The sequence below is a fragment of the Cryptomeria japonica genome, chromosome 10 (genome assembly GCF_030272615.1).
Source record: "Cryptomeria japonica chromosome 10, Sugi_1.0, whole genome shotgun sequence".
NCBI lineage: Eukaryota > Viridiplantae > Streptophyta > Pinopsida > Cupressales > Cupressaceae > Cryptomeria > Cryptomeria japonica.
Genome location: NC_081414.1, coordinates 481,363,728 through 481,507,906, shown reverse-complemented (window position 1 = coordinate 481,507,906; position 144,179 = coordinate 481,363,728). Strand labels below are relative to the sequence as shown.

The following is a 144,179-nucleotide window of genomic DNA, read 5'->3' as shown; positions in this document are numbered from 1 at the left end:
CTTTTTTAATGACGAGTTGGGAATCATCGTAGACTTGTAATTCCTTTATTTTCCAGTGGATAGCCAAGCGCAAACCTATGATGAGTGCCTCATATTCTGTAATGTTGTTAGTACATGCAAAGGCTATCTTGTATGACTTTGGAATGCCATCTCCTTGAGGTGTGATCAATAATATTCCTACCCCTAATCCATTTTGGGTGCAAGAGCCATCAAAGTACAATCGCCATGTGGAGGATGTGGTAACTATCATAATGAACTCATCCAGTAATTCTATGAGAATGGGATGGTCACTCAGGAGTGGAGCTTCAGCCAACTGATTTGCAATGACTTATCCCTTGATTACCTTTATGTCCACATATTCAATGTCAAACTCACTTAAGAGCATGACCCATTTAGTAGTTCTTCCAATGAGAGCAGCTTTTGACAACAAATATTTAAGTGGATCAATCTTAGCAATTAGTTTTTTTTTGTTGTTTAGAATATAGTGTCGGAGTTTCTATGTGCTAAACACCAATGCCAAGAATTCTCTTTCAATGGGGGTATAATTGAGTTCATACCCTACTAGTATCCGACTAATGTAGTAAATGGCATGTTCTTTCCCTTGATCATTTGTTTGTGCTAGCAATGCCCCCAATGCCACTGCAGTAGCACATATATACAAAATAAAGGGTTTTCCAGGAGCAGGAGGCATCAACACTAGAGGTGATGCTAGATATTATTTTAGTTTCTCAAAGGCCTTTTCACATAAGAAGTCCCATTTGAATTTTGTGTCCTTGCGCAACAGGTGTGCAAATGAATGGCACTTATCTGCAAGCTATGAAATAAAATGTCTAACAGATTGGAGTTTCCCCTGGAGACTGCACAGTTGTCTGAGAGTTTTTGGTGGAGGCATTTCCATGATAGCTTTTACCTTTGCAGGATCGACCTTGATGCCTCTGCAGGAAACAATAAATCCTAATAGTTTTCCCGATGTGACTCCAAATACACATTTTTTGGGATTCAGGCGTAGTTTGTATTTTTCTAATCTTTCAAAGATTTGCTTTAGAATAGGGATGTGTTCTTGTCTTATCTTAGACTTGCCTAGCAGATCATCCACATAATCCTCCATAATTTTGTGCAAGAGGTCATGGAAAATTGTTGTCATGGCACGTTGATATGTAGCTCCAGCATTTTTGAGGCCAAAAGGCATGAATCGGTGACAAAAAGTCCCCCATGGTGTTGTGAATGCAGTTTTATGTTGATCCTCATCTGCAATCCTAATTTGGTTGTATCCAGAAAATCCATCCATAAGCAACAGAATCTCATGTCCTTTTGTAAGGTCAATAATCATATTTATATTGGGGAGCAGGAAATCGTCTTTAGAACAAGCTCTATTTAGATCTCATAAATTTGTACAAATGCGGATGCCCCCAGTGGGTTTCCCGACAGGTACAATGTTGGAGGCCCATTTAGCGTAGTCTATTAGTTTGATGAATTCTACGTCTAACATCTTTTGGAGTTCTGCCTTGACCAGGAGTGCAATATGCGGGTGCATTTTGCGCAATTTTTATTCTATAGGTTTTGCATCTGGGCGGACAGCGAGATTGTGAACCACCAAGGCAGGATCCAACCCTGGCATATCAGCATAGGACCATGCAAAATTGATTTTTACCTCTGTAAGGAAGTTGATGAAATCTTGTTTCTCTTTTTCCGTGAGGGACATGGAAATGAGCACATTTTGTGGGATGGCTTCAGTGCCCATGTTGATGCTATATGTTTCTTCTATCAGCAAATTTGATCTGTCCTATGGAAGGTAACCAATAGTAGGGAGGTCAAGTCCCTCATCGTCAAGTGCCTTTTCTAGGTTTTCACTTTCAGATACGCCCTTTGTTTTTATTTTTTGCTCATCCAAAGGTGCCTCAAAGAGGTTTTCACCTAGGGAATCATGTTTTTTGCTTTGATTATCTTTTTTGCGACTAAGGGCATTGACCTGACTACCAAAGTATCCATTTTCATGAAGTTGAATACCCTCTACCCAGTTACAATCTTCCAGATTTCGCACCGTCAGGAGAGTAATGAGAGCATTATCATCGACGCAGATGTCTAACATGGGTTTGTCTCGTTGGCCCCAGTCTATGAGTTTAGGATGGACAAGATGTAGCTCATGTGAAGTGGAAGGGGTTATAGGGGTAATGGTATTGATGTAAGAGTCAAAGAAGATATCATTTTTGTATTCATAAGGTATTTTGTGGAACTCCTCTTCTTCAGCACTTTCGACATCCAAAGGACTTGAGGGGGCACCAGCGATAGTAATCTTGGGCACCGGGGTGTACCCCAAGCCTCTGTTTTATTTGTAGGAGATAGGATTTATGGGTGCTTTTCTTTCTTTCTCCTCTAGTCCTAGGTTGTGTCCTTTGTAACCTATTTTTTTGACTATGGCTAATGCTTTTGGGTACATATTTTTGGATATTTTTGTTGGATCTTCATCTTCTTCCCGGTACAACCATGAAGAGACATCTGCTTCAAGGCTCTCCTCATCAAGTGGGCTCCATTGCTGGAAGGTAGTGTTTTGGCATTGCATGACTAGTTTCGAGTCTTTCTTGAGCTCTTCTGGTTTGCCAAATGACTTAAGAGATAGGGGAGGTTTCCTATTAATAAGACATCTTCCAATTTGTATTCTCCACAGCCATTGTCTAGGATCTTGATTTGAGTATCTGGTTGGGATGAAGTGGAGGCAACATTTGATGTTTCAGATGGAGGTGTTGGTGAAGGTCTATTTAGTGGGCAATGATATGGATGTTTCCCCTCTAAGAGTTTGCAATATTGAAAAGTTTGTGGATTACCTTTGATAGTGATCTCTCTTCCGTTGAAGGGGAATTTGATGCATTGGTGATAGGTGGAGGGTGCATCCTGTAAGGAGTGAATCCTCCATGGTTGATTACTTCACCATCTCATGGGCACACATATCCTTCATGGTTGATTACTTCACCATCCCATGGGCACACATAGCAAACATATCCTCCATGGTTGATTACTTCACCATCCCATGGGCACACATAGCAAGCACGTGTTTCTCACAATACACAAGGAATAGCACCATCACTGGTTTACTCACATTTATGGGGGGTACCTTTCATTGCAATATCATCTACTCATGAAGGGTTTTAACTATGCTTTCCACATGAATAACTGAATCAAGTTTACCCTAGATGCAAGTACTGAAATTCTTAACAATTCAAAATTACATAAGGAAATAACGTCATTCCGATATCTTTCTCAAATTCCACTAAGCATTTGCATTCACATTACTAACTATGCAATTTTCTTTTCCAAGGCGAAAAACTTTCCTCATTCAATTAGAAGCCAAAAGCAAACATACAATTTCATATGCGTTAAAAAAAATTCTTTTAAATCAATGCATCCTTAGTAGCTTTTCTAAAATCTTATGATCCTAGGCAAGGAGAAGAGGAAAGAGAGTTTGAGAATTAAACTATTTCCTACGAATACATAAGATCCACAAGGTCACACTATATGCTCAGATATAAGTCTATCATTTTAGTTGCACGGTTTTCATTTCGATATCTTTTTAGGAGGATGCCAAAACAACCTAACATGACATTTCCAATTATTATGGTTGCAATAGAATGTTTTAGTTTTTCGAACAAGAAATCGAGTCAGACAATCTTTTGGTAATACAAGACCTCTTGAGAACACTCACTATCCTTAATTTAATACGAAAACATACCAAAATTTGCAACCTATCATTGAAAAACAAAATATGACAAGAAGGTAAATGAGGAGCTATCAACTAAATAATACACATTAATGCATACACATCAAACAAGTCTTTCATTCGCACTTTCTAAACACAATAAAGCAATTATCTATATCCAAAGGCAAGTTCAAAGGAGCATTGCTAAAAATAGGTCCTCAATCAAACTGGTTTGAAGAAGCACATAAAACAATCTTTCGTGGAACACATTAATACACTCTCGAAGCTACTATAACAAGCTTTCTTTTTGGTACTTCTTTTTACAAACAAGGTAATTTTCACATAACAACAATTTGCATACTAATGCACATTTCGTACTTTTAGATTCGAAACAACACTAACCATCCCAAATGGATTAGTCAAAGAGTACAATGAATCAATAAGGAAGGTACATATGACTATCTTTCAGAATAAGAGAATTCGTAGACTAAGACATCAATAGGAAGACAAAGCTCATATAATCACTCCAAAGAACCCACATTAAGAAGGTGAAAATAGGGTGTGAACACACATGTTACACACAAGTTAAGGTCTGCTCAATCATACTCACCCAACAAGGAGGACAAACATACAACATAAGATCGATACACCTCACACCAACTAAGGCCACAAGTGAAACTAGAGATCCCAGTGTTGCAACATGGGCTCTAATACCAAGTGTAATACCCCGCCAGGAAACCCCGAAGGGATAAAGGTAAAACACTCCAATGGAATGTAAATATTTTTTTTTTAATAATAAGACACAACATTAAGATACATTGGAGTTATCTAATGCTTAGATAACACAGCGGAAGACTAAACGAACCTAAGGAGTTTCCCAACGTGATTACGTAACTTAACACCTAACTCAACTCGCGGCATTTGATCCAATTAAGCAGGATATCTTAATTACATGTTATTACTTGAAACATGGGTATAATTTGTTCAGTGAATTAACATTATAGAAATTAGGAAGCATTCATCTATTATGGTTGAAGATGAGGCTAACATGAGGATATCTACCCCTTTGAAGCTAAAGCATAGATAATATATGAATTCATCCATTAAGGTTAAAATATAGTTATCTTGATGAGTTCATCCAATTTAGTTAAAATATAGCTAATAAGATGAAGTTCATTTATTAAGGTTAAAATGTAAATAACCAAATGAGTTCATCCATTATAGTTAAAATATAGTTAATAAGATGAAGATCATTTATTAAGGATAAAATGTAAATAACATAATGAAGTTCATCCATTAGGGTTAAAATATAGATAGCTAAATGAGTTCACCCATTATAGTTAAAATAAGTTAAATATGATGAAGCTTATTTATTAAGATTAAAATATAAATAACTAAATGAGTTCACCCATTTTAATTCAATTATAGCTATTATGATGAAGTTCATTTATTAAGATTAAAATGTAGATAACAACATGAAGTTCATCCATTAGAATTACAATTTAGGTGATCTGACGAGTTCATCCAATAACTTTTAAACCATTCGTTGCATTCAAGTTTACATTAACACATGCCATGCATCTTGTTCCAAAATGTACTATAATTTCATCATAACTAATGAGTTCTTTCAAGCATACTTAATTGTATCATCATTAACTGAAATTGATTACATTCCTTCATGATCCATTTATTGCATTTAAAATACGACTACATACATGCATTATGATAATTCTCATCTAACACACTTATATATTCTATCCAATTATCATCCATACATGCTAGCACTATCCATGAAACATGAGAGACAAAAACATCACATAACACAAAAATGATCTCGGAGTTCACCCCTAGAGGGCTACATCTTCGGGTCTCCTCAGCTGAAAGACCCCTCTGGTAATTAATTAAATTATAGTTACATAGGATTCACGTCATTTACATTCCTGCCCTTTTAGGCGAACACAACAATATACAAATGACCACTTCGGTCAATAAATCCTAAAAGAACCCTACATAGAAACGGATCCAACTAAGCATATTAAAAGAACTACAAAGGTTTCTTGTCTGGCGGTACTCTAACCTGGTGACTTGACCAATTATGGCCAAACACAAAACAACCAGACGACAGGGTCCAAACAAACATATCAAGAAACTTGTCATTACTTTAAACAAAAGTGAAAGCAAAAATAAAACCTTGCACAAGCAATAACCGGAAAATACAATCTTTTATCATGTTGATTTAAACATTTAAATGTCGATCAAGTTTTCTAAATGAGCTACGTTTTCAAAATATCCAATGATAAATATCTCATTCATTTTATTTTTACTTTTCAATTTCTCTATAATATGTTCCTGGATAAAATATTATTTAAAAATTATCAATTAATAAATATTTTTTACTTCAACAATTTTCCGATCAAAATGATATTCTATCTTTTTCCCAAAAAGATACTTTCCCATTAATACTGATACCAAAATTAAATATTTAATATATATTTATTAACCCATGATTAATCAAATATACACAATTAATAATTAATAATACACAATAATCCAATCAAATATATATATTACTTTTTTTTTGAGTTTTAATAACCTTTCAAAAACAAATAAAACTAAAACTCCAACTGCTGGGTACACAGACCAACAGTAATATATATATATATGAGTTTTAATAACATTTCAAAAATAATAAAACTAAAACTTCAGCTGCTGGGTACACAGACCAGCAGTTATATATATATATATATATATATATATATATATATATATATATATATATATATATATATATATATATATATATATATATATTTTTTTTTTTTTTTTTTTTTTTTTTTGAGTTTTAATAACATTTTAAAAACAAATAAAACTAAAACCTTAGTTGTTGGGTCAGTGTACCCAGCAGCTGGGGTTTTAGTTTTATTTGTTTTTGAAATGTTATTAAAACTCAAATATATATATATAACATTTCAAAAACAAATAAAACTAAAACCCCAGGGTACACAGACTAGCAGTAATGTATATCTATATATATATATATTTTTTGTTTTTTCAATACTCAAAAATTTTTTGAGAACAAAATGGGGATATTTTCCAGAATAGCAAAAGACCAACATAAACATACTATTTTTTTTTTTTTAAAACAGAAAACACCAGGAAGCCCCAAATAAAATAAAAGCAAACTAAAACAATAATAAACTAAAACCCCTAATTTCTTTCTTTCACGGACTCTATAATATTTTCCAGAATTTCAAAAATAAACACCATTTTGAAGATTTTTCCAGAATATTATTGTTTTTCCAAAACACATATTTGCTGAAAAAAAACTAAACCCAACAAGCAAATCTTGAGCATAATGGAGATCATTCTCCAAACAACGAATCCACCCAATTCCCACACTTGAAACTAAAATACATACATTCAAAACCCAAACCCCATTTTAATTTAGAAATTTCTTCAAAGGAAAGCAACCAGAAATTTTATTTCATTCTTTTATTTATTTATTTATTTTTCTTTCAACAAAAGAAACAAAATAAAGAATCCTACCTCTCTTCGCATTCCTGGCAAGATCCGATGGAGAGCCCAACCTGCAGCTCTAGAAATTCTTCCTTTCCCAAAATCCCCAAATTTTCTCCATCCAAAAAAAATATCTTTTTTTTTTTTTTTTCAAAAGAAAATCAACAACCCCCAAAATGTTTTTCCAATCTAGGTTAAAAGAATGAAATTTTGACCTAATTTTCTAATTTCGAATTTAAACATTTTTTAAATAAAAATAATCATTATTTTTAAACTATTCAAATAATCTAACTTGCTTTTCTAATAAAAGTTAAAATGCTTCTCTCTTATTTAATTTTAATTTTCTCAAGATTAACTAAGCTCACATTTATATTCCACAATATTGACGAGGAAAAAATATTTTAATTAAATTAATTCCCAAAATCAATCTTTCACACGATATCAAATGTACATATAAATTAAACTTGTTTTTCTAATAAAAATTGATTTTCTTAAATAAGTAAAATTAACCTTTCTTTTCCAAAATGCAAAAGAGATTAAATTATTTCTATTTCAAACAACTTTAAATCTTTCCCTTTTTTATAAAACGCATAAACTAATTAAATTCGTTAGTTTAAAATTAACCATTAAATTAAACTCGCTACAAACATAAATAAAGCGATCTTTTTAATTAATGATTAATCACATAAAGGAAACCTATATATTTTAAATCCCTCAATTACTAATGCGTAAATGAACACATTAATTCGAACTAAATACTTAGAATAAAATACTCCATTTTACCACACGCAGGGCACGCAAACCAAGAAAACCAACCAAATACACGACACACAAACCCAAACAAAAAGAGAAACTGACGGACCACACAAGATGCTCACTTGATCATGGCTAAGGCAAGACGAGGGTTTTATGACCACCTAATCCAAATTCTAAGGATGAAAGAGGTATACCCAACCCTGCAAATCCTGATGGAGATGAACCTCGCACCTAGGCGGTATTGTACCTGCAATCTCCTGCAACCATGAGTCACGCAAGCATATATATATATTCAATGAAGGCATTAGCTCGAGATTTATAACAAGAATTAGGGAAACAATTAAACTTGCACAAGAATCGATGAGAAAGCACAATAGCAGGTATGCACAATATTCATATTATCTAATCTACAACATTACATAATGGTAAATCAACCATCCAAGAATGCCACATAGAAAAGGTCAACCAAATTCAAATTGGTCGTACAAGGCTAACTAGGGTAGGGCACTACAAAGGGTACAGCCTGTAAGGAGTGAATCCATGACCGACCGAGGAGAATTTTGTAGGGGAGATCAATGGTGCAGGAGCACCCTGAGCACGGTGAGTTCAAGGAGTCATATGATGTTACGGGGAATTGGAGGAAGCTAATGATACCTATGAGGTCATTTTTAAATGTAAATGGGTCATTAGTGCCAATCAATGTAATGAAATGTAATGAAAAGATGAAAAGATGTAAAATTGTCAAAATTGGCAAAATAGGCCTAAAAAGGCTAAATTTGGGTTTTGAGGGTAGAATAGATAAATGTGATGAATAAATGATGTAATAAAGTTTAAAAGGTCATTTAATGACTATTTGAGTGGTTTGGGGTGATTAGATTTCAAATTGTCAATCTTGACAACTTTTGAGCAACTTTTGTTGCAAAATGTTGCAAAAATGCAAAAAAAGCGTAGTTATAGGTGGTTAATAGTTACATTTTGGCATTCGAAGGCTTTTAGAACTATAAAATGATGTAATTAATCCATTTTGAGAGAGACATTGGATGTGGAGGTCGAGATTTGAGAAGTGGAGCAATAAAATTGTATTTTTCCTTGTATTTTCTGAGTTTTCAACGTATGACAGACTGAAATTTGTTCATTTGCAAATTGATATGAATTTTTTTGATTAATTTATCTTAATAGGATGAAATTTAAATTAACTAAGATTGATTTGGTTTTTATTTGGTGCAATCTCATTATCATTTGTGGAAGATATTGACATTTGTTTCAAAACTGTCAAAACCCTTACTAGGGTATCTAGTGGCCTCATAAATGTAATAACTTTTTCTTAGATGTTTTTCCAAACCCCATTTTGGGCATGGATGAGGGTAAGGATGTATTTTACCTGTCCATGGTGTGTTCAAGTTTCCATGATGGATTTGGCACGTGCTTCATGAAGGTTTCAGACTGAAAAAAATAGTCAGATTTGGGGTGTGACTGCAACAGTCCTGATGCGAGGGCAATATCTCATTACTGAACCATTGGATCTTCTTAAATTTTGGATATGTTGTTGAGGGTTAAGGTTGGAAGAATCTCACTAAATTAATTGAGTAAATAATGTTTTTTTCAAAAGTTATAGATCTCTAAGTACGGGTCTATCAAGAAGGACAGCAAGAAGGTATATTTTGTTTATTTAGTTTCAAAGTTGTGTTTAATGGTTCATGTAGAAGTTGAGAAAGCCAACTTCACAGACCCTGAAGATCACCTGCATGCAAATAACCTGTCATAGAAAGAAGAGATGGAGACAAACAAGCAAGGGTGCTCTGAAAGCTGAAAAATGTATTCATCCAAGAGAGAGATAAATTACAATGATTAATCCTTATAAAAGGATATTGTGCAACCCTAAAAGAAACCCTAATAGGTAGACATTTAATAATTAATATAATTATTAAATGTCACAAATGCAAACTAAAGTGAAATCTTAAGAGAGGAATAAAGGTAATTTAATCAACATGATTAAATTAGAACCTTTACTCTAACACCCCCCCTTAAGATGAGCAAAAGTGCAGTTACAAACATGTGCAAGAAAGCAAAGGTAACTACAATGCAAGAAAGTAAACTTGGGTCCCGGCAACAAGGCCTGATCAGGTACCCAATTACAACCAAATCTCTATAAAGTGGAGAAATAGAGAAAACCTCATGGGAAAAACTCTACTCCAAAAAGAGATAAAAGAAATAAATGCACTAATAACAGAAGGATAGGAGGTGGATAACATGATACCCCCCATAGACAACTTCTATCATATAAGTACATATACAATGGTCTCCATAGGAGAAAAAGAAAGAGAGTAGAAGGCCCCCCCATAATGAAGAAACTCCTGTCGCACATATGGATGCCTGAGCTAGAATCCAGAAAGAGATCCTGAAGCGGCATATAATATTCCTCCCCTTGGAAAGAAATGGATCCAAAGGACGAAGATGAAGAAACCCTATGAAGAGAGAAGAATCAATCTGTCTCAAGATGTGTGCCATAATAGGATGCTGAAGAATCCCTCTATCTGAACTGAAACAAAAGATGTCAAATCCAAACTGAACTGAAGACTCAAAAATTGCAACCTCTGAATGCACAGATGATGGTGGGCTAACAGCTGGAATATGGCTGTCAACAAAGAGGAGCTGAGAATCCTCAAAGTAATCCTCCAAGTCTGCAATATAGGACTCTACAAACAAAGATGAAATGCCTGCAAGATAAGAATCCCAAGTAGCCATGTCTGAAAGATGTATGGTGTCCTGCTTAGCTAAATCAATAGGAGCCAAAGAAGAGGCAATATCAAACTGATCAGGAACAAAAGGAGATGATGTTGATACATGTATAATCCCAGTCTGAAGAGTAGGAACTATGAGACAATCCTCTGATTCATCGGAATATGTAAGGGTGTCTAAATATTGAAGTTCCTTTAAAGTATCATGATCAAAAGGTGTGTTATCTCTCCAACCAATGGGTACAAGACAATCTGAAGTAGGATCCTTTGGGAATGGAGAAAGACTTGGGTCTCCATAGATCTCCCAAAGACGTGTCCAAAGTGAGTGAGGACAATCAATGCCCGATATAGCCCACACAATGTCAGAATCAACACTAGACAAAATAACTCCTACTATGTGATTTCTAATGATATCCCAAGCTAGTGTTCCCTCTAAAGTTGTTGGTTCAGGTATGAGATCATACAAATAAGGCAAAATATTAAGCCACCTACAGTGTGTAAGTATGCCCGTTGCCCATGACTCATAATTACCCCGTTCTAGAAATACAACTGAAGGGTGAGTAGAAAAACCCATGATAACTCTTCAAATTAACAAATCTGAGATTAAATGACTTTAATACTGATAAAGCAGATCAAATAAAGCCATCCCATGCAAACAAATCATTTCCAAGTCTGAAACGTCCAAGTAAGTGATAGATGTGTGAAAACACAAAGTACGGAATAAAATGTACCTAGTGTAGATTCTGGAAAAATAAATGATAGATCTGGAAAAAGCACAAAAACCCCTTTCCAACGCCTATTCGTTTACGAAAAACGGAGTCCGTATGCAAAAGATATGGCTCCTGGAGTGCAAAAAACTTGTTCTGACTTTGACTGGCAAAAAACACTGTAAAACGGCAAAATCAGAAAAAAAAAAAAGTCCTGCATTAATTAGATCGGGCTCGGAACCAGCTTTCCAACGCCTATTCGTTTTCGAAAAATGGAGATCTGACGCCCAAGTTATGTAGAAGTTGAGAAAGCCAACTTCACAGACCCCGAAGATCACTTGCATGCAAATAACCTGTCACAGAAAGAAGAGATGGAGACAAACAAGCAAGGGTGCTCTGAAAGCTGAAAAATGTATTCATCCAAGAGAGAGATAAATTACAATGATTAATCCTTATAAAAGGATATTGTGCAACCCTAAAAGAAACCCTAATAGGTAGACATTTAATAATTAATATAATTATTAAATGTCACAAATGCAAACTAAAGTGAAATCTTAAGAGAGGAATAAAGGTAATTTAATCAACATGATTAAATTAAAACCTTTACTCTAACAGTTCAGTGGAGTATGTATGGAAATGGATGGAGCCTAAGGGGATGTGTGAGTGTCTTGAGTACATTGGGAATTTGTGAAACCAATGGGAGAGAGTTTTATGAGTTGTTTGGTCAACAAATATTGTCATTTATGCTTTTGGTTGTCCTAAAATAGTGAGACAGTGTGTTGGGTGTTATTCTAGTATGTAGAGAGTAGGGGATCAGAGGTGATGTGTTTGACCAATGAGAGGTCTTGAGGAGTGAGTTGTGTTGGTGTGGGTAAGATTCCTTATGTGTTTGAGTAATATCCTCCTACCCTCTACATCAATCAAGATCTAGTACTTGGCAAGAGGTTTCGATTGTAATATGGCCCACTTGAAGAGGTAAGGTGATCATGCCCTTCGAAACTCTTTCCACGTCATCATATGCTTTTATTGTGATCCTTCCTAATGTGTCTATCAGGTCCTTAGAAAGTCCCAATTTTTTTATTAACTTGTATGTACATAGATTAATTCTGGATCCACCGTCTATCAAAATACGTTTTACTTTGTGTTTTTGGATAAGGGCTTCAATGTGCAAAGGTTGGTTGTGATCTTCATCTGCAAGAGCATCTTTGGAGGTAAATACAAGGTGCTACTGGGCAGCAAGGTTTCCAATGAGAGCTTGGAATTGAGTAGCATTGATGTTATTAGGAACGTGAGACTCAAGGAGGGCTTGCTCCAAAATTTTCTTATGTACAAAGGAAGTCTTGAGAAGTTCTAGGATGGAAATATATGCGGGGGTCTTCCCAAGTTGGTCAAGGAGGTCAAATCAGCGGGTGGAAGACATGGGTAGGGGGTTTGGTGGGGGAGGAACTCCTTGGATGGTGACTTTACCTCAGTGTGTGGCTACATTGCAGTCATTCTAGGGATGGGAGGTGGAAGGCATGGCGCCTTGAATGACTATCTTAGCAGGATTTGGTCTGCTTTGGGGAGGGGGAGGATTAATTCTTTGGATAATTATGACATTAACATAGTTATCTACGGACTCAATGAGACCTACTAAAGAGTCAAATCTGGTTATATGATTAGTGTAGTCATAACTCACTGCATTAGATGATGAGCCTTTTCCTTTATCATGCTTCGGGAAGGGTTCATGGTACATTTTAAGTTTGTCATTGTTATTACCAGGTTTTGCATTTGCTACTTCAATCTCACCCCTATCAATGAGATCTTGTATGTAGATTTTAAGCTTCATGCACTTTCGTGTATCGTGTCCCTTGATACGATGATACTCACAATACTCATTCTCATTATACCATCTAGGTTTGGGTTGATTGGGGTCAAACAAGCGAGTGATCAGAAAAACCACTGCACCTGCTTGGACAAGTTTTTGAAACACCATTTCAATAGGCTCAGCAAGAGGAGTGAAGTCTCTTGGAGTCTTGTTATTTGATTGGGGTGGTCGTCCCTGGACTGAGACATTATTGTGAGGTTTTTGGGATTGATTTTGATTGTTTTGATTATTGAATTGGTGATTATTGGTGGTGGATTTTGAGGGAGAAGCCACGGTTTGGACCCGTTTTGCATCAGTTACACCATTGTTGACCATGATTTTGTTTTTAGACCAGAACTTTGGCTTGCCATTATGATAAGAGGAAGAACTTTGTGTCGATTTTTGGTAATATTTCAAGGTTCCTTCCTCCAACAAGACACGTTCGAGGGTGAGGCCCTTATCGGTCAATTTTTGGAAGGATTTCATACATTGAGATGTCAGAGGTCTTGAAAGTTCGGGTACCAATTTCTTTTGAAATAATTAAATTTGATATTGTTCTGGCATATCCCACTAAAATTTCTTGATAAGATGTCACCATCTTTATAAGAAGTTGGTGAAAGTCTCTCCGGGCCTTTGCTTTGTGTTACATAGGTCCATCATAGAAACTTCATTAGCCATGTTGTAGGCATAGTGAGCTACAAATTTCTCTGCCAGGTATAGAAAAGAGACAATGGAGCCTCATGGTAGAGATGAGAACCATGCCAAGGCATCTCCTGCGAGACTCTTGGGAAAGAGGCTATGAAGGTATAGGTCACTATAGGAGACTTATTGACATAAGATGTGAAATTATCAGACATGGTCACGGGGGTCTCCTTTGCCTTCATACTTCGTGAATTTAGGGATCTCAAATCCTGGGGGGTAGGGTGCAACTGATATAGACAGGTCGCAAGGACAAGGACAAAAGTCCTCAAACGAGTAAGGTTTCCTCTTATTAGTTCCTTCTTTCATGTCCTTGATGATATTTTTCATGTCTTGAATTTCCTTGATGAGGTCCTGTTGTGGATTTTGATAATGATGAATTGTATTTGCCCCAAGAATTGGATGAGTCAAGGAAGGTGCACCACCACCAATGTATTGATATGATGAGGAGGCAGGAACATGATATGTGATGACCGATGTCGTAAGGATTTGAGTGATAGTTGGTTGCAGTCCGCAAACTGTTGTGACGGGATTGAGTATGGCCCAGATGAAATTTGCGACATTGTTGACAGGAAGCAAAGTTTGTGGAATAGAGATGTGTGGTTGAATGGAAGGAAGTGGTATATAAGCGTGTTGGATAATAGATGAGATCGGATTCGATAGTGGTATAGATGGTAAGGAGGAAGAAGGTGGGATGGAGACCACGGTGGGAGGTGTCGCAGGTGGCATTGATTGAGTTTGGATGATTGATGGGGCTGTAATTGATTGAGTTTGACTAATAGGTGCAGCATTCTGTGTGGGAGCAAGGTCTCCTTGTGGTGGTTGATCGAGAGTGGATCTGTCAAATTTAGGTGGAATTTGAGCTCAATTTTCAAGGAGAGTCTTTAGGAGTGTAGTAGGATTGTGTTGGATGAACTTTTCAATCATCTCTTGGTTGTAAGAGTCCGCTAGGAAAGTATGCAATTCCAGAGAGAGTTCATCTTGGCTAACCATGTTAGGATTTTGGCTTTGATCTTGATTGCTAGGTTGCCCACTTTGTGTAGGATCTTGTGTGGGATCTTCATATAGGATACTAATGTTCGGAATGCCATATTGTTGTTCAGCCATCTTTTTCTTTTGGGATCAAGTTGTGACCATACACGAATAACCTTAGAAAAGCTTGGAGGAAGAAATCTTTGATGAAAGGACTTAGCAAGATTTTTGTGGAATTTTTGGATTTTGTCTTTGACGACAAGGGATTTTGCTGATTGGTGGGGTTCTTGGATTAGAGCCCGAATTTGATTAGGATTGACACCTTATTCCTTAGATGAGGATTTTAGGTGGTGGATGAAACCACAAGCAAGGTAATGACCAAGCTAGGTAGAATTTAGACCTTGAATGATGATCAAAATTCCTCTTTTCCACCAAGGATTGACTAATGACCCTAAGCAAAGTAAAGGTGCAAGTTAAGAGTCTTGATCGACTCAAAAAGGATGAGGCAAAAGATACTTGGAGAGGATTCTTCTTCAAGCACAAGAGCCAATTGATTAATGATGAGGTCTAAATGGAACTTCACAAGGCATGCAACCTTAATGTGAGTTTAAATTGAATTAAAGGATGATTGGATTTGGATTTTGATAATTGATTTGATAGTGGAGGGAGATTGATTTGATGTGCTAAGTCCTTCAGAATTTGAGGATGATTGATTGAGGAGGTATGATAGTGATGACTAGAAGGAACTTGATGACTAGGTTATTCTTGGCATGAACATGACTCAATAGATGATTGGTTCGGATGGCAAGTTGTATGAAGGGATACAACCACCTTGATTTTGATGATAATTGGTGTTAAAGGACAAACCTGAACCTTGATGGAGAGAACAGACTCTTAGTTCATCACTAACATCAAACTCATTGCTATGACCATGGACATAATCGTGGTAATGATGCAAGAATGTCCTATGTTTGAGAAAGAGTTTACAGTTGGTATACCAAAATTTTTTATGCCTAAGGAGTTGTGCTTGTGTGAGCTTTTTCTTCTTGATAGGTTTGTGAATTGACTTCTTAGGATGTTTATACAACTTGGGCTTATGAAACATGAGACGGACGGAGTTTTGACGCAATTTTGGACTTTGTGTGGGTAATGACTTGGATAATTGTTTGTGTTTGGACAAGTGTTTTTGCAAAGTGTTTGAGGATAATGATGTGTTCTTTAGTCTACTCTTGGCAAGTATGTATCAAACAAAGAAAACACAATGATCAAATGTATTTTAACTCAAAGACACTCATGCTCATATACAAAACTCTTAAGGCTAGCAAGGACAATAGTCATTGGATCCCAATTGGTTTCCCATCTACGCTTACCCAAAGTGGACACTTAGATGCTTGACCCCATTGGCTCCCCTCCACGGCACTCACTTCTCTGAGGCAGCCAAGCATCAATTCCCATGAAAACTCCTCATGGCGAACTTTGTGTCTCTACTAAGGGCTATAAAAATATGGGCGGCTTCGGAGGTCCAACCTCCTGCACCAATGACTAGAAGATTTTTTGGCTACTATGAGCAAGGTGTTTAGTAAGTCTTCCCATTAGGAACTACCCTTCGCAGTTGCGCAAGCGCAATTGAGGCCTATAGCCCAATGAAGCACCAAGAACTTAGCAATCACGCAAGCGTGATTGATATCTCTAGGATCCTACTAAGCACCCAATGTGAGAGTGAAATCTCATATAGCCCCAACCATTTACCATTTCATAGTCAATGGCTTATTTATATAGTGAGTTGGGAACCCCGGGTCTAGGTGTACTCACTTGGGTCATTCCCCTCTTACCTTCTCAAAGAGCAAGTTGGGAGGGCGGGCCTGCTAAGGGCAAGCATGCAATCAAACAAGAAAAGGTTAGAGGGTCTGGATTTCTGATCGTCTAGCTAGACAAGAGCATACTCTCCTACCTTTACATTTTTCTCAAAACACACAAAACAATGATTCATTCACCCTTTAATTAACATCTAGGTGCCTAGTTAAAAAAAAGCACAATGTTTGGTCGAGTCTCCTAGGCAACCTGCAAAAAAGTGAATTAGTAGTTTTTTTGTTGTTTAAGGTCTTGGACGGTCGATTCAAATTACAACACTAAAAAAAGGAAGTTAGTAGCTACTGTACTGCACATACAGCGCACACGTTTCAGCGCCTGCGCAGGCGCTGAAACGCTTGTGTATGTGTTGAAGCAAATAAAACTAGTAAAAAAAATAACAGTCAACACAGAACAGAGAACGATTTTATACATGTCTATCGCACTAATCTGAATCGCTCACACTGAAATGCCTGTGCCCGCGCTGAAATGCCTGCGCTCGCGCTGAAACCTTGAAAATTAAAAAAAAAACCTGACAGATTAGCAAGTAAAATTTTCAAAATTCAAATTTAAAAATCAGAGCGGAAATTTTATAAAAACAGTCGCGCTAATTTAAATTGCTCGCACCTAAATGCCTGCGCTCATGCCGAAACACCTGCGCACGTGGTAAACAGACAGACAGAGAGTGAAATGGGAAAAATTTAAATATTATAGGGCGGTCACGCTAATGCGTTTGCCCTCGCGCCGAAATAGATTTTTTGTCACGCAAAACCCGAGTCTCTTGCGCTGATTTGCAGTCTCTCGCGTTGTTCCAGAACCTACATCTCACAACTCACAAAAAGTCACAAAAATATTAGTTTTTAGGGACGTGTGTCCCATCAGGCGTGCCAAAATGAAGATGGTGAAAAGGAGAATGAGGTGGATTAGTTAGTAAACATGCAAATAAAACATGGAAACATATGAAATCAAAGACATAACTCAAAAACACATAAAAACATGAATAATATGCATATACCTCACAATCTTTTTATCTCTCCCTCAGATTGACCTTGATGAAGTGAAGGCGCCCCTTGATGATGCTCCACTTGATGTGCTCCTTTGGTTGCTTGATGTGGATGGCTCTCCAAACATTGTGCACAAATGGATTAAGATGGATCTTGAGGAATGATATGGATGAGATGATTAAGTATGGATGAGAGATGATTTTGGCATGGTAAGGATGTTATGATGACTTTTTTAGGCTCAAACTAGCAGCATAAGATTACTAAACTTGGAGATGATGAATGAAGGGATGGATTCCTCAATTTATAAGAAGAGGAGAAGAAGAATGGATGGCTAGGATGGATCCAAGATGAAGGGCTAGGATTTCTTGTGGGCTCACACAAGGCCCAAGAGGGTGTGGAGACCAAGAGATATGCCTTAAATGCATTTCTTGTCTCCACAATCCTCAAGGTGCATTGGGAAGACTTCCCAATGTGCCTTGAGAAGAGGAAGGGATGGGACATTCCTTGAAGAATGGGGAGGAGAAATTAAAAATTCTTCAAAAAGGGATGATCATGGGGATTGGAGGAATAAGAAGGAATTAAAAATTCCTTGGGAGAGGAGATTCCTAGAGGAATGTGAGATTTTGAAAATCTCACATTCACCTAGGAAAAGAGCATTTAAGGATAGTGGTTGGATGGAAGGGACAAGGAGTTGACTTTATGGCTAATCATGATGATTAGCCACTATCAACTCATTAGGAGGGGGTTTAGAGGAAAGGTTAGGTGGGATAAGATTTGTAGGAGGATTTGATTAGGAGAGAGAATGAGTGGAGGGAATTAAAAAATAGAAGAATAAGGTTAAGTGAGTTTAGGGAGTTTCTAGAAGAATTTATTAGGTTAATGATGGATTAGGAAGATGATTTGTAGGAATCATGTAGGTTAAATAATTAATTGAAATTAATTAGCTAAGGGGAGGATTTGAGAAGATTTGATTTTTTAGAAGAATAAAAAAGAGGGGTTGATTTATTAAATAAATCAATCACATACTATAGTGACAATATTAATTATAATTAATTAATATTGAGGAGAATTATAATTAACATAATTAGTTAATTAAATATGTGAGGAATTAAAAATAATTAAAATAATTATTTTTAATTGTCTACAACAACAACATCCTGCATCTGGACAGCATCCTCATCCCAACCATCTCCATCAAAGTTGGAGTCACATGATTTAGAGCACTCTGAGATGGAATCATATGAGCTATTATCAGAGCTCTCATTCTCAAACCCTTCCTTCTCTAAATCCTTCACCTCTACCATGGGTACATTTGCAGGCTATGGAACAACACCAATAATAAGTGTATCTCTACTACAATCTCTACCAAGACCTCTAGAACCTCCATCTCCTCCATGTCCTCCATCCCCACCTTCCTCATCTCCCCCATCATTATCTCTTGGATCTCAAACTCTACCTCTAGGTCTATCTCTACCCTTTCCTCTAGCTTTGCCTCTCCCTCTACCTTGACCTTAGCCCTCACTAATCTTTGATGTTGGCCCATCCCAATTGGTATAGGAACAATAGGATCTATGAGAGGACTAGGCCTTTGATTATCCCACCATGTATTGTTTTATGGTGTGGTATTTTTGTCAACAATATTTGAAGCAATGAAATATGAAACAAAAAACAAAAAACACCAAACACATGAACAGTAGAAATTTATGTGGAAAACCCAATGTGGGAAAAACCATGGTGAGAATGACACTCTAAATATAAAATTGAATACAATGTTTTAGGCACAATGCAAAGGAATCTCATTGCTCCTAATTTGGACTTTCAAGCTAAGGTGCATAACCTTAGGGCAAGATATAATGGACTTGCAGTACTGAGACACACGATCCCAGGGCAAGAAATAAATATGCAGAAATTGTCAAAAGGAAACACTATCTTTCGACAAGCACATAAAAAAGATGAATTGAATTGAGTAGGATATCCTAATCACACCACAAACTCATATTAACACTTCTAATTCCACACATATACTTCTAAATCATCATCAATCAATTGACACCACAATTCACACATCCGTACATTTATTTATAGCAACTTATTCACTGAAAGACTCAACTAGGTTAGACACAAACATAATCAACATAGATTACACGAGGTCAACCACCATGTGCAATAGTGCTAAATATCTTCCAATTCAAGAGATAAAGGGAAACCAAATGCATCACAACATGTCTTCCTAATTTAATTCTAATGAACCACACACACCAACACATCCTCCAAAGTTGGCATCGAATGTAATGTGTAGATAAATAATAAAGCATGTTAATCAGTTGGCTCAAAAATAATATCCAATGCAAATAACATAATGAGAATCTTCACATGACATGGTAAGACCCATAAAAATATGTTAAATCAACCTTTAATGCATATCCCGACCAAAAGGGTATGATCCAAATATGATAAACCAATTGAATCAGCTAGAGACCAACACAACAAATGGCATTGAACAATAGAACAACATAAATTCACTTTCAAATAAAACCAACACATGAATTCTAAACTAGAATACTGCATGAAAAATATGAACATGTCCTTCAAGGTAAAACACTTGAACTAATATTATAGATCATTCTTCGGACCAATCTTGATAGACAACCTTACTATTAGCAAATTGCAACAACCAATTTCAACACCTGAACTGATGAGGACCTAAAAACATAATAGTGTAACATCCATCTATTATAATTAAACTATGTGTTGTCATTGATGTCAAATCCTTTGGCTCCATATTAGGTTTGGATGTGGTATGATGAGAAAAAGTGTTTGAGTAAGGTTTGTTGTGCACTTGGAGGTTTCCCAGTTTCACCGGATGAGTTTGGTATCTCGGAAGATGTTTCTCGATATTATCTTTGGGTCTGGATTGGTCCAAATATTGAGGTTGTATAGCATGCACATGTATTTTGGGTCTAGCTTTGGTAATGTATGTAGGATGTTTATATGTTTGATGTGGAACGATGTGATATGGTCCACTTCTCATTCCTTCCCACCACCAAAATTTTTAGTGGAGACCTATTTTAGATCTTTGTCTCAGCTGACATTGAGAATTGTGATTTTCGGAGATAGTATTTATAGGAATATGATTTGATGAGTTGAGATATGGTTTTTTGTGTTGAAGACATGCGATATCGAAATAATCCAGTTGTTGTGTGATTATAGTGTTGTGGATTGTTACTGGAAGCAGTTCTAGAAATGTAGACTGTGGTTTTGTAGTGGATTCTCTTTATCTTTCTTTCTTAATCGACAGTGAGCCTTTTAGGGCACTGAGCCCACCAGCAATGAGCACCTAGACAGTGAGCCTTTCAGGGCAGTGATCACCTTGGTAGTGAGCCACCCTTTGTACAAATTACCTTAACTAGTGTTTATATATTAATAATTAGCATTCTCTATGGTTTTTCCCTCTTTGGGTTTTCCACATAAATTATGGTGTTTCTTGTGTCTGATTTGTTTCTTACATGCATTTTCACTTTTTGATAATTATGTTAATTACTTTGCATTTGTATATTAAGGTTAAAAGAAAATTTTATTGTCAATTAGTTCACCCCCCTCTCAGTTTCATGTATAATTAACAATTGGTATCAGAGTTGTGGTACCTTGAAGGATCTGATTATAGCTTCTGGAAAGTGAATATGAGAGATTATTTGGTTTCTCTAGGATACAATACTTGGAAAGTTGTGGAAACTAAGTATGTTCCACTAACAAATGGTCTTAACACTCCGAATGAAATTCAAGCTTATGAGGAAAATGAAAAGGTGAGGTATGTTATCTTTAGTGCATTATCAAAAACTGAATTAACTAAGGTTGTCTCTTTGAAAACTACTCATGAGGTTTGACAGAATATGAAAGAAATCTATGAAGGGAATGAGAGAGTCAAGCTAACAAAGAGGTTAATAGCTAAGAGAAGATACGAAAACCTGAGGATGGAATAAGGAGAAGATATTGTGAGCTATTTTGAGAAGGTTGATACCATAGTGAACAAGATCAAATAACTTGGAGGCACCTTGAATGATGAAAAATATGATTAACAAAATCTTGATGACATTACCGATAACCTCTAGTGACAAGATCTCAATGATTGAATAAACTTATCATCCAAAGAAATTCACTAGAGAGCAGTTGTTTGGCACCCTGACTACATTCAAAGTAAGGAAATTTGGAAAGGACAAAGACAAGTCAGAAACCGCATTCACGATATCAAAAGATAGTTCGGATGATGAAGAGAGCCCAGACGAGATAGAAGAAATATTTGTGAGAAATTTGAAGAAAGGCACTGGAAAATACAAAGGTATGTTACCCTTGAAATTTTTTAGATGTAGTAAGATTGGTCATATTGCAACTAGATGTCTGAAAAAGGTAAATAGATGGAAGTTTAAGGAAAACAAGGGAAAATTCAATAAGAAGGCATATTATGTTAAGGATGGCGATGGTATCTCAGATGATGAATCGGACTATGAGGATGGTGATTGCTTATTTTTTGTAGAAAAGGATGTTTCTAAGTTTGATATCTCTAAGACTGTTGCTAATGCATTTCATGCTAGAAGAGATAAGAATGAATGGTTGATTGACAGTGGATGTTAAAATAATGACTAGTGATAAAAATAAATTTATAAAACTTGAAAAATATGGTGGAGGTTCAGTTAGGTTTGGAGATGATCAGACAACATAAATTGTTTGTATTGGTTCAATTAATTTTGATGGAAAACATAACACTGACAATGTTTACTATGTGAAGGATTTGCATCATAATCTCGTAAGTGTTGGACAGATATGTGAAAATTGATAGAATGTTGTTTTTTAGGACAATGGATGTGAGATCTAGAAGGAGTCTGAAACAATCATTGCAACTAGAAGAAGGACAAATGGAAACATGTACCAATTAGAAGGAGCTATAAAACATTTCTTGATATCACAACTTCATGATAGCTGGCTATGGCACTAGACGATGTGTCATATCAATTTTGATAACTTGGTACAGATTAGTTCAAGGAGTGCAGTAAGAGACTTGCCTAGATTGACTAAACCGGAGAACAACAACTGTAAGGAATGTCAAATAGGAAAGCAGACTAGAAGCACATTCAGAGGAAAGGAGTACTTCTCCACTGGACTACTGGATCTAGTTCACATGGATCTTTGTGGTCCAACCTAGACAAGGATCTTGCAAGGTGAGAGGTATTTCATGTTACTAATTGATGATTACTCTAGAATGACTTGGGTTGCATTTCTGAGAGAGAAATCTGAAGCATCCAAAAATTTAAAGATATTCGAACAAAAAGTTTAAAATGAAGTTGACAAAAAAATTAAGTGCTTAAGGTTTGATAGAGGAGGAGAATTCATCTCAGATGAGTTCAATGACTTCTCTGAGAAGCGTGGCATCAAAATATAGTTATCTACTCCTCAGAAACCTTATTAGAATGGTTTAGTTGAAAGAATGAATCAGACCCATACAAGACGCAGCTAGAACCATGATAAAAGGAATAGAGTTACCCGAAGTTTATTGGAAATAAGCAATTCATACAACAACATACACACTTAATAGAATTTTGTATCAGAGGAAGTATGGTAACACATCTTATGAACTTTGGTATGGCAGAACTCTAACAGTAAAATATTTCAATTTTTTTGGAAGCAAGTGCTATATCTAGAGAGATGAGGATAATATTGGAAAGTTTTACAACATAGTAGATGAATACATATTCTTGGGTTATTAAACCAAGAGAAAAGCATATCATTTTTTCAACAAAATACTAAATAATTTTGTTGAAACTGCAAGTGTAAAAGTTGATGAGAACACTTCAAAGGATTTAGAGATAGCAGTAGGATATGAGTCATATGAGTCCAGAGAAAAGAAAAAGAAAGAAGAAAGCAGGAGTGAAGAAAAGAATGATCAAGATGCTCTGGCATCTACATCCAAGACTACAAGGTATTTCAAAAAGAATCACTCAGAAGAACAGGTCATCGGAGATAAGAGAAAAGGTGTTATCACAAGAAGCAAAGCAGCACAAGAACAGGTCTCGCTATGTTTGTTATCTGAAACCAAGACAAAGATAGTAGAAGAGGCTTGTAATGATCAGAACTAGATAAAGGCAATGAACGAGGAACTAGATCACATTGAGAAAAACCAGACATGGGAATTAGTCAGTAGACTAGAAGACAAGAATATGATTGGAGCTAAATGGGTATTCCAGAACAAGCTAAATGAAGATGGAAAGGTTGTAAGGAATAGGAAAGGTTGGTTTGCAAAGAATACAATCAGATTAAAGGAATTGACTTTAATAAAACTTATGCCCTATTTGCAATGCAGATGTTCCTAGTGTTTGCAGTATTCAAGGATTTCAAAGTTTATTAGATGGATGTGAAATTAGCTTTTCTAAATGGAGAGTTGAAAGAAGAGGTTTAAATTGAACTACTGGAAGGATTCAAGTTGAAAGATGATCCAAACATTGTTTGCAGACTAAAAAAGGCTTTGTAAGGACTAAAACAAGCTCTAGATCTTGGTATGGGATATTAGACAAGTATCTAATTGATCAAGGATTTCGAAAGGGTTTAGTGGACAACAACTTGTACTTCAAGACAAATTCAGGTAAAACTCTAATTGTGGTAGTATATGTTGATGATATAATCTTTGGAGGAAATGAAGACATGTGTAGAAGATTTGTTCTTGAGATACAAAAAGAATTTGAAATTTCCATGATTGGTGAGTTAAACTTCTTCCTTGGATTGCAAGTTAACTAGAATAATAAAGGAATTTTTATTTCTCAGTCTAAGTATGTCAAAGAACTATTGATGAGGTTTGGGCTGGAGAATTCCAAACCAGTATGTACACCTATGACTACCGAATGCAAATTAACTAAAGATGAAAAAGCCCCCAAGGCAAATACAAGTCAATACATATTAGTGATTGAAGGAAAGTTATATCCGATTACTACAAGACCGGATAACATGCATACAGTATGTTTAGTAACAAGGTTTCAGCAAGAACCGAAAGAAACACATGTTCTGGCAGTGAAAAATATTTTTAGATATCTTAAAGGAACATAAGAATTTGGTTTGTGGTATCCCAAGAGCTCATATTTTACCCTCACAACTTACACAGATGCAGACTGGGTCGAAAGTGTTGATGACAGAAAAAGTACAAGTGGAGGAGCATTCTTTCTTGGCTCCCTGTTAGTTGCTTGGTCAAGTAAGAAACAAGATTTTGTGTCTTTATCTAAGACAGAAGCAAAGCACATTCCAGCATCTTCTTGTTGTACTCAGATTTTATGGATGAAGCGGACCTTGAAGGACATTGGTGTAAAGTTTGATGATCCCATTCCAATCATGTGTGATAATACTAGTGCAATAAATATTTCAAAGAATCTGGTACAACATTCCAGAAAAAAGCATATATCTATCAGGTATCACTTCTTGAGGGAAAAGGTTCTAGATAATGAGGTCAGACTTGAGTATGTACCTACAAAAGAGAAGATTGCAGACATATTCACTAAGGCGTTGTGCAAAGATACTTTTGAGTATCTCTAACAGAAGTTAGGGGTATTGCCCCTTACTAGTTTGAACTAAAGTGCATTTCAGATGTGCATTGGTCCAGTGAGAAGCTTGCATATCCTTTTTTGCACTGATGTTGGTGTGCTTCCTTTCAGGGGGAGAAGGAATGAGTTTCTCAAGGGGATTTTTGTCCACCTTTGTCATTGTTGTCAAAGGGGGAGAGAGAGAGAGAGATAATTGTGTATAATGATGATCTTTCATTTTCTTTTCATGTTGTTGTTGTTGTTGATGGATGTTGTCATCAATGACAAATGGGGAGATTGTTAGCATTACACTATGTGTTGTCATTGATGCCAAATCCATCTGGATTAGGTCTAAATATGGTATGATGAGCACAAGTGTTTGATTAAGATTTGTTGTGCGCTTGGAGGTTTCTCAGTTTCACTAGACGAGTTTGGTATCTCAGAAGATGTTGATCGGTATTATCTTTGGGTTCGGATTGGTCTAGAACTTGAGGGCTTGGACAGGATATTGAGGTTGTATAATGTGCAAATGTATTTTGGGTTTGGCTTTGGTAATGTATGTAGTGTGTTGATATGTTTGATATGGAATGGTGTGATATGGTCCACTTATCATTCCTTCCCACCACCAGAATGTTTAGTGGATACCTATTTTAGATCTTTGTCTCAGCTGACATTGAGAATTATGATTTTTAGAGAGTATTTATAAGAATATGATTTGATGAGTTGAGATGTGGCTTTTTTTGTTGAATACATGAAATATTAAAAGAATCCAATTGTTGTGTGAGTATAGTGTTGTGGATTGTTATCGAAAGCAGTTCCGATAATGCAGACAGTGGTTTTATGGTGGATTCTCTTTATCTTTCTTTCTTCATCAGTAGTGTGCCTTTCAGAGTAGTGGGAACCTCGACAGTGAGCATTTTAGGGCAATGTGTCACCCTTTGTTAAAATCACCTTAACCAGTGTTTATATATTGAGAATTAGCATTCTTAATGGTTTTTCCCTCTTTGGGTTTTCCACGTAAATTTTGGTGTTTCTTGTGTCTGATTTGTTTCTTGCATGTGTTTTCAATTTTTGATAATTTTTTTAATTACTTTGGATCTCTGTATTAAGGTTAAAAGAAAATTTTATTGTCAACTGATTCACCCCCCTTCTCAATTGTCTGGATAATCAACATAGCGAACATTGACTTTAAAGCTAAAATCACAAGCCATCATCTTTAAAAGTGGAGGAATATAGAACATTCTCCCATAAAGACTTTTAATACTCTTTCCTGCACATTTCAATCTTCCAATATTGTCGCCTTCTAAAAAAATCACATACTCAATATCTCCAACATATATCATAACAACATCTAGACACTCATTTCTAGACCATACTGTAGATGTCTAAAAATGGTCAATGCTTGCGGAATCGTACTTTAACATTTGCGCATTGCCTTATTTTAGGGTTTTTGCATCGCATTAACATTTCTCCTATGATTCGCACTTGGTCTTTATTGTTTGCGAGCATCGAGTCCTTCTGCATTCCTCATTTTTCTCGCTTTCGAATTAGGTCTTGTTGATAACAATTTTCAGTCATGATTTTGGTCGATCCTTATCAACTTGTCAATCTTGTCATTTTGTGATCGATTTGTCATCGATCGTCATCCTTCTCAATCATATCAATTTGGATCAATTTGTCATTGTTCCTCATCAATTGGCACATTTATCAATCAAATCACTTATCAGCATTGGTCATTTATCAAGTTAGAATCATGATCAAATCGAATCGACATCAATTATCTTTTGTCAAGACCTAATCTTCTAAGGTTTTATGATTTATTCATTTTCCCTCTAGGTTAAATAATTTATTTATTTATCCTAAGTCTTCTTGTCACAATTAAATATTTATTTAATTGGCTAATTAATTCCTCCTATTTTTGTAAATTAATTAATGAATGAGAAATTATTAATTAATTTAACTAATTTTCATCAATTTTCTAATTTCCAAGTCATTATTTCCAACTTAATTTTCTAATTTCTCCTAAATTCCTAAATGTCTATTTCTATTTCAAAATCTTGTCATAAATCCTTGCATAGCAATTTGTCATAAATTGTCATAAATCGTCATAAATCCTTGCATAGCAATTTGTCATAGACATGTCATAATTTTGCTATTCTTGATTTGAATTTCCATTCGAATCACTTTCATGCTAATCTTGTCTTTTCTCCAATCTATCTATAAATTGGATGAATTTCTTCAATCAAAATCCCCAATTGATCGCATTTTTGAATCCCAACTAATCACATTATCGATCTAATCACTTTGTCGAATCAATCGCGCTTCGAGTATTCTTGCGCTACAACCTTGTCTACTTGCTTTCATCTCATGTGTATGCACTTGTAGGTGAGATCCGCAACAAAGCTATTTGGAGAAGAAAGAAGGACAATGGAGCCACATAAAGGAGACATTCAGATCTGCATTTGGTTTGCTTAGTTTTTAATCTTGAATGTTTTGCTTTCATGTCTCTATTGGATGTAATTAGGATTGATCATTGCATTTGAGCTTTCGTGATTGAGCTAGATTACTAATATTGATATTTGCTTTGATGATTTCCAATTTCCTAGCTACATTAATTGGTGAACCCGACGTGAACATGCTTGGATCTAATATTTTTTTTCAATGTTTTGTGAAGTTGCAATATTTTTTGTGGAGAAATTGCAGATTTTTCTTCTAAAAAAAAAATAGTCATAATCAATTGATCACGTAAAACATTTCATGTAGAATTAAAATAAATGATTTCTGGGTATATTAGATCACGTTTTTACCTTTCCAGATCATTTTACGGTTTGTGATTTGGATAAATATTGAGGAAGTTATGACATTTTTAATTATGCTGCTGTAAATGGTCAAAATTTTCAAAAACAAAATCATGCAACCTTCATCTAGATTAATTTAGCTTGGCAAATTAATCATGCATTCATGCAAATTTTATCTAGATTAATCTAGGGTGGTAAATTTGATAAATTTCACATAGATTAATCTAAGAGGACAAAGAATCACAACTTTTATGGATTAATTTTGATGGTGATTCATTTCTCTTGATTCTCTAACATTGTTGGTAGCTTTGTGGTGAAACGCTTGACAAAGAATTATTTCACAAACTACTAATGAATTGTTTGCAGGTTCGCTAGTCAAAGACCAAACAAATCAAACTCCTAACTTAGTGATTTTGCAGGTTGCCTTATATTCCAACCAAACTTTGTGTTTGTGATTTTTAATTAGGCACCTAGTATGTTTGCTCAGTAGGATGGAATGAACATGTGTTCACTTTGCTTGTCGAGTTTGACATTGGAGTAGGAGAGTATGCTCTCATCCTTCTTAGGGTGATCAGAAATCCAGATCTTTGATACCATGCTCATGTTTTTTATTGTGTGTCACCTTTAGAGGGTCTGCCTTCCCGACCATTTGCTTTTGCAAGCAAGTGACAATCGTGAGAAGGGAACGACCCAAAGTGAGTACGGCTAGAATACCTTGGCATTCTAACTCACTATAAACAAATACCTGATGGGCGAAAGCTTTGAAGGAAGGTTTACGTGGGAATTGCAGTTACTTGGGAACTGATGACCCTTGAACTCTTTCTCATATCAACATCTAAGTAGGACTTTACTGTCTAAATTGTGCTTGCACGACTACATTTGTTTGGTATCTTGGTGGGCTTAATGTCTCAATCACGCTTGCGTGACACCAAGGAGTAACGCTTAACAGAAATCCTTACTAAACACCTTGTATTTAGAGGCCAAAAATCCTTCTAGTTGCTTGAGAAGGACAAGTTCGGATACTTGGAAGAGATACTAAGTTTGCCATGGGGAGATTTCCATGGGGACTGATGCTTGGCTGCCCTAAGAAGCGAGTGTCATGGAGGGGAGCTCGTGGGGTCAAGCATCTATGTATTCTCCTTGAATCTCATAACGAGTCTACCTCTCAAGTACCTACTGCCCTTGCCATCCATAAGAAATGTGTGAATGAGCGTGATTGTCTTGAGTCTAAGTTAAAATATCTTGTCTTCTTTGCTTGTCAAAAGTTGAATTGTATCTCATTTAAAAAACAAGATAAATTGATTCAAAACAAGGTTAAACACGAGCATTTCATCCAACAAAGTTCAAAATATCTTCAAACATGGTTGTCAAACATTTTTCAAAATCTTGTCTCAACATTCATGTTACTTAGATTTAGGTTCATCTTAGGTTTGCATTTTGCAAAGTTCATTGTCAACTACCAACGTTAGGTTTCACCTAGGTCATACTCCTTTGCATATCAATAAGGGTCATTCGTTTGCATGTGTCCTCTTGAATTAGAGTAATACCATTGTCATACATTTGCATTTGCATACCCTAGGTTTTTTCATTAATCTTAGGTCATTATCATATCATATTAGGGTCACTTGCATAGTAATTGTCCCTTAGCATATAGTGTCAAAACTAGGTTTTGTCATACTTGAGTAATCCAAATCTTTGATAAACCCTAAGTCATTGTTAAGAAGTCTAGACCTTATCAAACTTTTGTCTTTTTGTCATCATTGTCATTTGGTCAAACCTAGCTTAGTATCCAAGCATATAGGGGAGACATTGTCAATTTGTCCTATTCTCACTTGGTCCTTTTGTCCTTTGAGGTCTAGACATCATTTCAATTTCCTAAGGGTCTCATTTTTGGAATTGCATTCATGAGTTTGTCAAAATCTTGAAAAACAACAAAAACATAGGTTGCATTCTTGTCATAGATTGCATTTTCATTTATTTAGGTTGCATTTAGTTGCATATCATACATCATCCTTTTAAAATCAAAAATCCCAAAAACATTGCATAGTGACATGTCTATTGAAACAAGGTTTCAAGCACCAATGATGCAACAAAGTTTGACGTATCAACCGACAATGCAATCGAATTTTAATCCAAGGCAATCACAATTATATCCAACCCAACAACAAGGCAATATCGATCAAACTTTTTATGATGAAACAAGTCTCCAAATACAAAAACTAGAGGAGAAGCTAGCTCAAGAAAATGAGATTTTGGAACAAAGAGTGAAAAACATTGAGAAGAATAGATCACAAATGTCCAAAATGTTTCAAAAATTTCCAGGTCAAAATCCAAAAATTGAGCCAATTGATGTAAGATCTCTTCTTGAACGATCAGACATACCAGCTCTCCTCTCCCAAATAGAGATGATGAAACAATTTCAAGAAAGGAGACAACATCAATTTCAACATTATGTTCCTCCACAACAAGAACAAGAAGGTGTTTACTATCAATCAGATTTTCAACCAATACAACCAATGGTTCAACCAATTGTTCAACATATACAACCAATACAACCAATGGTCCAACTTCAACAATATGTCCAACCAACTATACAATGTCCACAAATGGTTCAACCAATGGTGGAATATCAATGTCAACAACCACAACCAAACATTCAAAAACAAAGGTTGCAGCACACACCAACCCAAGTTTCAAACATGTCAAAACAATTGAACCAAGTCCAATATCAAAACATGACATTAGATCAGAACCAACTCCTTGCCAAACAAGTTCAAATTCCATATACAACTATGTCAAAACCTCGAAAGAAAGGTGGCTTTATTGCAATGATCTTAAGGAAATTGCCAAGTGAGTTCTTTGAGGGAGATCAAAATAATACACTTATGTCTAGCAATGCCTCATCCCCTCGCAAGCAAATTGACTCTCCAGTGGCATCTATCCCTACACCTTTAGAAGTTTCACAAGAACCTTCTATATTGTCCTCATCAAACAATACACCCAAGGATGCAATTACCCAAGGGCTATGCATAATTGATTGCCACGATAATCCAATTCATGATGCACATCCTTGTCATGTTCTAGAAATACAAGACCCAATGCCACCATGCACTTTATTGCCATTACCTGTTTTAGAGGACCCCATTCGAAGTCCCTCTTCATCATGTCCAAGCATTGATTCCCTGCCAGAATCCATCACAAATGTTCAAAGTGCATTTCCTTCATGCCAAAACATTGATTCCTTGTCAGAATCCCTCGTGCATATCCAAAGTCCAACCCCATGTCAAGAGGATAATTTAGAGCATGAAGAAACATGTCTTGAAATAGATGAAGATCAAGATCTTGAAACCTTATCATCCCATACTATTGTTGACCAGAACCCCATCTTCCCAGACACTCATGACAATTCCCCTATTCTTGTCCATCCTATCCAAAGTCCTATTGACACTCCATTTCCCAAGAAAGCTTAAGATATCCCAGTCCATCCAATCCCAAATGATCTCCTTCCATTTCATGAACAAAATGTCCTTTCAAATCCCATTGACATTCCACTTCCTAAGAAAGATCAAGATTTTCCTTCCATCCTTTCTGATGATCCCATTAAAAGTCAAGAGCAAAGCACCTTTAAAGAGGATTCCAATGATCTTCCTCCTTGTCAAGATCAAATTATTCCTTTAAATCCTCCACAAGATCCACTTGTTCCTCCATCTCCTTGTCTTAATGCTCCACATACACTCTAAGATCTCTTTTCTTTTGATGATCCCATTATTTCTCCCATTCCATCTCTTGAAGAGCCTGTCATTGAACCATGTCCACTACTTAATCTTAGATCCCCAATTGATCACATTTTTGAATCCCAACTAATCACATTATCGAACTAATCACTTTTTCGAATCACTTTGCCGAATCAATCATGCTTCGAGTATTCTTGCGCTACAATCTTGTCTACTTTCTTTCATCTCATGTGTATGCACTTGTAGGTGAGATCCACAACAAAGCTATTTGAAGGAGAAAGAAGGACAATGGAGTCACATGAAGGAGACATTCAGATCTGCATTTGGTTTGCTTAGTTTTTAATCTTGAATGTTTTGCTTTCATGTCTCTATTGGATGTAATTAGGATTGATCATTGCATTTTAGTTTTCGTGATTGAACTAGACCAATTTCCTATTTGCTTTGATGATTTCCAGATTCCTATTTACACATACATACCAAGAAATGATTAGATTGACAACAATGACCACAATTGTGATGAAAACACAACTAAACAACTACAACTTGTTCTTCACCTTTGTCATCAATACGCACAAGTGTGACATTAATGACAACACCATGCAGACTGTTAACAATCTCCCATGGTAACAAGTTTGACACCAATCACAATACAAATCATGTTTCCAACAACTTTGTGTCATCATCACATCTAGGATAGTCCCTATATAGTCTCCAAACGAAGTGTTGAAGAACATCCAACTCATGATACTATTAAAATGTGTGCCCCACCTATCATTGATTCATAGCCTTAGAATACATGTAAAAATAAGGCAAGCCTAGCTCCAAATTTATATCAATAATCAATTGGCACATGACAATGTTCTCCCATGCCCAGACCTATAATAATGTAATGCTATAACTAAGAGGTAGTGCCATCATGTATGCCACTATATGAAGTTGATAATAGAGCATAGCCAATACACGTGACCCCCAAGCACAGACCCTACTATCAAAAATCATACCCTCTAGCACTTACTCCCATCCCACTGGAAATCTATGTTCGCATCTATCAAGAGCTAATATACCAGCCACAACACTGCTAAGAACAATGGTATTCCATCATCATGCCTCATTGAATCTTGTAATAGTCGTCAATGCCCAAGTTAACCATGTCACACTCAAACAATTTGTGGAGAGATATAATACCTAAACAATGCATGTAAATAACCCTCTTGCCATTGATTAGGATCTAGAGAACATGTGAAATATCCTTAAGTGTCATAGAAGCCTCACTAGTTAGTAAATGAAATGAACTAGTCTTTGAGTATCATCGCTCAACAAGCACAGTTATCAAATGCTCATTCGCCTTAATCTCAGGCATAAAGAAAACATGATAAAGGCCAAGCACATAAAAGTACTCTCATTTTGGTGTCATCTGATTGATGTTGCTAAGATAGCCACTTAGTCCTATTCTCATGAGTTCCTAACATAGGAAGGGTCATCTAAGTCCAAAACACACATTATATCAGGTTATGTACACCATGTTTGTCTCTCTTAATGGTTCTAATAACTAGACATTGAGGTCATGACTTAGGGATTGGACACCCATACTAAGTAGTTATATATGTTGTCATTTTTTATGTTTATGTTGTGATTGTCATTGATGGACACACACTTGCATTGAGATCCTCTTTATATGTATGAGTTAGAGCACAACCAGTATTTGTTCCAACCAGTATGTTGTTTTATAGTCTTTAGACTATTGGTGTTTTGCAGAATGTGTCTACAGGTCTGAAGTGGCATATTGACCCCAAGCAGTTTGTAGATCCCAAGCAATACGAGGGACTAAAGCAGCATAACACATTTTTACCAATCTTCATTTTTGTCAAACCGGCAAGCGGCATTTTGTATGAACCAGTAATACTCTATGATGAGTTACCAACCGACATTTTGTGATGAGTTACCATCCATCGATTGTTTGACGGTGCCGACACCTAAACGGTGCCTTTTTGTGTCGTGGTACCAAGTATGTCTAGGTTCATTGAACCGAGGAAATTGTTATGTAATCCTATTGGACCGACATGAAATCAGATTCCTTTATAAGGACATCATGTCTAGGGTTTTAGGTTGTTGATGTGGATATAGAAAAAGTTTATGGTGTTGCTAGGGTTTAAGGTGATTGAGGAGTTGGAGAGAATATGAATGTGTAGAAGACTGAAGTAATGTTGGAGTGCATTAGGAACGAGCTACCAAGGATCTAACCAAGCAGTTTGTGCTACTAGCTAGATCAAACACTTGTTGATTACTCACATCTTTGACAAGTCTGTAGCCCTTAACCGGGTAGGCCCAAAAGCCTTTTGTAAATCCTCTAACAAGGTGGTTCACATCTGTGGATCTAAAATCCTCTAGCAAGGTAGTCTTTAATCGGAGTTATCTCCTAACAGAGATTGAGATTCCTAACAGGATTTGTTCTGGTAAAGAAAATTGTAAGACCTTAACCGGTCTGGTTCCTATTCTACAGATGGTTACTTGTGAGTTCCATCTCACCATGGTTTTTCCCATTTGGGTTTCCACGTCAAAATCTCATGTGTTATGGTGTTTGTGCTTCTGTAGGTGAATGCATTATTTTATATTTGGTTTGCATGTGTGCTAACCAGTTTGTCTGTTAAACTGTTTTACTGCTTTACTGTCAGTCTTGTAAAGTGTGTAAGTGCAAAGATTTTTGGCATACTAATTCACCCCCCTCTTAGTATTCATCAATTGGTATTAGAGCATACATTTCTATAAGTTTAACCACTTGGAAAGAGATATGGGGGAATACTCTATAAGGGAACTTACTCATCGGCTCACTCAGTCTAAGCAAGCCTATGATGATCTTATGGTCAAATACAAGGCATCTCAAGCAAAAAGGAGAGAACATGCAGAAAAGCTGATGAAGCTATCTGAAAATAGTTCTTCAGATGAAGTAGACATGGAAGCCCTAATTGCAGAAGTAAATAAATTGAATGAATCAAACTCCAACCAGAGAAAGGAATTGGAAGGACTGACTATCCGGATGTGTCAAGAGCTTGAGAACCAGAGGAAAGCTGAAGATCTGGTGAGAGAAAGAGATCATGAGATCTCCAAGCTGAAACAAGAGATCAGTGCCCTAACTACTCAACTCCATGCAGGCAAAGTGGAAAAGGAAGACATGCAAGGAGAACTAAACATTGCCATTTCTGAGAATGAAAACCTATTGGAAACAAATGCTGCTATTTCCAAAGAACTCTCTGAGTCAAAGGAAATACTTGCTAAGTTCAACAAGAGCACTGTCAAGCTAGAGCAAAAGCTTGAATCTGCCAAACCGGTCAAGAATACCAATGGACTTGGTTATTCCGGTCATGAGGAAGGTGATACCTCTGGTACAAATGTTGGAACATCAAAGAAACAACCAGCATCAAAGGATAAAGGTAAGAAAAAGTTTAAACATGTTTGTTTTAACTATCTTAAAGAAGGACATACTGCAAATGTGCGTAGGAGTAAGGCCTACAACAATTTTCCTTATTTCCTAAATGATAAGCCTAGATCTTATAGATTTGATGGTAATTGTTATGCATGCAACAAGTATGGGCATAGAGCATCTGAATGCAGGTCTGTTATGAATAACACTGGAAGATATCCTCAGAGGACCCAAGGAGTTGGTCTTGAACCTTTTGTGAACCGGAATCACAATCGGTTTAATGCCTTCAATCATTAGCAAAGAAGCAATGGCTATCAAGCGGCAACCAGATGGAGAGAAAACTGTATGGTATGTCATGGTCATGGTCACACTGCTGCAACATGCAGAAGGAAGAATGGAAACATGAACAATGGACCTTGGAGAGCACCTGGATTGGTCTGCTATCACTACAACAAACTGGGTCACATTGCCAGATTCTGTAGATCAAGAAAGGACATATCTAATGATATACCGGTCACTCCAGAAGGAAACATTGATGTTGAAATTGTTCAAGTGGACATGAACAAAACCTGGAAGAAGAAACCAACGGTGTTACAAGAGGAACCGATTTCTGCACCTAGTGTGGAATTCACAGAACTGGCAAACTAAGCTTCAGAAAAGCTTAGGGGGAGCAAATGGCAAAATGTTTCGAACCCCCGGTTTACACCGGTAAAAGACCTTAACCAGTATGTGATACCTTTCATCTGGCAGAAGACCGAAAATGGTAAAAAGGAAAATTAGGGTTTACGCCCTAATTGAGGAGCATTAATTGTGGTAGGTGAGAAATATGTTTAAAAGGATTTTTCAAATCATTTCTCACTATCAATTTTTGAGCGAAGAAAAGTTTTTCAAAGAGCAGAGCGATGAAAAGGCGATTTGAGCTAAGATTTTGAGAAATTGAGAAACCGTGAAGGAGATTCAAATTCAAACTGCAAACGGTCTAGTGGAGAACACAAAGTGGTGATTCAGCAACCAATGGAGTGTGAAGTGAAGGAGAATCGGCAAGCCCTAAATTCACGTGTTTCAAAAGGTATTTCTTGAGTTCTTGAAATTTCTATCATGGCTTCCAAATCTCATACCAGTTCTAGTGCATCTGTCAATTCTGCAAGTTTTATTCAACGAAAGTCTAAGTATAATGCCCTATCACAAGTCCCGACTGGTGTGATAGTAGAAGAGGGAATTTCTGACTACATAGATTGCAAGATTGAAGACCTAGGGTCTCTAGCCATCCACTCCCAGTTAAGTTTATTTTGTGGAAAGGATAAGAAGATCAAACTGGAGTATAATATTTTGGAGAAGAAGAAGCTCCACAATGTTGTTTACTTCCTGGAGGATTTCACAGAGGATCATATAAGGATCATACTGAGCAGAGTCCATGGTGATAAGATGTACTTGGAGAGAACATGTGACATCACGCCACGGGAAATCCATGCAGTCACCAGATTCTACAACACAGGGGAAGTGCCAACCCTAAGGACGGTAAGCAAAACTGAAATGTCCAAGCGCACTGGTTCAATGAGTGACTCACGAGGCATGACAGTCAATTCTATCAAGGATGATCTAGTGAAGTATGAATGTATGGTGATTGGATATCAGACATTCTCAGCCAGCAGAATTAACTTTGTATCTGCTGCAGCGGTAAATTCCGCTTACCGGATGATAAAGGAGGATGCATCATTTGATATGTGCACCGGTATGCAAAGACAACTCCTGTTGAATCTGAAGTCGATCAAACAGGATAATGCACTAAGGTTCAAGTTTGGGCAACTACTGGTTGGTTTGTTCTTCTATTTCCAAGGCTACTTTCCAAGAGTACGAGATGTCCAGTGGTCTGCTAACCAACCGGTGACCAAGCAAATCAAGGAAAGCATTGAAGCAATTGGAACCAGTTACCCTGATGTTCAGAACAAGTATTTTGATGAGTTCAGATGGAAAATGAGCCAAAGAATGAGAATATCTGGTGACATCATCAAGAAATATGAGGACGATATCTGTTTCACCATCAAGGTGGATCAATGCATAATGGAGGCTATTGAGCCTAGACAAGAAGAAGTGGAGCCAATGGGCTATGAGGTGATGTACGATATGCTGGAAGGGTATGCCTCTACCCTTATTGCCTCACCTCTTGATCCTAAGGCAAAGAGGACTGGAACCTATCTGGAAAGGGTTACACCAGTCGAGGAACCCTTTGCAAGGAAAGGGAAAGAACCTACAGTGAAGAAGGCAAAGGCAGTGCCTGCAGCATCAGCACCGGTTACTACTACAACTCCAAAAGTGACCAAGCGGTCACCAGCCAAGAAGAAACCGGAAGCAGCACCGGCTAAAGTGTTCGAGAGAAAGAGGAAGACAAGGAATACCTCTCCAGATTCAAAAAAAACTGTGTCTGAGGAAAAGCCAAAGAAAACACGTCAAGCAAAGAGAAAGACAAAGAATGAACCGGCATCATCTGCACCGGTAAATATAGATAGCTCTTCCTATAAACCTTTGACACATTGTCAAATAACAATAAAGAATATTAGGAGAAAAGTGCTACATGACTTAATTGAGTGTTTTGATGACTTTAATGATGATGAAAAGGAAGCGGTTGAAAAGGAAATAATTCAGTATTTATGTGTTAATGATCGGTTGCCCTCGGAGATTAAATCTCAGACACCAAATTCTTTATATATGTCATTATATAATAGATGGCGCATTGCCATAGAAAAGGAACAGGAAATTAGGGAGAAAGTGTTTGCACAATACTTTCCTGACTTGTCAAATTCTGAATTATTTGATGTTATTGACCAAAATAAAGGACTCTTCTTCACTAGAAGAAGAAGATTTTGGTTGTTAGAAGGTAGAGTTGATGATGTCGAAAAAGACACTCATCACTATGTGACAACTGATTTCCAGTCTCACAAAGCGCGTCTAGCCACCCGGCAAGATGAAAAAGAACCGGTTATATCCAAACCGGACAAAGTATTTGATGATGAAGAAAATCTGGTTGTTGAACCGATTGACACCATTGATGTCGATGCTCTGGACGTACAGGATATTCCTCAAGAAACACCATCTGAGGCAACAGGACAGAAGCAACAAGCTAAATAGGTTGATAAGCAAGTCAAGGACAGACAAGAAGTGGCAAAGGAAGAGGCCAAGCAGAGGAAAAAGGATGAAGAAGAGAAGCGAAAAAGGGAAGAAGAAGAGAAGAAGAAAAAGGATGAAGAGGAGAAGAAGAAGAAGAAAGATGAAGAGGAGAAGAAGAAAAAGGATGAAGAAGAGAAGCGGAAAAAGGAAGAAGAAGAGAAGAAGAAAAAGGATGAAGAGGAGAAGAAGAAGAAGGATGAAGAAGAGAAAAAGAAACAAGAAGATGAAAAGAAGAAGAAGGAAAAGGAAGATAAGGAACAGGAGAAAAAGAAGGACGCAGAGAGGAAGAAGAAGGAAGAGGAAGAGAAGGAACAGGAGAAGAAGAAGGAAGCAGAAAAGAAAAATGTTGAGGAGGACACGGAAGCGGAGAAGAGGAGAGAAGCGGAGAAGAAGAAAGCAGAAGAGGACAAGGCAAGAGAAGCAGAGAAGAGAACCCAGAAGGAAACTTTGAAGGTAACCGAGAGTCAAGCCAAACTGGCTGATCTCACCAATCCTATCGATCTTAAGTCTGCAAGTGAAACGGAGCTAATGCAGAGCATCAAGATTTCTCAAGAGCACCTTGAAATTATTCGAAGGAAGAAGGAGCAAGATGTAATTGAAGCGGTTGTGGACACTCTTACCGGTTTGATACCTGGTACAAATCTTCCCAACACCGATTCATCACTAGCTAAACTTAAGCTCCTATGCACAGTAGTGGATGATCAGGTGCAGAGCCTAGAAGAGGCAGTAGAGGCAAATGTCAAAAAGGAGCATCAAAAATCTCTTAATATAGCTCTGGTGAAGAAGTTGAATGAGCTCCGATCTAAACTAAAGAAAGAACAAAAGGATATAAGAGACGCTCTGGATGAGGGGAATCTGCTACTCAGCAAGATCTGCCAACCCTATCTGTTCTATGATGATGTTCTAGCTCAGAAGCAAAAGCTTCAAACGGACTTGCAATCCTACATGAGCACATTCAAGCCACCTTATGATTCCTTTACAACTTATGGGCAAACCGTTCACCGGTTTCACATCCAGTCAGCAAAAATGGAGCAAGAGATCAGCACCCAGTCTAGAGATTTGCAGGAACTACAACTGGTTCTACTCCCACAATTGCAAATTCTTCAGAAGTGCTATCTGAACCTGGATGCCTTAACAGTTACATAGGAGATGAGCACAATTGATGCCATGGAAGAACAGGTCTCCCAGATGCAGACAGAAAAGGAAGTAGCCACCTCCCTACTTGAGTCCTGGTCTTTATCGATGAAACAATTCTTGCAGGATTTTAAATCTGTTTTTGACAAGTATTATTCCTTATTGTCATAAACTCTTATTATTTTGAAAACAGGATTGTTCAGTTGTACTTTGTCATTGTTGGCAAAGGGGGAGAAGAATTCTATTTGAGAAAAGTATCCGGTTATCAAAATTTTGATATATGCTCTGAATATCTCAATGTTTATGCTCTTTATGCAAAATTGTTATACATTGTATTGCCAAAGGGATAGTGTATATGCTTAGGGGGAGCAATTTTTCTAATGGCATGATTTTGTTGTAAAACACTTAGATGTCAAAATTTTATTTTCCTAAGTGTTGCCATCAATGCCAAAGGGGGAGATTGTTGGCATTTTTTATGTTTATGTTGTGATTGTCATTGATGGACACACACTTGCATTGAGATCCCCTTTATATGTATGAGTTAGAGCACAACCGGTATTTGTTCCAACTGATATGTTGTATTATATCTTTAGACTATTGGTGTTTTGCAGAATGTGTCTACCGGTCTGAAGCGACATGTTGACCCCAAGCGGTTCATAGATCCCAAGCGGTACGAGGGACTAAAGCGGCATAACACATTTTTACCAATCTTCATTTTTGTCAAACCGGCAACCGGCATTTTGTATGAACCGGTAATACTCTGTGATGAGTTACTAACCGGCATTTTGTGATGAGTTACCATCCACTGATTGTTTGACGGTGCCGACACCTAAACGGTGCCTTCTTGTGTCATGGTACCAAGTATGTCCAGGTTCATTGAACCTAGGAAATTGTTATGTAATCCTATTGGACCGACATGAAATTAGATTCCTTTATAAGGACATCATGTCTAGGGTTTTAGGTTGTTGATGTGGATATAGCGAAAGTTTATGTTGTTGCTAGGGTTTAAGGTGATTGAGGAGTTGGAGAGAATATGAATTTGTAGAAGACTGAAGTAATGCTGGAGTGCATTAGGAACGAGCTACCAAGGATCTAACCAAGCAGTCTATGCTACTAGCTAGATCAAACACTTGTTGATTACTCACATCTTTGACAAGTATGTAGCCCTTAACCGGGTAGGCCCAAAAGCCTTTTGTAAATCCTCTAACAAGGTGGTTCACATCTGTGGATCTAAAATCCTCTAGCAAGGTAGTCTTTAATTGGACTTATCTCCTAACAGAGATTGAGATTCCTAACAGGATATGTTCGGGTAAAGAACATTGTAAGACCTTAACCGGTCTGGTTCCTATTCTGCAGATAGTTACTTGTGAGTTCCATCTCACCATGGTTTTTCCCATTTGGGTTTCCACATAAAAATCTCATTTGTTATGGTGTTTTTGTTTTTGTGGGTGAATACATTATTTGCTATTTGGTTTGCATGTGTGCTAACCGATTTGTCTACTAAACTGTTTTACCGGTTTACTGTCAGTCTTGTAAAGTGTTTAAGTGCAAAGATTTTTGGCATACTAATTCACCCCCCCCCCCCCCCTCTTAGTATTCATCAATATGATCATCATGAAAGCTCATTTCTCTGTCAACCTGGGGCGTATACTTGAAATGGGTCAGCAAGGTATATGCACTAAAGTCCTCATTGTAGTCATTCTACTAAGAAGAAAATGCTTCTGAGAGTAAATAACTAAAATATCTGAATAGAAACTACCTTTAATTCATAAAAAATGGGAACTCATTCCATAGCAAGAAGGCAGGAAACTACTCTATCTGCCTTGGTTGCAGGAACAGTCACAAAATGATTAACAGTGGCTGTAGGAACAATCAATTGCCAAGACAAAATTAAATACTGAAAGAAAATAACTACTGAATACAAAGGATGAAATCATTACTAAGTGGGCCCCCTTAGCAAGTCTTCACAAAACTCAACTAAATGTTGCAAACTAGAATTTTATCTTATTAATTTGAAGACACTTGCTACATCATAATATTTGTTGAAAACTATTTTGCACTACAAGTCTGAAAATTATAGTAGCTGATGTTCATCGTCCTCAGGAAGAGATATCTAAACTTATTTATAATAAAGAAACTCCTAGCTAACTTTATCTACTGGTAGGTTCACTCCCAGAACATTAGGAGGATGTCATTTATTACAACATAAGAAAGAGGACAGGGAGTTACACTCTGAATAGGAAACAGTCAAATTGTTTCAACTACAGAGGAAATCTAAGGTAACTATCCCTCCTAGATTTATTCTCCTACAAACATGAATACTGAAGTTTCATAATTACACTTTCTGAGTTGTAGATAACCGATTGTTGACTCCTTCAATACTCATCTTACTCAGAATTTGTCTTCAACCAACTAACTAGCATTAAATCCCACATTGTAAACCTTTGATCATTTCTTTTTCTTCATTAACTCCCGCATCATGTCATTAGCGTGTACAAAACAAAGGTATATCTATTCCATATCAAAATGACATTTATCTAACTACATGCAAGATTAATATGGATAAATCACATAGCATGGTCACTTCATCATTAATCATAATTTCAACCCAAAGAAATATATAAGGGTAAGTTAATGTCATTTTGTCAAGTTCATGAAAATATAATGAGATCATTGTTTTAACAGAGTTTTAGGAAAGATAATATCTAGACCTTTGTCAAAACCGAGTAAAGGTATAGAAAACATATACAAAATTGAGCCATTATTTGAGCTCATCATTCCCCCAACCTATCTTCCTGGTGGTCCTCCAGTAGGCACAACGTTCTGCATTTTATCTTGCTACCTGTAATCACCATGAAAAACCTGGCCCAGTCCTTTATTAGCAAGACTCCAGTAGAACCCTTTATTTTTCTCCAATCTGTCCCATCTGGATTTTTCTGCTAGTTCATCAAAAACATTCCCATACTACATACAATCTGGAATTGGCCATAGGAGCATTAGCAGTTGAAAAATGAGAGGAAGCTAGTTATTCTATTTTGATCAACCCATATGCATGTACAATGGTTCTCTTCTAACAACTGCATAATAATTTTGCAAGGAATGTGGTTCTGCCTACTACAATTCCTCTATTAGACTGTTCCATCTTTGTGCCAAATATCCCATTACTGTTTGTCCTTCAACAAAGCTCATATGCTCAAACTCTTGGAATATCTCTTCTCTCAAAGCTAATATTTGAGATTTACATTCCTGTCTGTATAAAATATTTTGTCAATCGAAGTAGAGGCATCTTGGATTTATAGCTTCAGCCCTTAAGGATAGGGGAGTCTGAAGTTCCTCTTCCCTATATGCTCTAAACTATCATCCCCAATCATTTTCATTTTGAATCCATGACATGAGAGATCTGATATGAATATCACCAATATACAACAAAGGATTCCAATCATTATCATTAGGAGCTGGATAATTGTGAAGATAAAACTCACAAAGCAAATTTTTAGTTGTTGCGAGAGAGGACTGATACATTTGATAAAACTCCTAAGGTGTTTCAATGGAATGATCTAAATCTACAATAATCATTGACAATTTGAAAGAAAGATCGAGTTCTTTAAGGTACATGACATATACTCGGGGTGGTGTTCTGCATCCTACAATATGTGGTATCATGGTTATTACATTATCCACATTATTCTGTAATGCAATAATTTCTTTGTTTTTCTTCTCAATCTCTTCATCTTTCTGACTAATTATTTCCTATAACTTCAGTTTTTCTTTATTCCATTCTTCTTTTTCCAACATATCCTTATATAGATCCAAAGCTATAGACATCTGTAAGAGACAGGTGGGTCTATGTATTTCAATAGGGGGCCTTTTCTGAACTAATTCTCCTTCTTTTTCCTTTTTTGATTCTTGCTTGGTCATTTGTTCTAGTGCAGAAACTAATCCAGCAACGCCACTCAAACCTAAATTCTCTTGAAACTGTTTTTTCTCCATTACTGGGGCCATGTTGTTCTATAGAGAAATCTCTCATTTCCTCATCTTGTACCACCTCTTCTTCCCTCTCTTTTGCACTAGGACTAGAATGCTCAGACCCTGAAGAATCAATTTAAATTCTTATCCCAGGATCACCATGTTTAATTTTCCTCGGTTTTCCTCTGAGCCCATGGCATATTCTTTGCGCTGTCTTCTCAGCTATTTTGGAGGATTTGTCATGTTTAGGTTTTCTAACAGATGTACCAGCCTGAGTAGCAATAGTAGGAGACTTTCCCTCTTCATTTTTCCTTTTTCTAGGGCTCAGGGTTTCCTCTCTTATTTTCTATTTTTGTGTCCCTTCCCTTGTTGCTTCATTTTTCTTTGCCTTACCTTTCTCCTTTTGGACCGCAACCCTAGTCTTTTTTGGAGTTTCAGTTTGAATATTGACATTGGGGTCTGCTAAAGATTTACTTGTATCACTAGGTGAAGTTTCTACTATAGCAGAGTCTGTAGCATAAGCAACCCTAGATGTTAAAGTTCCTCGGGTTGATTTAACAGTTTCCTTTGTTGCCCTAGCCCTTGATTGACCCCTACTTCTAGCATTAGTTACTTTAAATTTCTTGACTGCCACAAATTTATCCCAAATCATTTGGGAGACATCTTATAAAGACCATTCTACAAGCAATTTAATCAAACAATTATGAGAGACAAATTTTGACCTACCTTTCTATGTTTCAGCTGCCATAATTGAGAGCAAGTTGTACAAGACATTTGGCACATCCATCCTTTGACCGTGTCTCATATGGCTTAACAATTTGAAATAAAGAGAATGGAGGTAGGATTGTCTATCCTTATAGGTAAGATATTTTATCATGTACATTGCTACTTGTTTCCATTTTCTGGCAAAGAAAGTCTCCTAGTCTCTCGTTTGTCCACATTAAGAGGAGGGTCACGAGGTCTAGAGAATTTTTCCCTAGCAAACCTAGCATATTCAGACTCAGGATATTTTTCTCCTTCCATAGGTAGCCTTGAGACCTCTGCTATGTGTTCTTCTATAGCATTCACTTTCAATCCTTTCACCATCGCTTCACCATTGGAGAAGGTTTGAGAAAACTCTAAAGCAATGTCATTATCAAACCCATTAAGCTTTAGGAAATAATCCATCCAACAATATTGTCTAAATTTTGGCTCACAAATTTGATCCTACAAAATTATAGTATGAGTTGTAGGCTCATTCCTGATAAGAGACCCTCCCATTGTTGACCTTTAGTTGTATCCTTTTCATTTCTTAAAAATACTATGAATCTGAAAATTCAAATATTTCCTACAACTTCCAACCTTCCGCCAAGACAAAACCCTTCTAACTCATATTTCTTGGCTTATCACATAATGATGACAATAAAATTCATTATAGATGGCTATTATGACTTAGAATGTTGGCGGCGTCAGTACAGCTAGGCTTAAGCATGCAACTTTAAAGAGAGGTCATGTCACTTAATATGGACTATCATAAATGACATCATGCTATATTCAAAAATATTTTATGACGTAGATGACACATTATGACACAACATACCTTTTTCCCCCCAACCTAAATTTTGACAAGTGCCCACACATGTCATGCAGGAAAGTAGGAAAGAATGTGATATGTGAAGTATTCATATTAATTCAACTGTAGTAAAATAAATGCATCTGAAAGAAATAATATACACAAGTTTTTAGGCACATACCTGGAGCATGTAGAAGACATAAGATCCAGTCATGTTGAAAGTAAGTGCAATACTAAATTGACTAAGTGGTTGAAAAGGCGAAATGGAAGGAAGTGAAGTGAATATGGAAGAGAAGAACATGAGATAGAATGATGATGTATTTATTGATGCAGAATGTGCCTCCACAAAAAGTGAAAGTGTTTATAATGAATATGATGACATGACTAGGGATAAGGTGGGACATCAAGTCCACCTTCTTCAGCTGCAGGAGTATCAGAATGTGTAGGTATGGTGAATTGTTGCAAGAACTCATGTTTTGAAGATGGTTTATGATAAAGTTTGAGGCGATGACCATTGACTAACAATTTGAATTCCACAGGGCCAATAGTTATGAGTTGCACAGCTCCATTAGGAAAAACTTCTACAATTTCATATGGGCCTAACCATCTTATCTATAATTTTTCCATGTTATCCTTATATCTAGAATCATAGAGGAGTTCCTAATCGCCTATTTGGAATTGCTTTTCCCTGATATATTTATCATGCCATTGTTTCCTTTGATTTTGTAGCAACTTTATCTGATGTAAAGCTGATTTCTGGATTTCATCCAAAGCATTTAAATGCATAATTCTTTCTTTATGTGTTGCATATATGTCCATTCCAAGTTCAAGTGTTGTCCTCAATGTTTTATGTTCAAATTCAATGGGTATCATTGTTGTTTTTCCATATAACATCTCAAAAGGAGTAAATCGTGTTGTGGTTTTTCATGATGTTCTATATGCCCATACTTCTTCAGGTAGTCTAGCTACCCAATCTTTTCTATACATAACCATTGTTTCAGTGAGAATAGCCTCAATTTCCCTATTTGTGATTTATGCCTATCCATTAGCTTGTGGATGGTAAGGTGTAGATATTTTATGCCTGATATTGTATTGATTTACCAAAATTGTGATAAGAGTGGAGGTAAATTGAGCTCCTTGATCTGTTACTATTTCTCTAGGAACTCCATAACTGGTGAATATTTATTCATAAAGAAATTTTGCTACTTTGTTATCCCTTGCATGCTTCATGGCCTTAACTTCAACCCATTTTGTCACATAGTCAGTACAGAACAAGATGTAAGACTTGTCATTTGATGGAGGGTAAATGGGTCCTAAAAAATTAAATCCCCATTTGTTAAAGCGTGTTACCACCACTTGTGGATATAATGGCATTTCATCTGATCTTGTGGGTCTTCCCATTCTTTGGCATCTATCATATTTTCTGGTGTATTTGGTTGCATCTTTGTGCAGGGTAGGCCAATAGTATCTTGTATCGAGTATCTTAATGGTTGTCCTTCTAGCTACAAAATGTCCTCCACAAGGCTCATCATGGCATGCATGGAGGATGTCATAAGTCTCATCCTCCCGAACACACCTACTCATTACTTGGCCTCGTCCAGTATAGAATAGACACCCTGCTACCCAAGAGAAATTGAAACTCTCTTCAATAAACAATCTCTATTCTTTTGATGAGAAATGAGGAGGAATCCTGTGAGCAACTAGGTAGTTAGTTATGTCAGCATACCAAGGTGTATAGACAGCAATAGAAAATAAATGTTCATCTGGAAATGAGTCATCAATGACTTGTGGATCATCATTTGTTGTTAATCTAAATAGAAAATCTGCAACCACATTGGCTTTCCTTGGCTTGTCAACAATGGTTATATCAAATTCCTGCATCAACAATATCCATCTTGCTAATCTCCCTGAAATTAAGGGTTTATTCATTAGGTATTTAATGGTTGCATGATCTATACGAACAAAGATTTTGTAGTCAATGATGTAGTGTCTGAACTTATTAAGTGCATATATGACTGCTAACATCTCTTTTTCTGTGATAGTATAATTAAATTCAAGTCCTTGCAAATTTTTACCGATAAAGTAAACAACAGCTTCTACATTGGCTTCTTTTGGTCCCAAAACAACACCTATAGAAAAATTTGATGCATCAGTATGGATATGAAAGGGGAGTACCCAATTAGGTCCTTTAAGAATGGGTGCTTGAATTAGTGCTATTTTTAATTCAAAAAAGGCTTTCTCACATTGTGGTGTCCATTGGAACTCAACATCTTTTGTTAATAAATTATACAATGGTCCTGCCATTGTACTGAAATATTTTATAAACCTCCTATAATACCATGCATGTCCTAAAAAAATTCTGACATCTTTTGGTTTATGAGGAGTAGAGAGATTTATAATTACCTCTATTTTAGCAGGATCAACTTGGATACCAGCTTGTGAAATTAAATGGCCAAAACAGCTCCCTCTTCCATCATCATAAAGCATTTTTTATTCTTCAAGGACAGGTTGTGATCCTCACATCACTGCAAAAAATTATTCAAGTGGCTTAGTGCTTCCTTATATTTGCCCCCATAAGCAGTAAAGTCATCCATGTAGATCTCCATGCAATCATGTGAGATATCTGAGAATATACTTACGACTGCCCTCTAAAAAGTAGTTGGAGCTTTGCATAATCCAAATGGGAGTATAGAGTAGGCATAAGCTCCCCATGGGCATGTAAAGGTTTTTTTTTTCTTGGTCCTCGAGTGCAATTTTTATCCGGTTATATCCAATAAAACCATCCAAGAATGAGAAGTACTGCTTACCTGCTAAATAATCCAACACTTGGTCAATAAAAGGAAGTGGAAAATGATCCTTCTTAGTTGCAGCATTAAGTTCTTGATAATCTACATAGACCCTCCATTTTCCATTTTTTTAGGCACTATAAATAGAGAGGATATCCATTGACTGTCAAAAAGTGGGTATATAAATCTTGCATCTAGCAACTTTTGTAGCTCTCCTTTTACAATCTCTCTTAATCCAGGATTGATTCTTCTTTGTGGTTGTCTCACTAGTCTGCAATCTTCTTTAATATAAATCCTATGTGTACACAACTTAGGATCCAAACCCTTCATGTCATGGTAATTCCATGCAAATGATTCTTTGTGAACTTTAAGAAATCATATCAAAGACACGGGTTGATCTTGAGTGAACTTATTATTAATATTCCAACATTTGACTGGTGATACCTCTATTTGTCTAGTCAATTCAATCATATATGCTTCAGTAAAATATGGCATTTGTACCTAATGTTGCAGTAGTGTATGAAGTAAAGCTTTGGCTGTAGGAAATTTGTTTGAACTGGGAGCAAGAAGGAGTGACTGCAATGGACATGGAAAACTTTATCAACACCCATCTGGTTTCTCAACTGTTCCATAATGATTCTGAAGGATATTGAAGAGTATTTCATCTTCCTCTTGAAGCTATAGGAAGGGATCCTTATCTATCACCATAAGTTGTGCAAATGAATTTACTTAGTTTCTTCCCCTATGTTGGGCCACACCAATTGTGTCAAGTCAAGGTGAGGTTTTTCTAAGGGATAATGTGTTAAATTCTTAGTAGACATGCCATTTGAAATTGTCATATCCCCTGACCTACATCTTATAAATCCATCTATTGTAGCTAACCAAGGTTTCCCAGAATAATGGGATAACCTCCTAGAGTTGCCTTTGGAGATAGAATCATAAAATCAATTGGGTATTCCCAAAAATCCAAGGTGAGTACAAGGTCTTCTACCATACCATTAGGTCTAACATTAGAACTATCTGCTAGTTGCAAGACAGTAGGGGTCGTTCTTAGAGTAGTGATGTTTAAATGTTGCATGACATCTTTTGTCATCACATTGACAACTACACCTAAATCAATTAGGGCATTTTGAACTTGGATTCCATTGATGACAATTTCAACTACGGGGCTACCAGGATCAAAATACTTAGAAACAATCACCTTCCTAATCATGATATCAGCTAGTTGACCTACGACATGCACTGTTTGTGGATCTTTTTTCTTTCTTCCCGGTTTCTTTAAACAAGCCTCTTTGATTGCTTTGTTGTAGATTGGGACATCTTTAATGGCTTGGAATAAAAGAATTTTGACACAAACATGTTTCAGTTAATCTATAAGATCAAACATTGGTTCCTCCTTTTTCTTTGTTACTTCCATCTCAAGCCTTTGGGTAAATGGAGGTGTTTCATCATATTTGTGTGGCTGACTGGATGGTACAGGTGGACTATGCAAATTATCCTACTCAACTTATTTTGTAGGTAACCCAGTTATCACTGGGGAAGAGGGTGTTGGTAGAGTTGTCCCTGATCGAAGATGTATATCACTTATTCTTACAGCATATGCAGGATATTGAATTGGATCAACAAAATAAAAAGGTTGTTGTTGTGATTTGATGTTTGGATTAGGGATAGGTTGTGTTGGTAATTGAGTAGGTCTAGGTGCACTAGTATTTAGGTTTGGAGGAGGCATTAGGGCTTGATGTTGTTGAGGTTGTTCAGATGGTTGTAGGTAACCAGTAGACTAGTTTGGCCATTTTTGTCCTCCCCTCAATTGGGATGTTTGTTGCCAAATCCCTTGAGGTGGTTGCCAACCCCCTTGAGGTTGTTGCCAATTTGCTTGAGGTTGAGACCATGGAGATGAGGAGTTCTGATAATTGGGCCATGCATTTTGATTATTCCAAGTTTGTGAAGGAAAATTTCTATATTTTTGTGGGTAAGAAGGTTTCCATTGACTATTAGGATTATAACTATTTGTATAAGGACCATTGAAATATAGTGGGTCTTGTGGCATACCTTGTCTTGGAGCCAATGGCCTTCTTTGTACAATGTAAAAAATTTGGTCCTCATCTTCTTCAATTGGCTTGGACTCTGGTGGAATTGGTTTTCTTTCAATATTAGCTATTGTTTTGCACCTGCAATCCCTTTTCTTTTGTCTACAGTGAGGGCAATACTCTGCCAACATCGTGTATGCCTCCTCATGCTTCTTTTTGGCTTGAAGTGTATCTAGCTGAGTAGCCATATTGTTTATCATATCTTGTTTAAAATTTGATAGCAGATCGGTGATCTCCATCCTTGAGACTCCATTAGTGAAAGATTTACCCATACTAGGTTGGTAACCTCTTCCTTTCTTGACAGTTGCTCTAGAGTAGTTTTGACATATTTTCTTGATGTCTTCCCAAGGGACTTGAGTAATATCTCCTCCTCCCATCAGGTCCAAGGTTTAAGTACAACTCTCAATGATTCCTCTCAGGAAGAGAAGATTTTTAGATTATTGACTGAGTGCATGATCTGAGGATTTTTGCAAACAAAATAAGAATCTTGAAATGTAGTCCTCCAAGTTCTCATCTTCCTTTTGTTGCATCTGAAAGATGTCATCTCCCCTCATATTACCACTTCTACAATACTTTAATTTATATTTCTCAATAAAATTTGTTTTCATGACGTCCCAACTGTTTACATCCCTATATATAGATTTTGGTGGATTCCTATCTTCGGCATTGTTGTCAAAGGGGAGAGAGAGCGAAGTGAAAAATGGTGTAAATCCTCAGGGGGAGCTTGTAGAGTCTTGGAGATTTTTGCTAGATTTTTGGAGTTTTGAAATTTTGTAGTCTTGAGTGTATAGTTCATTTTTCACAGTGTTGCCATCAATGCCAAAGGGAGAGATTGTTGGCAAGAAACATTGTTCCAGTGAAGATTGATGCATGATAAATGCTTAGGAGTTGTCATTGATGGCAACTCAACTCAGAAATCATATTCGGTGTACATAGATTTGATTTACCGGAAGTTGCATTGTTCATGAAACATAGATCTGGAAGGTAGGATACAGTAACCGGTAAAGCATGATTACAGTGTGCATATCCTGATTTTGGTTGCATAAATTTGGTTGTGGTGATAGAGGTAGACAATTTGTGGTTCAAGGCAGATCATTTTGTAATCCTAATATCCCATGTTGATTCATAAGCGAGATTGAAGGTCCGGTATTTGGTAATTCAGAAAGAACAGAGCTATTTTGGTGTAACGTGTGATTCAGAATCTTTGGGATGATTTCGGTGATTGGTTTCAAGTTAGAGGAGATTGGTCCAACATGTGTGAAGCTTTTTACCATCTTGTTTAGGTCTGCATATGGATTTGTGGACGGATTGAGCCGACATGAAAATTAATTCATTTTGTTGATGCAGATATATAAGATTGATTTGGTTGAGCATTTTATGAGGTGTCGTGGGAGTAAGAAGTCTGTATGAGCGAATATGAAAAGTTTGGTGAATGTGATTGAAGGTTTTAGTGCTCTGGTAAAAGACAGAGCAGGAGAATAAAGCAGAGAGACAAAATAGTTGCAGAAGTCAGATTGAGCTTAACCGAAAATACTTTTTGGCATATGTAGATGTTATACTTCAATTCATTCATTATTGTAATCATTTTTAATCACTTGTAAGGCAGTGAGACTTCCTCCAAACTGGAGCCCTCTTTTGTATTTGAGCAGTGAGCTCTAGGCAGTGTAACTGAATGCAAGTGCATTCCCCTTATGTAATATAATCATACTCTCGGCCATAGTGTAATAATATTGTGGGTTCAAATTCCACCGTGGTTTTTCCTTTTCTAGTTTTCCACGTAAAAATTTTGGTGTTATGGTATTGTGGCTAATTGGTTTATGTTTATGCACTTTACTTTCATTCTTATGGTTTAAGAATCAATTTAATAAGTTTGTAAATTGTAGAACATTGATTCACCCCCCCTCTCAGTGTTCATTGATTCTAACAAATTGTGCAACTATAATAACAAATGTGAAACATTAAGCTCATATGTGGTATCACATGTAAATGTGAGAAACATTTAACACATGCAAAACATTTAGCACAAATGTGATACCTCACCAACGATTGTGACACACAATTTATGTATACATGACACACACATATGTATGCATAATAGTTAAAATTGGACTTCCTATGACCTACTATTCAACATATAATAAATGCATTGAAATGACAAGTTGAGGTTAAGTACTTACCCCAACGCCTATGCTAGCTATCATGTTGAAGGTTTGAACTCGCTACGCATGATGGTGCTCACATTTTATGCTTGTCATAGGTCTACAATGATCGCTCAAGGGCTCTCTCCTCTCTCCAAATCCTCCAAACTTGAAAAGCACAAATGACCAAATGAAACCCTAAATTCTCTATTTATAGGACAAGTTTTCCCTAGAGGGGTTGCCTCATGTACTAGTTGCAATCCCTTTTGACTCTCAAACCTCACAAATTGACCCTACAAACCTTGTTTTTTTAGTAGAAGATATTTTTGGACTTTTGATCACACTGTCGACAAATTGGTCTTCAATTCATGATTTTTTGCCCGATTTCTCGAGGGGGCACCACAATACCCGGTCGCCACTAGCACATACTGGGGCAAAATTTTATCAATTTTTTTTTGAAACAATGATCAAAATCGCATTGTCTAAAAGAGGGGCAAAATGTAGACACATAAAATTGTCCCATGCCTATGAACACTGATTTTACTAATTATTCCTCTTAATTAAATAAATAATGTTAATTATTGAATTAATTTAACTTTATTCTTCTATGTCCAAATTCAAATTTCAATTTTTCCTCCATTCCCCTAATTGAATAATTTCTAATATTTTAGTTATTTAATTTTCCTCTAATATTAATTAAATTATTTAATTATTAATTAATCCCCCTTCACATACTTTAATTAAATAACCTTTATTGTTTAATTAAATCATTATCTCTTATCTTCCCATAATTAAATAATTATTCCAAATTATTTAAATAACTAATTATGTACTTTCAATTAAATAAATTTCTTAATTTATAATTTCTCTCACAAGTCAAATTTCAACTTTCTCCATATCAAATGAAATGATAATTTCATTTATCCTCTGACACATGTTTAAAATGGCTAATTATCCTCCCCTCTCTAACTTCCACTGACTCTCAATTTCACTAGTCACTTGTCTCCCCTAACTCATCAATCACCTTTTTTATAACTAGTTAATTAGTTCACTTTTTTTAAATTACTTTTCCTGTCTAACTCGCCTATCCACTAACTAAGTCAATCAAATTAGTTAACTTGTCAATTAATTTAGTTACATGAGTGGTCATCTCCCAACCAACTTGTGTCAACAATCCCCCACCATTGATCTTTTGGTTGTACTCTCAATCTTGATCGTTGACTTAAATCTCAAAAATCTATAAGTCAAATTCTCAATCATCAATAACCACAGTCTCCATAGTTTGTGCTATTATATTGTAAGAATTGTGCTACAATTATGAGAGACATCCCACACAACACAAGAAGGAGAAGAGCAATTGAGGCACTCATAGGTGTTTGATATTTGGTTTGCAATTGATTTATGTTCATTGTTGAATTCATTTGCTTCTTCTTTCATTGTCTACAACTATAGATTGTTGTAATATATTTTGAGTTAGTGGTTGCTCATAGGGTTTTTACATGCCTTTCTCATTTTCTGGTCATTATAGGCACAATTGGCACTAGTACTAACTAATAGTAACTAGTATACTAACAAATATAATCTTCCTCTAAATCTATGTGTGTGCTCAAGATACTTCAAATGCTTCATTTTTCTTGTTTAACACAATATTATCTACAAGGATCCTTGAACAAAGATAAAGATAGGTAAGCATAATTGATAAACAAAATTCAAACCTTGTGTATATACATATTTTAGAGTGACATGCATTCTACTCATCTACGTGCAATGTCTTGAAGAAATAGATCTCCATTGGATGTGAAATGCTGAAATATTTAATTATCCTTTTCTCTATGTGTAGAGTTTACAAATATGTGCATTATGATTTTGTTATTATAGAGAAAACAAGTGTGTTCAAACAAAACAAAACATTATTGACCGAAGTATACCAATCACAAGTTACATAAATAATTCCAACTACTTTAATTAATCCCAAGTTAAGAAAACAAAGAAGAGATATTATATATTTTAAATTAAAAAATAAATTTTGTCATTCATTGTTGAACTTATTTGAGAAAAGATTAAACAATAGTTTTATAGTTGTAGTGGTGCTTCTATTTGATATATTAGTATAAAAAAACACCATTTATCACATCATTTAGTGGTTTACCATCTAATCTTACCAAACTTACAAAATTACTTGATACAATGATTCGTATAATGTATGATCCTAACTAATGAACCTTCAACTTGTTTGGCACTTTTAAAAATAATCATTGAACAATAGTACCTTTCTTCCCTACTAGAAATCCTTCCTTTTTGTGTAGCAACATATGTGAAACTATTGTTTCTATTTTTCAATATATTGACTCCAAAGTGCCAACCACCATTTCTCTTTAAATAATTCTAGTTTAATTAAAATTTCTTTCATGGAATCCCTATCATTTAATCAGACTACTTGAGCAATGCACAAAGTGGGCATAAAAAAGTATAATGCAACAACCTCCTTTTCATATGCCAATTGAAATGGGGTCTAGTGTGTTAATCACTTTGATTTGTTCGTATGCCCATGGTATTGTAGGTACTCATTCAATCCAACAAACTGACAGTAATGATGGGTATTTGTCCCTCACACTAGCAAAAAGGCCAAAAGTGGGGTTAAGGTGGTTGCTTTGGGTGTTAGTAAGGGGTCCCCTGGTGCTGGTGGTGAGGGTTCGAGAAAACGTCCTAAGGGTAAAACTCAAAAGGCCACTTTGAAGGTTTCAAACAGCTCTGATGATCAGGATTCTTTGGACCAAACTCATAATGTCGAGACGTCCTCTTCCTCCCATGGCTCTGAACAGAATTTCCAGGAATCTGTGGATTTTACCCCACAGGATTTTCATCCTAAACAAGAGATCCTATTTGATATGCTCAACACTGCCAAGAACAGTTCTCTGGAGGTTTTCCATCTTTTCAGATGGGTGTTTTATGAGATTAAGAATATAAATCTCAAGAAGCGGTCTTTATCTTCCAAGATGGAAGTTATGTAGGCTAATGTTGGAGATATGTCGCATGTTGTTGTTAGCTCTCACCTTGTTGATACTGGTAAAGAGGTGGTCGAGGGGTCTTTGGCTGGTGTTTTGTGGACAGAAAGCAAAAAATAGGTTATGACTGATTGTTTGGCTAAGAACATGGAAGCTACCCAAAGAGTGAAGGAGATATCTGACAAAAAAGTTGTGGATATGGAGGCCAGAATTGCTAAATGTGAAGCTACCCTCCGGGATATTATGGAAACCAGTCAGAATGTTGTCAAGGCCTTTGTTGATACTATGTCTACCATGGTTAGCAAGCTGGAGAAATCTCATATGGATAGGACTGTAGTGGACGTGGACAAAGAGATGGTTGTTGGTGCGGAAAATTTGGGTCCTCCAGGAAAGCGTGCTCGGGATAGCATAAAGAAGAAAGCCACTGAATTGCCCCAGCATATCCTGAATTTGAAGAATGCTACCAAGAAGATGCATCAGCTTAGTGTTGATGTTGCGGATAATCTTAAAAGTTTGGGTTGATTTGTTTCTATTGTTCGGTTTGTGTTGTTAGTTTGCTGGTTTTTTGTTGTTTTTGTGGGCTAAGCGGTTTTTTTTGCTTTATTTCTTTTGTCTCTTAGTCGTGTGGGGTTTTGTCTGTTGGTTTTGTTATGAATGGACTTTATTTGATCTATCTTATGTAGTTTGATGTAAAGGGTTTCGGGGTCCCTTCAAAACCTATTTTTCCCGTAATCAAAAACATTTCCATCTAACATCACAAACCTTTAAAAGGATTTTTTTAGGATCTTCTTGAAAGCTTAAACATTTTTGTTTGCACGAGGATAGCATTGAATCCTATTCTAATGGATTATAAAAGTTCATAGAAGCACTTTAAAAATAGATGTCATGAAGCGTGTCCCTTTACCACTAGTTAAAGTCAATGCATAACCAAATCATTCAATGATATTCAAAAAAGTAAATTGTTGCAATCTCAATTATATAATCCTGCATTGGTGTGGATTTGACCAATGGGTTAGGTATTTAATAGCAATGATAATATTAATATACACTTGAATCATGAATTATATGTTGATTTCGTCCAATAAAAGCAATAGCTTACTTTTCAAATTTGTGTTGAGCTATAGCTAGATTTAATAGAAATTCATCACTATGATTAGGTTTACCCACATATATAACAATATGATAGCTTCTATCATGGTTGTGTGCACTCTTTCTACAATGTAGGTGACCAAAGTCTTGTTTGTAATGAATTATATGTTGATTACGTCCAATAAAAGCAATAGCTTACTTTTCCCTAGGGTAGTTCAACATCATTACTTGATTAACTACTTTAATGACATATTACTCACAAGATAAGCATATTTCATCTTGATTTAATGCATCATATTTAATTTCCTAACCATGAGATATGCAACCTACCAGATTATCTATCAATCTTGATATGCATGCCATTATACCATTCTACTGGCATATTTCATTCCTACTTTAAAATGCAAGACAACCCCATAATCCTACATTCATTTTATGCACCAAATCCAAATGTGTTTTGACCCAACATTTCCTATCTACATGCTCTTTTTCTTTTCATGATAATGCAATCCTAATGCATAGATATGATCCATCTTTACTAATCCAATTAATCCTTTCTAACATAATCATTTCTTACTCTATGAGATTTCTTCTTCTAAGGTTACTTTACATTCTAACTTGCTTTCTAAGCATTCCATAAAGTAATACAATTAAACCATAATTCAAGTTCAATTATATTTCAATCATAACCATTTTAATTCTAAGATACATAGATCACGTCCTTACAATAATACAATTACATCCCCAATGTCTCATTACAATTTATAACATAGTCCCAATTCCAACTACAATCCATCTTACAATTACAAGTACATAAAATACCTCATGAGCATATCTCTTCCTACTACAAGATTCCAACTACTACATACAAGAATATTACATGTATTTTATCATATTCATTACATAAATCTACTACAAAGTACATCCATAATCATCATTAAGAAGTATCCACATCCACGCATGAAGAATCCAAGAGAACATCTCAATGGCTAAAAAGCACCAACCACCCAACCATGTGGAACCAAAGGAACCCCTCCTCCCCCGCCCCCCCGTGTCATGAACCCCCCCTCCCCCGCCCCCCCGTGTCATGCTAGGAGATGACACAAGGTCCCAAAACACACTCTAGACCTAAGCTGGCACCCTAACCAAAGAGACCAACCACACAAGTACACTCATGCAAAAACCCACACAATACAACAAGAATAAACTCCCAAAGGCATATAACTCATCAAGACATAAATGCATCCAATAAGGCATATTCATAAATCATCAAGGGGAAACATGTAGGAGTGGAGTGTCATCACATGTCATCCTCAAAACATAATAACATAAGGCACTAGCCTGATGGACATGTGCAGCCATCTCAACCTATGAGGGACCAAGGGAGATTAGATTACCGTCTTTACGGCCTTCTCATGCTTATCCTAAAATATCCTCCCTTGGACTAAGTCATGAGGCTCAAATCAATTTGTTATCTTATTAATGAATCTAGCTACCCAACCCATTAATTATTAGGTTATCACTTATTACAAATCTTGGTAAACTCCCAATGTGCCCTAGCAGTCTAGACTTCATGCATCCTTACAAGGAACCTCATGCAAGTCTATCTCTCGTGACCCCGGTCATCACATGGAAGCCCACTCCCTCTAACATAGCCCAAACAATAAGTGCAACAAGAGGCTCATAATAGAAATCAAATCTGGAATCATAATCATCATACAACCATACATATACATGGTCATCCAAAGGTCATAAATCCAAATAAACATCAAGAGCCTCATAGCATAAAAATGCATCATTAAGATAACCAAATGTGCTCATCAGATGAAATAAATAACAACAGCAAGGCATATCAACTTGTTGGACTGAGCAGAATAAATAACTCTCTACCATGGCTTCTCAATATGATAGAGGAATAAATCCATCATAAAGATAACATAGTAGCGAAAACCTGAAAGATTCATCAAATCGATCAAATGCTCAATCTGGAAAATCATCAATAAACATCTGAAAAGCCTATGGTACAAAATCAGATTCAAAAAATTCAACCAGATAATCAAAACTGAGTAAAATGCTAGAAATCCACAGATTAGCGCATGTGATATTTAGTCTAGCGCATTTGACTATTTATTCAGTGCATATGATAAATCCTTTAACGCATATGAATAATCTTTCAGCACATATGACTAATAATTCAGCGCATACAAATAACAGAATAGCACATATGGATAATTCTATAGCGCATATGACAAACTAATTAGCGCATATGATCAGTTCTTTAGTGTATACAACCATTGTTTTAGCGCATATGACTCAAAGAATAGAAAACATGAAAAACAGTAAAATTACGAATCTAAATTAAAAATAAAGGTAAAATTTTCAAGTCTCAAAACCAACTGAATAAGCGACAGCCAGACATGATGAAATGAGAGCAACAAACGGAACTCAAATCCATAAATATGAAGGAGAAAATGCAGTCTGAACATAAGAGCTTTCCTTCCATAATACACAAAAAACTTAATACAGAGAATTCAAACCACTACTAAGTCACATTCTATAGACAAAACCACACTAAAGAACCACAAAGAATACCATATAGAATCAATTAAAGACAAGGGAACACAAGATTAACTTTCTACGAGCTTCCTTCACGGTAGTGCCCGTCCAGAGAACTCACAGGAGTAATCCCAGACTCACAAATAAACCCAAAACTGCTAGGTACAACCAAATTTCTCCAAAGATCCTTCAAGCCAAGCTACACTAGGAAATCCAAAAGCCAAGTTTCAAACAATAGGAATTGCACAAAATCGTGTGTTCACGACAACAATCTCGGCCAATGAAAACAAAGTATTTTTCTCCAAGCCCTATAGTTCAACTTTATATTAAAGTCTATGCAAATAATTTTTTCTCAAAAACTATAGTATAAACTATATAACAAATCTTTTCCCCAAATAAAAACCCACGAACAGCAATTTCTGTAGACACGGAGAATACACATCAAATAAAATAATCTTTACAAAAGACAAGAGCTCCAAACTAAAAAATCACAAGCTCCAGCAATCCAAAACAATCAAGCCAAAATCCAAATGTTGCAGAAAAATCTCCCAGAATGGTAACCCGGCAACAAGCCTAGACTACCCAATAAAAGAAATCAAAAGCAAAAACCCTAGCCAATGAAAATAAACCAAAATGTAATATTTTCTACCAACCCCATGTTAGATTACTTTTATATTTTCCATTTCAAATTCAACCAATGAGAATGGAGGGTAGGCATAAATAACACAAAATCTTCTTATACAACTAAGTGGGAAGATATTATTATTTTATTCAAATGTGCTCATACACTCCCACTAATAAATAAAGTCCACTGTATAAATAAAACATAAGCCAAAAATAAACAATAAATGAAATAAGAAAATTAAAACTAAAAGCTCATAAATAAATAAAGAGCCAAATGAACTATTAAACCATAGGCAAATAAATAAATAATTAAATACCAATAAAGACTAAACCACCAATATTTAAATAAATATTAAACAACAATAAGGATTAAACAATAAATACCAAATAAATATTAAAATCACACAAAATAATGAAACATAAAATATCAAATAATTAAATACTCAAGGCCAATAAATTAAATACATTAAAAATGAGCATTATTAATTATAAAATCACACATCAAGAATCACATAATTAATCCAAACAACCAAATAAATCAACCATCTCTAAACATACTCACAATACTGAAAAAGATCAAACTCACTAACTAGCGTGGCGAATTACGCCAAGACGCTTACGACACATGGTGAACACCTTAGACCTAGAGTATGTGTAGGGAACTCATGTCATCTTCGAACCACATAAGCCATTGAAATGAAAAACATGCTCGGACCTGTGAAGCCAAGTGGAGTCGATGTCTAGTACCTGCAAGATCCTGCAACCACAAAACAACGATACAACATATGCATATATATCATAACAGACAAGTGATAGGAAATCGTGATCGCACATTCCGCTCGCAATGAGTGATGTGACATCATCCCTCTCACAAAGACAGTCATACAATAATCAAACACATCTCATCATATGCAGCCATGAAATAGGGTTAGTGTAATCATAATCAACATCAAATCCATGATCAACATAATCTATCAATGATCCATCACATAGTAAGCATATGAAATCATCACATACATATATCCATGAAACCACATGATCAATAATGATAGTATCAACATCCTTATAGATCATCAAAATAGCATATGTCCAATAGCGTCTAACATCAATAGTATCATATGCCATCTTTCGACGGATTCTCTGCTAGAGGAAGTAGGGGAGGCTTTAGGTGAATTCCTAATGATTGATAAGGAATCCTACCAAATTTATCATTCTACGTATGCTCGTATTTTGGTTAACATTGATGTCTCTAAAGGGCTTCCAACTGAGTTAGAGATTGAATCTTCCTTGGGATCTTGGGTCCAACCACTCGACTTTGAAGATATTCCCTTTAGATGTCGAAAGTGCTTCCAGACTGGACATGTTGTTGCAGGGTGTGAAACAGATAAAAAGAAAAAAAGATCTACTTCTTGGTGGAAAGGTGCATCCTCTGAACATTATTTTGTTAAAAAGAAAAGCTTCTCCCAAGTGGTGGCACAGGTTCCTCAGACTGAGGGTACGCCTCCTGTTTCTGGTGTTGTTGTGCCTCAGGAACGTGTGAATGCCTGCGGTGGCACCCCGAGTGAAAAAAATGATTTGATGGATGACCCTCCCGCATCTCAAGTTGTTGTTGGATCTTCTGTTGTCTCTGCATCTGTGGATGCTAGCTCTGCTCCTCTTGGTGATGGGAGGTCCTCTATTTTGGATTCTTCCTCTTGGCAAAAGGCTACTGCTAGGGTTGAGGAGGGATAGATTACTGTTAAAAGTAAAAAATCTAAATTGTCTCAGTCCTCTTTTGACATGACCCTTCGATCCCATAAGGGTAGGTCAAATTCTTGATCTTTCCTGGCTGGGGTAGGGCTGCTGGTTTTTGGCAGCTTGTTGGTTTTTGGGTGGGGGTTAATGTTGTTCCCCTTCTTTTGATTGGTTGGGCCAATTCTCTCTTGTGTTCTATTTCTTTGAGTGGTCTTTCAAGTTTATCTTTCAGTTCAGGTTGCAGGTCCTTCTAAAACCTGTCTTGTATAGGATTTTGGGTCCCTTTAAAACTTGATTTTACTTAATCAAAAACATCAATAGTAAGTAATTGAAATACATGAGTAACCATCATTCAAAACATCAAATATAGTCTAGATAAATCTACCAAACATAAAATAATAGTCAACTCTTGTCAGAATAGGTAAAATCAAGGGTGGACACTACATCATGACATTCTCAAACAATATTGTAGATTTGTTATATTATACATATTGAAATAACATTTCATCTAGCCATGGCTTGTATAGTTGACCATTAAATTACTTAAATTGCACTATTGTATATTTTTTTGGCACCTTTCCATTAAAAGGATAACCAACATTTTCCTCCATACCCTTAATAATAAATTGAAGTAAAAAAATTAGGTATTTTATAATTGTGTTAATTTTTTTATCATTAGACTGGCTATTATTATTTTGGATTGATAAAAATCACTCTCTAGTTGATATAAAGTAATAGTCTTTGAGCACTAACTTTGTTCACTCATACCAAAGGAGCACAAGGTCACTTAATGTACCTACAAACTTATCTGTCCAAGTCTTGGTGGGATAATTTGAGGCTACAATACCCTAAATACCTTCACACATTACAATATGTGTTTGCATTGGTTTTCTAATTATAATGACATAGTGATTAAGGTGTAAGGAAGTTAAGTAGAGGAACAACTTCCTACACTAATCTTGAGAGGAGGGTAATGCAAAAACTTTTACAGATCATCACAATAGTTACAGAAACTTAACATAAATACTCATAAATAACATTCATACCGCAACACAGTGATTTACGTAGGGAAAACCCTTTCAGGAGAAAAACCCCACTCCAAAAGTCACCCAATATATTATCCAGCAATCAAAAATAGATTACAATATACTTGGAGAGAAAGCTCTTCGCGGGAGTACCACTAATCAGAGATTCAGAGGTAACTCAATAGCCATACGACTCTTACACACAACCTCTATCTTACGCATCTCATATATAGGAGATACAATACAAGAAACCGTCAAACAGTATTACAAAACCATGGGCTGAAACCACCCAATAAAGTAAAGCTAACCTTATCTCCAATCTAGATGCCCTATGATCTGTTAAAACACACATCAACACGTGCCCCTCCCTTTTACAACTCATTTATGTGTTCGATACAAATTATATTTCCTATTTCAAGAGTACAAACTTCCATAGGCCATAAGCTCGCGAAGCGCTCTATCACCTCGTGAACCGCTACATTGTTTATGCCCACTTTTCAAGGTGTTTTGGGGCCTCTAAATTCCTCAAAATTAAGTTTTAAACCTTTCATTAGACCCCTCCAACTTCAAAACTAGCTGTGATCTTGTGACGAAACTTTACCCGAATGCTTATCTAGCCAACTTAGTTAAACAATTTACAACATTCATCAAATTTTCTACCTTAACCAACTTCACCCTGTCATCTTTGACCATATCTCTGACAAAATGATACTAAACATCAATGTGCTTGGTCCAGGCATGAAATGTGGGGTTCTTATCTAGGTAGATCGCACTCTGACTGTCACAATAAACTATCACGGCTCCTTGTTTTATTCAAATATCTAAACACGGTATCTTAAGCGAAATGGCTTCTTTACAAGCATGAGTAGCTGCCATATACTTTTCTTCAGTAGTGAACAAAGCAACCACAGCATGTCGCTTACTCATCCAACTAATTGCACCACCAAATAAAGTAAACACATAAGCATTGTGGATCTTCCACTATCAATATCACCTGCCCAGTCTGAATCCACATAACCATGAATATCAAGGGAAATCATGTCTCCAACTAAATTACCATGATAACACAAAGAATACTATAAGGTGCCCTTAAAATATTTGAAGGCTCTTTTGACTGCATCCCAATGAACTCTACCAGGATTAGACATATATCTGGAAAGAACTCCCACTGCTTGGGCAATGTCTGGTCTAGTATAGACCATAGCATACATCAAACTTCCAACTGGGCTCTTGTAAGGCACTCTTCTCATGTCTTTCATCTCCGATGGGGATGTAGGACAGTCTGCAACAAATAATTTCATTCCAACTATAAAAGGAACACACAATGGTCTACAATCTTGCATGTTGAACTTCTGTAACACTGAATTCACATACTTACCCTGGCCTAGCCATAGCTTTTTGTTCTCTCTATCTCTTCTAATTTCCATCCCTAGAATGTGCTTTACTACACCAAGATCTTTCATTTCAAATTTATCAGCGAGCTGAGACTTTAGTTTTGAAACCATACCTTTCCCTTTACCAATGAATAACATATCATCAACATATAATGCAATGTATAGGAAATGATCACCATCATATTTATAATAAACACAGTAATCTTATTTAGAATGCTCAAATCCCAAACTCAACACATATGTATCAAATTGCTGGTACCACGTCCTAGGACTCTATTTGAGGCCATACATGGATTTCTTTAATTTACAAACCAAATTACTTTTACCTTTTACCACATAGTACTCTAGTTGTGTCGTATAAATATCCTCCTCCAAATCACCATGAAGGAAATCAATTTTCACATTCATTTGCTCAACCTCTAAATCATAAGCTGCAGCAATAAAAAGCAAAAATCTAATGGATGTCATTTTTGCAATAGGAGAAAATATCTCACCATAATCAACACCCTCAACCTGAGAGTAGCCTTTTGCAACCAACCTCGCTTTATACTTCTCAATGGTTCCATCTGAACTAATCTTTTTCTTGAACACCCATTTACAACCAACAGGTTTCCATCCTTCAAGCAATGGTACAAAATCCCATGTACCATTCTTTTTCAAAGCTGCCATTTCTTCTTCCATAGCAATCTTCAAGGATTCTGCATCATTCATACCTAATGCCTTTTCTACAAATTTTGGTTCATCCACATTAGTATTCAAATAAAAAATGCATATCCAATCATCAGGTGAATATATTTCAAGGTGGTTGTATATGTCTTGTAGACCTTCGAACAAGTTGAGTTGGTGGTTCTTCCTCCTCTTCTGAAGATTCAAAGCTAGACGAGCTCTCCTCAACTTCATGCCTATCTAGGGGTCTCGATTCAACTCTTTTAGATGTAGAAGGGAATTGAATCACATCTTCTTTTTAGTCTGTTCTGGCTGCAATGTAACAGAAGGAGACTTAATTTCTCTAAAAATAACGCTTCTACTATGAATTACCTTTTGTGCAACAAGGTCCCAAAGCTTGTATCCTTTCACACCATAACTGTACCCAATGAAGATACATTTCACATCCTTGTTCTCCAACTTTGTCCAATTCTCCTTTGGCACGAGTGCATATGCCTTGCAACCAAAAACTCTAAGATCTCTCAATGAAGGCTTGGGACCCGATCAGGCCTCCATAGGCATTTTATCAACAAGGGTCGATGTAGGAGACCTATTAATCAGGTAGCAAGCAGTGGCAACAACTTCAACATAAAACTTTTGTTCTAGACCAGCACCACTCAGCATACTCCTAGCCTTCTCCATCAGTGTCTTGTTCATTCTTTATGCAACTCCATTTTGTTGTGGAGAATACGGAGTTGTCTTATGTTTGTTAATGCTAGTCTTTACAGAATCTATCAAAATCATTAGAGCAAAATTCACCACCATTATCAGTCCTCAAACATTTAATTTTCTTTCCAGTCTGCAACTCAACCATTGCTTTAAATTCTTTAAATCGACTGAAAACTTTAGATTTACTCTTTAGAAAATATACCCATGTCCTACTAAAATCGTCAATAAATGAAACATAATATGTGGATTTTCCAATCGAAGGAACATCTACAAGACCAACAAATCAAAATGAATAAGATCCAAAACACCGCAATATTTATGAGAACTCAAGTAAAACCGAACACGGTTTTGTTTTCCAAAAATTCAATGCTCACAGAAATCAAAGTCAAGATTACAATCATTCAAACCTTCAACAAGGTTTTTATTTTTCAAGATGCTTAGACCCTTTTCTCTAATGTGTCCAAGCATTTGGTGCCATAACATAGTCTTCTCTGCAGGTAACTTTTCTTCAGAAAAAAGAGCACCCTTAGGTACCCAAAATCCATTTTCATCTGCTAAAAGTGAAACCCTCAAATCTTCCGATGAAGTATCCACAAATTGACATTTTACAGAAATGCTATTACACTCAATAGTCTATGCGTTTAGCTTATACAAAGTGCCAAACCTGACACCTATAGCAATTACCATAGCACCCTTAATCATCTTACATCCTGCTTTAGGAAAGACTACCTGAACACCCGCATCTATCAGTTTTCTCATAGATAACAGATTTCATTTTAATCTAGAGATATGCAGCACACCATTAATTTTTTTTATTCTACCATCAAAAAACCTGATTCTAACTTTACCTTGACCAACAATGTCTAAATGTGAATCATCACCCAAGTACACCTTACCTCCATTTAATTATTCATATTCAGAAAACCAATCTCTATTGGAAGTCATATGAAAAAATGCACCCGAGTCAATTAACCAGGCATCATTACCTGCATGAGTCACCAAAGATACAATAAATGCATAACCATCTTCCTTTTCAGACTCAGAATCAGAATAAAACTTCATCTTTTTCTTCTTCTTTTCTTCTTTGCAATCCTTACGGATGTGACCTGGTTTACCGCAATTCCAAAAAATGACTTTGTACTTTCCTACAGATTTTGATCTCCCTCTCAATTTGGACTTATCGTGCTTCTCATTCTTCTTGCCTTTCCCCTTAGGTCTTCCACAAACAGTTAAGGATTCCTTTGAACTGAGAGATACCTTCCTCCACATCTTTTCACCAAGTAGGGCATCCACCACATCTTCAGACTTCAAAACAACAGAAGTACAGAAACTTAACAGAAATACTCATAAATAACATTCATACCACAACACAGTGATTTACATGGTGAAAACTCTTTCGGGAAAAAAACCCCACACTCCAAAAGTTGCCCAATATATTATTCAACATTCAAAAATAGATTACAATATACTTCCAGAGAAAGCTCTTCGCAGGAGTACCACTAATTAGAGATTCAGAGGTATTGATGTTGTCATTTATCCTGATGTATCCCTTGTTTGGTTTAAACTTCACAAAATATTGTTGAGCACTCTCATTCTTATCAACCAAAGCCATTGAAGGAGATGACTCAAATTGACTCACTTGAAGTTGACGATTATGAAGCACTGCGTAAAGGAAGTAAACTCAGAAATGAAAAGCTTATCTCTAATGTCTTTTTGTAAATTAACAATTAAAAAATTTTGAACATCATAATCAAGCATAGGATAAGCAATTTGAGAATACAAATGTTTATATATACCAATAAAATTAGTTATTTTTTATTTAACACCTTGCTTACAATAAATTAAATCAGTCAAAGTAATTTTAGGACCACTATTATTGTGAAATTGTTGAATGAAAGTATTAGCTAGCTATTGAAATGATGTAATAGAATAAGGAGGCAAAGAATAATACCATTGCAAATCTTTATCCCTAAAGGTTCAAGTAAACAATTTAGCCATGAGTCTTTGATCATGAGCAAAGTCACCACACAAAGTTTGAAATATTTTTACATGAGTCAAGGGATCATTTTTTCCCACTGTAAAGTTCCAATTGAGGGACTTCCATATGTTTAGAAGGGACAACACGAACAATGTCATCAGATAATGGGATTGCTACTTCAAATGTGGGCACATTAAACTTGGATTAGGTAATCGAAGCCAACTGTTATTGTAGGGATTAAACAGTTTGAGCTAAGTTATTGATGGTTGCTTCAGTGGGTGGATTGAAATTGGAAATATTGGATTATGATGGAGTAACACTGTTGTATGTAGGTGGAGGTTGATAATAAGGAGGTAGAATACTATGATATGTAGATTTAGCGTCCTAAATTGTACTCCCTTACAATTTTGTCCTCATTTGGGCCCTCACCTTGGCGTTCGTCTCCCGAGACCTGATCAGAGCCTTGATTCTACTCACACCATGCACCAAACTCCTTTTTTTCAACACACACACCTTCTCCCTCAATTTCATGTGTCCCTAATTGGTCAAGACCAGAGCGTTGGCGCCCTAGTCCACAGGGAACAGAACGCCCTCGCTTTGGTCCTCCCAATCAGGGCCCATTTTGGGGCATCATAACTTTTATTTGAAATGAGCGGGAATCCTGATCTCGTGTCAGCTCATTTCAAAAAATTAAGTTGTTTTTTGACGAGCAAGTATAAAAGGAGGTCTACCCGTCTCATTTTAATATATATTCAATTCAAAAAAAGAAATCGACATCCATCAAGCAATCAAGCATTCAAATTCAAGTGAGCAAGCAATCAGTCTTCTTTCAAGCATTGAAGGAGAAGTAAAGTCAAGATTCAAGCATTGGAGATGACATTCATGTTCTATGTTTTATGAAGACAACGTGAAACCTTGATTCCTTGTGAAGACAAACAAAACTTCATAAAAAGATATATCATTAGTGTTTCAGACATTTTTCAACATTTCCCTCAAAAGAAAATCTTTCCCATTACAACAATTCATTTATATTTCATGGTTAATTCCAAAACTAGGGTTTTACCTTAAACCCCTATTCCCAACCATCTTCCCTTGACTATTGTGTGCAGGAATAGGTGCGGAGTTGCAATTCTAAGGATCAACTTTATTCATAGAGACAGATAGGTTCCCCTTTGAACGACAAAAAGCATAGAGGACTAGAGCGATGGTCATTCTAGTCCTAATAATTCAAGATGATCTTTTGGGAATAGATACGAACACTCACATATTGCTTAGATCCAAGTTTGTGGCTCTGTTTGACAATTGTAGCTCACAGTTTCTGCATAATTGCTTCAATTTCAGCATATTTACCCTAATTTCAGTATTTTCACAATTCAACTTAAAAGAGGAAATCAAAATCCTAATCTAGTGAATCTAATCAGAGTTCTAAGCCCTATCCTTTCTGATTTGAGGCTAGAACTATTAGGTTCACCCCTCTTTAATGTAGTGGTCTCTAAGAAAAAATCTAGGGTTTTACTTCATCATTGGGTGAAACCCTATATTTTTTACCATTACAATAGGTATGGGAGATGATTGGTTCAAAATGGAAGACTCACAAAAGGAGGTATATAAGAATTTTTATTAAAAAGGTTTCCCCCTTGACTAACATTTGATTTCAAACAAATTGTACACTATTCAACATGCAAATTGAGGGTCAAGGGCTTGAGTCGCTATTTATCCCTTTTTTTATAGTCAACACAAAACTTGCCTATTGTTTATGTGAGACTCTATGATGTTCATGACAAATATCTTGCTTTTATCCAAATGATTTATGCCTAAAACTTCTCCTTATATAATGAATTAGATTTTCAAATTTGGCATAGAAGAGTGTATTTAGGTTTATACCCTGTAATGTATTGTCTACTACACATATCTTTGTGACACATTATTGCAATTGAGCATAATCCATGCAATTATATAAGGATAGAATTGTTGGAAGTTGGCATTGGTGTCAAAGGTGAGAAGACATATTGTCTTTGATGGCCAAGTGTATAAACAAGATTGTTGGTTTGATTATCATTGATGTCAAAGTGGCAAGATTATGTCAACATTGGAATCGTCATCATCATTCAATGCCAAAATGAGTTGGATCAGCCTTTGAGCAAAGCTCAAGATCATTAATACTATGGATTGGATCAGCTTTTGTGCGGAGATATAAGGTGATATAAAAGTTTAGCTTGTGACAAGTTGATGAGTCAAATAACGTTAATGAGAATAAGGTCAACTATGAAAGAGAAACAAATGGTAGCATATAGGCTGACTATATATAGATAGCACCAAATAATGTTTAAATTAAAGATTTAACCATTAGTTTATTTGAGCCAGGATTTAAGAAGGCCAACCTGCCTTGTGTTAGAGTTTAAATTAATAATTCAAACCATTCTAATAATGTTGGCTGACCTTGATATATGTCCAAAGACATGAATATAAATAATGTCAAGTAATAAAGAATATGTGGTCGACCTCATATTGCAAGATTTAAAGTTTATGCTAGCCGATTCACTGTGAAGGCCGAATCCTTGGCATGATTCTTGAACGATTTAATAGATCTTTTGGGTCGACCCTTCATTATGTGGTGCCCATATTAAAAAATAGTAATTATGACCAAAAGGCAACGATTAAAGTGTATTAAAAGAGAATGAAATATTAATTCCATTTAGAGCAGAAAACATGATGAGTGTTTCAGATTTATATCGAAAAAAATTAGATAAGATTTATGAAGATGATATAGGTGAAGATTGTGAAGAAAAATATGCAGATTTCTGAGTGTTTTGGTGCAAATTAACGAGTGCATTAAAATGTACTATAATATCATGGCAGATCAAGTGCATAGAGATTCAAAGAGGTTTATATGCAGGTCTTAAAAGAGACCCTAAGGGCAGATTTGTGAAAGAAAAAGGATATATAACAAACAGATTTGTAAGTGAAATTAGAGTAGATCTTTAGGCGGACTTATAAAGGGAAGTATTGCATCATTTGAGAGAAAGCACAAACAGATTTGAAAATGAAATTAGAGCAGACCTTAAGGAAGAATTATAAAGGGGAGTATTGCATCATTAGAGAGAAAGCTTGTGAAGGAAAGTTGTTGCATCATTATCAAAAAGACTTGTGAAGGAAAGTAATTACATCATCTACAAACCAAAACGTGAAGGAGAGCAATTGTGATATAACGCAAAGGTGTGAAAGAAAGTGCATGCATAATCAGATCTTTGTGAAGATAGTATCATCCATTAAAGAATTCAAAAGTTGGTGCTTCCTAAAGGAGGCATTGATGTCTCTCACTAAGTTGGTGCTTAGCTATGGGGGTTGATGCCTCCAATATGTTGGTGCCTAAGAATTGAGAGGATTAATGTATCCTTAAGGTTGGTGCTTGCAAAGTTTGTGAGAAGATTTTTTATATAAGCTATATTGTGTCATGGATTTCTCCTGTAAGATTTCCACATAAATCGCGTGTTCTACTTGTGTTGTGTAATTGTTGCATCTTATGTTATTGATATTGTGAATTTGATATGCTTACAGTATTAAGCTTAAAAAAGGTAGAGAATTGTATTATACTGATTCAACCTTCCACCCCCTACCCTCTTTCAATATAAGTGTGTGTGTTTCTTCAAGAATAACATATACTTCTAATAATATTAACAACTGAGATTACACTATATCTTGGTCAACATTGATATTAACAATTGAGATTACACTTTTCTATTGGCCACCTTGCTTTTGATTGCTCACGCCCTCATTGTAGCTTGGTTGTTTCAATTACTTGGTAGCAAAATGCCTATCCCAAATACTTAATTGTTGGTGACTTTTCTATCTCTGAAAATTGTGGACTTGCTTGAGGTGTGGATCCATCTATAGTTGGTGCAACTTCATCACCTTCTTGAGTTCTTGATGGATCAACTTCACCTTACCCTATTCTAGGGACTACTCCTTATTTAGAGACTTGTAGTTTTGAGGAGTATGTTGATGGAACCATCATTCCTTGCTCATCTCTAGTTTGTATGCAAACTATATCTTCTTTAGTTAGACACTCTTAATCTGTATGTGTGATGGAGCAAGTCGAAGCGACAATAGAGGACTCTCCTCTCCTCTGATCTCCCCCTATTTGAGGATATGGATAATGGTGTTTCCTGGACTATCATCCAAAGAAGAGAGGTACTAAAAATGTATATGATTCTAATATAAGCATTTTGGTTGTGCGGATTGCTAAGCGAAGGCTTGGTGTGGTGTAGGCAGCTAATATATTGGTCACTTTTGGGTTGGTTGTTTTTGTTGGGTGGTTGTAGGGGAGCAGCTTTGTTGTGGTTGTGTTGTTCGTCTTTTGTGTCAACTTCACGCATATTGTAAAGGGTTTCAAGGCCACTTCAAAACCTATTTTACCCATAAAAGCAAAAACAATTGAGATTGTACCAATGTCAATCGCCATCTCCTATGTTTTCCACATGACACAACCACCTTTTTTAGAGTGTCATTCTTATATATTGAAAGCTACAATTGTGTCATTACCTGTCGAAACTACATTCTTGAAACACAGAAACATGACCAGTAAAACATTCCATTTCAAGAAATAATGCCATCTATGTAACTAGAATTCAACCAATGTAACTGTCAATCAATTTGTCCTTTAGCCAAAACATGGTAATCTAATTCTCAAAGGATATGGATTTCTTTACAATAAAATATAGCAATTGTAGAGCACCACAAAAGTTCTTAGAACAAAAAATATTCATTCATAATTAACATCAAAAATTGATACCACACTTTGTAGACTTTTTGTCTAGTCTTTTATATTTATCATTAAAATAAATATATTTTACTAATACTCTCCAAAGTAGCAACTATGGTAGCAATGACCTCTTCCAAATTTGAACTTCCACTATCGCCATAAACAATCTATGCATGTCTCTAGAGATAACGCGTAGAACAAAACACATATTCTCAATGGATTGATGGAAGACCAAAGCAAGCGACGCATTTATAAAAATTTAAAATACTGCCCGGCTGTGGAATCAACTATACAGCTAGTGATTTTATCCAAGAAAGTACGCATCTATTTGTTTCAAAAACTGGGAAACCGAGATCCTTACTGTTTCATAGTGTTTTAATAATGATTTTGTAGCTTCTGACTTATTAATCCTCTAACCTTGTCTTTCTCTCATTTGCTCATCTCTTGTTCCTCATCTTAGTCTTCTAATTCTCTATCCAGGTGATCTTGTGTCCGCTTGTAATTTCACCGTTCATTTATCATTTTTCTCCACCTTCATCACATCCCCACATAAAATCTATCTGTTTTACTTCTGTACTAATTCATCCATAAACAAATTTGTCCCTTTTGTTTCATCACTTGCTGCCTGCCATATTCAAAACTCCACTTTTAAATATTCTCTCTTTTTTTTTTTCGTTAATATTATCTCTTGAGTTTATTCTGTCACCAAGAAATGTTTTGATCCAAAGCACTTTGACTATAGCTTAGACAAAGCTGATCAAGGAAAATTAAAATATGAAAAAAATGGAAACTCTCTTACAAGTATAGAATGGTAAGTAAATCTTTCCAATTCAAAAAATAAGATAGTTGTAATCTTCTTATGAGTCAATGTGGGTGTGGTCAAGAGGTTGGATCGTTTAGTTCTTATAATGAAAGCCAAGGTTCAACTCACCCCAAGGACATCTTTAACACTGTAAGGTGTACTGATTGCAGGTACACTATAGCCAAATAGTGCTCAAGGAAATGGCATTGATGTGGCCAGATAGTGCTGAAAGAAGCGGCAAGTAGAGTAGATGGAAGAAGTTAGGTAGCAATAGTACTGCTAGAAATTTGCAGATGACGAGGTATACAACAGCAAGTGTAGGTGCAGGCCATTATGTGGTGTTCACGCTGTAGTAGGCCTGATAATCTCAAGAAAAAATGTTGTAACAAGACTGGGCCTCAATTCAAAACTTACATCTAATAATCTAAAAAATCTTGTTATGGGGGAAAAACACAGAATCTACTTTTTTACAGCATTTATGTGAATTAGCAAAATTGACCCAAACAAATACCCTGGAGTGGATAATTGCTTCCGTTGCATGAAATTTGACCACAAAGAGTTGAAAATCTACAAGGGACAAATCAATCCAAATGCCAATGACAATATTTTTTTCTTGTTGGACTCAATTACACAGCGCAAATTATTCAAACATAATGCACTACAAAGAGAATCAACCACCAACAGATGTCAACAAAACCAGCCCATGTCCATGTCACTTCTGTACAATTTGTAAATTACAAAATGAATGTTAAAAGCGAGAATGAAAATGTGGAGTAACAATCTAGAAAAAATTGAGCACCAGTGGAGAGTATAACATCAAACAGTGTATTATGACCTTTGCATATTTTGAGCCCTTTATTTCAAGTATGATCTCAAACCTTTTTGGCTCGGTCTGTAAACTGTGTATTGATAGCGTTTCCAATATTTGATGGAACTCATGGTGCTTGTATCATGGCAAGATCTTTCAATCCTATAGACAGCATTCATACTATCAATTACCAGGATATTTAGCACTTAAATATATCTGACTTTACCTTCATGTTTGGAGCCAAGTTTGTTGAAGCTTCCTTGCTTGTGTCAAGGCACAACATAATCTTTTCTTAAGCACTTTCCACTGATAACAAGTATGCCCACAATTATAATTATTGTGTAGAATGAATGTTTCAAAATATTCCAATGAGAAAAGAATAAATATCAGACAAATATGTCCAGCATATTTATGCTACAATGACAAATATGAAAACCCTCATCTCCCCAAACTAATGAAAAGCCAAATCCACAATTATTTGGAAGGAAAATCTTTTATCAGGACACAGCATTGAAGTGCTATGCTTACATTAACATGCTTTTGTAGTATCTACCTTATGCAGTAGCAAACTATCTCCTCATTTTCTTGATTAAAAACTGACAATGACCGCCTGCAAATACCAGAATACCTGTTGCCATCTACTAAGTTGCAACAATCACAGAAATAAAACAGATATGATGATTTACCTTTTTTAAAGACCTTGGTATTTGCCTTTCATACAACTTTTGAACAGTAAAAATCACCACAAGTAAAACATTTATCGGCCACCAAATGCTGGTTTATCTTTGCGGATGGCTTGTGCCAAATTAAGTTCAAAAAGCTCACACCTGATTGGCATTTCCATCTCATAAAACGGATTTTTCAAGACATAGTCTGTGTACAATTCATATATTGATTTCAGAAGTAGCTCCATCCCCTGGGTTCCTGGTTCACTGACCACAAAAATCTTTGTTCCTGCAAGGGCAGGTAATGCATTAACATCTTGTTCTTAATCATATGTTTTGTAAATACATCTTGTCAGGAACTAGCTTAGAATATTTTTCTGTGCATTTTTCTTTGGCAGAAGGGGAAATGAAAAATTATGTGTGCCATTTCAAAGAAATAGAATAAAACGAAACAGACAGATTATTTAATCTGTAAAGGTGTTGGTAATCCTACCTTAGACAAACTACAGCTCAATCAAGAACTATTCCTCGGGTGCAATCCTGTTAAAAGCTAAGTCATTCAGAAATTCTCAATAGATTGTAAGTTAAGCAGTTGTAATTATCCTTACTCTACCCTCAAAGAAAACTCTGAGTTAAGGTCAACTCACACATTATTACAAACTACATGTTATGGTCAAGTGACATATGGTTGACTTCAGTTTAACCAGAGTGAAATTGATTTTCCAAATGAATCATTACTTCTTTATATATGGTTTTCTAAACTACATATCCACGTTTTACTCCATCTTTACCGCAATGTCATGTAACTGAATAGAACTTATGGGTTCAACCACATGGCATATTTAATACTGGAGTCATTCTTCTCTATCGTCCACAACTTCTTTAATGACAAACTTGGGCCATTCTGCCTCAATTTGTTCATTTTTTTCCAAGTCCTAAGAGACACACCATAGAAATTGCTTTGATAGGAAAGCTACATGTTTTCACTAGAAGAATCTCGTGGAGGACCAAAGCTTTTAGATTGAATTTACTTGTGACCTGGGTCTTTGGATCCTCTCTATTTGCTTCCATTTAACTTTGAAGTATTGCTAGCCCATAAAGCACTAGCAGAATTACAAAGAGCCCAAATAGGATCTGAATACTTTTCCAATCCCATAACTCTACCTCTCTCCTCCTTTTTTGTTATGCATAAAGTGCTCTCAGACCTCCCAAAATTTTCTTCCTTCTACGAGTTTCCCAACTAAGCTTGTTGTTGAGGTCAATCCCAAAGTATTTGTTCTCTATCACTTCTTCCAGAATACTTCCTTCAAGGCAAAAGCTAAGCTAATTACTCCTTTCATAACTTACTCTTGGGAACAACATCGAAAGCTTTAATGAAGTCTTGAAAAACAACAGAAAGAATTTATGATACAAGTCCAATAACTTTTTTATTCCAATGTGTAGGAACCAAAAAATCAAACAAGCAAATAATTAATTCCAAGCTTGTCTGCTAGAATCAAAAGCAACCAATGGTTACATTCCAAAAGTAATTAAATTATTAAAGTTGTTACAAAACATTCCTTCAATTGATTATAAACAGATACGTAATACAAACATAGTTCAAATATCCTCAAGGATATTAATATGCATTTCAAAGTTGTATAATTTCTAAATTGTAAAACAAATAGCAACTTGAGACATATGTTTCTCATTATTATTAATGTAATCTACAAAATAGAAGTAAACTTACAAAAAAATGTTCTATACTCATAAATCTTTAAATATTATTTTATATACAGAAAATGGAAATTGAAAAATAAAAATAATGTATCTTCTCTGCACAAATTAAATCGTACTTTCTAACATATTAATTTAAATATATTTTTCTATCAGCATGATTGTTGCACTTCCTTCCGGTGCAAGTGCTAGTCTTTATGCATCTAAAGCATTTTTATGATTATTTTGTATATTTATATAAATTATTTTATTTGTTGAGTCTCCAGTTGGACTAAAACTTTTGGGCTGCTTACTTTTCCCCATTTTTGAGTCTTTAATCTATGTTGCCAATATCTTAGGGACCAACATTTTAAGAAAAAAACAAACCATGAGAGTCATATGTATTTCTTGGAACAATGATTACTACCATAGGAGCAGCAGAAATGGATTACCAAGATGTTCAAATATGATTTCAAAATTATTTGCTTAAAAAAGGGAAGGAGAATGTAGTAGTCGACACTCCATCTGGACTAGAAGCTACCATAATTCTATCTCCTTATTCCAGCCTAAATGGGTAGATGCAACAAGGAGAATGATAACACGACTCTACAACAAGGAATCTCATATTTTGGACTGACCTATTTGTGGCATTGAAAACAAAACTAACCCCCAATTCATCTCATCATCCACACTCACATGACACGTACAAATCGATATACCACTGTTAAAAATAGGAAAAATAATTTTCTTCTGAAATATGTAAGCCATGTTTTATTTGTCACTGTATTTCAAACCCCCATGCCAAGGGCACTGCCCCTTGACCCTGCAATGGGTGCTGCCCCTCAAACCCACTTAGGGTGTTGCCCACTCCTAGCCTCCACTAGTTATTGGGATCTCTTGTTACATAAGAAACTTGATTACAATCAGACTGACAACTTAGATAATTATCTTTGACTTTCATAATATAATTGATCAATGATAAAGTATCATGCTATCAAAGATTCACAAGTCATTATAAAAAAACTTGCACACACACAAATTAAGTTGACATATGCTAATTTGTTCGACTCACATGTGAACTCTCAGTTCAATACAAATGTTATGTATTAAGGATCTATAATGTATATGATGAATGCTTTATCAATATTATCGTATGAATATTTTAAATTTTACCTATTTTTATATAGTTGTCCCCTGCCATCCTCAAAACTCATTTCCCATCCCTTCCATCCCCATCCTAGAAACATGGCGTAACATAGATTAATGCCCATTTTTATGAGACCTAACTACCTGCCCTTTACAACTTAACATTTAACTTATTCACGTGAGTTAATAACTACTAACATCCTTAAAAATATAAATAACTAAAAATTACGGGTGTATTACATACAAGAAGCATGCCACATACATTTATTAAAATAAAACTATATAAACAAATACATATTTAGATCACTAATATTCTGTCCCTAATATTCTATCTTCTGAAGTGTACAAAGCTAGGTTGCCGGTTCAGGTTCGGGCACTGGTTCGGGTTCGAAGAACCGGTATGCTGGTATGGAAAAATTTTGAAAAGGGGTTTGGGTTTGTTAGTACAAAAACATATATATATATATATATATATGCAGCATATAAGCATGAATTTAGATTAACATATCACAAAGCATCATATAAACAACAAAACCAATATAAACTTGTAATCATAGCATCATGATCAACCATAATAGCATCATATACATCAAGTTTATATCAAAATAACAAAATATTCAAGTATCATTGTTTCAACTTTCAACAATTTAAAGTTTAATCATCAAATGGATTCTCTAATTCATCATCCTCATTCTCCTCCTCCTCATCCTCCTCATCATTGACATTGACATTGACATTAGATGAACCAATGCCAATGCCAATGCCACTTGCACTTGCACTCGCACCATCCGAGTCATCAAATGCAACAAGCTGAGAAGCGGAAGCATCCAAATCAGTATGCTCTGGCTCTATATCCCACATCTTTGTTTCCCCTTGCTTGTAGTCATGTTGCTTGTGTGAAAGAAGGCGTAGATTGGAATGCACATCTACTAAATTCTCCACTCTTTTTGATAGCAACCTACTGCACTTTACTGAGTGGATGAAAGAGTATGTGCTCCAATTTCTTTCTGAAGCAGATGAACTAGCAACCTATGAAGACAATGTAAACAATTAAAGTTACTAGAAACCTATGAAGACAAAGTAAACTATAAATAAACTTGTGATAAATTTTAATTAATTAAACTTACTTGCGATAAAACTTTGACAGCGAGGGGTTGTAAGTTTTGGAAGCATGTGCCATGGAAGTACAACCAACTATGAGCATCCTTCTTGGATCTATGACGAAGAGCATCAACACTTAGACCATTTCCATTTGCAAATTCTATGAACTCATTTGTAACAATATCTCACAAATCATCATCAAGATAGAGTCTAAGGAATGCTGCCTTGTACCCATCAGATACTTCTAGATCTCTCCATGGTTGAATCCTTCCTAGTTTATCAAGAAATTGATTGCTATAGTACTTTGGTGTCAAGGCATAGGCAAGAAGATGCAAATGAGTGATCATCTTATTCCACCTTTCTACAACAATTGATTCCACTTGTTTGAAGAATTTCTCCTCAAAGTCATTCTCTCTTGCATTTATAATGCACTTCATTTTTCAAGCATTGAATCAATGCCATCATAAATCTCACCAATGCAAGGCCTATCCATGTCAGTATAGTGAAACATGCTCATAACGAGCTCAATGAAACTAAAGAGATATGTCACAAGATCCCACCATGACTCGTTCAATATTCGTTCCCTAATTTTTTATGCCCTCTCACTGCTACTTTGCTTCCATACAGTCCAATTTGTGTTGATCACCATATTGCAAAGTGCCACTTTCACTTTCACAAGTTGTCTCAAGACAATTGTGTTTGATGCAAAACGGGTCTCAGCAACCTATAACACAAATTAATGCCAAAATGATTAAAAAATAAAGCCAAACTTTAAAGAAGAATACACAATATAGCTTACACAATGATATTATGAACATTGAAAATAAAAAAAATAAAAAAATGTAAAATTAAATTACTATTTCACTTACCTTCAATAGCTCCAAATTCGAAAAGGATCTAAAAATTCCTTGAGACATGTGGTGGTTTGTGATGAACATTTGAATGTCCTCAGCCTCTACATACACATCTTTGATCCATTTAATTTTATTCTCAATCTTTCGTAGCATAAGATTGAGTGAATGGACCGCACAAGGTGTCCAAAAGATGTGATCATAGCGTTCCTCAACCAACAAACCAGTAGCTCTACAATTTGTTGTGTTGTCCGTTATGACTTGGACAACATTATGGGGTCCCACTAACTCAATGGCGGAGATGAGAATATCTGCAATAAAGTGGCCATCTTTTACTTGGCCCTCACAATCCACAACTTCCAAAAACATTGCCCCTTTAGGGGACACCAATATGACATTGATCAAGGGACGATTTTTAGAATCTTTCCACCCATCTGAAACAATTGATACACCTGTCTCAGCCCATGAATCCCATATGGGTTTCAATGCATCTTCAACCCCCTTCACCGCTTTTTCCAATAAGGTTCCACGTACCTTCTCATAACCTGGGCTCTTATACCCTCTTGGAGCTTCATTAACTCTTCTCAACATTTGCTTCCAATATGGGGAGCGAACAACATTGAAAGCCAACCTATTTGCATATATGCACCTTGCTACATCTTGGTCAGCAATGTCTCGACTCTCATTTTGAAATGCGGTTTCTAAAGGTCCCTTTGTTCTTTTGCGTGTCAAGGGTGCTTCACTTTGAGGTTCAGCAATGGAAAAGAAGGGGTGGTTTTCTACTACAACATTGGGATTAGATGGGGGTTGCATTCCCTTTGTTTTTTTTGGTGCGGTTTGATTCAATCTGCGGGCTTCCCTCTCTTCTGCTACCTCATTCTCCCTAATATATTTCATCACCATCTCATCAGGTATAGGTTTGTCCTCTTTTCTAGGGCATTTCTCGATGCCTCTTCCTAGTATTCTACACAAATAACCTACTACCCGAAAATATGAACTATTACGTTCAACAACACATCCTTGGCATCTCCAACAGAATCCCCCACCTTCTAGAAGCGGTTTTATAATGTCAACATACTTCCATAGGGGAGAATTTGGATCATTTCTTTGTTTTGAGATTGATTGTTCATTTGTGCCAATGGAGGAAGAGGTAGATGCCATTCTAGTTCCCATGTCAAGAAATAATATGAACAAATTCAAAACAAAAACAAAATAATGAAAAACAATTAATGTTTCATGATTGACAATTTGCGAAACAAAAATAGTTGAAAAAAAGGTTCAAAAACCTACCTCTTTCAGCCAATGGGAGCTTGTAAATGTGTGGAAATGATGCTGCAACACTTGTTGAAGCTTTAAAAATCAGTCTTCAACTCCTATTTGATTTTGGAAGCAAAACTTTGTTCACCCTTTCTTCAACCTGCTAGCACAAAACGTTTGTTTGCAACACAAATGAGGAAAAATGAGCAAAGTTTATGTTTTAAAACTCACTTTTAGGGTTTTATTTTCATTTTTAAGTGGCGAAATTCAAAAAAAAAAAATTGCAAATAAAATGGCGTTTTTTGGCAGCTGTCAGTCGCCCAGGTTCGACCTAGGTCCACCCGAGTCCGTCTTGGCACGAACCGCGCCTATGGAACATGGACCCTGTCTGGACCACAGGCGGACCGAACCAGGACCAAGGGGCCAAGAGGGCGAACCCGATAACTTAGGTACAAAGCATAGTTGCACGGAGAGCCATCCCAAACCCCCTAGGATGCATCTCGAAGACCAAGACACATCCCAATACCAAAGACCTTGCCTAAGACGTCTCCAATTGCAGGAGACTTTAAATCGCAGTCTCCCATGCAAAAGGCACCGACTCCCACACAAATAAAACAAAATTCCCAAAGAATTAAAAGTTCAATGCACCAAGAAGCTAGAAAAAAGAACACACCATGGAAGGGAAAACAAGAGACAACACAGGATAGGAGTCAACACAAGCTAACAAAATCACAAGTATTTGCCTTTTGGATATTTGTAGTTTGATGCAAAACTCAAAAGATATTCATACTTTCTATATTCTTGTTGTTGTTCTTTTAATTCCTTTATGTAGATTTTTTGGTATACACCAAAGTTAGAAAACTCGGACTTGCCACGGACTCACAAGAACTCGGATTTGCCACAGACTCACAAAAGGACTCGGCAAAAAAAAAACCGAAGTTTTACAAAAAAAACAAAAAGAAATTAATGCATTTAGAGATCATAAGATCCATAATTGAAACATTACACATATCATATGATCTCCAAACACTCAATATTTGAAATTTCATCATTCATACTCATAGTTTCAAACTTCAAAATGTATAACAGCAGCATAAGTTTAAAAATGTTTACAAAATCATATATAATGATATGTCAAAATATGAAAAACAACAATGAACAAACTAAAGAGAAGACTACATCTTCCTCTTCCCAACTCTAGTGAAAACCAAGGGAGATAGAACTACAGGGTCTAGTTCTAGGAGTCTGATGTAGCTTCTCCAACTGGCCAAAATTAGGTTGAGGGTAGCACCACTTACTGAGGTCTGAGGGTGAGAGAGAGAGGGGTAGAGAGATAGGTCTAGATCTTGGGGGAGAGAGGAGAGAGTGAGATAGAGAGTGGTAGAGACTAGAGAGGGGATAGAGGAAGAGTGATAGGGAGATAAATAGGTCCAAAATTTGGGGTAGATAAAGTTAGTGACATAGAGAGAGCAAGAGAATGCTAATAGGAGCCTACTGATTACTGAAATTTGACTATCTGAAAATTTAAAAGATCTTCTAAAACCTAGAATTTGCATTATAATTCCTCGAGATCTGAAACCACTCTCAAACATCTTGCCAATATATACTTAAATGTTATACTTCATGTATATATTTTGATGAAGAGTGTTAAATTTATTTAAATTGTGTGATCAAGAGGCTAGAACAGATGAAGATATAGTCTGAAATTTACTTCGAACTGCAATAGTGTGAATGGAACGGAAGCACAACACTTATCAATTTCAATATTGTCCTCCTCCCATTGTATGCATGTTATATATATGAATGAGAGGGTACGTAGAGAAGAGATGTCTTGCCACGTGGGAAGACACATCTCTTGCTACGTTCCACTCATCTTATCACCGCATGTTAACAAACATATTATTTGCTTGATTGATAGCGATTTATGATAGATCATTTAACCCAGCCCGATAACAAGAAGGGGTGTGACCAGTGGCAACCACCCTCATTCGATATTTATTCATTATTTATTGTTAACGTGAATATGTTAACATGTAATTAGTTCATGCATCGGAAATAGTATGACCGACATTACAAGAATTAACACTCCCTCTTAGCTAGGGAGGACATATTTCATGTTAGAGGAAAACAGCACAATTCATCCATTGATTGTGAAGAGAAGAGATATCACACCATAGTGATATTCAGAGATATGGTTCAACAATGAATATCAGGTCTCATGATACTCACCATAACTCATAGTTATCAAGTAAGGTATGTGCACTGGCATCAAGTCACATGATGCCTACCATACTGATAATGATTCATGCCATGTCCACGAATATTATGTCCATAATATTCACCATGAAGATCTCTATCATAATTATGGTTTATTTAATGATATCAACCAACTGATATCTACCATAATGTCTCAGAGATATATACTATCATGACATGTCCATAGATATCAAGTTTCATGATATCCATCAAGATAGATAAATTGATAATTGTAAAATCATCACCTTACAATATCAATATGAAACAAGTGTTCATTATTGAAAAGTCGTCACCCTTCAATAATGTTCACAGGGGGCCCATGAAGTCATGGAGTCACACACATGACAAATAAAAGAGTTTACACATTAAACATCTTAAATATATTAGTATATCAGAATAAATGAGACTCTATCTCAAAATTAAATAACATTTTCAACCATACCAAGTTTATCTCTAAAGTTCTCAATCTTGATCCTGGAGAGAGGCTTGGTAAGAATGTTTGCAATCTGATCACCTGTACTAATATAATTCAATGGGATCACATTCCTTTCCACCATATCTCGAACATAGTGATAAGGAATCTCAATGTGTTTAGACCTGTCATGAAATACTGGATTCATTGAAAGCTTGATGCAACTCTGATTGTCACAATAGATATCCTAAAAGCAATTTCCGGAGCCATTCGGCTTCTCTTGCTCCCATGGAGGCTGCAATGTATTCAACTTCTGTAGAACTCTGAGCAACTGAAGACTGTTTTCTACATATCCATGAGATCATTCCTGATCCTAAACTGAAGCAACATCCTGATGTGCTTTTCCTGTCAACTACACTTCCAGCCCAATCAGAATCAGTGAATCCATGTAAGTCAAGGTCTACATGTTTATATTTCAGACCAAAACCAATGGTTCCTCGAAGATATCCCAGAATATGCTTTGCAGCAACAAGATGTATTTCCCTAGGTTCGCACATGAACTGACTTGGTGTATTAACAGCATAACATATATCAAGTCTTGTGTTTACCAAATACATCAAAGATCCAATAATCTGTCTGTAGAGAGTAGGATCTGCAAACTCTGATTCTGCAGCTGCTTCCTTTAGCTTGTGCAGATTTGTCTCCATAGGTGTGGTCATGGATCTACAATCCATCATTCCAAATCTCTTGAGTATATCAATGGTGTATTCTCCTTGATTAAGGATTATACAATCTGCCTGTTGCCAAACTTTCAATCAAAGGAAGTAGTGAAGAATTCCTAAATCCTTCATATCAAACTCAGAGGCTAATTCTTTCTTACACCAAGAAATACGATTATCCTCTCCTGTGATTAGTAGATCATCAACATAAAGAATAAGAATTAATAATTCACCATTGATTACCTTGTATTAGAGATTTGGATCTGCGTCATTCTTGGAAAACCCTAATTCCAAGAGATAGTGATCAATTCTTTCATACCATGCTCTGGGGGCCTATTCAAGTCCATATAGGACTTTCTTTTATCTGCAAACATGTGATTCAGCCTTATGAATCACAAAACCTTCAGGTTGCTCCAAATAAACTTCTTCTTCAATCTTACCATTCAGAAAAGCAATCTTAACATCCATTTGATGGACTTTCCATCCTTTAGATGTTGCCATAGCCAAAACTGCTCGGACAGAAGTGTATCTGGCAACAGGAGCAAATGTCTCTTCATAGTCAATACCTTCTTTCTGTGAGAAAACTCTGGCAACAAACCGTGCTTTGTGCTTCTCAATGCTGCCATCTGCTGCATGTTTGATTTTGAAGAGCCATTTTGAAGATACCACGGATTTGCCTTTAGGCCTAGGCACAATATCCCAGACATCATTTTTCAGAATTGACCGATACTCTTCTGACATAGCATCTTTCCAAACTTGATGTTTGAGAGCATCTCCAACACAGGAAGGTTCTGCATCAATGGTCTCACTCATCAAGGCAGCATAACTGGAAAATAGGTTAGGTCTCTTACTTTCTCTGAAGGTCCCCTTTGGAGCAGCATAATTTTCCACTTCTTGAAGCATCTTTTTAGCCCAAAGTGGTCTCTTCCTAGTTTCAAGATGATGTTCTTCCAAAGGTAAGTCTTGAACTTCATGCTCAGCATTTTGAGAGGTCTCCCTTTGAATCTCAGGGGTGGGATCCTCATCCATGCTTGTAGTAAGATCTTGGTGTTCTAATTCATTAGAGCTTTTGGACCCCCTGAATGCTATGTCTTCTTCAAAGATAACATCTCTGCTTAGTTCAATTTGCCTTTGTCCAGGTATGTATACTCTGTAAGCCTTAGAGGTTTCACTGTATCCAACAAATACCCCTTTCTTTCCAGAAGCTTCTAATTTTGATCTCTTTTCTTTGGGAACATGAATATAGACTGGACACCCAAAGATCCGGAGATGACTTATGTCAAGTTTGTTACCAGTAAAGGCTTCTTCAAGGGTTTTATTATCAAGAAGAGAATGAGGACATCTATTTTGGATGTACACAACTGTCCTAGATGCTTCAGCCCAAAATGAGGTTTCTATATTTTGGTCAAACAACATAGCCCTAGCAGCTTCTACTATAGTCCTATTCTTTCTTTCAGCTACCCCATTTTGTTGTGCGTTATAAGATACAGTTAACTCCCTCTTAATCCCAACATTTATACAATAATCTTTAAACATATCAGAAGTGTATTCCCCCCCATTGACTGTTCTCAAGGTTATGATTTTCTTGCCTGTCATGTTTTCTGCAAGAGCTTTGAATTCCTTAAATTTAGAAAGGATTTCTTCAAACTCTTTGTACCTCAGAAAATATATCCAGGTCTTCCTAGAATAATCATCTACAAATATTACATAATATAAAAATCCTCCTAAGGAGGGTACAGACATGGGTCCACTTAAATCAGAATGAACTAATTCTAATACATTTTTGGATTTACTATTGCTAGAATTGAAAGACCCTTTAGTATTCTTTCCCAAGGCACACCCCTTGCATGCTCCTTCAGAACTGTGACTTATCTTGGGTAAGCCAATCACCATATTCTCTATCTTAGGTAGGGCATGGAAATGAAGGTGCCCTAATCTTCTATGCCAAAGTTCATTCGAATCTGGAGTCTCATGAATCAAAGCTTGAGGTGGAGTGGTGCAAAGTTTGTAGAGGCTCCCTTGTCTTACTCCAATGGTGTGGGCTTTCTTGATGGTGGAGTTCTTTGGCCAAGCAAGTACCTTTCCTTCCATAAAGGTTAATCTGTAACCCTTATCTTCAAGTGTAGAAACTAAGACAAGGTTTCTCTTTATACCAGGTACAAATAGAACTCCAGTCAGCTGTAGGGATATGCCTGACTTTAGGTTGATATTGCAGATTCCTATTCCCATAACTGGATAATTTGAGTCATCACCAATTGTCACTTCTTCATTTGAATTTTCCACAAGTGTATCTAGGTGCTCACGAAATCCAGTGATGTGTCAATATGCTCCGCTGTCAATCACCCATGTGTTGGAACTGGAGGTGACTTGACTAGAGAGGGCTGAGTAGAATACTAGTCTCTCGGAATCACTCCCTTTCTTAACTTCTACCATTGAAGCTTGTTGCTTGATCCTGTCTGGACACTTCATTGCATAGTGCCCATATTGGTCACATCTGAAACATTGTACTTCAGAAATGTCTCTCTTCTTCTTTGAAGACCCCTTTCCATTTGAGTTGTTGTCCCTCTTTCTCTTAAGGTTCTTCTTTCCTTTCTTGTGGGAAATAGAGTTTAGAACTTGAATGTCCTCATTACCATTGTTTTGTTTTATTCCTCTTGTGACAAGCCGAAATTCCTCTGGAATGCAATCGGTTTTCAATCTATCAAACTTAGGAAATTTAGAACGAGCACCTCTTCCTTGAATGAACGATTCCCATGAGGTAGGAAGTCCATTTAGGGCCATCATAACAAGTTCTTTGTTGTCTACTAGATGTCCAATAGTGGATAGTTGATCCCTAAGCTCAGTGATCCTCAAGAAATAGGATGTAACTGTCTCTCCTTTATTCATCTTTATATGGTGTAGTTGATTCTTCAAGGTGAGAGCCCTACTAGTGTTGTTGATTTCATAAATGTCAGCTAGGGCTTTGAACATCTGAAAAGCCGTTTCATATTTAGAAATAACTGGCACAATGTGGTCTCTCACTGAATCCACAATTATCTTAAGACCCTTCTCATTGTCCTTGCTCCACTGAATTTTCTCCGTATCATCAGAGGGTTCAGCAATTTCACTTTTGACATGGGAGTCAATTTTATTCTTTCAAAATGAGCATGATCCTGAATTTCCAAGATACAAAATTTGATGCTCCATCTAGTCGATCTTCAAACCTAACTCCGGTTGCCATTAGGATTATAGGAATGTGATCTACTAAGAGTCGGGTGAAGGTCTATATGATCGTTACAGAATTTAATTTGATTTTCCTTAACTTAGCTCTGATACCATGTTAAATTTATTTAAATTTTGTGATCAAGAGGCTAGAACAGATGAAGATATAGTCTGAAATTTACTTCGAAGTAGTGTGAATGGAATAGAAGCACAACACTTATCAATTTCAGTATTGTCCTCCTCCCATTGTATGCATGTTATATATATGAATGAGAGGGTACGTAGAGAAGAGATATGTCTTCCCACGTCCTCCCATTGTATGCATGTTATATATATGAATGAGAGGGTACGTAGAGAAGAGATATGTCTTCCCACGTGGGAAGACACATCTCTTCCTACGTACCACTCATCATATCACTGCACGTTAACAAACATATTATTTGCTTGACTGATCGCGATTTATGATAAATCGTTTAACCCAGCCCGATAACAAGAAGGGGTGTGACCGGTGTCAACCACCCTCATTCAATATTTATTCATTGTTTATTGTTAACGTGAATATGTTAACATGTAATTAATTCATGCATCGGAAATGGTACGACCGACGTTACAAGAATTAACAAAGAGAATGAGACTGACTTGAAAAAAAATTAGATAATTATTTGCCGTGTTCTTACCTCTTTTGTTGGGCGTGTTTCTGTGTGTCACGAGTCTTTAAGTCGGACTCGCAATTCCCGATTTAGGACTCACGTGAGACCTTCTGAAAAACTCGTGAGTCTTTTGTTAAGACTTGCCAGGACTCGGCTCATGAGTCCTTGGCGAGTCGGCTCGGCCTGCTAATGGACTCGCGAGTTTGTGGCGGGTCCCACGAGTCTTCCATCTATGGTATACACAATGGGGGTGAGTTTTATTAGATCCTTGGGAGTCAGGAATTTTCCTATGATATACACTTTCTTTCTTCATTCTTGTGAGTGTGTCTATATTCATATTCTCATATATATAATCTCTATTCACATTCTCATATATATAATCCATAATCATATTCACATTCTCATACATATAATCACATAGAAATAGCATAAGGATTAGCAATGTTGAAAGATTCAACTTGTTGGTTTGGGCCGTTTTACAAATATACACCAATTTTTAAATTTTCTATAAATTATTAAATTATATTAAAAACAATTGGTGTCTCCAAGTACCCCCATCTCCTATTTTGAAAAATAGTTGTACTAGTACTGGTACCAATCTCCAAAGTCTCCAAGTACCCCCATCTCGGTGCAACCTTGGTACTAAGTTTCTGCTGTAGCTTACTTATGTTATGCATAACCTTTATATTTTCATTCATTAGTTCTAAAAATTTCTTTATGCCAACCTCATTAGAATGAAGGGTTGTGATTTTACCCAATTATGTCTATATATAAGGAGAGCAAGGCTCCCACAAATCATTTAAAGTTCTATTACCAAATTCCTTTAAATGTTATTCTTCTTTCTAAAGATCGTCCCCTAAAAAGTGGCCTTGTGTCTAATCAATTCTTCTATCATTTGTGTGCCATTATCTCTGGGTTTGTGTTTAATTTCTGCATTCAAGTGTATCTACTATAGGTTTAGCATTCACTACAAAGAAATGCCTTAACAAAGTATTATATATCAAGTCAAGTATGACACTACCATCTTGGTGCATTTTGAAGTACTGTTCAATTTTCAATTTTCTCTATATACTTATATATTCACACATCCAAATGCATGAATATGCTGAAACAAATCCAAGTAACAAAAAACCAGCCATAACGAAAACAAATCACCACAACTCCATTCAATGGGGGATAGAAACTAAGCCTTGCAATTAAATATCCAAATTCAAAAACTCAAAAAGGAAGTATATACACAATCAATGAATGTCTTCTATGTGTTTCAAAACTCAAACTAATATCTACAATAATCAAAACTGGGAAGAAAATACAAACGATAAACTGATCATACATGTACAATTTTTTTTTAAAAAGGTAATAAAAATGTTTTAATATTTATCAACAAAATGAATTTCATTACTTAATTCCATATTTTTATCTCTTCATAGTCTTGTCAGTCATTAGAGTTATCTTCACAACAAACACACATTTGATCCATTATTGATTCTTGTCCAGCCTGCAATCCCATTCCAATTCAACTTTTGCTAATTTTGCTTGGGAAAAAATAATCTGTTTTATAAATTTTATCCATCTCAAATTGATTTTTGGTATACATATCCTATCATAACACATACCCTTCACAACTACAGTTGCAACAAGCCTCTAGGTAGATCAGCAACTACTGGTCAAACTCATTTTATCTAAATATGAATAATCAACTCCCACTAATGATGTCTTCACCTTATCCTTTTCATTTTGGGTCACCTATTATTTATCTTATGTGCATCTATATAATTTAGTAATTGATAAGGTAATCAACAATTTTGATCTTGGATGTTTTCCTTGAAAGATTTACCAGAGTTTATGTTGCATTTGTTGTGTGCACGCAGTATAATTTACAAGGAAAGAATTTTATTGTCATACTTATAGGATCAATTTGTGGTGTATCCACGTGATTTAAGAAATGCCTAAGCAATCCTTAGCTAATGCATGTCATTAAAACATCCTAAAAGATAGGCCATTGAATGACTGCTCTATGGAAGTGGTGACTGCTAGCTTCATTACTACCATTTAATGGTATTTTAACCAAAAGTTGTCTAGGCCATAATTGAAAAAGCCAGCAAGTACTTACGAGCCATACAGGTTGTGAGGTAACTTGCAGTATTACAAGCTACTGAGTAACTGCTTATGCTCACCACATGTTTTTGTGAATCAGAATAACTGAACATGCAGGAAAATCAAAATTAACTTGAAAATCAGAAAATCTCAGCCACTGATAAAAAGATCCTTCCAATTTTTATCACGCTTTTTGTTTTCTCCATGAAATCTACTCTTTGACAGCGCCTGTGTGAGCTGCATTTGCTGGATTTAGAGCTCCTGTGAGATTACTGGTCTGCATTTTGCCATGAAATTGGTGGTCCAGTGCTTTATTCTGCTGGCAGATGCATATTTTGAGTTTAGGGTCTGCTGCTCTGTCTGCGTATTTCTGTATTGGGGCTGCATATTTGCTGAATTTTTCAACTTTCTGGCTTTGTTAAAGCTTTCAACAGCAATCTATGAAGCAAATCTAATTTTAATCTGTATATAACAGAAATCCAAGTTTGATCTATATATGAAGGAAATCAGTAATATGTTCCATAAATTCAGTAATATGCATGTTTTTGAAGTTTTTTTTTAATGGATCTTTAATGTACAATAATTTACTGAGTTTTTTCCAACGTTTTGCTGAGTCCCAAGTTTTTAAGTTTTTGGGTCAACTGAGTTATTGCCAAGCCCAAGTTTTTCAACTATGGCCTAGGACAGAAAATCAAGAGTCTATTTGAGATAGTGGAAGATAGCCTGATCAAACTGGCTGAAGATAGCCTCAATATAGAGACCAAATAAGCAAATAAAAGCTAGCCACAATAATATGCCAAAATAGCTTTGCAAAAGCAGGTATATATTCATAATAATGGGGCTTATGGATATGTATCATAGCTTGAATTGAAAAGAAGTTTAGCCTGCTCATTGCTCTTGTGCAACATGCAACAAATCATCTAGATAATGTAGTGTTGTAAATTGTAACCCTTTACAATTTCACGCTCCTTTTTGGGCCCTTGCTTTAGTGTACCCTCTCATGGTGATTTTTCAGCCTAATTATAGCATTGTCACTACCAAACTGTCATCATATGCTTATTTGGTGACCAAATTCTATATCCTGGCCTATGCACTCTGCATCTATCCTTCTCTGCTCCTGTTTTGGGTGGACTAGGGCACCTAGCGCCATAGTAATTAAACATGTCGGAATGTCAGTTCCCGCCGTTTGTTATTTGACCCCGATATTTTAATATGACCATTAGAAGTCGACCTAAAATAGGAAATACCTTGCATTCCCTATATAAAAGCATCCTCTCTAATTCATTTTCATCCTAACCAACCTAAGCATTATTGAGATCATTCATAGAGCAAGCATTATTGAATTGAGATCATTCTTAGAGCAAGCATTATTGAACAAGTATCTTCATATCTGAGTATTATGGAGCAGCCAGCTACAGCAACCTGCATGCAAGTGTGCTTCCATGATTGATCCTTTTGTGCCTTGTCATGTCATATTAATGCATCAACCCTTGAAGGTCTTATCCAAAGAGCATTGCATCAACACCATTATCAATCTTGAGGTATAATCATTTCAATTCAGCATTTTACTTCAGATTTAGCCTCTACCCTACCAAGGGAAAGCTCTCTTTTCTAATCATCATTGTTGTAGTGGAGGTTAATTCCCACCCGAAGTTTAATAAGTCAAGCACCTATACAACACAACATTTCCCCTCTTTTTTGCGAGCAGAATATAGATCTAACTACTGAAAGTTGCGGAGTTGCAGAGTGTAGACTGAGACCTACACTTCCAGATTTTGAACAAGCGAAAACTCATGGACCATGTCAATTAGCACACTCGTCCGACACTTTTTGGCTGAATTTCGAAGAGCATGATCTGAGGAGCATTCTGATCCAGAATCCAAAGTCTCAAGTCACAGGACACCTATCAAGCCTAGGGCGCCTAACAAACTGGTCCAACACTTGCAAGCTCAGACTGCAGTCGCAGATTCCTTTCTGTGTTTTATTTCCAGAATTGTACTTTTGTGCTTGTTTTGTGATCTGTTTCTATCTATTTATGTTGAATATTGTCAATTTCCTAGCATTTTACCTAATTCTTGCATCTAATCACATAATCACAAACAAACAACAAAAAGAGAAGAATAATCACATACAGCATCTAGCTCTCCTTTGGGATTGAAGTTCTTATTGACCATTCTCTCCTATACATAATAAGTGGAGATAGTGATTAACTCACTATTAAGTAAGTTCTTAGTTTACATTTCTAAGCTGAGACTCCTATTTCCACACCAATTTAGATAGATGTAACAAGATTGACAAGACACACATCCAAGATTCCAAATAAACTACTTTCCCAATACATAGACCAAAAGATGAATGAGTCCCATGCAAGTTATATGGCCTGCTGGCCACGCTTAGTTTATGATGGATAAGGTATAGTAGAAGAAGCAAACAATGAATAATTAGAGATGTTTAAAACAGTTGTCTACCATCTTCAACTTGCATTTGATAATTGAATTTGCCTGTTTTTTTAAAATGTCAAACACTAGTTTAAAACATCTATAATGTCCCCTTCCTAATTTGCTCTAAAATCACAATTGCAACAAATTAGGGTTAGGGTTACATCTTACCAAAATATCTCTTAATAATGCAATCCTTGATTTTTGATCTTGCAATCACAAGATGAACAACATATGCACATATACATCTATATATATTAAATATTAGGGTTAGGTAATATTGCAAACTTCATTCGTGAATAAATCTATAGTTATAGCAAGGAAATTATATGTCCATCATCACACAGCAAGTCTGATATTGTTGGGTGCCCTAAAATAGCTGTTCTCTCCCTTCATGCAATCCTCCTCCACACATCCATGGCTGGAGATCCTTATGTTCATTAACAGTCCCTCAATGTAGGGATTGGAAGGGAAATGGCAATAGGGTGCCATTAGCCATTCTCTCCCTTTCACAGCGCAGTAAGGTGCCTAATAGCTGTTCTCTCCCTACTGGTCACTCTAGCAAGGTGCCCTAAGCTGTTCTCCTTAATAATTGCAGATTTCTTCCTTCTTTACCCTACATGATGGATCATTGTGATCATATCATTAAATGCATCGATGTTTAGATCAGATAATTACATGTGCATATGGTTGATACAATTATACATCAAATATTCATATTTACTGTTTACATATATAGGTGTATGGATAAATATTGTATTCATTTCTGCCTACCACAGTAGCTTAATTATACCAATCAGTCTGCTCTGACTTGGAGGAATTCTGATGATGCTGGAAAGTCTGAGCTGCTTCCTGCTGTGTTTGAAGTTATGTCTTCTGTCTTAGTCAATGTTGAAATGTTTAATTGCTATCTTTCTGAAGTTGTGATTTTAAATTAATTGTTGATCAATGATTAATTGATGAGTGCTTCTACTGTGGTCCGATGTCTTTAGGACTAACTCTGCTTGTAAATTTCTTCATTCCCAAATGGAGCTCTTCTCCTTAAATATTTATTTTTATGCAGTGAGACACACCCTTCTGTTAAATTATAGTCTCAGTCGTAACACTCAGAAAATTAAATCTGTTTCTCTAATTGTATCAGCACACAGAATACTGATTCTGTTATTTACAATTTAATTAAGATTGGAATTTAGTTAGTGTTAACTAACAAATTAGTTTTGCAAACATTTAGTTTGGTTAAAGTAATGAACGCCGGTGTAGAGGATCGTGGCTCCACACAGGGGGTCACGACCCTATGTGGAACCACGTGGTTCCACATAGGATCGCGACCCCCTGTGGGGGCATGATTCCATGAAGACAATCGCATATATACGCCATCCTCCCTATTGAACTTGGTGTTCGAATTGAATAACAAAACAGACAGAGATCGGTGACCTATATATACATTTGCCTTCGTACCTACAGAGGCATATTGATAAGAGACATAATCGATTTTCATTTCTTCGATCTAACCCTAACATACCAGATTTTGAAGCTACAGTAAATCTGATTGCACAGAAACAATAACAGTCTATTTTACATTTACATGGTATCAGAGCCTAACTATTTAAAGATCTGAATAGACTAAAAGCGAAGTTTACAAATTAAAATCGAAGATTTCTAAAAATGGGGAACACAATCAGATTCAAGGACAGACTCGAAGGAGCAGCAAATTTTGTGGCTTGGAAAGTCAGAATTATGATAGTATTAAAAGAGAACAAAGTAATCAAATTCATAAAAGAAGACAAGCCCGAACCTGAAGACGAACATGAGAAAACTGTATGGAATGAAGGAAATGATAAAGCTGTAAAAATCATGATAGATGCAATAAGGGATCACATAATACCACTTATATTAAAATATGACAACGCATATGAAATGTACAAAACCCTTGAAAGGACGTATGAGATAAACAATCCGAGCAAAACCCTAGCTCTAAAAAGACAGTTGAACCACATAAGTATAAATAAAGGTGAATCAATAAACTCATACTTCATGAGGATAGGTTCATTCAGAGATCAACTACAAAAACTTGATTATCATGTCGAGAAGCAAGAACTATCAATGATTACCCTAGACGGATTACCTGAATCCTAGGAATCATTCAAACAAGGCATAAATGCAAGGGATAAATTCACAGAATTTGATCGACTAAGGGATGCCTGTCTACTTGAAGAATCAAGGCAAATGAAAGGGGGAAATCACAAAACCAAAGATGAGGACCTCCACATTCTGAATACCAACTCCCGTAAGAAAGGCAAGAAGAGAAACTTCAAGAAAAGAAAATCCCACCATGGGAAAAGCTTTCATAAGAAAGACATGTCAAAAATCCAATGTCACAGATGTGATCAGTACGGACATATGTCATTTAATTGTCCTGACATATTAAAACAGCAGGCATCATTCGCCAAAGTAGAGAGGAACACAGAACTTGAATCTGAGAGGTTTGTATTATATTCAGCACTATCAAGTCAAGCTTCAAACAAGTCTAACACTTGGGTGATAGACAGTGGATCGTCAAGACATGTCACCAGATTCAGAGAATTATTAGACTCAATGGAAGAGGGATCAAATGAAGAGGTAACAATAGGGGATGACTCTGCACATCCAGTAAAAGGTGTCGAGACATGTACAATCAGACTAAAGTCTGGAATCTCAATTCAACTCACCGGAGTACTATTTGTACCAGGTATCAAAAGGAACCTAGTCTCTATCTCTGCACTTGAGGATGATGGATACAGAGTCTCATTCATAGACGGAAAAGTAATGGCATGGCCAAAAACATCCACCTTCAAAAGAGCACAAGTGATTGGTTACAGACAAGGACACCTATATGAATTGTGTAATGAGCCAAATCAAACCTTACTTCATGAAGTCACAGATCAAACAGAAATTTGGCATAGAAGACTAGGGCACTTACACTTTCGTGCTCTACCCTCCATGGAGAAATTAGACACGGGACTACCTAAACTAAAGCCAATTTATTCAGATGTTTGTAAAGGATGTGCATTAGGGGAAAACACTAAAAGCTCTTTTCCCTGCAGCTCTAGAAAAACTAAAGGAGTACTAGAACTAGTTCACTCTGACTTATGTGGGCCTATGTCTGAACCATCACTAGGAAACGCTTTATACTATGTAATCTTTGTAGACAATTTCTCTAGGAAAACTTGGATTTATTTTCTTAAAAGTAAGGAATCTGAAGGTATTCTTAGGAAATTTAAAGAGTTCAAATCTATTGCAGAAAATCACTTTAGTAGGAAAATCAAAACTCTAAGGACTGACAATGGTAGGGAATACACATCAGATGTATTTAAAGAGTTTTGTAAAGATGTTGGGATTAAGAGGGAGTTCACTGTACCCTACAATCCTCAACAAAACGGGGTTGCTGAAAGAAAGAATAGAACAATAGTAGAAGCGGCAAGGGCTATGTTGTTGGATCAAAACCTAGAAACTGCACTTTGAGGAGAAGCCACTAATACCGTTGTATACATTCAAAACAGATGTCCCCACTCTCATATTGGTGACAAAACTCTTGAAGAAGTCTTTACTGGAATTAAACCTGATATTAGCCATCTCAAAATATCTGGATGTCCTGTTTATATTCATGTACCTAAGGAGAAAAGAACTAAACTAGAACCTACTGGGCAAAAAGGGATTTTTGTAGGATATAGTGAAACATCTAAAGCCTACCGAATATTCATCCCTGGACAAAGACAAATAGAATTAAGCAGAGATGTCATATTTGAAGAAGATGTAGCCACTAACAAAACAAGGAGTTCTATCACACCTGAGATCCCAACTAATTCCATGAATTTGGAAGAAGATTCTCTTTCTGAAACTCAAAGGGAGCATCCTAAGGAAAATACCTTGGAACATGAGAACACTACAATAGAGAATCCGAGGAAAAGACCACTATGGGCCACCAAAACAGTACAGGAAGCATAATCCTATGCAGCACCTAGAGGAACATTTAGAGAAAGCAAAAGACCTTCAAAATTTTCTAGCTATGTTACTCTAATAACAGATCTCATAAATGTTGAACCCTCAAGTGTCGGAGAGGCTCTTAAACAGCAAGTATGGAAGGATGCCATGATAGAGGAATATCAATCTATCTTAAAGAATGATGTATGGAAAATTGTGCCTAGACCTAAAGGAAAATCAGTTGTATCTTCTAAATGGCTCTTTAAAATCAAGCATGCTGTTGATGGCAGTATAGAAAAACATAAGGCAAGATTTGTTGCTCGAGGCTTCTCACAGAAGGAAGGAATCGACTATGAAGAAACATTTGCACCTGTTGCACGATACACTTCTGTCAGGACAATCCTGGCTATAGCAGGATCTAAAGGATGGAAAGTTCATCAAATGGACGTAAAAACTGCATTTTTGAATGGAACAATTGAAGAAGAAGTATATCTAGAGCAGCCTGAGGGATTTGAGGTAAATAATGCAAAAACACATGTATGCAAGTTAGACAAAGCATTGTATGGGTTAAAACAAGCTCCCAGAGCATGGTATGAAAGAATTGACAGTTACTTATTAGGGATAGGTTTCACTAAGACCATTGCTGATCCAAATCTGTATTTCAAAACAATCAAAGGTGAAATGTTGATACTAATATTATATGTAGATGACTTATTAATTACAGGCGAAGATCATCTCATTGCAAAATGCAAACAGGAACTAGCTTCAGAGTTTGAGATGAAGGATTTAGGTCTACTCCATTATTTCCTTGGATTAGAAGTATGGCAAAGATCAGATGGTATTTATCTAAATCAAGGTAAATACACCATTGACATTCTGAAGAGATTTGGAATGATGAATTGCAAGCCAATGTCTATGGAAACAAACCTTCATAAACTAAAAGAAGCTATAGCAGATTCCAAATTTGCAGATCCAACATTATACAGAGTCACAGACAGATTATTAGATCACTAATGTACCTAGTCAATACCAGACCTGATATATGTTATGCAGTAAATGCACTCAGTCAACACATGGTTGAACCCAAAGAAATGCATTTGGTTGCAGTAAAGCATATATTGAGATATCTACAAGGTACCTTGGACTATGGACTTCATTATGAACACATTGCATTGAACTTACATGGATACTCTGATTCAGACTGGGCTAGAAGCGTGATAGACAGGAAGAGCACTTCATGATGCTGTTTCAGCTTAGGATCAACTATGGTATCTTGGATCAGCAGAAAACAATCATCCGTAGCTCAGAGATCCATGGAAGCTGAATATATAGCTGCATCCATGGCAGCTAAGGAAGCCGTATGGTTGAGGAAACTGATAGTGGGACTGTTTGGTGAAAGTCTGAAGCCTACAATCATTCATTGTGACAATCAAAGCTGCATTAAACTTTCAGTGAATCCAGTTTTCCATGATAGATCCAAGCACATTGAGATCCCATATCACTATGTGAGAGATATGACAAAGAGAAAGGTAATAAGATTGGAATATGTCAATACAGGAGATCAGACAGCTGACATCTCACCAAACCCCTAGCAAGAGTGAAAATTGATCACTTCAGGAGGTATCTTGGTATGGTTAAAATGTAATTAATACATATAAAGATGTTTAAAATTATGTAAACTTCTTGGTCATATAATTAAGTATATGAAGTATGTAACCTTTCCCTGTGTACATTTCTAAAGGATGACGATTCTTTAGTTAATGAACACTTGTATTTAAACATTGTAAGGTGACGCTCTTATAAATGTTTGGAAGATCATATAAACTGAAAATCAGACAATTTGAATATCAGTAATATGATAAGTTATAGTAGACATTATGTAAGCGGATTAATGTCAGTGCACATACTATAACAGGGATATCAAAGTGAGTATATTCTTAGTATCACAGGCTGATACTTAAACAGGGATATCAAAGTGAGTATATCCTTAGTATCACAGGCTGAAACTTAAACTTGGATATCAAAGTGAGTATATCCTTAGTATCACACGTTGATACTTCACACCTAGGTGATGTGATTCTCATGAGATTAGTGATGAGCTCAATTAAAGTTTTAGGCCTATACTCCTAAGACTAAGAGGGAGTGTTAAATTATAGTCTCAGTTGTAACACTCAGAAAACTAAATCTGTTTCTCTAACTGTATCAGCGCACAAAATACTAATTCTTTTATTTACGATTTAATTAAGATTGAAATTTAGTTAGTGTTAACTAACAAATTAGTTTTGCAAACATTTAGTTTGGTTAAAGTAATGAACGCCGATGTAGAGGATTGTGGCTCCACACAAGGGATCACAACCCTACGTGGAACCACATGGTTCCACATAGGATCGCGACCCCCTGTGGGGGCACGATTCCATGAAGACAATCGCATATATACACCATCCTCCCTATTGAACTTGGTGTTCGAATTGAATAACAAAACAGACAGAGATCGGTGACCTATATATACATTTGCCTTCGTACCTACAAAGGCAAATCGATAAGAGACATAATCGATTTTCATTTCTTTGATCTGACCCTAACATACCAGATTTTGAAGCTACAGCAAATCTGATTGCACAGAAACAATAACAGTCTATTTTACATTTACACCTTCCACCGTTAATACCCTTTTAAGGATTACAACCCTTCATGTTACTTAATAAACAATCATTAATTATTCACCATCGCTGCCTCTTGTTGAGTTTCCATAAGATTTGAATAGTAGGTAATTTTAATTTTTGTTTACACCTTGATCACAATCTGATATCAATAGATGATATCAATTGAATCCTTCTAATTTGCTGTGTGTGTAATTCTGAATTCACTGAGTGTTTATAATCCATGTTATGTTGTATGTGTGATTCTGAATTCACTGAATATCTATCTTCCACGATATGCCGAAGATAACAATCTGCAATATATATCTATATGCCACAATCAGTATATGTTCACGGACTGCAGTATATCAATTTCCCACGATCTATATATTCACGGATGCTTGTGTGTTATTCGCTCATCACCAAGTGAGGGAGAGACATATAATAATATATTGAATTTGAATGGCATCCTTCTAGAAATCGTGTCCCTTCATAACATAAGACGTCTTTCTATAATCATGATCATTATACAAACCGATTCATACAAACCCAATAATAATGATTAATACTGATGACTAACACAAACCCGGTAATGATAATAATCAACCCGATAAATAACATACCTGATAATAGTGAGTTTCAGTTAAGGCAAATTTAATCATAGAAACCCCGATAATATATATAATCGGATTTAATAATAATATTAAGGGTGAATGCAGATTGATTGATATAATCAAATGTGTAAGGCCGATAGGCCACTTACACATTTGATCTGCATAGTCGGCCTTATCGGATTCCGACTGAAGCTATATAATCAACACTCCCTCTTAGCTAGGGGGAAATCATTTTTAATGTTTACAAGTTACATCACCTTATTGTGATGATTGACCACAATGGCTACATCCATATGTGGAAAGGAAAGATATCACCTCTCTGTGTGTGATATCAACCATCATGGCTTATCCATAGACATCACCTCACGTGATATCCACCATTATGGCTTATCCATAGATATCACCTCATGAGATATCAACCGTTATTGTGAGATCGTCACCTCACAATGATGGTAAGATGCACAAGTGTTCATCATTGTGAGATCGTCACCTCACAAAGATATTCAACATGGCTCATCCAGAGGGTAAATACACAAGTACAAGAAAATCACCACGAACTCTCTCACGTGGTGTTGTCATGGCGTCACACACATGACATCCACCATGAACCATATCAGAGGGTGGAGATAAGGGCTTACACCTCAAGTATCTCTCAAAGAGAAATGCATTAACAAGAGTTTACACTTTAAACATCTTTTGAAGAGAAGAATAAATTAGCATATATATAAACAAATATAAACAAATCAATGAAGCAGAGACTCAATCTCAGCTAGGGCTTCATTCTCCGCCATACCAAGCTTACCTCGAAAGTACACAAACTTTATTCTGGAGAAAGGCTTGGTGAGAATGTGTACTGTTTGCTCATCCATACTAATGTATCTCAACTGAATAGCATTCCTTTCCACCATGTCTCTAACATAGTGATATTTGATCTCCACATGCTTCGTTCTGTCATGAAACACAAGATTGACAGAAAGCTTTACACAACTTTGATTATCACAATGGATAATTGTAGGCTCTTAAGGATTGTCCAAACAATCCTGCAAGAAGCTTCTGAAGCCACACTGCTTCTTGTGCTCCCACACATGCTGCAATATACTCGGCTTTTGTGGAGCTCAATGCTACCAAAGACTGCTTCCTGTTGCACAAAGAAATCATAGCAGAACCCAAACTGAAACAACTAGAGGTGCTCTTCCGATCAGTGACACATCCTGCCCAATCAGAATCAGTATATCCATGCAGCTTCAAGTTCATATCAGAAGAATATCTCAGGCCATATCCAACTGTAGCGCGCAAATATCGCAGAATATGTTTTGCTGCAACTAGATGTATTTGCTTTGGTTCACACATAAACTGGCTAATTGCACTCACTGCATAGCAAATATCTGGTCTAGTATTGACTAGATACATCAAGGACCCAATCATCTACCTGTATAGTGTAGAATCTATCAGATCCGAATCAGCTGCAGCCTCTCTTAACTTATGCAAGTTGGTCTCCATAAGTGTGGACATGGATTTACAATCCATCATACCAAATCTCTTTAGAATGTCAATGGTGTACTTCCCTTGACTTAGAATGATCTCATCAGACTTCTGCCAAACTTCTAACCCAAGGAAGTAGTGCAATAAACCAAGATCTTTCATCTCAAATTCAGAAGCTAACTCCTTACATTTGATAATAAGATGATCTTCTCCACTAATAACTAAGTCATCAACATAAAGAATCAGAATTAATGCTTCCCCATTAATTACCTTGAACTACAAGTTTGAATCTGCATCATTCTTGGAGAAACCCAAGCCCATCAGGTAACAATCAATCCTTCGTACCAAGCATGTGGAGCCTACTTGAGGCCATACAATGCCTTCTTCAGCTTGCAAACATGAGATTCCTTCCCATGTAACACAAATCCTTCAGGTTGTTCAATATACACTTCTTCCTTGATTATACCATTTAGAAAAGTCGTCTTTACATCCATTTGATGAATCTTCCATCCTTTAGATGCTGCAATAGCTATGATGGTTCTGACTGAAGTGTATCGGCAAATGGAGCAAGGGTTTCCTCATAGTCAATTCCCTCCTTCTGAGAGAATCCTCTAGCCACGAACCTAGCCTTGTATTTCTCAATACTACCATCAGCAGCATGTTTGATCTTAAAGAGCCATTTAGAAGAAACAATAGATTTACCTTCTGGTCTAGGTACAATGTTCCAAAAATCATTCTTTACAATTGATTGATACTCTTTTGTCATGGTATCCTTCCAAACTTGCTGACTAGTAGCTTCCTCAACACTGGTAGGTTCTGAGTTAATAATTTGACTCATCAATGCAACATAGCTAGAGAACTTATGCGGTCTCTTACTTTCCCTAATGTTCCTTTTGGGGCTGCAAAACTTTCAGCCTCTTGCATCATTTTCCTCGCCCAAAGAGGTCTTTTCCAGTTTACAACAATATCTTTGGGCCCATCAATAAGATCCAAGGGCTCATTTGGATTATCGTCTTCTTCAGGTTCATGAGTCTCCCTCTAAATCTCAGGAGTATGGTCTTCTTCCATATTTTGAGGAGGCTCTTGATCTTCACTATCCATCGCATGGGTGCCCTTGGATTTTTTGAATGCAACACCCTCTTCAAATGTCACATCCCTACTTAACTCAATCAATTTCTGACCTAGAATATAGATTCTGTAAGCTTTTGATGTTTCACTATAGCCTACAAATATTCCCTTCTTGCCAAAAGGTTCTAGCTTTGTTCTTTTGTCTTTGGGTATATGTACATACACTGGACAACCAAAGATCCTTAAATAACTTACATCCGGCTTCACCCTTGTAAATGCTTCTTCGGGTGTCTTATTCTCCAAAATGCGGTGAGGACGTCTATTTTGAACATAGATAGCAGTTCAAGAGGCCTCAACCCAAAAAGAAGTTTGAAGATTTTGATCATGGATCATGGCTTTGGCTGCTTCCACAATAGCTCTATTCTTCCTTTCTACTTGTTGACGTGTATTTTGTACACAATCATACACAGAATAAAATACCCAAAGGCATCTTATCCTCTCTTGAATAAAGTCGCTAACTGCTGAAGATTTCGCAAGAAGGATCAGTTAGGATGACTCCAATGTTCTTTTTAGTAGGGTCTCTACGTGTGGATAAGCACCAGTGGTCGTTGTGATTTGTTGTGTCCTCAAGGGGCATTACGTTGCCGAAGATTTTGCTAAACTAAACAAGCTTTTCAAAAATATCAAAAGGATAGGGTTTGCAAGAGGTCTAATCTAGTCTAACCCTAAGAATGACTTGATGTGGACAAGACTTGGTGAGATTCTATCAACTTTAATTTTGCCATAAATTAACAACTCAATTGAAATTGATGCGATCTTCTAAGGTAACAAATGATTTTTCAATACATCAAAGATCAAAGACACTACCACGAAGGTACATATCCAAGATACAACAATGATTGAAGATTTAAGCGATTCAAATATCTCCAATCGACCACGCAAGGCGTTCCTACAATCAGCAAGAAGCTAGTGGTTTGGAAAGCAAATCCTACCAAAGATCAAGTCCAACACTTTGTCCTTCGAATTAACACACTACTTTGATTGAGAATGATTCAAGGAAAATGAACAACCATGAAGATAACCAAGAGAATTGCAACAAAACACCATAACTTCAATATTTTATTGATTCCAAAGTCATCATGTACAACAATTGTTTGAATTCTTTCCTCCAAACTCAATCTTGCTACAAAAGTAAATTGCTTCTAAACTCTAATCTCTCTAATACATCAATAATCTAATCTTCTTCTCCCATCTAATTTTTGAAAATGAAATGAAATGAGGGTATAAATAGCATCCTCAATTACAATGAACGGTCCAGATCGAAAAGCAGATCAACGGTCAAGATCATGACACCTAAACCCTAATTAGGGTTTGTTACAAATAGCCTCCTTTTTACTGAACAATATTAAATGCATAGCCAAATATTAAATTTGGCACAAAAATCTAGGAGACATAGACCAATGACAATTAAGGTGCCATGTCATCTATAACAACCTCTCATCTAGAATCTTATTCCCTTTCCAATGCTCCTTTTTAGCATATGCAATGAATCTTGATACGATTCCTTCGATCTCAGCAATTGGAATCTCGGGAAGATTCTTCATTCTTTCTTCCAAGTGGATGACCTAATCAAATGCATCTAGAAGAGCTGCGTCCCATGTAAGTTCAAGTTCCTTAGTCTTTTCGATCAGGAGCATGGTAGCAAACATCTGGTCCTGTTGCTCATCTGTGATATTAACGTCCTTGCAAAAGATGACCTTGATTCTATCTTCCAATTCCTGCAAATCCACATCTGTCTCAACTTCGATCCTCCTGCCAAGAATGGTACGTAGTACCTCAAATACTCTGTCCTGGATCGGGTTGATCACCTCCTCAACATGACTGCATCTAGTACTGATGTCCTCGAAGAGAACTTCCTTCATCTGGAGTAAGGTTGACCACTGAAGTAAACTGTGAGGTCCTCCATCCATAATCTTTTCTTGCGCTAAGACCTTCCTCGATGTTTGTCTGATTACTTTCAAGACAGGAATGATAACATCCTTGGTATGAGCAAAAGCAGATACCGTTATCATCAAATTGTGGATGATCTCAAGAACCTGAATAGCTCGGTGAATGGTCTGCATCATCCTTGTTGCAAATTCCAAGGCAACTGAATGAGATTTGTCCATCCAAGTACTCATACGCTGGACCATACTCCTGAATCTCTCTGCCTCACCAATTGATTGAAGGGGAAGTGCCTGTATGGGTGATCTTGTTGGATCCTGACGCCCTAAAGGCTGATTGAGATGGCTGAAATATGTTCTCCACGCACCGACCTCTCTCTCAAGCTTCCTATTCTTCTCCATTTCTTCCCTAAGCTTGTCCTTCAATGCCTCAAACGAATCGGTGGCATCATCTAGTGTCTGCTCGGCTGTGGATGGACCTAGCTCAAATGTCTCTATATCATATTCCTTTGCTAGGATCTCACCTTCGTACTTGTCCACTGCCGGTGTAGCTATCTGTAATTTTCTGGATCCAAACTCATCTCTAATCATCTTGGACATCTTGATAGCCTTTCTCTTCTCTGTCACTTCCTGGGAATGTCCAACAAGGCTCTCTAAATCAATTACATTGTCCTCGTCCTCTATTACGATCACCTTGGTTAATCTTTCCTTCAACCAATCTGGGATAGCCGATCTTGTCTCTTTGACCTGTATTTCCTTATGCAATATTTCTTCTTCTCTGTGAGGAGATGTTACTTCGTCATTATTCTTGTCTTCATGTAACTCATAATCTTGGAGAGATCCACTTAATGACCCTTGAGGTACCTGTCCTTCTTTATCATTCTGTACCATCGACTCCATAGACTCTTCCACTTCAAGTGTCCTTTTCTCTTGTCGAGAAGATGTACCGGATGAACGATCTCGGCTGGCCTCTTGTTTCTTCTTGGAAGATTCTCTCTTTCCAGGTCTCTCTTTCCTCTTTGAGCCTCTTGGATGGAGATCGCCTTCACTTGCACTTCGAAAGTTGCCTTCATTTGCATTTCTGGGATTAGGATTACCTTCGCTTACACTAGCTCCACCTTCGGCTGGTTTCTCTTCCAAAGTGAAAGTCATAGCTATGCCTTGCTCTCTCAACTTCTGATGCTGCACATCAACCCATCTGCGAGTACAAGACAAGACTGGAGCCATCAAAGCATCTAGATCCACAACCTCGGGCTCATTCCAATCTAACCTTACTGATTTGCTTTCTCGATCATAGGATGACTGGAGATGTCTGCCACTGTCCTGAGCTTGGTCGGCCACTCTGTAAATCTTGCATTTCCTAATGAAATCCAAAGGCAATCTAGAATGCATCTTTCTTTTCACTTCAAGATCGTCTAAGAGATTCATCATAAAATCTTCTATCTGAAACTCATGCTTAAACTTCCTACCGACTGTCTCCTCTATATATCCATGTGGATCAAAGCTTTCCCTCAAAGCAAAGAATGAAAAAGAATACAAAGCTAACTCCTTCTCTGCGTCATCCATGGCTAAAGCATTAGGACATACCTCAACTGAATTGCCCAATATGATAGGTACAGGAACTCCATTTCCATGTCTGTGTCTGAATGCCTTCGCATAAGCTGCCAACTGTCTTGTTACCTCAAGTAACACTATTCTGTCTGTCGGATATCTCGGCAACATGTATGGAGGTGAAGGACATCCATGAATCTCTGATATAAGTAAACTTCTGAAATTGGATAAACCAAGCACCGTACCTCTTTACTAGTTCCTGTGCATCCTGAGATAATCTATTGTGGATCCCGCCTTGCAACGTCCTTGTGATGTTCATAGTGAAGGTATCATTAACTAACTTGTAGTTGCTTCCTGGCGGATGATGCAAGTGAACATAGGAATCACAAACTCTGACCTCGCCGGGTCCTCTTCCAATCATTCCTCTGTGAGGTAGTCCTGCGTACTCGAAGCTCCTGATCAAGGCATAGATGACGTATGAACTCATGTGGAAGGACTTGGTAGCTTTTAGTCTCCTCAACTGTACGTCCAAGCAATGGCTAATCATTCTAGCCCAATGAATTGTTCCTTTTCCCTGAACTATCACCTGGATGAAGTAGAACATCCACTTTTCAAAGTAAAAAGCTTGAGGTGCACCTGTGACTCGGTTGAGCATTGTAATCAAATCTCTGTACTCCTCCTGGAAATCAATCCGGTGTGGTGTGTTCGGTATCTTGCTCAGGCGAGGACGACTCTTGAGTAACCAGTTCTTGTTGATGATGCTTAGGCAAGCATCTGGATCATCTTCGTACATTGACCTGGCTCCTTCTATGCTCTTGTAGACCATATCTCTATGCTCTGGAAGATGGAAAGCCTCACTTATAGCTTCCTCTGAAAGATAAGCTAAAGTGTTTCCTTCCTTGGACACGATCGTTCTGGATTGAGGATCATAATGACGAGCGCACTCGATCATCAACTCATGACACTGTACTGCTGGAGGGAAGTCGGCCGCCTTAATGATGCCACTTTCAATTATCCTCCGGGCGACAGGTGATGGCTTGCCAATGTAAGGGACCTCTCGAAACTTCTTCGTACTGAAGTTGCCCAAGTTGGTATCTCCAATGTTGCTCCATTTAGACATGATCTTGGTCTCCACTTCTTCGGTCTTTTGATCTTCCTTCATGAGAGCTGGACGACTGGTGGATGCTCCCGCCTTCGGGGTTGCCATACCTACACAACATTTCATAATAAGAAACTAGATATTGCAATGCAGAACATAGATTAGATTAATTTTAGGAAACTTCATGATAAGTCCTTGAGTTATCATTTCCTAAAAACGATTGAGCTATTGAAATTCAAATTTTCAAAATTCAAAACTTGAAGCAATGACGATCAAAATTATTCAAAATTCAAGGGATCCTCGCCATACCTCACTTGAGAGTTTAACTCTAAAATGCAAAACAAGAAATTCGCCTAGGCAACAATCAAAATTTGGTGACTTCAACGTGATCTCCCTCAAGCTAGCAACTTCGCCACCTTTGGGATGCCTTTGACGTAGTCTTTGGCAAGTTCGCCTTACTTTAACTTCAAGTTCGCACTCCCTTGATGATGTTTGCGCCTTCCTTGGAATGGAAATTCGCTCCACTTGAATACCAATCGCACTTCTCCAAAATCGCATATGAAAGATGATAAAATGATAATGTGAAAATGAAAATTTTCACCCTCCTTTTATAAGCGCTCACCTCTCATTTACCTCTAGGCCAACTTTGCCAAAATAAAGAAATTAAAATGATTTTTAAATAAATAACAAGGGCCGACTTTTATAAAATAAATCCAAGCGCTCCAATTTTCTATAATAATAAATTAATTAATTGCCTTTATAATTAATTTTTTCGATTTTCAAATAGGCACAATTAATTAAATGAATGTTTTGCGTAAAATTTTAAATGCTATCAATTAAATATTCCAATTTATCGATTTTTTAGCATTTAATAAAAATTCAAATAGATGTTTAGCGCCAAAATTTGGAGGGAAAGATACAAACCCCGTCGCTCTGGTCCCTGGGAGAGGGACAGGAGCGAATTATCCTTTTGACCTTGATTCTTGTGCTTTTGACGTTCAAAACCATCATCTTCACGTTGAAACTGGCATATTTGCAAGGAATTTCGAACTTGAGTGACTTGATTTCGTAAATGAATGCCTCTTGTGGCCATCATCGCCCTGGTCCCTTGGTGAGGGACAGGAGCGATCTTGGTGTTTTCTCCTTGATCTTAGCTTCTATGATCACCAAATTTCATCATGAGGAAGAAACAACGTTAACCTTTCGTTCCATGCTTGTTCTACTTGTCTTTAACAAGGCATTTTGATGCTTGGAGGATTATCGCCCTGGTCCCTTGGTGAGGGACAGGAGCGAACCTTGTATCTTATCCTAAATTTGTCGCTTTGTAACCTTTGTTTCTTGTTCATTGCCTTCCAAACGATATCCTTGATCTTGTGTGTCCTTGCCTTGTCATGATTTTGAAGGAAAATGAATGATCTTGAAAAAATCGCCCTGGTCCCTGACTGAGGGACAGGAGCGATGTTGTCTCCTTGGCTCAATTGATCACCCTTTTGACGTTTGATTTCTTTGCATATCATCTTCTTAAGACACCTTGGACCCTGTGTAACCTTGTACAACCTTGACTTGGCGTGATTTTTGAAGGATTTGGCCAATATGGTAAATATCGCCCTGGTCCCTGACTGAGGGACAGGAGCGAATTTGAGTATTCTGGGCTCATCCTTGCTTGTATCAACTTGCAATCACTTTCATCATGTAGAATGAGGTCCTTTGATCCCTCTTGGACACTTGAAACTTGATAAACCTTCAACACTTAGGCCCTCATAGGAATTTCGCTCTGGTCCCTGACTGAGGGACAGGAGCGAATTTGGGCATTTGGTGCAATTCTTACAACTTTAGCGGTCCTTGTAACTTTGTTCTTCGTTAAGACGCTTCAAAACGTCCCTGCCATCTTTCATCCTGACTTGGAGTGGTTTGAACTTGAGTGGAAGGCAAGATAATCATCATTTCGCCCTGGTCCCTGGCTGAGGGACAGGAGCGAATTTGTACTTGTAGGTTCCATCATAACTTGCTAACTTCAAAATTTATCTTCAATGGACTCATTGTGTCCCCTTCCCTTCATCTTTGGCCGGGAATTTGTTCAAACTTGGCGAGAAATTGTCCTAAGGCAAAAATCGCTCTGGTCCCTGACTGAGGGACAGGAGCGCCTAGGTCAATTTGAGTCTCCTGTTGATGTCTTGTAATCTTCAATTTGTCTTCAACGGGTTCATTTCATCCTCCTTTCTTGCTTCAAACTCAAAACTTGCTCAATCTTCACCCAAATTTTGCCCTATGAGGAATTTCGCTCTGGTCCCTGGGAGAGGGACGGGAGCTACACTGAATTTCGCCCTGGTCCCTGACTGAGGGACAGGAGCGAACTTTGCATTTTTGGTCCGTTTTTCTTCACAAAGGCACTTCAAGTTATATTCAATTGATAAAACATATCTCCTTTGATCTCTTCAAATCGTCAAGTTGTTTCAATCCTGCAAGGATAAGGCAATGTTTGATTTTGAGCTCCAGTCCTCCACTGAGGGACAGGAGTGATTTTCACTCTTGGGGGATTTCCGTGCTCATGAAATTCTTCAAATTATATTCAACGGAAAGATCATGCCTCCCTTTACCACTTCCACTCGAAAAATCATATTGATCCTGCAGGGACAGTAAGATTTTTGAAAACGAGCTCCGGTCCTTCACTGAGGGACAGGAGCGATTTTGCTCCTATAGGCCAAAATATCATGATTTCGGGATTACAATCACTTCACGAGGCAAAAACAAGACCTTTCCAATGCCCGGGATCAAATATCAAAATTTTCAAAATTTGGTCAAAATCACTCAATTGGACAAAATTCGCAATTTCATCATTCACACTTAGACAAATTTAGACTCTTCATTCAAAATTCCAATTGAAAATAGACCAACTCACTTAGCCTCTGGCGAATTCACTTTATTCAAAATTGCATCCTACGAAAGGAAGCTCGAAAAACTCTCAAGACTGACTGGACTTTGGCCTAAAAACGACAAAATAGAAACCCTAAGGCTTGACCCTAAATCCAGACAACTGTCAAACTACCAAAACCCTAAAAAGCAGAGAAAAAGAACAGGCAACACGAGCAAAAAGAGGGGGTCCCCATTTTAATGGGGCGATGTGTGAAATGGTCACAACACTACTACACCATTTTGTTGAGGATTATAGGGAACACAAAACTCCCTCTTAATCCCAGCTTCAATGCAAAAATTACGGAAGTTACCGGAGGTATACTCTCCTCCATTATCGGATCTCAAGACTTTGATCCTCTTCCCAGATATGTTCTCTACTAGAGCTTTAAATTCCTTAAATCTCATAAGTACTTCATCAGATTCTTTACTTTACAAAAAATAGATCCAAGTCTTCCTAGAGTAGTCATCAAAAAAAATAACATAATACAAGAAACCACTCAAGGAAGCAACAGACATAGGACCACATAAATCTGAATGAATGAGCTCTAAAGTACATTTGGATCTACTTTCACTACTATGAAATGTACCTTTAGTGTTCTTACCCAATGCGCAACCTTTGCAAGTTCCTTCATGCTCCTGGTTGAGTTTTGGAAGGCCTGTAACCATCTTCTCCAATGTAGGTAGTGCACGAAAGTGAAGGTGACCCAATCTTCTATGCCAAATCTCACAAGTACTTGATAAATCATGAAGTAAAGCTTGAGGAGGAAGAGTGCAAAGCCTATAAAGACATCCATGACGAACACCAATGACTTGAGTTGTCTTGATATTTGATTTCTTTGGCCATGCAAGGACTTTGCCATCTATGAATGCGATTCGATATCCTTTGTCTTCCAAGGCTGATATGGAGACAAGATTTCACTTAATTCCCGGAATGAATAGTACATCATTCAATTTCAAGGAAATGCCTGAATTTAGGTGAAGAGAGGAGGTCCCAACTCCTTTCACGGAGTAACTAGTATCATCTCCAATGGTCACTTGATCATTTGAAGTTCTCTCCACCAAATCATATAGATGTTCTCTAAATCCGGTAATGTGGCGAGATGCATCACTGTCAATTATCCAAGTATTGTGGTCGGTAGGCACATTACTTGAAAGGGCTGAATAGAATATGAATCCATCTGAATTCTTTTGTATAAGAGTCTCACCAACATCCACAATGGAAGCTTGAGGCATAGTCCTAGTTGGACATTTCATTGCATAGTGACCATATTTGTCACATCTAAAGCATTGGATTTTTGAAATATCCTTCCTTCTTTTGAATGTAGAACCACCATTGGATTCCTTATCTTTCTTCACGAATTCGTCTAATTCGTTTTCACCCAAGGCAAGCATAATTCTAAACTTCCAAGATACGAAGTTTGATGCTCCCTCAAGTCTGTCTTCAACTCTAATTCCATTCACCAACTTGACGTTTGATAGAAGTAGTCGAACTTGAAGACAATAGTGGAAGATAACCTTGCTTCTATAAATTTGATTTGATCTTTCCTAAGCCTGCTCTGATACCATGTTAAGTTTCAATCAGATTTGAATAGTTAATTTTTGTTTACACCTTGATCACAATCTGATATCAATAGATGATATCAATTGAATCCTTCTAATTTGCTGTGTGTGTAATTCTGAATTCACTAAGTGTATAATCCATGATATGTTGTATGCGTGATTCTGAATTCACTGAATATCTATCTTCCACGATATGCTGAAGGTAACAATCTGCAATATATATCTATATGCCACGATCAGTATATGTTCACAGACTGCAGTATATCAATTTCCCACGATCTATATATTCACGGATGCTTGTGTGTTATTTGCTCATCACCAAGTGAGGGAGAGACATATAATAATATATTGAATTCGAATGGCATCCTAGAGATCGTGACCCTTCATAACATAAGACGTCTTTCTATAATCATGATCGGTTATACAAACCAATTCATACAACCCCGATAATAATGATTAATACTGATCACTAACATAAACCCGATAATAATACAACCCAATAAATAACATACCCGATAAATAACATACCCGAAAATAGTAAGTTTCAGTTAAGGCAAATTTAATCATAGAAACCCCGATAATATATATAATCAGATTTAATAATAATATTAAGGGTGAATGCAGATTGATTGATATAATCAAATGTGTAAGGCCGATAGGCCACTTACACATTTGATCTGCATAGTCGGCCTTATCACTTATCGGATTCCAACTGAAGCTATATAATCAACACCTCTTGTCCTTAGTCGGCCAGAATTGCAATCACTACCTTGCTCATTCCTAATCACTGCTTTACTGGGATATATCAATCCCTGCCCTTTATATTTCTAACCAGACCATATCGCTGCCTTATTACTCTCTACTTCCCTTCTCATTCCCACTTCCCTCCCTTATATGTCATGCCCCTTAGTTAGGCCGGCCCTCATTTGCCAATATTATTATTTACTTGTCTTTTTATTTCTCAAGTTGGCCCTAACAGGGATTTTACCTAGGTTGGCCCTCATAATTTAACATTATCATTTTTTTTTTCCTTGTCTTGGATATCTGGGTACATATGTATAATACTGCAATATGTATAAGGTGGGGCATGACAACATCCCTTATTTAATAATCAGATCCAAGAGAATAATGATTATTTAGCTTTGTGGACTTCAGTGGACTTACCTAGACCCAAAAATAAGAGACAATCAAGTCCCAAAATTTTCCAGTGAATAGACAGGCATCCAAGCATAGATCAATTTTTATTGCCAAACATGAAAATTACAGAAGAATTTAGAAACTCCTACCTGCACTAATTTGTCTATGTCCTATTCTAAATGAATAGAAACATAAAGAAGAACAAAAAAACGTTGAAGCCTCACAGCAATGGGTATTGCTTCAACAAATTATGATTACAGATGTATTACCTAAAGGAACATAATCTACCTGTCAATGATTGGAAGCAATGAAGATCAAATGTATCTGCCTCAAGCAGCTCAATACTAAAATTTCCTTGACAATATTTTTTAGTTTCTTCTTTCTTCTCTATGTTTTCTAATGGCTTGGATAAAATCACAAAAATGAATGAAACCAAAAATATTTATTGCTGATGTGTGGTTTTGCTTTTTCTTATGAAAAAATTGTCATGCACCATAGAAAATGAACTGTACATTAATACTTTTAATGCACCACATTACTTTATTTAATGTCCTTTGCCCAATGTCATTTGTAGCATGCATTCTACAAATCATTATATCATGGAAGGGTCTTGAATAGTTGGTCTTTGCTATTAATAGTGTTCTTATAAAATTTAAATATAGGTTTTCTTATAAAAAGGCCTAGAATGAACATAGCAAGGTAGTACGAATCAACACTTTTCTTTAGGTGTGATGTTGGAATGGTACCACACTTTTCCTTTGTATAGAACAATTTATTTCTGTTAAAGCTTATTATAGTTAATGGAAAGTTTTGGATTTCTCTAGTGATTGAAGAGATTCAAAGAAAAAGATTTGATCAAATTATCTGGTTTTGGATTTCTCTAGGGATTGAAGAGATTCAAAGAAAAAAATTTGATCAAATTATCTATTTATTCTTTTTCATTTTGTAACAAGTTAATGACTTGCCCATGTTTCAATATAGGCATAGTTTATGACATTATTAAAAGTTGAATATCCAATAAATTACTGTGTATCAGTCAAAACTCAAAAGTGTTTGAAATGGGTAAGAAGAAGAAGGCGGTGGGAAAGATGGCACAGGACATGGATAGTTTTTTGGTATGTAGAATTACTCTAAAGTAACATCTAAGAATTATAATGTTAATGCAGTTATGTTTAATTGTTTGTTATTTATGCTTTAAATGTTTTCGGAAGTGATCGAGCTTGTTTTTCATTTCCAAAGTGAGTTCTTTGTTTTCCCTTTTTCATTTTTTTTCTTGTAGAATTTTCTAGCCATTAGAGGGAAGCAATGGAGACCATTTTCAACACCAATCTGTTAGAAAAAAGTGCCCAATGGGTAGTGATGAAAAGAAACCTACAATACTTTGTATTGGTCATATACCACATGGATTTTATGAAGAGCAGATGAGAGGTAGGACTGTTTATTGTACAAAGGAAAATGATTTTTTGTTTTGATTGGATGATTATCATTTTTGTCTGATTAGTGATTGATGATTTAGCAATTGAGTCGTGTATAATTTGAGATCTATTTTTCACTTCAATCTGAGCCCAACTTGATGCTATTTATATTAACCTTGTTGCAATCTTCTACATCTCCATGCTTGTTTCCACCCTTTTTTTGGACATAAGTTTAGTATCTTCATGTTCATACAACTCTAGAAGAGAGTATCATTTAGTCTAGAATTGTCTGGAGGACCTGTCAAAGTATGTTCACGTCTTTAGAACATCTTTTACGATAACTGCAATTTAGCAATAGTTAGTTTTTAGGCTTTTTCAAATATTTACCTATACAAATGAGCATACACAAACCCAGAAAAAGATCAAAGAGGCAGATGTCATAAGCTAACTTATTAATGATATTTTTAGAAATTGGGTGTTTACTTGTGATAAATATCTATATTTGCTGCATTGTGTATCGGCTTCCTTGTGTCATCAAATACAATGGCCAATGCCCTGTTTATGATTAGTTCAAGCCTAATTTATCACACAAAACTTCTGTTTCTTAGTTTATCTGCATTTTCTCTCTATCTATTTACAAGCTTAATTTCACTTCTTGATATATTAATGAAACGTTAGGGTTGGTGGGGTTTGGGCTACTTTCATAAAGTTTTAAATGGGTTATGTAGGTTGTGAAATTTTCCCAATGTTTTAAAAGTTGTATTTTATTTTAATGGATAATGATTTGTGTCTGAATTTGACTTGCAGGTGTGGCTGTGGATGAGCTTCAGTTGACTACTAATAGAGGCAACTTACCATCGCCCTTATAAAATAAAATAGGATTATGCAATATTTAGTTACTAGATGCCTGTTACAATTGTGAATTCTCACCGAATACTGCTGAATTGTTAAATAAGCCATCTACTATAAATATGTCATGTACTATAAAGTAAAGAACTTCATGTGCTTGCCCAAATTCTACCTCTGCTCAAATATATAAATGCGAACCACTGTACACTTCAAAACTCTCAAAAATTCTATCTCTGCTCATATATATAAATCCATACAATTCTACACTTCAAAACTCACAAGGACTTGTGTTCTGCTGTTTTAAATACAACAGGTCAAGTCAAGAACTTTATTTGATAATATTTTAGTGTTTGATGACCCTTAATATGCAAATAAGTTAGCAGAGGAGACATGGGGAAAAAACAAAGATGTGAGTCAATTGTGTTTTAAAATTATCCATTATAAATATTTGAGCATGAATGTAGAGTTGTTCATGCTTATTCTGATGATTTTATTCCTTGTTGCTTTTTCAGGCTGAAAAGACAACATTTGAGGAAGGTGAGAAAAAGAAAGAGGAAGAGGTTATGTATCTTACAATGCAGTCTGCTTATGACTCACATTGCTTACTTCCTAATAAAATCATGGGCTTTTTAGTGTATCTTAAGTGTTCAGTTGTTGATAATAAAACTTGACCTAAAATTCCTGTAGGGGAAAGATAAGTCTACTGATGCTGATGAAGATACAGGTGTAAGTTTTGTCGCCCCAAAAACCTAAATAAAATTACTTCGATTTGAAGAGATATTATGTGCACTTTACTTAAGGATAAAAGCTTTTGGATTGCCCACCACACATACAGCCATTAATGCGTGTTTGAGACGTTTCAGAGCCGGCTGAGTCGCCGTTGCCGAATTTTATGGAGGGCGCACAGATCCCTGACGATGATGAGGGCCTCATTAATTTCACTGAAGAAGAAATGGACCCTCCCCCTGCGGTCGTGCCTTTCTTAAGGCTTTTTGCGCACGCCTCTGCCTTTGATTGGTTTCTTATGGTCTTCGGTTCACTGGTAAGTGTGTTTTCTACTTTAACATCTCTGTTAGAATTTTTTATAGTTCTTTCTTTTCTAAATGAATTCTTTCTAGGTCGTCAGATTTTATGAAACTTACCATTTAGATAAAGGGGAATGTTAATAGTCTGAACAAAAAAATTGAATTTGATTGTCAGCAAATATTAGTGCTTGTTCAAGTCACTCTGTACCAGGTAAACTATTATATTTACCTAGGGTTTTATTAGCTCTGGTTTAAACCATATAGGAATCGTATATTCTTTCATTTTTTTTGTTTAATCTCTTGATCCTTTGTCATTCTGTCAGGGGGACACGCTGCATGAAAAGTATGAGCATACATTTATTTTGGGTTTATTGTTTCTTCTTTTCTTGGAAGAGGGCATGAGCCTCAGTTCGTATGGCATTATAATAGCAGTGTTCCGAAATCTCACTGGAGTAGCATATGTGGGAGTTAATTATTTTATTGGGATTTCAGTAGAACACACTATAGTAATAATGTGGTTTATAAATGACAAAAAGAGATGAAATTTCATGGAATGTAATGTGCTTTAAAATATATAAGCTACGGTATTTAAAATTTGAATTGAAGGTTAAACTCTATTTTGGTTAGAAGGGCCTCATCAAAATGTCAATAGTCTGAATGCTTGCATCATATTGCTATCATAAACAATACATTTTAGATGTGGTTTTTTGAAAAAAAATTCCAATGTCTCCTTTGAAAGTTATATTTACTTTCATTGTATAGATTATTAATATTTGAGCTCTTGTAGATATTTTAGATTTCAATGTGATGTTAGGGTTTTCATAGGGAGAAAATGTTAGTTAACAACTGAATACATTTTTAGAAGTAAATCTATTAAGAAAAGCCTAGAACTGGAAACTCTTAAAATTGACAGTTCAGCGCGTTAAAATTCTGTTAAATGGACAACACAAACTTTGAATAAGGCTTATATTTTCATTTTATACTTCCTTGTTGATGTAAATTTATATAATTGTAGGGGGATGCCATAAGTTATGATAATGTCATACAAGAGCTTAGTAAAATTGATGCCAGAGACCCTCTCGAAGAGGAAAATTTGCTGGTATGATGTTTTCCTTTACATTAAGGGGGTTCTTTTGATGCTGCTTTGTCATTGTCAACGATTGCAGTGTGCTGATGATGTTAACAGTTTCAATTTCTTGGTAGGTTTGTCACTTTATCAGTAGTAAGAGATAGCTTCATCCAATAAATGACTTGTTGAGAATTTCTGATTTCATATGCTTGAATGTGCATGATAAGACATCACAGCCTAACAAAAATTGGGAAAGATGTGGACAATTAATTTTCAAAAGTGTCTTTGGTCGTATTCATAAAGAAAATGAGTTTTTTAAATGCCCAACGATTCCATTATTGAGGAACAATATTCAGAATTGAATAGTTAAAAACTTAAAAGTATCATGGTAAGCTAAGTGTGATACTTCTATAATGAACAAGGCTAATAAGACCACTTTTACAAGGATAGAATATTTTCTTCTTTTAAGAAACTACATTGTGGAAGATTGACATTTGAAGACAGCGATGTATATTATTGTGGTAAAAGATTCTTTGTTGATTGGTTCACAGAATGGAATGGAAGGGGACAGCACAACTGTTATAAAACTTTTACTTGGCATTCTTCTCATTTAAATATTCCTACTCTTTTTAAAAGAGAGGAACATATGAAAGTGAATTTTACATTGGAATTAGGGTCGATTCCTTCTTTGTCTTTTGTCCTTTTGACCATTGGAGAGCACCCAAATACTACTTTACCTTATATAAGCTTCCATACATACAAAACAAAAATAATACAGGCCTTTAGCCATTTCATGACAAAGAAGCTCTGCATACGAGGTTGTAAATGGATAAGTAAAGAAGCTCTGCATACGAGGTTGTAAATGGATAAGTAATGTATGGGGAATCAAGGAAGGAGCATGGGGCCAATGTGGGGCAAAAGGAAATTTGTAACTGTTAGGAAAGTGGACATTCTTATCACCTACATAGTTATTTGAGTCAAAAGGCTGTAGAAAGACACTTTACAGAATAAATATGCCAACAAAAAACTCAAAATCTTATTCCCATTCCTCTTACTTTTGAGAGAGAGAGTATCAGCTTGTAATCATCATGAATATGCCTTTTATCAGATTACACTCTTTCTTTTTTCCTGCATGTCGTTTATCAGTTTTCTTTTCACATGTAATGATCAAATTAGTGAGCATCCATCTTACTGGTCGGCACTCACTATGCAGTCATATAAAACGCACCCCATACATCTTGGCACATCCATCAGTGTGTTACTTTATAGATGTATGAGAAGGATATCATATGGCTGCATAGCGGCTTCCTATGTTTTAGAGTGTGTTTAATATAAATTATCATAAGTTATAGCTAACGTATTGGTTATTTATGTGGAGGTCCTTTTCTAACATGAAGATTTAAAATATGGACTATAAATCATTGGTATATTGTAGTTAAATGTATAGGTTATTTATGTGGAGGCCAGCCTCTAACATAAAGAGTCAACACTATGACACTAATATGCTAATGATTTCAACTTTTCTGTCTGGCCAACACTGTACCAAACTTTTGGGTCTTTTGACTTGCATGTTTTAATACTACAGTTTTAAATACACTTCTTTCTTGTCTTTTCACAATTGCAATACAGGTTAAATATTATATTCAATTCCCTTTTAATGTGCATAACATTGCTACACCCTATTTTTCAAGTTTCCTCACTTCCAAGTCATTCAATCAGGTATTGACTTTTTACACTATCGTGCACATCTCATTCCTATATTTTCTTCCATTTTAGTTAAGTTTTCTGCAATACTCCATGAACCTATTACTTGCATCCATTTCAATAAGTGCATTACTCTTTTCATCTATTAAATACTTACAGGTTCTCCCACTCTTCGATTCAAAGACCGCAACTGCATTGCCTTCAACGTCTACATCCTTACTCAAAGTATACACAATCTTATTTAATTCATAGACTTATTTTATGCCTTCCTCCAATTTTTTTGCTCTTTTCACGTGGATGTTTTCATACTAAAAATTTCTGGATACACTTGTTTTTTGTCTTTTCGAAATTCCAATGCAGGCTAAAAATTATATTCCATTTCTTTTAAATATCCATTACATTGGTGCACCTTATTTCTCAAGTTTTCCTCCCTCCCAAAACTTTTAGTCAGGTTTTGAGTTATATTTCTAATTCCTTCTCTTTCGTTTCAAGTCTACTACTTCCTACTTTTCAATTCTTTTATTTGCATCTGCACAGCACACACTGTTGCACCCCAGCATTTAAGGTGCCCCATAATAAATAATTCAATTCTGCTGATTCTTATTTTTTAAATTCTCCATCTCAAATTACATTTCTTATTTCCCACACAATTAACTTTAATCAGCTACGTTAAATTTCTAATCTGTACACACTTTGCCTGAAAATTGCTTCACTATACTACTTTATTTCAAACACTATATTAACAATTTCATTTTAAACTTTATTCTTCTTTTATTGTACTTTACTGATAAATAAAAATAATCAAATGATATGCCCCTTCCTTTGCATCACTTGCTAATGGTACAGTTTTTAAATGTTCTCCTCTCATGCTCTACCCTTCCTCCAATTTCAGAAACTCCGCCTATCGGCTTCCTGTTGCGGGCACATAGCGTGCAACTGCTAGTTTAATAATCAGATCCAAGAGAATAATGATTATTTAGCTTTGTGGACTTCAGTGGACTTACCTAGACCCAAAAATAAGAGACAATCAAGTCCCAAAATTTTCCAGTGAATAGACAGGCATCCAAGCATAGATCAATTTTTATTGCCAAACATGAAAATTAAAGAAGAATTTAGAAACTCCTACCTGCACTAATTTGTCTATGTCCTATTCTAAACGAATAGAAACATAAAGAAGAACAAAATATAAAAGTTGAAGCCTCACAGCAATGGGTATTGCTTCAAAAAATTATGATTACAGATGTATTACCAAAAGGAACATAATCTACCTGTCAACGATTGGAAGCAATGAAGATCAAAGGTATCTGCCTCAAGCAGCTCAATACCCATACAGCCCACAATAGGGGACAATTGTTGTGATATTGCATGCATAGAATGCCATAAACTAGCAAGCCTCAAGCTATCATTTGTGTCCATTCGCCCCGCTGATCCATAGTCCTACAGCACCAGTTCCTACCATTTAATAACTCCAAAAACCATACCAAACTGAAAAGCGACTATAGGATAATGAATAATCCAAACAACATTATTCATCTTCATATCTATTTTAATAGAAAGATCGATACAAATTAGTTTCCAGAACTACAAAGAAAAATTAAAGAATTCAAGCCTCCAGAGTCTGTCATGTTTAAATGAAAAGAAAAAATTGGATGATTGAAAATATGAAGCAGAAATGGAAAAAAATGCATTTATAGGGTAGTATTATGACTTTTCTGACTGTTTTTTTATTTTCCACTTTTTTTAGCCTGACACCCTCTTATTCCTGTGCGGCCGAGTCTGAGCCCCGGACAAGACTCCTCCAAGTACTTGCCAAGACTCTCCGAGACTTGACTCTCAAGTCATGATGAGTACTCAGCGACTTGTCAAACCATGGTTCAAGCTCTCTTTGCATATGTGTGATGAGATTCTTAAGCTATATGCAGTTTCATTATATTCATTAAATTCATTGATTCATGAGAGGTATAGCATCTGGACAGCATCAGGTAGCAACAGTGTTGCAACAGTTCCTGCTTTGAATTGTGATTATTGTTAATTCAAGTGCATGTAGCTTTGTGTGCAACAATTGGGTGTTTAATTTATAAAATCTAGTCTTGTGTATGTAATCAGAATCTTCAATTCAACTTTTGTATGCACATACTTCCTGGTATCTATTTTGTAGCCAGAAAGTGTGTGTTTGTGTTGTAATAGGTTAGGTTGCATATAGCAGTCATAAAAATAAAGCAAATATCTGTTGTTTGTGTGTGGAACTATGGCAGTCTTGTGCTCATACCCATGAACAAAAAGATGCGGTATTTTAGGTTTGTTTGAATTGCATGTTTAAACCCCAGAAAAACCTTCTCCATAGCATGAAGAGTTGTAATTATGTCCAACTCCACAATTTAGTGTTCTAGAATTTTTATTCAAGATTTCCTTAACAAGGGACCCTCCCCTTCTAATTCAAATAAAGTTTTACCTCACATGTACTTCTGTTTTGTACTAAATTATTCAAAGAAATTGAAACATTAATAGTTTTTTAAACACACTGTGGGGAATGAGATGCATCAGCTCATTCATGTACAGACATACAACCATACACAACAATACTTGTGATTTTGTTTTTATTACAAGAGAAACCTGGAACAAGTGAGAGTTTTTACTGCTATTCTAGACAGAAGAAAGACGAGCTGATAGCACTAGGAAACTAATAGCTCTTATCCCAATGATCCAAATTGGTGAATTGAATTTAGAACAATACATGGAGCATATAGCTTGATAGGTGGTCATTCAAGTTTTTGGATGATAGGTGGTCATTCAAGTTTTTGGAGTGCTCAGATCTCTTGGCATTTGCTTGAAATGAGACCCAGCAAGGTGGGTGGATTACTGATAAAGCTGAGAAGCACACAAATACAGCCGACAAAATAAAGAGATATAGGTAGATAATAAATCTACCTTATTGTGTCCTAAATATATGTACAAGGACAAAGGTTTATGCTTGCTAAGTAAGACCAAGCACGAGAAAAAATCATAATGCACCTTTCTTAGTTTACCTTGCATGCAGTCTGGAAAGGCTGCAGTGAACTGGGTCATGTAAATGGTAAAGGCATTTACAATGAGAGAAATATTTACAGGAGAGTGACTGTCTTCAGCTAAATGTGGAAAATGACCTAACCAGCGTACAAATCTTGATATGTTATGATGTAGGACATGGTGCAGAAGTATATAGCATAAATGAAATATTGAAAAGAAGCAGTCGTGTGATTTACAAGAAAAAACCATAATGCACCTTTCTTAGTTTACCTTGCATGCAGTCTGGAAAGGCTGCAGTGAACTGGGTCATGTAAATGGTAAAGGCATTTACAATGAGAGAAATATTTACAGGAGAGTGACTATCTTCAGCTAAATGTGGAAAATGACCTAACCAGCGTACAAATCTTGATATGTTATGATGTAGGACATGGTGCAGAAGTATATAGCATAAATGAAATATTGAAAAGAAGCAGTCATGTGATTTATAATGGTATATCTGGATTGAAAAAATTTCTCATCTTATTTCCAACACTAAGGGTCTAAGCTTAGCCAAAAGGTTGCCTGTACTTACATATTGTGGCTAAGCAATTCAGATTATTTATTATGTGGCGCTTGTTATTCCAATGAGACCTTCAAGATTGAGACACTGCAAGGCCGTCATGGCAATGCAAAGCAGAGGTAATTGGCAGGAAGATTAGTTGCTGAGTATATGATCTCACATAAAAACGAGTAGGGAGCAGCAAAGCTACTATCAGCCATCAAGGGCCAGCTTTGACAGTACAACACACAGAAATAATTGTAAGATGTGGAACTCTGACTGAGAAATGAAAGTTGTGAAGATTAGATGACTAGAACAACTATGTATAAAGATTTAAAGGTAGCAAAATTGCATGACTAATTGAGGGGATCGATGCTAATGGTTTGCCTGATAATCCTAAGAAGGGAAAAACATACCTAAAAAGGATTAGGACTCCCTTTTGATAAAAACTTATTTGACCCTTTTGATAAAAACTTATTTGACAAGTCTCTGATGAATAAGAAAGAATATGATCGGTGCTGCTGAGACTGTATAAGTATTCATCAAGGACATCATCAAGTAGAGGCTAACTTGAAGACCAACGCCATTGATGTCAATTATAGAGCATGATTAGAAGAATTTGTGTGCTCTATATTTTCAAGGAGAAGACAAATTATGGAAGCAACGTGGAGATCAGATGATAATTTAGAGAGTCCAGTTGCCAGAAGATTGATTCCATTTTGCTCTTTCAAACTATGGATAAGAAGATCGGCCTTGATTTTCACCCAAAGTGCAGCATGTCATGAAGAGGATCACAGAAGGTTGTGTTCGTGTAACTATCTCTTGAGCAGAAAATGTCATATGAAATTGAACCTGGATTCAACTATTTGTGGTGCAGAGCCTCAACCAAAATTCCAGACTAGAAAACTTGGTAAGAACCCCCATTTTTGAAGACTTAAAAACTGCATTAAAGTCAACTAATACAATATGAATAAAAGCAAGTTGCTTTCAAATGTAAAATCACTGCTAGCAAAGACCAGATAAGATGAAAAATTTAGCAAAAACCAAATATGCAGAAGAGGGTCTCTTAGGACATGAAATCTACCTTGCAGAAAATGAGGCCGCCAGATTTATTTATGATAAACAGATTGTAAATGCTAGCCATGCTTTAGCTCCCCAGCCTGCAAATGAAAAAGCATATATATGATGACAATATTGAAACAATTAGAGCAGCAAGAATTCAATAAGGCATCCATCACAATCTGAGCTGTTCTTCTAAGACATAGACACGGGTCGTACAAGAAATATGTGATTCACGACTAGTTTTAAACTAGCACTTGCACCCAAAGAACATGCAATGGTTACACTGATAAACAACTACACATATACTGATATGTTAGAGGGTACAATTCAATTTGTGCATAAAATAAAACAGTGGACAAGAAAGCAAGAGAGCAAAGAATTAAGGTCAAATTTGCACAAAATAAGGTCATTTATCAAACTCCTATCAAAATATACAGGTATTAAAACATTCCCTTAAAATAAACATAAAACAAAATAAAAATAACATAAATATACAAATTTCACCATTACAAATATATCAATGATATATATTTTTTTAAATTGTAACTTTTTAAATTTCCCTTGACCTACACCAATTTGATACCCCTAACTCTTCATTCACCAATTAAAAACTGGCAAACCCTATACATATATTGCTTGTCTGCCTTGAATAATTATAATTACAATAAATTTTATTTTAATAAAAAATATGAAAATCACAATTGCATGGTGTATTTAGATGGATTAACCATAAGAAACTATATAGAGTATTTATAATTTGAAATTTAATGCATCCTTAATGGTCAATAAACTGTCTTTTGATTAAAATTAGAGGTTCTAGTAGCTGGATAGAGTCCCAAGTCCAACTCACTGACAATTGATGAGATATTTCAACAGATCATTTATGTTTCTATTGTCAATTGACAAAGTCTTCAAAATAGAGCATATAGCAAAATGAGACATAATTTATTTTTGTCCCTGATAAAAAATTCTTTAAATGACAAAGGGTGAACTAATGGGGCCTAAGTTGAAGAAACTAAAGCAAATGTCTCATATTTTGAAGAATAGTGAAACTTTTTGTGGTTGAAGATGTTGCCATAGAAAGTCAAGAAAGTTGATGAAATTGAAGTGAATGTTCCATATTTTTACAAATAGTAAAACTTCCTACAGCTGGAAAAGTCGCTATAGAAAGAGAGGAAAATTGGTTTGAAGTATAGAAATTTCATGACTATTTCAAAGCTAATATCATTTTACAAGATAAAATGTAATTAAAAGCTCTATCAATGATTCAATATGCTTCATCTCATTTTCATTTCCATTTGAAAAACCTAAGAACCCAACCCAGTTTGCACTTGGACAGCCACAATTTCCAACTGAAAACATTTCTCAAAATTGAATCCTCCCACTTGATTTTTAGGAAGTTCCTCTACTTTAGATATGAACACACCATCATAATATTATAAAACATCAACAATTTCTGTTGAACTAAATACCATACTGAAAGTTCCTAAATGTCACAGGAAGAAACATAACCATCTCAACAACTTAGAGCTCATCGATTTACTATAACTTTATCTCCTTCAAGCATACCATTGCAATTATCTAAATTTTGGTAACAATAACTTTAAAATGATCAATAACACTTATAGCCACTTCAAATTACAACTAACAACTTCAATCATTTTCCAAATTTCAAGAGTAATCTATTATGGTTCCTCTTTTTTTCCTTCTCAAAAATATACCTTATACAAGAACACATTATTTTTCATATGCACACCCACAATTACTGACTTTCAAGAATAAGATGAGCCTCTGAATTAAGTTACAAAACTATAAAGCACAATACTTGAAAACTAGATAATGTAATTAAATTCTAGCAAAATATTCTATCCAACCTACATATCAAGATCTCTTGAAAAAGGGGGTTAAGCATTGTGGTCCAATGGAGAGTAAACACGGCAATTTTATATGCACGTCAATAACTACACTTGTATTTTGCAAACAAATAAAGAAATCAACTTATTTGAAGTTTCTGCAAACTCTTAGTATCCCACCAGTAGCTAGGACTGAGATTACTCTTCCCAAGCATCACTACTCCATAAACTTTATTTTATTTAAATTCTATTATTTGTAGTTTTGAAATGCAACAAGTTGCATATATATGTACGTAATATATCTACACTAACTATATATTATTTAATTTTTTTCCACAAAGTAAGCTCATTAAATTATATACCAAAAAAAAATTATGCAAACAATTTATTTGCAGAGAGTAAGAAAACAAAAATACTAGTGAGGAGAGACTGTGGGCCCTTCTTTACTAAATTATTTACATCATTCTAAATCATTTGTATAAAATAGTAAATATTTATTGCTGTTAATAATGCGGCTTTATTTTCCACTCTGATAAGTGGACAGTTTTTCATATAGAACATAATCTAGTTTTGCGACTAAGAAGGTATAATGCTAAATTCAAGTCTTCGCATTATTTAAAAGTAGTTTATAAGATCCAACACAATTTTTTCAATAAAAAAATGTTTTGAATATTCAATGTTATTGTGGCGGTCTTGGGGTGCAAGCCCAAGTGCTTTGACAGTTTTTTCATGTAATCTTAATTTTCTTCGTGTAATCTTTATTTTAAATCATGTATTCTCTAAAATAAAGTAAGATCTGAGAATTGATATTACATAAGGGGATTATTGATTTGGCTCTGCAACTTGCCCTTTGTGAAGTCCAGCTCCACACAAGCAAGCAGTCACCCGACCCGGGCGAGGGTTCCCCCCCCCTTTTTGCTTATAGGCTCGCATTGATTGCAATTATCCCATGGTAGTTGGATAGTATTGCAAGTTTTATGGATAATGACTCCCTAGGAGTCATTCACAATAACTCGTCCGCCTCTGTTGAAGACCGTGGAAAATCCTTCAAGGAGGTTGTGGTGGACGCTTAGAGCGCACCGGAGGGTGCTAGTTTCATGGCTTCTCAAGCGTTTTCAAGCAAGGGCAACACCAGCGATGGAGAAGGAAGAGGTAAGCACCACTCTGACACTACTCTCATTGTTAAACCTAATGCTGAAATGATCATAGCATTAAACGGAGAGAAAGATAGACTTAGGGATGTTGCAATCTTTTTTGCAGTCCTTGATTCTAGCAAATATGAACAATTGGCTGCAAAATATCTAGGTTAGAAAACTAGGGTATCAGTTTTCTTTTTGCAGAACGATTCAGAGAGGTCTTTTTATTATATTTTTCAAAGATGCTAAAAGCCAGAAGGAAGTTGTCAAAAAAGAATTTTGGTCTATTGGTAATGGATGTTTTAGGGCCATTGGTTGGACACCAGAGGCCAACAATAAAGAAATTTTGGCTCTATCGTGCCCTAGATGGGTTACGATACAGAATATACCCCCGATTTTGTGGAAATGGGTACCTAAAACACTTGAATCAATCGGTAATGTATCGAGGATGGACGAATCCCCATCCCTATTACTGCACATGGATGCAAGATTGTTGTTGTCCATCAAGCCTAGGCTTGATCTTCCGAAAGAACTAAGGATTGAAATGGAAAAGAAGACATTTGTGTGCCCCATTGAATTCTTGGGCATAAATGCTTGGTTTTTGTGTAGAAAAGAAGAGCATATAAGGAAACAATGCCCCCTCTTGAGAAGCAAGAGACAATCCGCTAAATCTGCCACGAAGGGTAAAACCTCAGATAAACCTAACCCTAATGGAAAGGATAACGCCAGTTTCGGTCCTTTGGGCCCACTTAAAACACCAAACTTTATTCCTCCACCTAAGCCTAACCCTAAGCCGGTTTCTGCCTGTCGAGCCTAACCCTAATATCTCAAAGAATAGCCGCATTGCTTTTGTCATTGAAAAACTTGATGCTCTCCATGAGGCTGTCAATGAGGCTACCCGCCCAAAGGCCCCCCTCCCTTCTGCTGTAATAAAATCCAAGCCTCAGGATTTTGTACCTCAGGTCAGCCTCCCCAAGCACAGGACCTTGAATGCACAGCAAATTGTCCTTTAAAAACTCAAGCGCATTAATGATAATAGGAAAAGAATCGAAGCTCAAATAAGTTATGGACTTAGTAACAGTAATGAAGTAAACAACATCTCCACTCCTAGAGTAAATCAAGTCCTAATGGCCTCCCATACCAAGGATGAGAGCAAGGTTTTGTATAAGGAGACCTTTGACCTCAATATCAGATTGGATGTGGCTGGTAAAGTGGGGAACCCCTCTATACAATCTGTTGAATTGAACCAGGAACCCAGTGCTCAAAGCAGTGAACCTGGTGAGACCCACATTGAAGTCTTTGAGAATACTGAATTGCTTGAGCCTCAACAAGTATTTGAAGTGGTAAAGGAATCTAATCCCTCCCCTTTGCCAACCATAGTCAGGAAGTTATTGAGGTCATAGACCTTGCTAGCCAAGGCTGCGACCTTGTCCCTGTAGGTGGAGATAATGAGGAGGATGGAGCTCAACATAAGATGGATGGTATTGAAGTTTTTAGCTCAGAGGAGTGTAAGGAGAACAATTGGGCTATTGTCCCATTCACAGATACTCCTAATGCTGACCTAATTGATGAAGCCATGAAGGAGTATGGGGTAGAGAAAGCCAAAGAGAAGACTGGCTCTAAGAAGAAAAATAAGGCTTAAAAGACAGTACTACCCACTTGGGGGCTGAGAAAATGTTTGAATTCAAGAAGAAGGGAGGCAGACCCAGTGGGCCTATTGCTACCATGGCAAAGAGAATGGTGTCTAAAAGCCAATTGCCCAAATGTTACAAAACATTCAGGGCACCTATGGATACTGCCCCCTAGTCTGACATGGAATTGAATTGGATCTCATGGAATGTTCGGGGACTGGAGTCCCCAGATAGAAAGTATGTTGTCGAGAGGTTTCTAAGATTGTATAAGAATGTGGATGTTCTACTGTTGCAAGAGATTAAGGCGGTTCAATTTTCACTTGACATTAATTTGAAATGCATATGGAGGGATGCAGAGTACTTCACTACTAAACATAATAAAGGTAAGGGAGGAGCTGCTATTTTAATTAGTTATAAATGGAGTAAGTTTGTTTCCAGGTGGGGATGCTCACCCTGCAACAGGTTAGTGTGGGTGATTCTGAAGCATAAAGAGAAGGAGATTGGGATCTGCTCAATGGATGCTTCCAATGACCATAAGGAAAGGATTGAGCTTTGGAACTAGATTACTCAGTTGGATGAGATTTCTTGGGTGATAAGGGGAGATTTCAACATGATAGAGAGCCCCCTAGATAAGACAGGAGGCAATAAATTTGAGTGGAAGGGAGAGGAAAGATTATTTTGGAACAGAATGGTTAACAAGCTAAAACTGTTTGATACGATGGTTGGGAGAAAGAATGAAGTCAATGACATCTGGTATACATGGTGCAACTTCCAACAGGGATGCCTTATAGTTTAAGAAGAATAGCAATGGTGGCAATGTGAAGGTTATCCCATACACCCTCTTTGATCATCACCCCATCCAAACAGTGGTATCTCTTTGCAATTCCCCACTGGTGCCCCTAAGGAAAAGGGAGGAATTTGTGCTGAACAACACTAGGCTATTATTGGATGAAGATGTTACCCAAGCAGTTTTTATCACTAGACAGTTTAATAGATGGAATATGACATTGCATGATGCCAGAGATAAGTGGAATCAGAATGTGAAAAGTTGGAGTGTTCTCTTCCAGAATGTGGGGAAAAAGAAGGCCAAAGATCTAAGGAGGGTGGAGGGTGGAGGCAAAGATGCATAAAAAGCTTGCAAGAGCTGAGTGCATACAAAAAGACCCCGCTAACCCAGATGCCAAAGAGGCCCTCTGTTATGCCAAAGATGCCTTGAGAAAGATGTAGAACGTCAAAATTCAAGGTCTTAAGACAAGAGCCAGAATAAACTATCTAGAACATGGTGATAAAGGCTCTAAACTCTTCTTCCAAATGCTTAAAAGCAAGGAACCAAAAGAAAAAACTGATTTTATATGGGAAGGAGATAGGAACATTACTGAACAGGCAAACATTTTGAAAGCCTTTTTGCAGTTTTATAGCAAGCTATTCACCTCTGAGGATGATGAGCAGGGCAAGGAAAGAGCTAGAGACAAGATTAAGTCCATCATTCCTAAAAAAATCAGCAGAGAAGACTCTGACAGGCTAAGTAAAGATATTACTGAGGAGGAGATTAAAAAAGCTATACTTGCTGTTAACAATGATAAAGCAAAGGATCCTGATGGACTGCCTGTTGAATTATACAAGAGGAATATAGAATGGATTGGGGAGGACTTGCTGATATTATATAAAGAAGCTGTTGACAAGAGGTCCCTAGGTGGGGAGATTAATAGTGGACTTATCAAGCTGTTACCTAAGGATGGAGATAGATCACTCATTAAAACTAGAAGCCAATAACGTTACTAAATGTATCTTATAAGATACTTGCTAAGGTGTTGGCAAGGAGATTGGAAAGTGTTCTTCCAAAGGTGGTAAACCCTACCCAAACAGGCTTTGTGAAAGGAAGACACATCTGGAAAACTTGATTACATGCTAGGAGGCTATGAATTGGGCTAAAGAGTCTAAGGAAACTCTATCCATGTTGTTGATAGACTTTGAAAAAGCCTATGACAGAATTGAGTGGAGCTTCATATTTATGATGATGGAGAGTCTTGAGTTCCCTAGGTTGTTTTGTCTAACAGTGAAGACATTGATGGAAGATGCTAAGGCTAATGTGGAAGTTAATGGGAGTAGATCTGAAAGTTTTGATCTTAACAAGCCCATTCGGCAGGGGTGTCCATTGGCACTTGCTATCTTTGTCATTGTTGCAGATGCATTGTACTACCTTTTGAGGGACAACCTCCTATCTCCTAGGGTCAAAGGAATTACTTTGCCTAATCAGGATGAACTATCCAACATACAATTTGCAGATGATAATGCCATTTTAGTAAATCTAGAAGAGGATAACCTCTCTGCCCTTACGATGAAAATAGATATCCTCTGTGAGGCCTCCAGGAGCAGAATCTCCTTGCCTAAATCTATAATGTTAGGCTAGGACAACCACCCCCCTCAATGGTTTAGTAAGTATCCCTTAATGTGGGGCAGACCGGAACATCAGGTGAGATACTTGGGTATTCCATTTGCCATATGCCCAAATCTTAAAGATATGTGGAATTGGGTGAAAGAGAAGATAGATAGAAAAATAAGAAAATGGAATAAGCAGTATTTATCTTTGGCAGGAAGAATGCAGGTGTGTCAGAAAATTCTATCCTCGTATAATATTTACTATACTTCTGCTTGGCTTTTCAATACCTATCAGTTTAATTATTTTCAAAAGCAGATTAGGGAATTTTTATGGTTTGATGGAAAAGGTAACAAAAAAAAGCATATAGTCAAATGGATGTCCTACACTATGAGTAAGAATAAAGGGGGTCTTGGATTAAAGGACCTTAGGTTACAGGGTCTTTCTCTTGCAGGTAAATGGATCTTTAAAGCACTTCAAGGGGAAGAACCATGGAAGATCCTAGTAAGACATAACATCTCAAAGTCTGTCCCAAAGTAAAGTCCAGCTTAGAAGGCCCTTCCACTTTGTGATTTGATTGCTGGCCATTTCCCTATCAAACCAGGTGGGTCGATTGTTTTCAGATCTATATGGAAATCCTGGAAAAGTTAGGCACTTGATTACACACAACAACATTATTAGCGAGGATAATAAGGTATGTGGAGAAAGGTCAATATGGTGGAACCTGCAACATAATGGCAAGCCACTAGCACTTCTTCAGGGTTGCTTGGCAAGAAACTGGGCAGCCAAGGGGATTGAGAGACTCAGTGATATCATAAAAGAAGGCCACTTAGTATCCTGGAAAGAAATCTGCTCTAAATTTGATGTCCCCCAATCAAATTGGAGGACCTACACTGTGCTTAGGGAGGCATGTGCTTCTCTCTTCCTTCCCAAAATCTGTGATGTTACTGAAGATAGATTATGAGGATATCCTTACACATTTGAATTGTTGTTGGAATGTCAATCATGATACATCCACGCGGCAGACAATTCTTGTACACATGTGGAGCAGACCTGTGGAACCCAAAAAGAGGTGATTTTTGTGGTGCCTCCTGTTGCATAAGTTACCCATTCTTAAACCTGATGGAGATACCAAAATTTGCTCTTCATGTAGACTACCTGAAACTGTGAAGCATATATTATTGGATTGTTTTTTTGCTAAAGGGGTCTGGAATATATTTGGAATAGCTGTTAACTGTAATGTCAGTAGTTGGGAGATTGTTGTGGGCTATGTGTCTAACCTTAAGAAAGATACTAATGTCTTTAGCTGTTCTCTCTGTTGAAATGCTATGGTTGATTTGGAAATTTACAAACGATGATGTTTTTAGTGGCAGAGTAAGAGTGCTTACTGAGTCTCTAAGGAGACTCATAACCTATAATGTTTTTTGGCAGGTCATAATTACTATGAGACTGTCAAAGGAAAAGTTTGAGAAGCTGCCACAGGATGGCACTACCAGGGTATTTACTTGGGAGATATCCCATGGGTTTCCATGGGCTAGGCAAGCGGTGGAAAGAACTCCCTTCGAAATTGGTCTCTCCAACTTCATCACAGAGCTTGAAGAAAAAAGAAAGAGGGAAGAAAGGGTGCAAGTTGGATAGTTCCCAGTTCCAGCAGCAGTTCCAGTTATCCCAGTTGCAGCAGCAGCAGAGGTCCCACTGGAAGAGATTGTTATGATCCCCATGGGGAAAGGTTCAGAAATGGATGGAGGATCCATTGGATGGACTACTTGGTTTCAAAACGCAGGGGATGATAATCAGATCTGAGATATTATGTACAGAGCATATTGACTATCACTGAAGTTTTCTGTTGATGTAATTTTGTAATTTTGTAATGTCGTTGATTGCTCTGTAGGGCTGTCGTAGTCCTATTTTGCCAGATGGGAACTGTTAATCTCATACATTCTGTAGTTTGCTCTTGAATTGAGGAACAGATCGTTGGATCTGTATTGTGACTTCATTATACTTAATAGAAAAAAATTAAGTAAGATCTCAAAAAGCTTTTGTAGAGAGTAATCACAGTAAGTTTTGAGCTTTGCATTGAGGCGGCTGCTATTGCTACATGATTGATGACCATGGAATTTGTGGAGAATCTAAGATTTGTTAAGAAAGAGACAAGATCTAGCATAGATATAATGTTTGACATAGTTTGTATTTAAGGGTTATGGGATCTTGTTATATATACATGCAAAACTAGTCAATCCGTTGTATAGTAAAAACAACACTTACTTGATCATTATATTGTGGTTTATCATAATTTTTAAAGTGTAAATCTAGGAGCCATCTCTCAACAAACATCCTCTAGTTTACACTCTCTGATGGCTACCAAAGGTTGGCCAATAGAACAATCTCTTGTGCCCCACCAAGGCCCTATCGCTTGCAATATATGATAGTTACCGATGGTATTTTGCAGCCATTGAAAGCAAAAAAACTGCTCAAGGTATAACATTGCCTTCATGAATACTCCAAGTTCGAAGATTTAATGGTTCTCATTAGACTTGGCAAATTTCCAAACCTGGAGGACAACTCGGCGAGCACACCAAACTAGAAAGGAAGCACTTGTTAAGAGTAAAGTTCTTTTTCAAGTCTCTGAGATAAAATGAAAAACGCTTTGAAATTTGAGGGCTGTCAATCATGTCCAAAGATATATGGAAGTGGAAAAGCTAATTTACCTGGTGCTTGAAGGGTTACTCCTCCAAAGTGTTTTTCTAAAATGCAAAATGAGTTTTCGGGGCCTATTTGTAGAGACTAAAAATTGACTGATAGGAATGTCTTTTCTTTAATGCAACTAATGTTCTGTACAACAAGTATGGACAAAAATTTCATATTTTCTATCAACTAACTAAAGAGCAAAGGCCAATAGCCTAACGATTAATGGTTGCATAGGTGCCAAAGTATCAAAGACTAGAAAGTAAATTTTCTTTAAGTGGAAAGTATTAAATTGATTACTTCTCCATTAGAGTTAAATAGTAAAGATAAGACTAAAGAAGCTAAGGCTCGTAGACATTACTTGCGTTAAATGACATCAAGAAGAAACAATGTTGTGCACCTTTCTACGGTGAAAAGATGCTAAAACCTTTTAGGAGTGCATAAAAAGCAGACTATAGGGGACTCTTTGTGTGCCTTGCAATGGAAAACAATACTAGGAGAAGAAATATGGATGATCTGAGACGAAAAGAGACAAATGCCAAACTGTGCAATTTTTAGCATATAAAAGGCTTGAATCAAATTTTTACAGAGAATTCTTCTTTGCGGTTATAGAAACCTGATACTTTAAGGATAGACCTGCTAGACACAATTATGTCTCGAATTGCTTCTAAAAGAATGTTGAATCATTCTAAATTGATGCAAAAGCAGAGATGCTAGCTCTATTTGTCTGTGGCTCAAATGTAGTATAACATAGACATGTGACTTCAAAAACAAATGTAATCATATCAGAAGCATATTGATACCTAATTGTACTGCTGAGTCCTAACTATGATACCAATCATGTGAGAGGATGTACCCATCTGGAAACCAGGCTACTTGTCCCTTCTTCAACACAATCTTTTTAAATATTTAGTAATTTTTTGTCACACCAATCCCTTTCCTTGTGACTTTTGATCTTTAAAGTACAAGAGCCAGTATAATGGCACAAAACTGTGAAGAGATATGCTCTACAATGTATGAGGTTTATGAAAAAGAATGAGATAAATTTAACATATGTAGATTATTGCATTTACAGTATTAGCTGTAGCTGGTATCCATTCAAGACTAAATAATTCTGTTATGAAAATTGTCACAAAAGTAACCTCAAGAATAAGGAAACAAAATAATCAAATGTTTCAAACTACCGAATTCATTTCACGGTTTAAAATATCTCTACTTGAAGAAACAAATAGGGATCTAACAGTACGTATTACAATTATATCATGTATAAAAACACAGCCATAGATAAAATCACACAGCCAATGCCATTTAGTTAAGAGATAACGACAGAATTATTTTCGAATGAAATTAAACAGAACAAAAATGATCCGGCCGTGTACAGATACCAAAAAAATCACCGAAGCCAGGGCAAGTAGCTTACCTCAAGATTCTGCGCAATTGTGTTGTGCTGTCAACGATGCCGATGAGAAAAATGGGCAGAGTTTGCAGGAAAAATATTACGAAACCCTGCCAAAGCAGAATTTTACATTTTTGAAATGAGACGAAGCAAAACCACTCTCCCTACAGCTGCTGCTTCAATCCATTCACAGTAAGCGAAAAGAAGATCTAGTTTACCAGGGTTTTCGAGCTACTTAATTCATGAAGTCGAGACAAAGATTTTTGCAACCTTTTAAACGAAAATATGGTTGCGAGTAGAAATTTGTTTTCAGGCGTGTTGAGAGGAACGTTTCATCTGCCTGAGTTTTTTTTTGCGGAAAAACTTTTCGAGTGAGAGCTGCTACAAATTAGGCTATAGCCTGTTGGCTAAGTATCGACTGAAAATTATAGAAACAGACACAGAAATAGTTTTATAAGATGAAAATAAAAAAATGACAATGTGAATGGCTGAGTTAAGGTCCCCCCTTACGAATGAATGACAATGTGAATGGCTTAGTTAAGCAAAGTTGTATATGAAGATAAATTTTTAAATGTTGGATATTTTATTTTTTGTTGTTTATTAAAAGTTTTGTTTTGTTTTGTTTTTTTAATTTCTTATATTTAAATATGGTGGTTAAGAAGTTAACTTTGAAGATATTAATGAATTTGATATGGATATTCTTATAAGTTGGATATTTTGTGATGTAGTAATATTATGTTGTCACTAACAATGAAATGGAAAATAACATATTTTATTTATGAAATCTTCTTTCTGGAATGTCCACCTTCTAGTCTCTATAATGTTTCTAGTAGATATGGGGTGGGGTTCTTGAGAGGATCAATGTCGAGTTTTGGTGGAGAAGCTTCGAAGGAAAATCCCGTCTTGGATTTCCAGGCTGCGGTGGGGTCTAAAATCCCATCCCAAAATATCAAGACTTTTGATAATAAGCTTTTTGCCTCAGATTTGGGGTTTTTCAATGGTGTTGGCTCTCGGATTACGAAGATTAATGGTTGTCTGGAGAGATGCAGTGAGAGGCCGAGGTTGGTCATTCCTCCGGAGATGATAGCTGAAGATGTTGAATACTTTTCAAAACACTCGCTATATTGCGAGTTTTTGGGGATGAGGGTTTCCTTGCAGTTTTTGGAAAACTGGGCACAGAGGACTTGGGCACCAAAAGGGGAAATGGAGATTATGCTGTTGGCAAACAACTACTTCATGGTTACTTTTAATTGCATGGACGATCGTAATAGGGTTTTTGAAGGAGGCCTGTATTTTTACAACCAGGTGGGGTTGTTTATCAAACCTTAGCATGAGGAGTTTAACCCTTCGGAAGATCTCCCGAATAGGGTACCAGTGTGGGTCCGCTTACCGCGCTTTCTAGTGGAACGTCGTCAGGAGGATGTATTGAGGATGCTCGCTTCATTGTTGGGGAAGCCAGTGGGGCCTTTAACGCAAACCTTGAGGAGAAAGGTGATGACTTTTGCTCGTATATGTGTTGAAATTGATCTTAGCAAACCCTTGCTAGATGTTATAGATATGTGTACGGGCTCTTATTCTTGGGTGCAACAGTTAGATTATGAGACTTTACCATTTTGATGTCATATGTGTCATGAGTATGGTCATCTACAGCACAAGTGTCCTAGGTATAAACCGGTGGTGAGCCAACCTCAACAGTCAGCCCATAACCTAGATGGGGTTGATAGAGGAAAGGTTGCTTTGTCGGATGGGGTAGGGGTACTGATGGTTTTGTCTCTATTAAGACTAAGAACAAGAATCGAGGAAAAAATAGGTCTTTGCAGGAGAGACAAGACGAGGATACCTTTAACAGATTTGAAGCCCTGGATGACCTTAGCCAACAAGAAGTGAATCTGAGGTTAACCCCTTTGGATCAAGGTGCTTCAGGGGTGGTTCTGGGAAGCGTGATCGGGGACTCTACTCAGGCTCTGCAAGTGGCTGGAAGCTAGCATATGGAGATGGATCGGCCAGTAGTGGTCCAGCTGGGATCCACTTCTGGTGCGGAAGTGAATTTGGTTGGGGGGGAGGGTTCTCCAGCAGCTCGAAATTTGGAACCGGCAGGGGGTAAAAGTCATAAGACCCCCGCACACCTGGGTCTTCATCAGAAAGATATTAAGAAAGGTTCTACAGAGAAGAATTCAAAGGTTGGTAGAAAGAAGGATTTGGATAAGATCAAACTGATGGGGGAAAATTTGGTTGAGTCAGGGTCAGTTAATACTTTGGATTCTCACTTTTCCAATCTTCCGAAATGATTGTGCTATCATGGAATGTAAGGGGCTTGAACAATGGCCCTAGACAAAAAGTTGTTCTGGAATTGATTAGGAGTCATTCTCCTGATGTCTTGTTCCTGCAGGAAACTAAAATTTATGTGGAAAGTATGATGGGTATGGTGCTGAAGCTGTGGGGGCGGGGCGAGTGTCAGTGTGTGGGGGCAGCTGGCTCCTCTGGTGGGGTGGCCTGCCTTTGGAACCCTTGAGGATTCATCCTATCTGGTGGGTTGCTTCCAGATCTTCTTTGTCTGGAGTTGCCTATAGTCTTGAGACCGGGGAATATATTTTGTTTACCAACATTTATGCCCCCACTGATCTTCTAGGTAAGCAGAATTTATGGTCTCACATTTCTTTTATGCAAGGACTATTCCCTTTTCACCCCTGGATTATGGCAGGAGATTTTAATGTCATTTTAGAGTTGGGTGAGAAGAAGGGTGGCGTTATGCGTTTGGAACCTTCTTCTTTCCTCCTCTAGGATAGTATATCTTCATTGCATCTTGTTGACATTAAGCCTAGTAATGGCATGTTTACTTGGAACAACAAGAGGGTAGGGGAGTATTGGATTGCGGAGAGGTTGGACCACTTTCTGGTTTATAGTTTTTGGGTTGGTGGGGGGTGGTCCACATGTTCAGAAATTCTTGACTGGAGAGGGTCGAACCATTGACCCATAAAGTTGGTGTCTTCTTCTGCTCGGGTCACTCGCACTCCTTCATTCAAATTCCAGCTTATGTGGTTGCGGGATCCTTCTTTGCAGGATCATGTTGCAGGATGGTGGAGGAAAGGGAGGCCAGCCTTTGGCACTGCTATGTACACTTTTGCCAAGAAGCTGCAATTTGTTAAGGTTCAGCTTAAATGGTGGAACCGTCAGTGTTTTGGGAATATTTTTCATGCTAAGAAGGATGCTCAATTAGTGTTGAATGACATTACCAGGGAGATAAGAGAGCGTGGTTTGACTGAAGCCTTTCTTAGGGAGGAAGACAGGGATGTCAAGGATTTAGAGGAATGGGAGCTTAGGGAGGAAATCTATTGGAAACAAAGAGCTTGTATTGATTGGCTTCAAGCAAGGGACAAGAATACTGTGTTCTTTTTCAACTCAGTGAAAGCAAGAAGACATGGTAATTCTATTCCTGTTCTGGTCAATGATAGAAGTGAGCAGTGTTTATCCTTGCAGGAGATCTCTAGGGAGGCTTTATAGTATTTTCGGTCCATCTTTAGCGAGGATAATCAGGGGGATTCAAATGAGGAGAATTAGGTTCTCGCTTGTATTCCTTCTATAGTTACTAGGGAGATGAATGAGCAGCTTATGGGTCCTATTCTGCTGGAAGAACTTAAGAGGATTGTTTTCCTCATGAGGAAAGGAAAAGCTCCTGGTGCGGATGGGTTCCCAGTTGATTTCTTTCAAGACTTATGGGATATTATCAAATTAGACTTGTTGGAGGTGGTCCAAGAGTCTCAAAGGAACAAACAGATGCTTCGTGCTTTGAATGCGACTTTCATTGCACTAATCCCCAAGTGTGATGGGGCTAACCGGTTAGGCTAGTTTCGTCCTATCTCTCTCTGTAATGTGATCTATAAGATCATTTCTAAGATGATAGCAGAGAGGTTGAACAACTGGCTCGGGGATGTCATCTCTAAGGAGCAAAGTGGGTTTGTGGAGGGTTGCCAAATTCTGGATGGGGTGGTCTTTGCTACTAAGACCATTCATTCTATGGCGGCTTCCAGGGAAAAAGCTATGCTTATTAAGCTGGATATGGCTAAGGCCTATGATAGAGTTCGTTGGTCCTTTCTCCAGAAGATCCTTAGGGCCTTTGTCTTTGCTGATGAATGGATTCAATGGGTTATGAGTTGTGTTACGTCTACCTCTTTCTTGATGATAATCAATGGAGATCATACAGAGTTGTTTAGTGCTTCTAGGGGTCTTCGCTGGGGGGACCCCCTCTCCCCATACTTATTCATTCTTCTGGTCGAGGGTCTGGGGAGGTTGATTAAGCATAATGTGGGTTTGGGGATTATTCAAGGTTGGAATTGGGGAACTGACCTGCATCCTCAATCCCATTTGCAGTTTGTTGATGACATGACCCTGATGGAACTAGCTCGGATTAGAGAAGCCTCGAATCTACGCAAAGTTTTGGATGTTTATCTTGTGGCTTCGGGTCAGTTGATCAATGAGGATAAATCTTCCATTATCTTTTTCAACACTCCAGGAAATATCCAGAGGAGGATTGCTCATATCCTAAGATTCCAGGTCTATTTTCTCCCCTTGACTTACCTAGGTATTCCTATCTCTACTGGTAACCCTCCCAGGGATTCGTGGCAGGGTATCTTGGATAAATTTTGCACGAAGGTTGAGCATTGGACTCACAGATGGTTATCTTTTGCTGGGAGGGTTCAACTGATCCAGTCGGTGGTTTAGGCTCTTCCGATTTATCGGTGTATGCTCCAAGTGGCCCCCAAGTGGTTCCTAAAAGGTTTGGATTCTCTGGCAAGGCAATTCTTATGGGCAGGCAGTCTGTCCTCCTATAAATGGTGTCTTGTCAATTGGGACTTGGTGTGTAGCCCGAAACAGTCGGGTGGGCTTGGCTTAAGGCAATCTGTTTTATTTGGGGAGGCTTTGGCGGCTAAATTGTATTGAAGATGGTGTGTTGAACAGGACCGAGGTTGGGCTAGAATCTTGGCCCACAAATACATGCAAAGGATACAGAAGGAGGAAATCCCAAGGTATCCACTTGAGGGAAAAGGTTCTTCAATTTGGATTACTCTCAAGAAAGGGGCCTCTCTTATAAAGGTAGGACTTTTCTGGACATGTAAGAGGGGGGAAGAGGTTCTTTTTTGGTTCGACTCATGGGATGGGTATCCCCCCATCATTGATCAGTTTCCCAATCTTGGGACTCTTTGCCAGAGGTTCCTGGAGGCAGGATGGTCTAGGGTGAGAGACTTTAAGGTTGTTTATAGGTGTGGGCGTTTGGAGTTGGAGCTGTGGAAGACTCCTAATGAATGACCGATTACTGATATGGATGAAGAGTGTGTTGAATTGTATAGCATCTTGGCAAGCAGACACTGTAGCTCCCTTGAGGGTAGGGATAGACTTGCTTGGTCCTCGAATCCTAAGGGTGTTTTCACTGTTGCTAGTGGTTACCAGGAGTTGTTGTCCCGGAGATTGGAGGGCAGGGAGGTGCCTTGGTGGAAATAGGTGTGGAATAATTTTTCTTGGCCAAAGTGTAACTGTTTTGCTTGGACTTTGGCTTTGAATAGATATCTTACTTGGGACAACATTCATAAGATGGGATTCCTTGGGCCTTCCATCCGTGTCTTGTGTGGTAATGGGGAGGAGGATTCCTCACACCTATTCTTTAGGTGTCCTTTCTCGCTGCTAATTTGGCATTACTGGTGGGGGGTGTGGAAGCATCCTTGTGTTCATGAGGATTCTTTGGTGGAGTTTTGGAACAGTTTGGGTAGGCCTCCCATCCTGTCCTCTTTTCTCCAAACTGTCTGGAATATTGGGCCTATTTTCATCCTTTGGCAGATCTGGCTATAGAGGAATAGGAGGATCTTTAGGGAGGTCAGATTGTTAGTTCAACAAGTGTGGAATAGAATCATTGGTATGATTCGGGAGACAGTGGAAGCTAAATGTGTGGTGAATTTTCCTCTGGATAGAGGAGACTGATATTGTGAGTAGGTTGGGTCTGCAGGAGATGTCACCTGCCTCGACATGTGTCAGGAGAAATAGACATGCTATGAAGAAAGTTAAAAGGATGGGAAGGTGGACACCCCCTCAGGATGTGTTCATCGAGATTAACACTGATGGTTCCTCTAGGGGTAATCTGACTCCTACTGAGATTGGCGGTGTTGGTAGGGATACGAGGGGAGAGGTAGTCTTCTTCTTCTCGGTGCATAAAGGGTGGCAGTCTGATAATTTTATGGAGGGATTAACAATTTTCTATTCCCTGGAGCACGCCTTGGAGATGGGGTGGTAGCAGGTTATTAGCGAATCGGATTTGCAAATTATTGTTAATTTACTGATTGAGTAGAAAGTGAGTGGGGTGCATTGGCAGTTGGCAGGGATCGTTCACTGGATTCTTGATATTTGCTCTATGATGGAGAAGGTGGAAGGTGTCTTTCATCCACATTCCTCGTGAATGGAATATAGTAGTTGATTGTCTGGCTAAGTGGGCTTCGAAGCATGATGGTGACTAGAAAGTTGAAGGGTGGGAGCAACTTTCCCCGGATTATTGTCTGGACCTGCATAAGATATTTGCTGAGGATATGGATAGTTATGAAGCCGGTTGATTTTGGGATAGGTTTGTGGTCCCCCCTGGGGCCTTGAGACTCTGGTTCTCTCTTGGGTTGGGCGTGTGTTCCCCTCTTGGGGCTTTGAGACTCTGGTTCTTTGTTGTAATTCTTGATTAAGTTCTTCAATAAAGTTTTTACCCCTTTATTCAATGTTTCTAGTAGATATGATAGTTGAATTTTATCAAAATTTTAAAAAAACACAAATGCAAGCTCTTTTTAATCACCTAGACTGTAATGTAGGTGGGAGGTGAGAGCATACAAAAAATGGACGTGGATAATAAGTAATTAATTTAAACCTCACTAGTCGCAAGGTGTCCAATTTACAATCAATGCAAAATTACAAGCAGATCTTATTAATACCAAAATGGCAGATAACAAGCAAATGTGATCAATACCAAACAAGCATATTACAACACATTCAATCAAGGTGAAACTAACAAATAACAAGTAAACTTATTTGATGCCAAATTGGTAAATGATGAAGATGCACCTCTTCTCAACTATGCCATCCAATTGTTGTTACAATGCAAGTGCAAGAAATTGAATAAGTTTGATGAAAGATGGACCTTCAAGACATTAATAATATAGTTGAATACTAAATTTACTCACCAAAATCATATTAAGTTTTTAGAAATATTTTAAAGTTAACAACCAAACGATTAGTGAGTTAGGCAAACTAATAATAAATGATGAGCTATAAATTTCATGATTGAGTATTGCTAGTTATTGATTGATTTTCTACAAGTTCAAGGGATTAACTTCTCTAAATTTAAAAAATGAATGCTTACAAATACCTATACAATTTATACTACTAGAAGTCATGAAATATTTAGTATTATAAGTTCAATATGGTCCTACATATGATTGTTGCACCTATAAATTTAAACCGTGATCACCCAAAAAAATTTGTAATTATTCAAAAATTTGTTGCACACAACCTAGAATGAATGTACAACTCTTTAAAATCCCACTCCAAACTTCCTTCAAGTTGGAGTTGTTCCTTTTAGACAAATAAAACTAGTTATAGGGTAGAAATAATAGAATGAAAGACTTGATTCATATGCAACCAATGTAATAAGTTGATTTCCTTCACAAGTCTAAAAATTGGATATGCAACCTTTCAAAATATTTAAATATAACATTAATATTGAATGTTTGCTTTAGACAAGTTAGATAATAAGTCTAATATAACATTGGAAACCCCAAAACAAATAATTTATAATAATTCTAAAACCCTTTCACAAATAAATCTAAAGTTTTGAAAAACCTCATGAAACATTGTAGTGCAAAACTATAGTGTTGCAATCTACTATACCAATTGTATAGATTACTATAGTGATTGTACAAATTAATATAGCAACAAAATATATTATTGTAGCAAACTTGAAAAATCAATAAATCTTCAAATTGAAATGCATAAAATATATTTTGCATTTTCTAAATATTCCACACCACACGAACGTACTAAAATCTTCATAGCAACTACTACAATACAATGTCATCTCATTAGTAATCCTTAGATGGGATTGCTCTTTCAAAATGACAGATTTTCATCTTCAACTCCACTTTTATTAGGATTTTCAAGGTAGGGCAAATAAATGAATACAAGATCTCTATTTCAAGAAAAATATTTTTATAGATAAATGACAAAGCAAAGCAAATGAGCCCTCACTCCCTTTTTATAGACCCATGGCAAAATTAAAATATCCACGGTGTCCCTCCCAAAAATCTATTTTAATTTACTTTTGTGACTTTGCCTCAAAATAAAGAAATATCATTAAGAGTTACATGAAGCTTTATGATGCCTCATTTAGGCACTAGAAAATTAAAAAAAAAAAAATTCTTTTACAACACACAAAAATAATATTAAGACCAACTTAGTTATTATTTATTAGAATATTATCTTAGCCTTGGAACCCCTTAACCTATGGGAAACTAGAAATAGGATAAGGGACCATGACGAATACCTAAGGCTAAAAAGGGGACATAACATTTAACCCTACCTAGAATTGTTTACCCACAAGCAATTGCAAGTTTGGATGTTCCAGAATCTACAATCCTTACCATGTTGCATCTTCCAGAAGGAAATTCTTCCAATGAACCATGTATTTGGTGATGCTTCTATTTCATAACTTCCTCTCCCTTGTGTACACAATTCTTAAGGAACCAAAACCAACGTGTCATCCATATCAAGTGGAAACAACTATTTTCAAGGAACAATGTGTTGACCAAGTTCCTTTTTTGAGGTGAGTCACATGAAACATAGTATGGATCTTACTTTGTTTTAGTAATTCCAACTCTTAAGCAACTTCTTCAATCCTTGTCAAAATTTTGTAAGTCCCATAAAAATGAGTCTTGATTTTTTTGGACCCACTTATTTGAGATAAAATTACTTTTAAGGCTACCATATCCCCAACTTTTAAATTTCTCTCCAAGTGGTATTGATTTGCATATATTTTTTGTGGGTTTTGTGCTTGTTGGACACTATTCTTATGTTTTCAAGGTATCTTAGCTTTGGTATAGCCAAGTCACTGGCTCCATACAAGAACAACAAAGGTTTGAACATTGTATCCTTACAAAGTCATAAATGGCATCGTACCGATAGACATGTGATAATTGGTGCAATAATAATGTTCTCCCAGATAGAGACATTATTAATCAATGGCTCCTAATGGTTTGCAACATGATTTATTAAGTATCCATCCACACATTTTTCGCAAATTTAACATGCCCATCCATTTGGCGATGGTGGCTAGTGTTGAGGGTAAGATCGATTTTTATAAAATGATAGAGATCTTGCCAAAACAATCTTAAAAATCTATTATCTCTATCACTCATGATATTCCTAATAAACCCATAGAGCCTAAGAACTTCTTTAAAAATAACTTGAGGTGATTTGTAATCTAAATAAATGGCAAAGAAGTTAGCATATTTTGTGAATCTATCGACCACAACATAAATAATCTTTACCTTGTACTTTGGGAATTCCCTAGTAACGAACTCCATGAAAATATTATCTCACTTCTTATTGGGAATAAGTAAGGGTTTAACAAGTCTATTGGAAATGTTAATTTTATTAATAAATAAGACAAACCCTAATTTTCTTAAGGACGTTATCCTCAAGTCCTTTTCATGATCAAGTTTCCCAAACTTAATCCATATGTCTCAAAGCAGTCAAGATGGCATGTTGAAGTTGTATCATGGACTACCCTTAGAATCTTACATTCCATCATAAACTTCATCACATATTAGACTTGAGCACAATATAGACTCTATCCTTGTAAATAATTATTATATTAGCCACTACATACATGTCATTTTTCAACATGCCTTGCAATATGTTAGTAGCAAAGACATTCTCATTATATTCTACTAAAATTCAAATCTTTGACTCAACAAAAATATTTGACATATAACATTTACAAGGCATCTACTACTATATTCTTTATTATGTTATCATGATTAAGATTTAATTTTACTCACCCATTTTTACTACCTTTCATTGAGGTCCTTTTTATTAAGTACTTCAAACTAATATAGTCAGTTTTAACCACAAGCTTCCCACCCTAGGTTTTTAACCTTTGCTTGGTCAATGCATACATGATTGGCAATATTTTCTTGTCATGTATTGGAAATGTAACAACCAAAAACATTTATAGAAAAGAAAAGAAAAATTCCTAAATATAAGAAAATAAATTCATGTACTACATAGTGTTCAACCAAAATCGAATTGTTAATGACTAACTTCAACTAACTAATCAATCAAGAGAAAGAAACATTAACTAACATCTAACAACATCATAACTAAAAGTAAAGGAAGAGAAGAGTTTAAAGATTTACAATGTTTTGAACTTTTCAATGAATAGTTGCTTATCTCATTTCATTAGGGAGAGGGAAATGTTGAAATGTGGCGACTGATCAGCAAAGTACTATACACTCAGCACGTATCCTTGCTGGGATCCAAGGCCGGGCCGAGCCCCGGGCGGTGGTTTGGGGGCAGCAATTTGGGGGCGGTAGCCCCCGAGAAATTTTTTTTGCCATGTTTTGTTGATGAAAACCGACATTGTAATAAAACCCTAAAAAGGCCGACTTTGTTTGTTGCCCTAAAAATGCATGCT

The 144,179-nt window shown here is 36.6% G+C and overlaps 1 protein-coding gene across 4 annotated transcripts; it reads right to left on the bottom strand.

The window, feature by feature from the left end:
- Positions 1 to 73,038: 73,038 nt before the first annotated feature.
- LOC131039428 (uncharacterized) lies at positions 73,039 to 133,986 on the bottom strand. 4 transcript variants are annotated; one of them, XM_057972192.2, is made up of 5 exons: positions 133,684 to 133,986; positions 133,490 to 133,575; positions 122,410 to 122,485; positions 119,050 to 119,218; positions 73,039 to 74,219 (listed from the first exon to the last, which is right to left on the bottom strand). In XM_057972192.2, the coding sequence occupies exons 3-5, from the start codon at positions 122,467 to 122,469 to the stop codon at positions 74,023 to 74,025; spliced, it is 426 nt and encodes a 141-aa protein (XP_057828175.1). In that variant the 5' UTR covers positions 122,470 to 122,485; positions 133,490 to 133,575; positions 133,684 to 133,986; the 3' UTR covers positions 73,039 to 74,022. The 4 variants fall into 4 exon arrangements, with proteins under 4 accessions (XP_057828175.1, XP_057828176.1, XP_059069172.1 ...); XM_057972193.2 differs by having other exon boundaries at positions 133,736 to 133,985; XM_059213189.1 differs by having other exon boundaries at positions 133,490 to 133,985.
- Between the last annotated feature and the right edge of the window lie 10,193 nt (positions 133,987 to 144,179).

What these genes read in the sequence shown, in the direction of transcription:
- LOC131039428 (XM_057972192.2), bottom strand. Translation starts at nt 122,469, where the DNA reads ATGGCTAGCATTTACAATCTGTTTATCATAAATAAATCTGGCGGCCTC. An exon ending in GCGGCCTCATTTTCTGCAAG is followed by an intron (nt 119,219 to 122,409) that starts GTAGATTTCATG and finishes CTGGTGCTGTAG; the next exon opens with GACTATGGATCAGCGGGGCG. An exon ending in TTGCTTCCAATCGTTGACAG is followed by an intron (nt 74,220 to 119,049) that starts GTAGATTATGTT and finishes CTGCCCTTGCAG; the next exon opens with GAACAAAGATTTTTGTGGTC.